This window comes from Lontra canadensis, unplaced genomic scaffold (genome assembly GCF_010015895.1).
Source record: "Lontra canadensis isolate GAN:19392208 unplaced genomic scaffold, GSC_riverotter_1.0 scaffold46, whole genome shotgun sequence".
Taxonomy (NCBI): Eukaryota; Metazoa; Chordata; class Mammalia; order Carnivora; family Mustelidae; genus Lontra; species Lontra canadensis.
The window spans coordinates 14,416,620-14,534,356 of record NW_022631040.1 but is presented as its reverse complement, the minus strand read 5'-3'; the positions used below and the strand labels follow the sequence as shown (position 1 = coordinate 14,534,356).

At 48.8% G+C, this 117,737-nt stretch overlaps 1 protein-coding gene across 3 annotated transcripts; it reads left to right on the top strand.

Annotated features, from left to right (window-relative positions):
* The first annotated feature begins 16,115 nt into the window (after positions 1 to 16,115).
* On the top strand, positions 16,116 to 83,434 carry UCK2 (uridine-cytidine kinase 2). Of its 3 annotated transcripts, none has more exons than XM_032872981.1 (7): positions 16,116 to 16,380; positions 67,306 to 67,465; positions 68,518 to 68,614; positions 73,272 to 73,414; positions 79,402 to 79,499; positions 81,638 to 81,686; positions 82,976 to 83,434. In XM_032872981.1, the coding sequence occupies exons 1-7, from the start codon at positions 16,282 to 16,284 to the stop codon at positions 83,113 to 83,115; spliced, it is 786 nt and encodes a 261-aa protein (XP_032728872.1). In that variant the 5' UTR covers positions 16,116 to 16,281; the 3' UTR covers positions 83,116 to 83,434. The 3 variants fall into 3 exon arrangements, with proteins under 3 accessions (XP_032728872.1, XP_032728874.1, XP_032728873.1); XM_032872983.1 differs by lacking the exon at positions 16,116 to 16,380 and adding an exon at positions 60,315 to 60,335; XM_032872982.1 differs by lacking the exon at positions 16,116 to 16,380 and adding an exon at positions 66,999 to 67,048.
* Positions 83,435 to 117,737: the final 34,303 nt, after the last annotated feature.

Genomic DNA, 117,737 nt, shown 5'->3' with positions numbered 1-117,737 from the left:
TTAACCCACTGAGCCACCCAAGCGCCCCTGAAGGTTTTATTTTTAAGTAATCTCCATATCCAGCATGGGGCTCAAACTCACAGTCCCAGGGTCAAGGGATACACAGTCCACTGACTAAGCCAGCCAGGCGCCCCTCATTTATCACGGGTTTTATGGTTACTCTTTCACATACACCTAAAATATGCCAAAATACCCCAAATTAAATGATCTGTATACAGTTTCTTCCTAAAGCGTAATATATTCTGCCAGGGTTCTGCCCGCCCTTGGATCTAACCTGTTGTATTCACTCTCCCAGCATCCGGCTGCCTGATGTTTTCTGGCACCAAGAGCCTCTGTCATTGGAGCCTAAATGGGTTTAAACTTTAAAGGCAATTTGTCAATGTATCAAAACCCTTAAAGGTATGCATACTCTTTGATCCAGCAATAGGAAAAAATCGGGATGGGCCAAGAAGCATTTTTAAGGATGTTTTCATAACGTTAAATTTAAACATTTTTAAAAAGCAAAATATCTAAATGCTAAAAAAAGAGGACTGTTTAATACATTATAAAAAATGTATGCAACGGAATACCGTTCAGTATTTAAAATTATATAAATGTATATTGAGGGGCACCTGGCTGACTCAGTGGATTAGAGCCTCTGCCTTCAGCTCAGGTCGTGATCTCGGGGTCCTGGGATGGAGCCCTGTATTGGGCTCTCTGCTCAGCAGGGAGCCTGCTTCCCTTCTTCTCTCTGCCTGCCTCTCTGCCTGCTTGTGATCTCTGTCAAATAAATAAATAAAATCTTTTAAAAAAAGCATATTGATTTCACTGCAAGTTTACAATATATTATGTGACTATTGGTTCATTGGTAAATATGTATTAGGGCAAACTTAGAATTTTATTTTAAGATTTTATTTATATATTTGACAGAGCACAAGCAGGCAGAGTGGCAGGCAGGGGGAGAGGAAGAAGCAGGCTGTCTGCTGAGCAGGTAGCCCAATGTGGGGCTCGATCCCAGGACCCTGGGATCATAACCTGAGCCAAAGGCAGATGCTTAACCAACTGAGCCACCCAGGCGCCCAAACTTAGCATTTTAGTGCAATCTCTTAGCTATGAGGACTTGGCTAATAGGATTTTAGCTAAGGGGCACCTGGGTGGTTCAGTCGGTTAAGGGTCTGCCTTCCGCTCAGGTCATGATGACAGCACCCCCTGTGGTTGGTCTCCCTGCTCAGTAGGGCGTCTGCTTCTCCCTCTCTCTCTGCCTGCCACTCCTCCCGCCCATCTTTTTTTTTTTTTAAGATTTTATTTATTTATTTGACAGATCACAAGTAGGCAGAGAGAGGGGGAAGCAGGCTCCCTGCTGAGCAGAGAGCCCGATGCGGGTCTCAATCCCAGGACCCTGAGATCATGACCTGACCCAAAGGCAGAGACTTAACCCACTGAGCCACCCAGGCACCCCCCTTCCTCCCATCTTGTGTGCTTGCACGCACGCACGCACCCTCTCACACTCTCTCTATGTATATATGAGAAAAATATATACATATATAATGCATATATATATATGTATATCTATATAAAATGCACAGGAAGACATTTCAAATATTGGCAGTAACTTGTGATTTATAGTCAATATTCTAGATCTTGCATAGGGTAGTGGATGTTTATTAGCCTATTAAATAAATAATAAATAAAGAGGGTCAATGATGAGAATGTTATAAGGGTCATGATCATTTCAAATCTGCACAGTTGAAGGCTGTTACAGAAATAAAAGGAAAAGGGGGAACAGCCCAGAGGTTTTACACTGGATTGTTAATAGTTATCTCTGACTTAAACTTTAAGACTGATTGTTTTCTTTTTTACTCATTTAAGAGTTTCTCATTTGTTTCTAACTCTATATTATGTAATGAAGATACTAAAAAGTCAAAACCATTGTGTTTAAGATTTAAAGGTATTCAGCAGGGGCACCTGGGTTGCTAAGTCGATTAAGCCTCTGCCTTTGGTTCAGGTCATAGTCCCAGGGTCCTGGGATCGAGCCCTGCATCGGGCTCTCTCCTCCGAGCCTGCTTCCTCCTCTCTCTCTGTCTGCCTCTCTGCCTACTTGTGATCTCTGTCTGTCAGATAAAGAAATAAAATATTAATAAATAAATAAATAAATAAATAAATAAAAGTATTCAGCAATAACAGCAACAGTGAAGCCTTACTCTGTTAAATACACAAAACACTGTTGTCGGTATTGGCCAATTCTGTTCCTTTGTAGGGAATGCAGTACACTGGTTTGTGGGGGAGTTCACGTAGAATACAGCTAAAACATTTCTGTGAACAGTGGATAAGTTGTATTGGATTTGATTCATTTTACCTGTGTCAGGGCACTTTTGCACAACAGTTGGAGAAAATGTTTTGTTGTTTACTACCTACCATAGGAAAGAAAGGAAGCAGTTCCCAGCTGTTTAGAAATACAAAGCCATTTGGGAAATCTCCTGGGTTGTAAGGTATTACTGATACAGTGATGCTGGAGTGTAGCTACTTTTCTAAAGAAAGGCAAAATTATAAATGTTATTGCTTAGTTAAATTGCTTTATATTAAAGTAGAACTGCAGATGTAACTTATTTAAATTTTCCCAGTTTCTGGGCGCCTGGATAGCTCAGTTGTTAAGCGTCTGCCTTTGGCTTAGGTCATGATCCCGGGGTCCTGGGATGGAGTCAACATCAGGCTCCCTGCTCTGTGGGAAGCCTGCTTCTCCCTCTGCCTTTCTCTCCCCCTGCTTGCGTTCCCTCCCTTGCTGTGTCTCTCTCTGTCAAATAAATAAATAAAATCTTTTAAAAATAAATAAATTTTCCCAGTTTCTAATAGTGAAGCCAAAGTTTATTTTTTTAAAAGATTTATTTGACAGAGATCATAAGTAGGCAGAGAGGCAGGCAGAGAGAGAGGGGGGAAGCAGGCTCCCCGCTGAGCAGAGCCTGATGCAGGAATTTGATCCCAGGACCCTGAGATCATGACCTGAGCCAAAGGCAGAGGGTTAACCCACTGAGCCACCCAGGTGCCCCAGCCAAAGGTTATTTTGGCTTCAACTGGCGTGGTTAGATGTCTCTTCTATATATTCCTTAGTACTTTCCTTAGCATCACATTTTTTGTCATGGCTTATTCAAGGACTTGTTTTTCTTTTCTTTCTGGATTGTAAGCTCAGTTAGAGTAGGAATGATATCTGTCTTACTGGCACATAATAGAAACTCAATATTTTTTTTAAGATTTTATTTATTTATTTGACAGAGAGAGATCACAATTAGGTAGAGAGGCAGGCAGAGAGAGAGGGGGAAGTAGGCTCCCCACTGGGCAGAGAGCCTGATGCGGGACTTGATCCCAGGATTCTGGGATCATGACCTGAGCCGAAGGTAGAGGCTTTAACCCACTGAGCCACCCAGGCGCCCCTAGAAACTCAATATTTAATGAAAGAATGTATAAATGAAGGGATGGATACAGTTCCAACTTAGAGCCAGGACATAAAGAGCAAGGGCTTTAAAAGCATAATAGAGACATTCCTTACACATTGATAGAGAAGCATATGTTACATTTAAGGTTTAAATGCTTGTTACATTTAAGGTACATTTGGATTTAAGGTGAAATATTTATGTTTGTAGTTGATACCAATTTCAGTAAGTGAAATGCCAAGATAAGAATATTATAGTAAAAGTCCCTGTGAGGAATAAGAATGTAAAGAAAGTGACAGGCTACGATGTCACAGTTCTATAAATTCATCAATTAAAAGTTGAATAGGGGCACCTGGGTGGCTCAGTGGGTTAAAGCCTCTGCATTGGGCTCGGGTCATGATCTCAGGAGCATGGGATGGAGCCCTGCATCCGGGCTCTCTGCTCAGCGGGGAGTCAGCTTCCTCCTCTCTCTCTGTCTGCCTCTCTGCCTACTTGTGATCTCTCTCTGTCAAATAAATAAATAAAATCTTTTTTTAAAAAAGATGAATAAATTGAAATCATACAATTTAAATAACCGATAAGGTTACATAGTTCATTATTGGTCATTCCAGACTGTGAGCCAGGTCTCCTGATTTGCTCGTGTAGTTGTCTCTCCACCAGACTACAAGAAAGATTGACTATCACCTAAGTTTAGGGAAAGAAGGACAGAGATAATCTTGTTCTTCAAACATGCTGGTCCAGAGTCGTCCTTCAGCCACAAAGACCAACAGAAATGGGGGATCATTAGGAATGGCCTTGTAGATGAAACAAAACAAGACTTCACATTTGGAGTACTATCTGCAGTTCTGTGTCTGTACGACGGGAAAAATACACCGAAGCCAAAGAAGAGCCTTAGGAGGAAGTGAAATTGACCTGACGGAAGGATGGGGAAAAGGATAAAGACGTGATGTTTTAGACTGAGCTGTCACAAGAAAGTCTAGCTGTTGGCGCTGCACCTGAGACTTTGAAGTTGTCAGCATAGAGGAAAATGAGATCCTTCCACAAAATAGCCAGGGCTGCTGCTGTCGGACGTTCTGCCATGAATTAAATGATCCATGAAACTGATCCGGTATGTTCATTCATATAGTTTGGTTTTTTTTTAAAGATTTTATTTATCTATTTGACAGAGAGATCACAAGGAGGCAGAGAGGCAGGAAGAGAGAGGAAGGGAAGCAGGCTCCCCACTGAGCAGAGAGCCCGGATGCAGGGCTCCACCCCATGCTCCTGGGATCATGACCTGAGCCGAAGGCAGAGGCTTTAACCCGCTGAGCCACCCAGACGTCCCCATGCATACAGTTTTGTTTACAAAACTCATTTTCTTCTCATTTAAAGCCCCCTTTATCCCTAAAATCACCACCATGGAGAGGAGAACATGAATGCCTAATTGTTTCCTTCTCTGGTGACAAACGGTGGGGCTTTGGGTAATAGAATGACACACTTGGAGGCCAGTCCTCTATTGATCTTCATTTCATTCCAAGTCCTGTGTTAACAGAAGAGAGATCCCTCCCCCATAGTTACAACTATCAACTGCCCGTGTCTTTTATTCATTTTCTCTTTTGGGCCTGTGAATATTTTTCTGTGTAAGCGCGTTTTGATTTATAATACCCATTGTGGAAACTGTTTTGGGATACTGTCAGAGCATTCAAAAGATACATATTTTAAGTATCCTAAAATAAACAAATAAATTATCCCTTTGTTTCACATCTGTGTTGTGTCCTATTTCTTGTTGAAACTTATCAGATGTCAGCCTTCAGCCTTTTTTTGAGGGTTTGTTTCTTCTTTAATCTTTTGTATTTAACTTTTAATATTCTTCTTTCCCACATATTTTTTCAAAGCTCTAATATTTATTTCATATTTATTTGAAAGCTTAAGCGATTTTGCAATATTAATATGTGCATTTTTCAGGAGATAGCAAAAACTGACCCAACTCTTCCATAGGTGAATAGTTATTCTAAAAAAAACTTTGCAAAGAATATTCAAAACTGAATAATAACACTAAACTGCTGTTAATGATTAGCTCATAGGGAGGGAATTAAAGAGGATATTCACATTCTATAAAAAATCTCTGCATTGTTTCATATTTTTGTACTAAATACAACTTTTTAAGCCAGGAAACAATTAAAATAAGTTATTAATGACTGTATATTAAACATGAGACATCTATCTAATATAAAGCTGAAGTCAATAAATATCCTGCTCCATATAAATAGGTCTCTTAGGACCTTCTCCAAGGTAGTGAAATACTGTTTATTTCCTTGTAAGAGACAGTTTCTTGTTTTGACACTTGGTTACTATAGAGAAACATTTCTTAGGGTGTGTTCCACAATACACTGGTTCTGCCCGTTAGTGACAGGCAAACTGGAAAAAAAAAAAAAAAAGGATTCTCTGGTTTGGTAAGTTTCTTAAGTGCAGTAATTCCAGGGCGCTAAGCATGCTGATGGACATTGGGACTCTCCAAGAAGTTAAGTGGGAACATAGCAGTGCACAGGTTTTTCCAAACTTATGTGTTCCCAGTATCATTTTTCCTCCTAGAACCACTGTTTCAAGTCATATATTTTGGGAAACACTGCTTTATGGTGTTCAAGAAAGAGTTCTTTTTTTTTTTTAATGACTTTTTAAGATTTTTTTTGGGGGGGGGAGAGTGACAGCATGAGCAGGAGTGGTGTGTGGAGGGGAGAGGCAAAGAGAGAAGCAGACTCCCTGCTGAGCAGGGAGCCCGATGTGGGGCGATCCCAGGACCCCGAGATCATGACCTGAGCCGAAGGCAGACACTTAATGACTAAGCCACCAAGGTGCCCCCCCCCCCCTTTTTTGACAGATAGCACAAGCAGGCAGAGGAACAGTCAGAGAGAGGGAGAAGCAGGCTCTCTGCCAAGCAGGGAGCTGGATTCAGGCCGATCCCAGGACCCCAGGACCATGACCCGAGCTGAAGGCAGATGTCCAGGAAAGAGTTCTTTTCATAGTGAGGGGTAATGAGGAGCTCTACCCCTTCTTACTTAGCATATGATTTATCCATATCTAAAGATACAACGATTGGGGCGCCTGGCTGATTCAGTCCCTTAAGCATCTGCCTTCAGCTCAGCTCATGATCTCAGGGTCCTGGGATCCAGACCTGAGTGGGCCTCCCTGTTCAGTGGGGAGTCTGCTTCTCCTCTCCCTTCGCTCCTTCCCCTCCCCACCCCCCCAACTCGTGCTCTCTCCCTCCCTCCCTCTCTCAGTCTCTCTCGAAATCTTAAAAAAAAAAATAATCATTGCACATTGTTTTTGAGCGAGACCTAGATTATTTAAACTATAGATTTTTCAAATATTAAACTGACCTTACTTTTTGTTTTGTTTTGTTTTGACAGACAGAGATCACAAGTAGGCAGAGAAGCAGGCAAAGAGAGAGGGGGAAACAGGCTCCCTGCCAAGCAGAGAGCCCTATGTGTGTGTGTGGGGCGGGGGGCTCGATCCCAGGGATCATGCATGACCTGAGCTGAAGGCAGAGGCTTTAACCCACTGAGCCACCCAGGTGCCCTGTGACCTTACTTTTTTTAAATGAACAAAACTGGGGCTGTGGTGTAGTATTAGATTTGGTTTGTCAAAATCGTGTTCGGGATTTTTACATGTTCTCATAAGAGACTCTGGCCTTTAATTTTCCGTTTTTGTAGCATGTTGTCAGACGTTCGTGTTATAGAGATGCTGGTCTCGTAAAATGAGTTGTGAAGTGTTCCATGGTTTTCTTCTCTCTGGTGGGTCTGTGTAATCTTGGTATTAACCTTCCTTTGAATGTTGGGGAGAATTCACTGCGGAAAGTATCAGAGCCTGGAATCTCATTTTGTTGGGTTTTATTTCACTGGGAAGTTTTCAATTTTGCAAGACGAGTCATAGTCCGTTGGGTGTGGGGGCCCAAGCCCCCCCCCCCCCACAGGCTTGCCAGCAATAAGCAGGGGACTGAGGCACAGATGAGGGGAAATCCTTCACGCAGCTCTGGCAGCCCGAAGATGAGGGTCTCCTTCAGAACAAGAGGTGAAGCAGCCCGAAATTTAGTAGGGGTTCCTGGAAGTGAGAGAGACACAGAGTGGCTCAGGTAAACTTCCACGTTCTTGGCTGACTCGGATATTACACATGGGTCGAGGGGACCTCAGAGACCCACAAGAGCCCAGGGAAAAGCAAAAGACAGCCTTTTGGCCAGAACTGCCATCTTCTAGCAGTTCGCCAAAAAGATCAATACAAAGGGAAAGAGGAGAGGTACTTGCTGCGTGTTCTCGAGACCTTTTAGAAAACACGGAGCTGTTCCTTTGGCCACATACGTGTGAATCAACAAGGGGATACTGTGGATGGCGAGGGAATGGGCACTGTTCAAAAAGGAATGCCCCACAAGTGGCGCCGTGACAAAACTGGAAGGGTCCACAGTGTTGCCCAGCGTGCTGTTGGCATTGCTGTAAACAAGCAAGGGAAAGGCAAGATTCTTGCCATGAGGATGAAGGTACGTCTGGAGCGTATTAATCACTCAAAGAGCCAAGCTAGCTTCCTGAAGCGGTGAAGGAAAATGATCAGAAAAAGAAGGAAGGCCAGGAGAAAGGTACTTGGGTACAAGTACCCAACGTGTTGGGTACAACAACAACATAGGGGCGCCCGGGTGGGCTCAGTGGGTCAAGCAACCAACTCTTGATCTTAGCTCGGGTCTTGGTCTCAGGGTTGTGAGTTAAAGTCCCGAGTTGAGTTCCACACTGGGCATGGAGCCTACTTTAAAAAAAAATAATAAGACCTCAAGATCGTTCAAAAAAAAAAAAAAAAAACAAACACAACAACAAAACAAAAGACAAGGGAGACTTGAGAGCTGGCTGGATCTTTGAATGCATCCCGCAATAGATAATTCAACAATTTCAGTTGGATATTTTCACTATCAGTATTCGATGGCCTGAAGATATACCTCCAAGAACTCTGCCTACAAAGAATATCGACCAAGAACCCCAGCTCTTGTGCCTGAAATACATGGCTGCCTTTGTTCCCTGGCCATGCTTCCTCTGGGCTACTCAGAGCCACCGACTCTGTGTCGTTGGACTACTAAGGTGGGGCCATTTCTAGGAGATAGGAAGTTCTTGTGTTTGCTAACAAGTTTGACTCAAGGACTCACAACAGGTTGGCTGAAACTTCCTAGTCTCTGTGGTAGTCTAGAATGCTTCGGCCCACCCTTCCCTGTCTCTGTGTCTCTCCCATACTCAGGGTCAAGCCCATATTGTGGTCTAAAGGATCTCTCTCCCAGGCTCTTCTGGCTCCTTCCTATTTCCTCTCACAGCCATTTCCTCTCACGGGCTTCTTAGAGTGCCCAGATTACCACAAATGGTATGAAGAGTGGTCCAAGAAAATGGGTGGTCAGATGAGGATTTAGGACTGGCTCATCTCTGACCAGCTGAAGAGTAGAATGCTGTCCCGGTTGGGACACGGCACATGGTGGTGACCCAGCTTGTAGATTTCCCAAGGGGTGACCTGGGAAGATGTCCTGGTAGAAGAGAGAGCTTGTAGCAGGTGCAAAGGCTAAGGCCTTTCAAAATATGAGGACCTGGGACACCTGGGCAGCTTAGTCAGCGAAGCATCTGCCTTCTGCTCAGGTCATAATCCAAGGTGATCCATAATCCAATGTGAGTCCCGTATTGGGCCCCCTGCTTAGTGGGGAGTCTGCTTCTCCCTCTGCCTGCTGCTCTCCCTGCTTGTGCTCTCTCTTTGTCAAATAAATAAATAAAATCTTTAAAAAAATATATGGAGGACCAAAGCCTCCAAAGACAGTGGAGTTGGCTTGTTTTAAAGTTGTAGTGATACTCTTCTGTTAGCAAGGAGTCAATGGTTAAGTGAGAGTCAGAACACTTCTGGTAGCTTCCAAAGAGGCCCTGATCTCTTCCAGTAGAAGGGCAGGCACGTTTGAGTGGCAGGCTAAGAAACTAACCGTGAGAGCCTTAGGGCTCCATAGCCATTTGCATTGGTCAGCTAAGGCAGGAGGGTTAGGAGAATGTCAGGGCCTTCATGACAAAAATCGAGGGTCCTGAAATATGGGATATCCGGATGGATGCCCTTGAACATACCGCCTGTGTAACAACCATGCCCCCAGCCCCTCTGTGCTTGCAGAGGCCGCCCATATTCCCCAAGAAGAGCTAACACTTCTGAGATGCTCTCCTCGGAAGCTGCTCTCACCCCTACTTCCTCTCCTGGCTACCAGACTGACAACTGGGGTGACATAGGGTCTGAGTAAGTTATACTCAAAATTCTACTCGTGGCACATGTTTTCCTGGGGAACCTGTTGCTTTTGTTAGTTTTTTTTAGTCTGTGACTAAAAATATTTCCGAAACACTAGCTTTCCTCCCATTAAGCCTTAGACCTCCTTCCCCCCCGGGAACAGCTGTAATTTCATTACAAAGCAGAATTGAACTAATTTTCCCTCCTAATGACCTGGGGAGAGTTCACTTTGGCACACCAAAATAACTGTACAAAGAAATACCACTTAAGAAGAAAGAAAGAAAGAGAAAGAAAGAAAGAAAGAAAGAAAGAAAGAAAGAAAGAAAGAAAGAGAAAGACAGACCAGTTGAACCCTGAGCAAAGACTAATTTGCCGGATCTGTTCATCTCCTTTGGCCTCCAACACCAGTTGGAGCTTCAGGCCATCATCTCAAGGACAGTCAGACCGGCCATCCTGGGCCACCCGTCTCATACAAGCCACCAGACCAGAGTTAACTACTCCTTTGAGATGGTTGCCATCAGCCACACCACTCTCTGCTTCACCTTTGGCTACTCACCGGGGCTGGGACTGGGGTGAAGCAAGGAGGGTGCTCAGAGCCAACCCATAAGGAAGGGCTCGTTCTCAAGGCTGCCCCTACACTGGGTCTTGGTCCCTCTGGAAGTCAGAGCTTCCTTACGTTTTGCACCGTTGGGGTCTCCCTTGTCAAACCCTCGTCCCACCCTTGTTCATCCCCAACTCCAGTGCATCACTTATGGTGTGACGGAAAGAGTGTCAGTGCCAGGGTGAGGCGGGGGCCCGGGGGTGGGCCCTCTTTACAGAGAAGATGACCTGGGAGCTCACTGGGGGAGGTGAAGGAAGTCACTGCAGAAGAGCAGGAGAGCAAAGGTTTAGTCTGGGGACAGGAAAAGAAAGGAAGGGTCAGACGCAGGTCTGGGAGAAGCCCTGGGGACAGGATGAAGGTAAAAGGCTTAGAACACAGAGAGTGAACGAAATGGAGTTGCCAGGAGCTTGCTCTTACTGGGCACCTGGTAGCGTCTGGGTGAGACCCCTAAACCCCTGATGATATCCCAGTCCTACTTTCATAGCATCTTGTTAGAAAATATATCCTAGTATGGGGACAGGAGGCAAAAATTGGAAAATCTCTATGGAACGAAAATCTGTATGTTAACAGTTCTAAGTCTGGGACTCTTGATTTCGGCTCAGGTTGTGATCTTGGGATCATGACATTGATTGAGCCCCTTGTTGGCTCTGTACTGGGAGTAGAGCCTGCTTCAGATGCTCTCTCCCTCTGCCCTTCCCCCTCCCCCCCAAAATAAAGGCCCTCATATGACTATTATCTTTGCAGGGGAAAGCTGTATGCACAAAAATCAATATGTTGAATATAATGAAATTAACAAAATTTGCATTTATGTAACATTTCAGAGGTTATAAAGTCTTCTGATACTCTTTTTAATTCTTAGTCTCTCTGTGCCTTTGCTCATTTCTGCTCCCAGTTCCTAAAAATCTCTTTCCTCTTCTAGCCTACTGGTTGAAACCTATTTTTTAAACAGCTTTATTGAGATACAATTCACATACCATATAATTCATCAATATAAATTCTACAATTCAGTGGTTCTTATGAAAATCAAAGTTGTGCAACCACTAAGATAGTCAATTTTAGAACATTTACCTAAAAAGAGGGGGACACATGGGTGGCTCAATCAGTTAAGCATCTGACTCTTGATTTTGGCTCAGGTCATGATTTCCGGGTCATGGGACAAAGCCCCATATTGGGACCCATGCTGAGCATGAAGCCTGCTTAAGCTTCTCTCCCTCTCTCCCACCCCCTCCTTGTGCTCTCCCTGTCTCTCTAAAAGAAATTTTAAAAAGAAGAATAAAGAGAGGGATGCCTGGGTAGCTCAGTGAGTTATATGCAGACTCCTGATTTTGGCTCAGGTCGTGATCTCAGGGTTGTGAGAAGGAACCCCACATCGGGCTCTGCACCCCGGAGGGAGTCTGCTCAAGATTCTCCTGCCCTTCCTCTGCTCTTCCCTGCATTCTTTCTCTAAAAGAATAAGTAAATAAATCTTTAAAAAATTTAAAAAATTAAAAAGAAATCCTGGGGGCACCTGGCTGACTCCATCAGTAGAACACTGACTGTTGATGTCAGCATCTTGAGTTCAAGCCCCACTTTGGGCGTGGAGGCTATTTGAATAAATAAATAAATAAAAAGAAATCCTGGACTCTTTCAGCAGCCACGCCCCATTTCCTTCCTAACCTCCCTAGCTGTAGGCAACTACCAATCTACTTTCTATCTGTAGATTTGCGTGTTCTGGATATTACCTTTTTTTTTTTTTTTTTTTTTACCTTAAAGTGACCTTGGGGATTAGGAATTCTTATCTTTGGAGCTCCTAATCCCTAAATGGTGGGACTTCTACGGGAAGAGCTGTGATCTGTGATTGAATAGAAGGGGAGAGAAATGGCATTTGACAACTGCTGTAGACCCAGATAGACTATTGTTGCAAGCATCCTACAAGCCCTGTTCATTTAAAGGTTGAAGAAACTGAAGTCCATAGAAATGAAGTAACTTGCCAAAGGTTACAAAGTAGCAACAAAGCAGGGGTGTAAACCTTGCCTTCCCAACTAGAGGTCATTGTCTTCTTTCCACTACATCAGTGATTCTCAACCTTAGGTGGGTGCTAAGAGGTACCAGGAGGGCTTATCCAACCCAGATTGCTGGGCTCCGCCCATGAAGTTTTGGATTCTTTAGCTGTGGGATGGGGTCCAAACTTCTGAATTCCCAGCTGCTGCTGCTGCTGCTGCTGTTGCTGGGGTTTGAGCCGGCTCCATCTTGGCAGCCAACAGCATCTAAGAATGTGATTAAGATCACAGAGCTAGATGTAAGCAGCTTCCCTGTATCACCTGGTCATCTTTTCAGAATAGTATTTACGATCTGTCCAAGCAATTACTGATTGATAAAAGGCAATACAGGCAACTACAATGTTTCAGAGACAAGCTAAAGTTTTGATAAACTTTTTTTTTTTTTTTTTCTGGCTTGGAAATGGGATAAGCAATTAGAGAATTAGCCATGGTTTGTGAGGCACCTAGAGGTAGAACTTTTCCAACGGAGATAAAATGTAGGGTTCCCTGTCTGGTGAAGACCTACAACCACTGAGAGGGAAGGCAGGCAGATGAGGCCTGTGAGCGGCCCTGTCTCTCGTTCTTCGGCTACAGCTGCACACTCATGCTGATTTCATTGCCTCATGTGGACTAGGCCAGAACTTGATCAGACGGAAATCTAGATATAAATGAAAATGATCACAGATACCTAGAAAATAGTATTTCCTTGAATCTATTCTAACTCTGGATTTTATTGAACACATTTGATTTTTTTCCTGGTGGGAGGGGAGGGAGGACAGTTGGAAGTCACTTAATTCAGAATCTGCAGTGGAATTTCTCTAGGAGACTCAAATGTGCTTTGAACGTCCCCAGCTATGGGATTTGGTGACCAGGCTCCTGAGAGAGGATGACACAGCACAGGGAATAGCACAGACAGCCTGGCTGGCTTTATAGAGAGCAGAGATGCAAAAGTCCTTGTCGAGGTCACCAGTGCTCGGGATACTCTTAATTTAAATGGACTAGGGTAACTTCCTTACCTGTAGGTAAGGCAGCCCTAGGGACAGAATAGAGTGAAAACAGGAGTGCAGAGTGCAGCTGGGTGTCCTTGCTAATCAGGCCTTACCTTTATATAGACAGCTTGTGAGGGTTTTTTTGTTTTTTTGTGTTTTTTTTTTTTCAGGGCACTTTCATGTATATTAACTTACGCACAGAGGCCAGAATTATTAAACAAGGTACAGAAGGGGTGCGTGGCTGGCTCGGTACCACATGTGACTCTTGATCTTGGTTGAGGCTGTGAGTTCAAGCCCCACATTGGGAGTAGAGATTACATTAAAGAAATAAATAAAATCTTGAAATGAATAAATAAAATCTTTAAACAAGGTACAGATAAGTGTAACGAGTTAGCTCAGTTAATGGGTTGGTTCAAGGAGTTCACAGACGCATAATCAAGACCGGTGGTAGACAGTCACTTGGAATGCCAGGAAAAGAGAATATTTGGAATTAAGAGTAGTAACCATGTAAATACCATCTAGGGAATACCACCTTTCATTCCAAAATGGTGGCAGTGAACTTTACTTGTTGGTACTTTTGACCTCTTCTGTAGTCTTCATTGATTCATTCTCAGTGAACACGTCATAAGTGCTTCCTGCCGGCCTGCCTTTCTGCTCAGTGGGCCTCGGGAATGTGGAAACGAAACATGGCGTTTCTTCATTTGTTCGACAAATATTTGTGAAGGCCTTACATGTGCCAGAAACTGTTCTAGGTGCTGGGAATATAGTAATTAAAAAAAAATAATAAATAAAAACAAGGAAAGTATAAACCAGTTTGGAGTAAGCCACTTCCAATGAACAAGGGAAAGGCAAAAAAGTACTCCAGGCAAAATGTGCCAGATAGAGGGATGGGTAGATTACTAGTGTGATAAGTATGGTCCAGTGTTCACGGCAGAATCCAGTTGGTGGTTATATCAGTGTTTACTGTAAAATATTTCAATGTTTGAAAAAAATTTTTTTTCAATGTTTGAAAAATTTTGTGATGAAATATCATGTAAAAAAAGCTAGAGAAAGAAGGAAGGTGGAGATTGGGGCAAAGTTCATAAAGGATGCGGCATTATCTTACCCTCCTCTTCTTTTTCTATCTCCTTAGCTCTGGGTCCATCCCGTTGTCCAAGTTCCAACAGGCTTTATCTTGGGCTATAAAGAGCTCTGCAAAATTCTCTGAAGACTGTTAGATCTCTTTAGTGGAGAAAAGACATTGGGGAGAAGAGGCAGCCTTATGAGTCCACTAAAACCCACCCAACCCACAGCCATGTGGTAAGGCTCCCTCCTTCTAGCTGACCTCTCCCAACCAGGTAGCCAACTCTCTCCATCTTAGCCTCCTGTCTGAGCTTCTGTGCAGTTTGGTTTTGGGTGGGGACACGAAATATTTCAGAAGTGAAAAGAACATTGGTGCTTTCTAATGTTCTTAATTTTCTTTAGCAATTAAAAAATTCTGAATTTAAGGTACCTAAGTTTGAAAATAATGCTGTTGACTTAAGCTCTCTTTTAGCATGCAGGAACACATCAGCTCATCAGTTCCAGATTCACAGGGCCAGAGGCCAGAAGCTACTGATCTAGTCCTACCTCTCCCCCTCTGTACCCCAACAAAAGTTCCCTCTGGGGTCCCAGCCTTGTAGGAGCCTGTTTTCTTCCATCTCTTGCATAGGGCCTAGACTGTGACAGCAGCTATCTTAAGAACTTTTTTTTTTTTTTTTAAGATTTTATTTATTTGGCAGAGAGAGACTGCGAGAGAGGGAACACAAGCAGGGGGGAGTGGGAGAGGGCTAAGCAAGAGCCTGATGCGGGGGCTCCATTCCAGGACACTGGGATCATGACCCCAGTGGAAGGCAGATGCTCAAGAACTGAGCCACCTAGGCGCCCCTATTCTAAGAACTTTATCTGTAAGAATTCATTTAATGCAACAATCCTAGGACGGAGGTGCCATTATTATTCCCATGTAACAGATGAGAACACTGATGCATGTGAATGGAGAAATCCGCCCAGAGGTGGCGGCTGCTCTGAGTTCCCGTTGAATCCGGCCTTTCTCATCAAATCACTAATGGCCCATCTCTGAAAAACCAGTTCACTTAAGGGTATTAATGGGTCAAAATGGCATTAATTACTATTTCAATGTTTCCATAAATCCTAATTCCACAGGAACCTCAGTCTTTGTGATTTCAAACTATGGTTTGAAAGGGCCTTGCTTTTTGGAGTGAGCGCGCCCTTCAGATACTACCCACCCCCAATACCCTTCTCTAGGGACAAGGACTCTAGGGAGTCGCCTACTAAGAAGGATGGTGTTTCCAAGAGAGGAAATATTTAAAGCCAGAGTCTGACATATTTTGGCAAACGGGCGGGGGAAATTTTTTCATTTGGGGAAAACACAAGTTTTTAGCCTGAATAATGGGCAAATGACCTTAACTCTTTGCTTCGTCTTAACCTTCCATGCTTGTTCGAATTTTGCTTCCCAAACCTGGGGCGTTGGCTTTCCGCCCTGCTAGCTCTGTGGCCCCTTTGAAAGAGGGGGGCAGCGCACCCAATTAAAGCGCCGAGCGCGTGTTTCTCTGCCCTGGGTCGGCCGGAGGTACCCGGGGAAAGGGTTAACCCGGCGGAGGGCGGAGGGGGAGGGGACGGAGGGCTGGGCTCACACCTCTCCGGGAGACCTCGGGCGGCGGCGGGGCCGGGGCGGGGCGGAGGCTGGGGCCGGACGCCTCGCCGCCTCCGCCTCGGCGAATAGCAGCGCGCTGCCCGCCCGGATTGGAGCAGCGGCATCACGCTGACCCCCGCCCGGGCTGTAAACCGAGCCGGCCGCTGCGGGCAGAGGCAGGCTGTCGGCGCCTCCGGGAAAGGCAGCCCCACGGCCGAGCTCCGGGCAGCTCACAGGCAGCCGGGCAGCGCCCAGCGGCGGCCGCGGGGAGCGGGGGAGCCCGACGCGGGCGCGGGCGGGGAGCGTGCGTCGGTCGGCAGCAGCGGGAGGAGGGGCGGCGCCAGCCATGGCGGGGGACAGCGAGCAGACCCTGCAGAACCACCAGCAGCCCAACGGCGGCGAGCCCTTCCTGATCGGCGTCAGCGGGGGCACGGCCAGCGGCAAGGTACGGCGGGGTCGCGGCGCCGCGCTGCGGGGCCCGGGCGGCGGAGCATGTGGCTCGGCCGCGGGCCGTGTCAGTTGCTGCAGCCACCGCGTGGCCCGCGCGCCTCCGCTCCTGGCCGCGCTCCAGCGCCCGGTCTTCCCCGCTCCGACTGCGGACCGGGCGGGCGGCCGGGCGGGCGGCCGGGGGGCGGGGGTTCCGGTCCTCGCGGGCCCGGGGAGGGGGCTGCCGCCGACCACCGGTCGCGGGGCTGGCGCGCTCCCGCTCGCTCTTCTTCTCCGCTGCGGTAACTCGTGGCCCGGCTCCTATGGGGGCACCGGCCGGGAAGGCGGATGCTTACTCCGCGGGTCGGACGGTGGGGGAGAGGGCTTTAGGCACGGTCGCCGGCGAGCCCCCGGTGCGCCCCCCACCCCCCAGCCCCGCCCGGAGGTCCCGGGGACCCGGGACGGGGCGAGCCGGGGAGCCGGACCCGGCGGGCTGCGAGGACGCGCGAGGCGGCGTCCCGGGGCCGGGAGCCGGTCGTGGGCTGGGGATTGCAGGGCTTTCTGGGGAAAATCCCGAGCGCCGGCTAGGTGCGGTGACATCAACGGAATGCTAATCGCCGGGGCTTCTGGTGTCCCGCGGTTCCGAGAGGAAACGTGGCCGGCTTCAATGAGAAAGTTGCACCGGCTCCAGGCCCCTCGGTGTCCCGGGCTTGCGCGTCTTGGGTCCACGGAAAGGGGTCATCCTCTGGGTGTCCGACTCCCCTACGTGCTTTTCTTTGTTTTATCGGCCAGGCAAGGAGAAACTAGGGAAATGGCTTTTTAGCTTTCCTGGGGCTTTTTCTGCAGGTGAAGGGTGGAGTCCTCCCAGATGTTTCTTTCTCTGCTCCCCTGATGCCCCTGAGATGTGGGTGCTTGTTTCCCGGGGCGGTTGGCGACCTCGGGGTGCGGCGGGAGCACGGGCTCCCTCCACCAGCCGAGCCTGCGGGCCGGGGCTGTGCGCGCCGCGTCTGGCGACGTGGGATGCTGCCTCCCAGGGCCCCGGAGAGCAGAGCAGGAAGGCTGCTTGGCGCCATGAGGAGCGAGCCACGAGGTTCTCGCGCCCGAGCGGACTCCTCCAGCCCCTCCTCCATTTTGGCTTCGCATTTTTCCCTCCAGGTCTGGACTCCCTTGGCGCGTGGGGCCCGGACCCCGCCGCTGGCGATCGGAAACTTCTTTATTGATCAACTTAATCTCCTGTCTCTAGCTCCCGGGGCTGGGAATCTGGCAGCGTTAGGCCCCAAAAGCTGATGTGGCATTTGCCCCAGGCTGAATGCATTTTTTTTTTCCCAAATAGTACTTAAAAGCAAAAGCCCAGCCCTTTGAGGAAGCTTTCCGTGTTCTTTTAGGATTACCTTTCCTCCCCTCTTTCCATAGCACATGCCTGTTGTATGGGACCTTTTTGTTTTTCATGGCTGTCGCAGCTCACTTAGCATGAAGTCTGACACATAGTTGGTCCCAAATACTTATCTGAGGTCCGTCCTCCTGGGGGGAGGGAGACTTGAATTGGTAGATGACCGTGGCTTATAGAAACAGTGTCCTTGGCAATCATCTAAATGGTAAAGTCATTATAGAGGGGGAAGCTGAGACCCTAAAGGGGGAAATCAGTCCATTCTCCTTGCTTTTGTGGCCCTCAGTCATTTTCTGGTCTCAGTTGATACTCAGTGTTAAGTCCTAAGTGTTACTTCTGTAATGTGTCAAGTGGGAGCTGGTAGTGAGCCATGATGGGAGTAGTAACCTCTGTCCCTGGGATTCTCATCAAGGGGGAAGATTATAGGAACTCTCAAGAAAGGGTCTGTCTTCAAAACCAGATTCTTGTATTTCCTCCAGAAGGACAGGTCTAGAAAGAGCAAGAAGTCAGCTGGAAGAGAAAAAAAGCAAACAGCATAAAGCATGTTGTACACTTTGGGCACTGATAAATACTATGTCATTGTCTAAGACTAACCACATTTTTTAGTTATTATAAAAGAAGTCCAAAGGAGCATTGGACTTCTGGAATTCCATATTGTAGTCCATTTGCTGCAATTTTATCTTGGTTCTCTTATTCCAGTCCTTAGTGCCTTTCCTGCAAGGAATTAAAAAATAAGTTTTTCTTTTTCCCTTTTAGAGGATAATCAGCATCAACAGGCTGGACCTCCTTTGGAAGTCTGAGCATAGTAGGGCAAGAGGATCTGGAAGCCAGATTGATCCTCTGTTCCCTGGGTTTTTATTATGCGCCTGTTGAAAGAATTTGGAGGAAGCCAGAGGATCCAAGAACATTATCAAAACTGACAATTTTAGAGCTAGAAGGAACATCAGAGTCCCAGCACTTAGTCCAACACTTAGTCTCATCACTTACAGATGAGGCAAATAATGTATTCAGGTCATATTTTAGGGTTCTAGGCTGGTGCTCTCTGTTGCCTGCTATTGCTTTGTTAGGGAAGACTTAACTAAGGAAAAGTAAGGAAAAGTAAGGCTAGGGGGGCGGGGAGGGACACGTGTTTACAACCTTCAACTTGGAAAAGGGCTGCTTGGAAATGACTGGGGAATGGTTTCAGAAGTGTTTGATCCAAAGGGAAATGGAAATGCAGATTGCTTTGTACCCTGGGCCCAGCCCTGTAGATCTGGAGCCCCCTCCCCCATCCTTCCTTTATAAGAAAAAAAACAGCCCCCAGTTCAGTTTCTCTTGAGGGCTCTAATTTGTGTTAATGTTGTGGCTGCCCTAAGTACAAGGATTGTCTCTCAGACTAAATTATTTGGTTGTACGAGGCGAAAATAGTGACTGCGGCTCCGTAGATCACATTTTCCAGTTTGTTTTATAAGTGAGCGTGCGTTAGAACTTGAGATAAGCTTCACCAGGCTGACATGGCAAGTCATTGTTAAAAACTCGTCTAAAAATTGTAGTGGGTTGAGAATGTTGTTCTGATCGGTGTTAAAAACCGGGTTCTCACCTTTCCCCTAAAAGATAGGTGTGGAGAGAGCAGAAAGTCACATTGGAAGAGGGGAAAAAGTAGTGTAAACTTCTCTGCCTGCCTGTGTGGCTGTGACAGTGGGGCCATTCCCTCTTCTTGCTGTGACTTCTTCCTTCGCGGATTAAAATAGCTTCTCCATCTGCTTCTTCACACTGCCACGAGAGTGGGCTTCCTTGGCTCTAGTTCTGACTGTGTCACTGTCTTGTCTGGAAACCTTGGGCCGCTCTCCATCGCCCAAACAGCTGGTCAAACATTTCAGCACAGCGCACATGCCCTTGACCCCCCAATGTGGTCGCAGACTGTTTAGTGAATGTTTCCCCCTCCCCTTGTCACCCCCTTCCCCCCATGCACACAAACACATCTGTAGAGCTGCTTTCACTTACACTTTTGCTGTGGGTCTTGTCCAGAATGACCTATCATCCTTTTAAGCCTTCACTTCTGCAAATATGTCCTCCAGGGAACTCTGTACTCATTTCCTTAGTCAGAATTAACTTTGTGTCTCTAATGCTTCCTATAGTTTCACCACATTTTGCCTTGTAATGTGGTTGTGTAGTAGTGTAGGTTACCTGCTGACTCCTTCCCCCCACCCAAAAAGAAGTTCTCTAAGAGCATCTCCCATATTCGTTATCTGTGCCTTCTGCCCATTTCGGTGTTTGATAACAACATTGGTGTTTGGTGTTTGTTGGGCTGAGTTAGGCAGACCAAAATTTGTAAGGACTCTTTTATTATTTAATTCACAAAACTATTTGAACTAGGATTTGAAGCCACAGTGGAAACCCTGTTTAACTCTGTTATTCATGTTGCAATGACCCAAATATTAAGAGCTCCCAAACCCTAATGCATTGGTATTGCTTATTCAGAGCCTAGTAGTTATCTAATATGTACTAAGTAGGTACTTGATAAATGAATGTCATTGTGCAGAATACTGTATTAAGTGGGTTTTTTTTTTAAGATTTTACTTATTTGAGAGAGAGAGAAAGAGGGAGCATGGAGTGGGGGGAGCCCGATGTCACATGGGGCTCAATCCCAGGACCCCGGGATCATTTGAGCTGAAGGCAGACGCTTAGCTGACTGAGCCACCCAGGCATCCTATATTAAGTGCTTTTGAGGAGAAGTTGGGATATGAAGATACCTGAGAGAAAGTCTCTTGGTATTTACAGTTAAAACTTGCTTAAACCACTTTCACCACCAAGCCAGTTTATTTATTTATTTTTAAAAGATTTCTCTCTCTCTCTCTCTCTTTTTTTATTTTTTTGGAAGTAATTTCTATACCCAAGTTTGCCCTCAAACCTGTAACCCTGAGATCACGACTTGCTCCGCTGACTGAGCCAGCCAGGTGTCCCCAGGCCAGTTTATCTTAAAAGCGTTGGATTATCTCTCCTTTGAGGCCAGGCAGGTGTGTTCCCCATTCATGGAAAATGGTGGAAGATGAGGTTAGGAGAATTTTTTTTTTTTTAAGATTTTATTTATTTTATTTATTTGACAGACAGAGACCACAAGTAGGCAGAGAGAGAGAGAGAGAGAGAAGCAGGCTCCCTGCTGAGCAGATAGCCTAATGCGGGACTCGAACCCAGGACCCTGAGATCATGACCCGAGCCGAAGGCAGCGGCTTAACCCACTGAGCCCCCCAGGCGCCCGAGGTTAGGACAGTTTTTGACATGCCTCACCTCACGGGCTGGTAAGTGATACGACTTGGATTGGAAGCCAGAGTTTTCCGAAATCTGTGCTGTTCTGAGCTGTCTCCACAAGTAGCAACCAGTCCTCTGAGGTATTTTGGGGGAGGTTGGTCTGAGTGTGTATGAGTAATACAGACCAAGAGGGGAAAACTGCAGTCCCCTGGAGGTGTGGGCTGTCACCTTGGCTTGGCTTGGCTGTGACTCAGCATCTGCTTTTGGAGCACTCTGGAATGTGCTGTGGGCCGGCCTCTCCTTGGCTCCATCACCCTGTTCCTGAGACCTCAGCAGCCATCCCCATCTGGCCAGCCTGTTTGTTCCACACCCTCCTTCTGTGAGCTACTCCCAAAACCAAGGGACTGGTTTGGTCCTGCTGTTTTACTCGGAGCTGGTGCTGTGTGCTTTCTGTCACCCCAGACTGCTGCCATGATGTGACTGGCCCTGCAGACCTCTTGCCCCTCTTCCCCTTGCTCCCTCTGTTGCAGCCATATTGGCTGCCTGGTGCGCCTGGCTTTCCCCCTGCCCCAGGAATTTCGGCTCTGCAGGAAATTGCCCTGTTTGGTGTGCCAGCACCTAGTACCGTGCCTGGCAGAGGGAATAAGAAACACCAGGTCCCGAGGAGTCAAGTGTGTTCCTCTTCTGCTGCTTGTCTTCCCCCAGCTGTGCCTGTGTCAGCTGCCTTCTCTTTTATTCCTTGCCTAGCATGTCTTTGAAGTGTGGCTTCTGATGCTTGCTCTCTGTGGTCACTCGACTCCAGCTCTGTGGCATTTGCCAAGATCTTCTGCCTGGATGTCCTCATTTCCTTTGTTGAGTCTTGCTTTTATGAAGTTCTGGGCTGGGGACAGATTGTTGGGGGAGTTTCACTGTTGAGGGCCTGACTCCTCTTGCCAGTGGGCTCTGAGATGGTGCTGTTGGACTGTTCTAGATCTGGGAGGTCTTTTAGATGTGTGTCTCAATGTTTGAAACCAGTGAGAAAGCTTGGAGGGTATACTCTAGGTCTGTGCACACGTGCTTGCTTTCTTGTCTGTCAAACCATTTTTATCATTAAGCCAACTTACTGAAGCATGCAATCATCTCTTTATCATCATAAGTCATGTATACATATATATGAATTATATAAGTATAATCTCTCTAAAACAAAAATTGGAATTATAAAACTGAGAAAAATGAAATAAACACTGAAAATGGTGGTTTCTGGGGTGCTGCTGGGTGGCTCAGTCATTGACCGTCTTGCCTTTGGCTCAGATCATGATCCTGAGGTCTGGGGATCAAGTCCTGCATCGGGCTCCCTGCTCTGCTCGGGAGACCTCCTTCTCCCTCTCCCATTCCCCCTGCTTGTGTTCCCTCTCCCACTGTGTCTCTCTCAAATGAATAAATAAAATCTTAAAAGGAAATAAAATGGTGGTTTCTTTAATGGTATAAAACCTTTTGATTTTTTTTTAAAGATTTTTTAAAAAGTTTACTTGACAGAGAGATACAGAGCACAAGTAGACAGAGTAACAGGCAGCAGAGGGGGAAGCAGGCTCCCCGCTGAGTAGGGAGCCGGATGTGGGGCTCGATCCCAGAACCCTGGGATCATGAACTAAGCCAAAGGCAGCAGCTCAACCGACTGAGCCACCCAGGTGTCCCAACCTTTTGATAGTTATTAAAATGTTTTTTATTTGTGACTGAAGAGTGTTTTATTTTTACAAATTTTGTTTCATACATGGTGATTCATGGAAACTTGGAAGATCTTCGTGGTATTAGTCTTGGTGACTACAAGGCTGAAGGTTTAGTTCTATGTTTAGTCCTTTTGATCCGGATTTAAAGATCATCACCTTTGAAAAAGTTATCTCCTTAAAAGATCCAGGAACAAGAAACTCCCCAGTTTGCAGTGTTTACCAAATCACAACAGTCCCATCCCCCAAAACCATCTAGAAAATTTTTGTCCTCTATCAGCTGTTTCTGCAAATCAAGGTACTCCCTTTAAAGGTTTTTAACTAGTGGATTCAAACTCTACGGAAAGTCCTTATTTGGAATATTTTACAAGTTTTTACAAGTTTCTGTTTACAAGTTTTGTAGGTGCACACATAAGTTTTGGCAACAGAGTTGCTTAACAGTGGAAACATTTTCAAATCTCTAACATAATTTGGTCATCTAACTTTAATAAATGTATTTGTTTTCTTTCACTCCAGTGTAAAGCCAGAACGTAAAAACTTTATTTACTTGTTTTCTTTAAAGATTTTATTTATTTATTAGAGAGAGAGTGAGAGCAGGAGCAGGCAGAAAGGCAGAGGGAGAGGGAGAAGCCCTGTTGCAGGGTTCATTCCCAGCACCCTGGGATAATGACCTGAGCCAAAGGAAGATGCCTCATGGACTGAGCCACCCAGGCACCAGTCAGAACCTTATTTTTGAAAGAGAAGTATTTCTAAATGAACAAATAACTGCAAAGTTTACATGAAAATAAAAAGGGAAAGATAGGAGTTTTTAGCTTGCCTTTTTTTTTTTTTTTTTTTTTTGGACACAGGGAGAGAGCACAAGCAGGGGGAGTAGGAGAGGGGGAAGCAGGCTCTCTGCTGGGCAGGAAGCTTGATGCAGGGCTCAATCCTAGGATCCTGGGATCATGATCTGAGCCAAAGGCAGACACTTAACAGACAAAGCCACCCAGGCGCCCCAAAGAGAGGAGTATCTAAAAGACAAAAGGTCTAACAGTTGTCAGGTGTTGACCAAAAAATACTAATCCGTGTTTAGGTCACATGCATGCAGAAGTGAAGTGAACAGGAAAGTGCACACAGAGAAAGCCAAAGCATTTCCGTCCTAAAATTACCATCAGTAGACTACTTAACATAATAATCGGAAAAGTCTGAAGAATCCTAGAAAGCCTTGCGGTGTCTGGGTGGCTCAGTTGTTAAGCGTCTGCCTTCGGCTCAGGTCATGATCCTAGGGTCCTGGGATCGGGCCCCTCATCGGGCTCCCTGCTCAGTGGGAAGCCTGCTTCTCCCTCTCCCATTCCCCATGAAGCCTGCTTCTCCCTCTCCCGTTCCCCCTGCTAGTGTTCCCTCTGTCAATTAAATAAATAAAATCTTAAAAAAAAAAAATCCTAGAAAGCATTGAACCTTCCAACCTCTCCTAAGCAGTAATTTGATTAGATATGGGGGCATTGGTTCTAAAGTGGATCACAGGTGCTTTGAGAAATTTTGAATGATGATGGGAGAAAGTGATAATTCCAAAAAAATCGGTTTGCTCTGTTATCTGGCTATTAAAAATGGCCTTTCCATAGTACAAGGAAAAAGCAGTTATTTCTATAGGGTTACAAGCTGTGAAACTGCAGGAAAAGTATCAGGAGTGTCTCTGAACCTCCTATACTTCCTACAGTGACCTTGACTCCCCTGCATAGTAACCTTTAGTATCCCGTGGAGCAGGTGGCCCGCAAGTTTATTCCTGCCCGGTGTGGTCCCCATCTCATTTTTGTGGTATTCCTTTTCACAGAAGTAGTAATACAAGGTTCGGCCACATGCCCTTTGTGTGACTTGTGGAAACATTGGAGGACTTTGGAAGAGTTTTATGTGTGCAGGTGAAGTAGGGTAGTGCTTCTTTATTGTTTTGATCAGTCCCTAAGTGTGCTCTCTTGTCTGAAATTTTGGCCTTTTCCCCTTAGCTGAAGGGCCATTCTGTCATATCCCAACACACATCCGCTGTCAGCCTGTCCTCTGGGAAGCCCCGAGTCTTGCAGATGTCTCTAGCATGGCCTCCATCCGTGTGGTGTAGGGGGAGCTCTGTCTCTGCAGAGCTCTGTCCCGTGCAGGTTGGTATCTCAGGCTGTAGAGACCGAGCTTGTGGTAGAACAGGATACTAAGAGTCCTCACTTGGAATTGCTCTCTGCTCTTCAAACCTGTTTGCATCTCAACAGCTAAAAGAAGTTCTGGAGAATCCTTTATCCCATCGGGTACTTTTGCCATAAGTTTTTCACCCCGATTAAAGAGTTGCAAAGGATATATTTCTGATATATTGTAAATATGGACACTCTGAAATAATGGTTGTTTCAATCTTCTCGTGTATCTAGTGGGCTCTGCATACTGTAATAATTTGGCCTATTGTTACCCATTAAAAAATACATGAAAAGGATCTTATTTGAGCCAGAAAGCTTCGTTGTTGTTTTTTTTTCTCTACGAAATCAGATTTTCAATTCCACTTTACCCACAAAATATTAGCTTAATCTCATCTGTTTTTATGCTTGAAAATCTTCTGTTGATCATTCTATCATCCTTACGCAACAAAAATGCATGTGTACATTGGAATGGTTTATTTCCTGTTCTAAGTCTCTTCAGTGTTAATTTCTTTCAGATTATATTACTGTTGTTACTGCCATAAGCTAATCAGAACAGGTAGACAAACATTTTGATGAATTCTTAGACATAAAAGGTAGACATTGGTTGGAAAACTACTTGATGAGATGAAACTCTCCCACCCAGTACAACTCATGTGTACTTGTGGGTTATTATGACTTAATGCTAGAGTAAGGTTTTTCTCTTGTAGAGATAGAAGCTTCGAGAAGCCATGCTGACATAAGTGGATGGGAATGGAAGGGCTTTTGTTATGTCAAGGTCACTCAGTTTGTACCTTTCAAAATACATGTCAGAACCCAGTATTTTTTGATGAATAAGCCTTGCCACCCACCTCCTGTAATTTTGTCAAAAGCAGGAAGCTGGAGACCTCCAGATTTGTAAAAGGATTTTGTTACATCATTAGCCATTCACTTTTTAGTACCAGCACTTGTATTTCACATTGCCCCTTTGTATGGCCACCGATATAGGGAACATGGGTTCTGGCCTAGCTTTGTCATTACCTACTAGCTGTCTGTTAATATACATCTCCAGGAGAGGCTCCTGTCATCCCTTAACATTTCTCAGTTCTGTAGCTAGCCTCACGTGTTCTCTGATTGTTTTCTCACCATTGGTCACACACCAAGTACTTCTTCCGTCCGTACCTGCATAACGCACTTGGGATTTGTGATCTTGTGGTGGGGTCCGGAAAGGCTGTTTCCCTGCCCGGTGCCAGCATCTACTTCAACTGGATATTAACTGGGTTTCTCGTAGATCCTGGGACCCTAGATCTCCCTCTCATAGACGTTGCCGCTCTTCCTAGGGTCCCTCCCTTTACCTACCCGCCTTTTCCTTACCTGGGTAACCCCTGCTCATCTTTCTGTATGTGTTCTCGCGTGGTCTCTCTTGGGAAGTCCTCCCGGGCACGCTTGGATGTCCCTCTTCTGTGGGGCTGAAGCATCCTAGTAGACCTCAGTTGCAGGATTTCAGTCCTCCTGGCTTGCCGAGTCTGTCTTCCTCTCTCCACTGAGTCTCAGCGTCAGAGACTTTGTTTTCCCTCACTGTTCCCTGAGGCTGGCACAGGGGCCCAAAAGCCTAGGTAGGTCCTCAGTAAATATTTGTTGAATAGCCAAATATTAAGGACCCCTTTCTTAGACTCCTTGCCATTTTCTCTTGGGATCTCAACTGGAATCTCAGTATGGCCAGTATTTAACTCTGATCTTACCCTCCCGTGTGTTCAACCTGCAGCCTTCCCAGCTCAGCTGCTGACAGCTTCATCCCTCCGGTTGCACAGACCTAAATCTTGGGAGTCATTCTTGACTCTCTCTTCCATTGGTTTCCAGTCCATGAAGAGGGCTTGCTGATTCTCCCATCACAGCACATCGCCAGTCTGCCCCTGTTCGCTGTCACTGCTTCCCCCTGGTCCAAGCCACCAACAGCTCAGAGTTGGGTCATTTGCCGGCTCCCTCTCCTGCCTCTGTCCTGTACATTCTGCTGGCCTCACAGCAGCTGGAATGATCCTGTTCAAGTCAAGGTTGGAGAATAATGGCTCTGCTCTGCTTAAAACCCTGCAGTAGTTTTCCTGTTTTACTCCCAACAGAGAAGCTAGAGTCCTTGCAGAGTTCCACAGGGTCCTCAGGACGGCTTTGCATGGGCTGTTCCTTCTGCCAGGATAGCCCTTCCCTCAGATACCAGTATGGTTGGGTCTCTCACCTCCTCATGGTCACATTATGTAAAATTGCAGGGGGTCCTGTGTAGCTCAGGCAGTGGAGCGTCTGCCTCTTGGTTTGGGCTCAGGTCCTGATCTCAAGGTCGTGGGATTGAGCCTCATGTGGGGCTCTGCGTTCAGTGTGGAATCTCTCAGAGTCTCCCTCTCCCTCCTGTTTGTGCGCTCTCTCAAATAAGTAAATAAATAAAATCTAAAAAAAAAAATAAAATAAAATCACACACAGTAGGCACTCAGTTACTTGTTGAATAAATGGTTGAAGAATGCATTCCTCCTTTGCTCAGTTATCTCTCCTAATACTGGTTTTCATTGTTCAAACCTGCTTGCTTTGGCAGTTGCCGGGAGATGTGGATAGTTGTCCCTTGGCTGTTCCTGTTTGTACTTCTTGAAGTCCCTTTACGTGGGTAGGATCCCTGGCACATTGCCAGTCTCAGAGCTCAGTGTAGGCTTAGGTTCCTGTTTAATGGTGCATTTGTAAAAATATGAAATCAGCTGGAGGGTAACTTTTACATCTTATCAGATTCTTATTATGGATGTCACATTAGATGCTTGTTAATATGAACCGGATCTTTACTTTAACTCAGGAAATGCTGTAAAAATACTTACTTATTTGAGAGAGAAACAGCATGAGTGGAGAGGAGAGGAGGGCGCAGACTCCCTACTAAGCAGGAAGCCTGACGTGGGGCTTGATCCCAGGACCCCGGGATCATGCCCTGAGCCGAAGGCAGATGCTTAAGTGACTGAGCCACCCAGGCACCCCTAGAGGACTTGATCTTTTAAGCCAAAATGATCATCTTCCCTATGTTAGGGGAAGACAGATCTATCATCTCTGGAGAAAAGCTATCTCTACTGGGGGCAGCTCGCCTTAGTGTGACGACCAGGCCTTCTGTAGCTTGGGTTGGAGCTGGGAAGTGCTGAGGAAAGCTACAGGTGGGGGCATGGGCGCTTTTCAGCTTCTGAGTTTAGTGTGACTTGTAGGCAGTAGGATATATCCTAGTTGAGTTGTAGAGATCCGACTGGACAAAGACACTTTCCAGGGCGCCTGGGTGGCTCAGTGGGTTTGAGGCCCGTGTGGGGCTCTCTGCTCAGCAGGGAGCTTGCTTCCCCAGGCTCTCTCTGCCTGTCTCTCTGCCTACTTGTGACCTCTCTCTCCGTCAAATAAATTAAAAAAAAAAAAAAAAAAGACGCTTTCCGAAGCTGTTGTCCTGTTGGGATTATTAATGTTCTTCTTCCTCCACACAGATGATACATAATTACATGTATTATAAAACTTCAGTTTCTGTTATAAAACAGCAGTATTAAGAGCTGCGATGCTGCCATTTAAAACATTTTTCTTTTTTTTTTTGGACCAAAGGAACGCAAACACAGTGAACTGGACTTATTAACGGTCTTAACTGTTCAAGTTGGTTTATGACGGGATCGGCAATGAGAAGCAGTTCTGAGCGGGACTAGAACTCAGAACCTGGGGCGTATACCCAGGGGGGCCGCCGGGGGTGTCCGACACCATCTGGGTACTCCGGGGTTGGCATCTCCACCAACATCGGCCTTGGAATCAGTGGCCGCTCACCAGAGCAGCTGTGGCATGACTGCTTTTGTCTCTGGGGGGCTTCCCAGGGTGTGTTTCTCTCGGGTGGCCCTGCTGGTTGTCTGAGAGAACTTTCCCCATGCGTTGAGTCTGGTGAGGAGATTGGCCAAGAGCCTTGCTGTTCAGGGTGAGACCTGTCTCCCGATGGCCTATTGATTTTTCTACAGTTTTTGGCTTTATTTTTCTCCACTTCCTTGGTAGAGAGAGTAAATATTTGAAGACAGGCAGGACAGAATAGTATTTGACACATAGTATCAACACAAGAGTATTCAAACGAGAGAGGCAGTGAGAACTCTTCTGGAAGGAAATGCGGGCCTTAGCGCTCTGCTTGGTTCCTGATGAAGGACACAGCCCTGAGGGCCTGCATGCTAGATGGGCCATTTGGTTTCTAGAGGCTTCTAGAGGCCGGGATCAGGAGACGTCTAGCTTGAGGTGCAAAAGCTTGTGTTGTGCAGGTGTCCTCTGAGAAGAGCTACATCAGGCCTGCTAGGAGACTCCTTGTGTGGTCTTGGTGGGGTTTAAGGTCTGAATGGTGTGACAGCATCAAGGCGTTATGAGGCCTGGTCTGGAAAATGCTTTTTTGCCGTAAGTCCAGATAGCTTGATGGGGTGGGATGGAGATGGGTTTCAGAGTCCGCCACGCTTGTATCAACATCCCAGTTCGACCACTTTTTTATTTTATTTTATTTTATTTTATTTATCGATTTTATTTATTTAATTGAGACAGAACGTAAGAGAGCAAGAGCGGGGAGGAGGGGCAGAAGGAGAGGCAGAGGCAGACTCCCCGCTGAGCAGGGAGCCCCATGTGGGGCTCAATCTCAGGACCCTGGGATCATGACCTGAGCCGAAGGCAGACGCTTAACTGACTGAGTCACCCAGTTGCCCCCACTTTAATCTGTTTTCTCCTGAGCCTGTTTCTACATCTGTGAAAAGCAGATACTGTCTGGTTTGGAGAGTGGCTGGGAGGACGCAGTGAGAAAATTCACACAAGCTTCCCCATTGTGACGTTTCTGCAGCTGGTGGGACCGCAGTCTGTGCTCTGGGCTGGTGTGTGGCCGTCCTGCTGTCTGTCCTTCTAACCAGCCCAGTTTCCTGGACATGTGAGCCTGGTGTGTCCCAGGGTGGTGTCACTGATAGTAATGAGAACCTGTTAGGACGGTTTGATTTCCACTCACGCTTGTGATGTTACTTGCTGGAGGCAGTGGCCCTTCTTTGCTGATAGCGCCCAGCTGGTCAGATACTGGCCACTCCCTGCCAGGGGCCGAGGTCCCTCTTCTCTCCTTACCAGCTTGCTGGAGACCTTACCAGTCCTTTTCTGCATTTGTCAAGTTGGAGCTTTTCTTGAAGAGTTAAGTGAACTTGTTAGGGGTAGAACGGGTTGCTTCCTAACACTCCTTTTTTAAAACCCTCCTAATGAAAAATGGAACCCGTGGGAAAGTTGCACATTTTAAGTGTATTATATGGTTCGGTGGATTGTTCCAACGTGAACACACCTGTGGAAGTCCTCGCCGAGTCAGGACTCGAGTGTGCCCAGCACCGTGGGCAGCCCCCATGCTCATCACTGCCCTCACTGATGACCTGGAAGAGAGACAAAGCCTGTCTTAAGGCTCTGGGGTCACAAAGACTTGTGTGATTCTAGGAACTTGGTCTTGTATAGAAGATACATTATAAAAAATTCAGTCATCATGTGCCCAGCAGAATCCTGCTGCTTGTCAAATCCAGATCACAGATGTCTCCTAAAGGGTTTACCCTTGGGGATGCCTGGGTGGCTCAGTGGGTTGAGCTTCTGGCTCTTGGTTTTGGCTCAGGTCATGATCTCAGGGTTCCTTGGGGGGGAGCCCCGTGTGGGGCTGTGCGCTCAGCAGGGAGTCTGCTTGAGATTCTCTCCCTCTGCCCCTGCCCCTGCTTGTTTTCTCTTTCTCTCTTTTAAATAAATCTCTCTTAAAAAAAAAAAAAAAAGGCTTTACCCTTATCTGCCCCCGGAAACAATAGGTCATGTCCTCCCCCATTCATTTGTTCATCCAGTAAATGCTCGGTTGCTTACGAAGTGTCAGGCGCTCTGCTAGGTGCTGGGAATAGGGCAGTGCAGTAGATAAAGCCCGTGACCTCATGGGGCTCCGTGGCTGGGTCTGACTCCTGTCTGCTAACCCAGGGTCCAGCATAGCTCCTGACCACGTGGTGGGTGTTTAATGCAACGTCTGCCAAGCCCAACTAAACAGTCCCTCCTCACTCTCCGGTAGCATTCGTCCATGGGCGGCTGGCGGATCGGTGACTGGATCCCCAGGTCCTGCACAACAGGCCACTCCATCTGTGTATCCTTAGCCTTGTGCACAGAAAGGACATCGTTCTGGTTATCGAAGGCATGACAAGGGCCCTGTAAGTGTGTAGTCAGTAAGCAGTCAGAGGCCAAGAGGAGGAAACGTGTTAACAGCTGCTGTAAAGCTTTTCTTGCCAAAGTCACCAGTAAGTCCCCAGTTCCCAAGTCCTGTTAAAGTCCTTGATAGGGAGGTCACTTTTCTGTAACATTTGACAATGACCATTTTCTCCAGGAAACTTTATTTTCTTCCCCACTCTTGACTGGCTTTCTGTCTCGTTCCCTATTTTTTCTCTCTGGGTTCTTGTCTACCTGTGGATGTGTCCTGCCTCAGGACCTCCTGCTCGGGTCAGTGGTTTTCTCCAGCTCCATCTCTGGGTCCTCCCTCTCTCGATGACTCCCACATTATTTCCTGGCCCGAGTTCTTTCCTGGGCTCCTCTCCCGGTCATCCAGCGGTCCTGTCACCTCACCTGGTAGCATGCACAGACCTGCACTGTCTATGTTGTGTCTCGGACAAAGGCACGGCTCGGAAACCCGGGGTCCTGCCAGCGCTTCTGCATCTTCTCTCATCCATCCTGGCCCCCCCGCTGGGTCCGGTCAGTTCCACTTTCTCACTTTCTCCTGAAATTCACTTCTCTTCCCTACATCCATCATTTCTTGGCCCGGTAACTCTCCAGTGGCCAATTTCCCAGCTGCCGGTCTGGACCTTTTTCAAAAACATTCTTCACCTTGCTGTTGGAGCAGAGCAGTCTTTTGAGACAATGCAGCTGTGATCAAGCCTGTCACTCCCCTAAACTTCTCTGGGTGGTTCTCCTTCACCTTCGGTCTTGTCATCAGCACTGCCTGGCCCCCCCGCCCCCCCACACCCGTGCCAGCCTTCTAGCTTAGTCTCTCCAGCCTTCCTTCCTGCCGCCCTCCCTGTGCCATCCTGTCCTTTCCCAAAACTCATTGTCAGCTCCTTCCTGTTCCCAGATGTCAGAGCGCTCACCTCCATACCTCTGGACATGTTGCTGCTTCTGCTTCATTGACATGCTGTCCCCTCCTCTTTTGTCTGGTCACTTCAAAGCCCGAGGAAGTGTGTCGGTCAGTCCTCTGCTATCTGAACCCAGGTTCCTATTCTGTGTTTTCCACCCCTGCAGCCCTAAGTGTTGCCGACCACTGTTTGTCTTTCCAGGAGACTGAAGAGTTTTAAGAGCAGCTTCCTTCTTTTTTTTTTATTTTTAAAATTTTAAAAAAAATTTTTATTTGGGGCGCCTGGGTGGCTCAGTGGGTTATGCCTCTGCCTTCGGCTCAGGTCATGATCTCAAGTTCCTGGGATCGAGCCCCATATCAGGCTCTCTGCTCAGCGGGGAACCTGCTTCTCCATCTTTCTCTGCCTGCATCTCTGCCTGCTTGTGATCTCTGTCAAATAAATAAATAAAAATCTTAAAAGAAAAAAAAAGATTTTTTTTTTCATCTCTACCCTTTCATCTCTACCCTCTGTGCTTAGAATATAATAGGTGCCAGAAATACTTGAGGGAGGCTAAAGAAGTGTTTTTGTTTTCTTTTTTTGCCATGAGCTGCAGGATGGGGGTCACATATGGAATTCATCTGGCTTTCTTTTTTTTTTTTTTGGTGGTTTTGTTTTTTTGTTTTTTTTTTTTTGCTTTTATTTTGTTTGTGTCAGGCTTTTCATCTGAATTTGAGATCTGAAAAGTTAATCTCACATCTGCGGTTCTTGGTGGGTAATGCTTCTGATCGTCACGGTGGTGGTTCTCACCGGAGCTGAACATGAGGCTAGCGTGGGTGAGAAGGGTTCTGGAGGGAGGCACACCTGTTTATGTTGGGAACGGTCTGCCCTCTGCCTTGACTGTCTCCTGAGTTGGGCCCCACGAGTGTGTAGGTGTGTGGAGGGTTGCGGGGGGGGGGGTAGGCGTGGGCGGAGGGACGGCAGACGGACTTGTCTGTGTTGCTTTGGAACACAGGACTAGTGCAGAAAGACTTTGACCTTGTGAGGTTAAAAACTATTCGTTTACGTGAAGAGTTATAGTATTTCAGTGTGGAATACTCAGCTTTAAGTGAACCCTGCATTTATAGCAAAAACCAGAGCTGTCGGACTTTTAGGCAGATGTTTGAGTTTCAGGTTTGAATGGAGGTGTTTTGAGGGGTGGCGCAGATTTTTAATTTAGTGGAAATAACTTGCATCGTGTTTTGCCTGTTTTCTTTCTCAATCAAAAGTGATATATGCTCTTGCAAAACGTTGACGTCCTACTAGTGGATCCCCTCGGCATCCCACTGCCTTATTTTATTTCTTTATTTAATGCCTCCCGAGATTATTTACATAATGTTCATTACCTCTTTCAAGATCCGTCTACTACTAACAGCTCACTCCCTGCGCACCTACCCTGTCCTTGGTGCCATTCTCCCGCATTCTAGCTCCTTTAATTCCTCAAAAGCTCCAATGGCTAAATTACTAGGATCGTCTCCAGTTCCCAGATGAGGCGATTGCAGCACAGGGAAGCGAAGCAGCTGTCTGGCTCGGGCAGCCCTAAGTGGTGGGACTGGGATTTAGACCGGAGCCGCCTGGCTCGCTGAGTCCACTCCCCTCTACTGAGTCTGCATGTAACCTCACGTCTCAGATCCTCAGACAGTCTGGTTGTCTTCCCCAGCCCAAAGCTCTTTCTTTTCAATTACAAACATATGCCTACTCACAGATAGAGTCTTGCCCCTCTTGGGAAACAGTTTTTTCCCTCCATGACCCCCTGGGGGTCCCTTCCCTAGAGGTGTGACATTATCTGAACTCCGCAAAATGAACAGGATCCAAGGTCAATTTATGTTACCGAAATGTCAGTCTCCTTGACATTTGGGAAACATTTAGCCTCATCAGCACTGTCTTGGGAAGAGGGCTGGGCTTCAGAGGGCGGCTGCCAGGTCTTGCTGTTGATTTTTACTGGTAGGTAAGATGTCATCCCTGTAAAGAAAGTCTGTGTCACTGAATTCTAAGCATGTGGCTCACTTGGAATTCTGAGCACCCTGGTTACTGACTGTGATCTTTTTTCTAGGTTCCTAGAATTGGGCTGATGAGGAAAAAGACCACTTAAAATTTTTTCTGTAATATTTTATGGTAATATTTGGAAGGTGGTTAAGTCTCGGCTTTCCTTTTCTTCCCCTCCAGTGGGAGCACGGGGTTGTCCTATGGGGCAGGGGTTCTTAGATCAGCCTGGGGTCCGTGGATGGGCTTCAGAAGGGTGTCAGGCTCTCGAGACATGCGTGCAGATTTTTGTCAAGGGTGCACGTTTTGCTGGGGCAGCATTCCAGCCCAGAACCGTGAGGACAGCAAAGAGCCGTCTTTGATAGGAGCATTAACACACAGTCCGTCCCAGGCTGCAAGAATCCTGGAAATGGGCTCGATTTAAAGATTAGAAATCTTTTTTTTTTTTTCCTCCAGTCTCAGAAAATGAGGTGGTGTGACTAAAACTCTGGAGAGGGCAGTTGGACTTTTCTTCATTAGGACACAGGAGTTCTCACTAATGGGTGGATATATGGGCTCAGCCTGTTCTGGGGGCAGGGCACCTATTCAAATTAAATAATCACGTTTTGGTGTGGCCCTCCTGTTAGGCTTCCTTTGTCCGCATCTGAGTTTTCTGTCCTGGGGACTGGAAATAGCTCCCACCCTCATGTGTAACTCCTCTTATTTCCACTTGCCGCTGCTTGTGCGAAAGTACATGATTAAAAATTTAACCTGGGGGCACCTGGGTGGCTCAGTTGGTTAGGTGTCTGACTCTTGAATTTGACTCAGGTCATGACGTCAGGATTGTGACATCGAGCCCCATGTCGGGCTCTGTGCTGAGCATGGAGCCTGCTTGATATTCTCTCTCCCCCTCTGCCCCCCCCCTTAAAAAAAAAGATTTAACTTTTATACTATTACTTTGGTAGACATTTTAAAAAGTATATGGTGGGGCGCCTGGGTGGCTCAGTCACTTAAGTGTCTGCCTTCGGCTCGATTGCAGGGTCCTGGGATCGAGCCCTGCCTGCATCGGGTTCCCTGCTTGGTGGAGAGCCTGCTTCTCCCTCTCCCTCTGCCTGCCGCTCTGCCTGCTTGTGCTCTCTGTCAAATAAATAAAATGTTAAAAAAAAAAAAGATCATATTTTCTCAGCTCTGCCACTTCTAGTGCAAGTAACTTGGCTGTGTGCCCCATTTCCCTCATCTGTAAGATGGGTACAGAATAGTAGCCTGCCTCAAAGGGTTGGAAGGATTATATGAAGTAATACAGAGAAAGCAATTGACATGCTGTTTGGTCAATGGGAAATAGCCAGTGTTAGTTGTTATGAAGATCATGATAGTCAGGACCTCTACCCCCCCCTTCACTGTGAGGCAAGAAACCAGTCGGTCCTCCTTCATCCCATCCCATTTTCCAGATATTGCCACTTTCCGCTGTTTTGTTCTTTCCTCCTTTTGTTTCCATATCACATGCCATTGTGACCCCCCCCTTATTTATTTATTTATTTGACAGAAAGATACAGTGAGAGGGAACATAAGCAGGGGGAGTGGGAGAGGGAGAAGCAGACTCCCCGCTGAGCAGGAAGCCGGACACAGGGCTCAGTCCCAGGACCCTGGGATCGTGGTGACCTGACCCAAGGCAGACGCTTAACCAACTGAGCCACCTGGGCGCCCCTGATTTCCCTCTCTCAATACCAGGCATTCACTGTTGACTTCCTATGGGAGGTGATTAGGTTTAAGGGCCAACTTTTCCCTTCCCCACATGTCATCCTCTTGGTCCGCTATGATTCTGTCACGGCGGGTTAGAGCGACATGCAGTGTTCTACATTACGGTCACATAAACGCTGTTCACGGCTGAGTCACGGGATCACACGTGCAAGAGTGTTGGATGTTATCGAACATTCGAACTGCAGCTCTGAGTTGAAGAAAGCCAGAGTGGGGAATCGTTGATTTGCCTTTAATTACAAGTGAAGTTAAAGCCGGCCATGTGGTTGCTGTCTCTTCAGGTTTATTCTGTGACACGCGCGTTGTTCTCTAGTGGTCAGTCTGCTCGTTCTAGGATCAGAAGAACTGGTAGAAGTTAAGCTCCTAGAAGAAATGCAACAGTTAAGACAGACCTGGAATTTGGGGTAGCGCTGCACGATCCTTACGTCTGTGTCAGCTTTCAGGACTGGCGGCCCTTCATGTTCTTAACCCTTAGGCTGCTGTCGTCTGCGGCTAGAAAGCTGCACGGCGGGTCACAGCAAGGCACAGAGAGGGGACTGCTGTCTCCGTGGAGGTGGAACAAAATAAGCCCAGTGTGAGAAAAGGCAGAAAGAACGTGGTTATGGAAAGTAAGAACGATAATGGGGAAGAGCAATTTTCTTAAAAGTGCCCTCATCGGGAGGACTAGGCAGATTCCCGTTGGTGGAAGTCAGGATTGATTTACTTGGTACAGGTTACCAGGGTGGGGGGAGGGGCGGGGAATAAGGAAAAAGGTGGAGTTTGTGGTTTTGTGGTTCCCTTGTGTTTACCAGTGAACCCGATAGAGGAGGTCAGGTGTCCTGCTCCAGGAGGTGTCCTGCTCCAGTAGGTGTCCTGCTCTGAGTCACAACGGGAGGCAAAGCCTTGTGTTCCGGATCCGGGAAGGAGGGGGGAAACCCAGAACAAAGTGCAGTTTCTCTCTGGAGCCACAGTAATGGCCCTAATGTCAGTGGTGGTCCTCGAGGCAACTTGGTTCTGGGACTTTCTGGCCTCGCAGATTTCCAGGGAAGGGGGCAGGGTATGGTGGTTGGGAGGTGGTACAGAAGTGAGAGGAGAAACCCAGTGCTTGCATAGTGGCTATAGTTAAATTAAATTAAATTAAATTAATTAACTAATTAATTTATTTTTTACTAGGCATAGTTTTAAACAAAATTAGGAGATCCAACATGGACAGGAAAATGAGATGAACTTCTGCATCAGAGAGTTCTTTTCCCCATCTCGGGCTTTAAAAATTTGTGTCTGGAGTTAATGGCCAGTTTTATAGGGTGATGGTAGTGAGGGAATCTGGAAGATCTGTAAAAACTGGAAAAGCTAGTTTTCGACAGGAAAACCTGTCCCTTGGAGCGAGTGGCAGAGTTTTCTTGTTTGAGGTCGTTTTTCTGTGCTTCCTGCTGTCGGTGTGGTGCCTCCACTCCGTATTTCCCCCCAGCCTGTGGCCGGGTCTTGCTGAAAGCTGCCCGCGAGTCATAAGCTTCTGCACCTCCGTCATCTGCGTAGACTAAGTGTGAGGAGCAGCACCGCGACTCAGAGATGGACTGGCTCACAGGGGAGAGAGTCGATGTGGGGGGACCCGGAAATGGTAGGAAGGGCAGAGAACCTGCGATCTCTCCGTGTCCCAGAGCAGTCGCCTGGTGCTTACCAGGTGGCGGAACCAGCAGTGGCACAGACTGTCGTCATGTTCCTCCCCACACCCTATGTCTCCCTTGGGTATTTGACAGCCCGGGACGCATGAGTCACCTTCCTGGGAGCTCTTCACTGGCATTCAAGGCTCTTTGGAGCCACGCGGGGCTTCTGGAATGTCTGTTTGTTTTTTTTTTTTTAAAGATTTTATTTATTTATTTGACAGATCACAAGTGGGCAGAGAGGCAGGCAGAGAGAGAGGAAGGGAAGCAGGCTCCCCGCTGAGCAGAGAGTCCGATGCGGGGCTTGATCCCAGGACCTTGGGACCAGGACCTGAGCTGAAGGCAGAGGCTTTAACCCACTGAGCCACCCAGGTGCCCCTGGAATGTTTGTTAATGAGAGGGTCGGACCGAGTTCACTTGAATGTAAAGGTTTCCTCTTGTAAAGTGTCTTCCTTAACAGTTGGAGCGTCTGGGGTCCTGAGCTTCCTCCAGCCTGGCCAGCCTCGAGTGCAGTCTGAATTCCGTGCTCTCTGGCAGCTGTGAACCTTAAGGCCCCTTTCACGGCTGCCTTTCCTTTGGCCCTGAGGGAGAGGCAGGAAGCAGTGAAGCCGGGGATTCTGGAATGGTTTTATCCCGGCACCTTGGAGCGCCGTGGAGGCCTGAGAATCCCTGTGCCGTCCCCTCAGAAAGCCTGGGCCTGGCCTCCGAACCAGCCCTGCAGGAGAGGATGGGAACTTGGGCCTGGGGGCCTGGGATGGCCATTCACTGCATTTGGGTAATTCCATGCGGGCGTGGGAAGGGGAACTGTGCTTTCTAGGACCTGATCACTCCAATAAAGCAGAGAACTGACGGGTAGTATTAAGTGTCCATTACTGACCTGACCAGTGCAGCCTTGTACCAGTGTGCAGGTGGCGTTAACTGTGTGCAGGTGGTGCTAACTGTGTGCAGGTGGTGTTACCTGTGAGCCTCTTAGCGTCAGACCTGTACAGCACCGTGCCCAGCACCGTGCAGGCAGCCTTTTCTGTGAACCGTATCTCCAGCCCGGGGCCCCAACTTCTGCTCTTAGAGTTCCTGGCTCACTCAGTATTTTATTTTGTTTTGTTTTGTCTTGTCTTTTCTTATCACGACCCTGACCTTATGACCTGAGCCGAAATCACAAGACGATGCTCAACTGACTGAGCCACCTAGGCACCCCTGGGTTTTTTTGCCTTCTAAGAGATTTTATTTTTAGGCTGCTTGGGCGTGGAGCCTGCTGAAGATCCTCTCTCCCTCTCTCGGACACGCCTTCTCTTGCTCGCGCACGCGCACTCCCTCTCTAAAAAGAACAATTTTAAGTCATCTCTGCACCCAGTGTGGGGCTTGCTGTCTTCAGTCACTGAACCAGCCAGGCACCCCGGGCTGTCTTCTTCCATGTAATTTTTGAATCTCTTTAGATTAAAAAAAATCTGCCTTTTCCTGTATTTATGTTCATTTTTGTTCTGCCTTTCACACCGAAGCTGCTCCCCACTAGCCTTCACTACCCCACACCTTTGCTAGTCCGTAGGTAATACCTTTCTTTACTCCAGTTCTCACACACTTTCCTTTGGGCTTCTGTGTTTCCCATAGCTCCCTAACACTTCTATACCCTGCTTTCAGAGCACCTGATGGACATTTTAACTGGGTTTGAAAAGTTAAAGTCTCATTCTGAATAAGAATTCAGCCACGTGGATTTGAAGATCTCATCGGCTTTATTACGTGATTCATGAATGGGCGGCATCCCATCTCAACGGGGGGGTACTTTGGGGGGAGTTGTACAAAATGGAAGGTTTTTTCTTTGAATAGGAACGGGGAGTGAGGGCAAGGAAATTATTAGCGAGAGAAGAGACTGTTCCAGGCAAGGTCACCTTCCCTTAGGGGAAGGACTGGGGGGTCTTAATTAGGTGGGTCACACCACAGCTTCCTTGGGGGGCTGGAGGGGGGCCCTGAGACACATTCCCTCATTGGTGCTCATCAGAAAATTAATGACTGATGGGCTAAGGCCACATTTCTGGGGAAGGTGGAAACCACTATTAGGTCTTAAGCCCTGGTTTGGTGTCCGGGCCTGGCCCAAGTGAACCCATATTGGGGCTGTGGTTTTCTTTTTTAAACAGGTGTTACTAATAATTTGCTAAATGCCTTGAACACATGCACACTGAAGAGAGAAGGGAGCGAACTCTGAGAAGTGTCTCATGGAGGGGGAGATGAGGATTGCCTCTGTTTCTTATCCTTGAACAGTAAGTAGCACAGAGTGTTTAGCAGCCTGTTTTTTTCTTGTTTCATGCTGTTCTACCCGGTTGGATGGACACTTGTAAAATAAATATGTGAAAAGGACACTTTCTCTCTGGAATGACCCAGATCGGAATTGGCAGGGTCCATCCAGCTAGCTCTCTTGAGGACTTCTTTCCAGAAGTCGCCGACCTGAGGATATGAAGGTTACCTGTAACGGGTCAGGCTTCCTGAATTCATCCTCACTGAATGCCTATTTCCAGTCCCGGTCTAAATCTCCATTTATTTCGCAGCAAAGCTGTCCTGAAATAAGGCGCTTACATCTAGCAGCAGAACCGACATCCTTGCCATGTTATTTCAGAACAGCTCACCGTTCACACATTTTAACAGGCGCAGAATCCACCGGGGTGGGAAGTGAAGCCGTCTTCTCCTATGCGTTGACCCTTCCCAGTTCTTGCATTTTCCGTCGCCAGCGTCTTCTGTCCTGTCTAACAGGGACTCAGGTAGCCTCTGTCGGCTGAGCTTTCTGTTGCTGTCGTGCACACGCAGGGCTGTAGAATATGTACTTTTTTTTTTATTTTTAGATTTTATTTATTTGACAGAGATGGAGAGAGCCAGAGAGCACAAGTGGGGATGGGGTGGGAGAAGGAGAAGCAGGCAACCCCCCCGCCCCAGTGGGGAGCCTGAGATCATGACCTGAGCCAAGGGCACACACTTCCTTGACTGAGCCACCCAAGTGCCCTAGAACGTGTACTTTCTGAACCTTGATCTGGGTGGCCGGCCGGGAGTCACCTTGTGTGACCCTGTGGTGTGCAGAAAGCAGGGGCCACGTGTGAGGTAGAGCATGGAGGCTTCGGGACAGCTGGTGGGTGCAGGAGTGAGCAGGGGAAGTCTGCGGTGTCCCCGAGCTGCCCCCGGGCAGGGAAGACCTGCAAGTCTGTTACCTTGCAGGTGAGCGTGGCAGAGTGGAGCAGTCAGCATTCTGTGACTCCGCTCCTGCCCAGCCCTGTGCGTGCCCCAGTGCAAGCCCGCCAGCCTACAGGATTTTCAATCCTTGCTGTAAACGGAGGGTGTCCCTGGCAGTGAGGTGTTGAGAGAATAAAATGTGGAAAGAGGTGCAGAAGTGTTTTTGACTCATAAAGCCTCTCCTTTGGCAAAGCACCAGTCTCCCGGTGCAGAAGGTAGAGCATATTAAATGTTCTGAACAATATGTTACCTGTTGCAGAAATTGTTTAGCCGTCCCTGCTTCTCATAGGTGATAGAAGTAAGGCCCCAGAAATGTCTTACTGAGCGTGGCACAGCCAGTCCTGCGTCTTTGAAACCTCCTTTCTGCAAAGCTGATTGGGGTTCCCTGAAGTAGTAGGCAGCTAAGAGTTAACGCACTGATTCTTTCAGCAAACATTAAGTGCCTCTTGTATCCGTCATACCTGACATATGAGGTATTAAGTGAGTTTTATTTGTTTCTTTGTATTTTTTCCCCTTAGGTAACTTGTAATGAGCTTTAAAGGCTTGAAGACAAAAAAACCTTCCTCTTTGTAACCACTCCACCCCGTTCCTTCGTCTTACTCTCTCGGTTGACATTCTTGTGTGTATTTATTTACCCCGCAGCTGGCCAGAGGGGTGTCTCCTAGGAAAAGAGACTTGCAGTGACTTCAGTGAGCAGATGAGGAGTTGTGACACGTGTCGCTTGCTTGTGTTCGCTCGTCCAGGTGGTGACTGCACTGTTGGCCTTCCCGGCTCCAGCCTTGGGCTCTCACTCTTTATTTTGGCTCAGGTCGTGATCTCAGGGTGGTGGGTTCGAGCCCTGCGTGGGACTCCAAGCTCAGCGGGAGTCTGCTTCCTCCGCCTCTGCGCCTCCCATGGCTTGTGCTGTTTCTCTCTCTCTCTAAAAGGAATAAGTCTTAAAACCATAAAGGGGGGCACCTGGGTGGCTCAGTGGGTTAAAGCCTCTGCCTTCAGCTCAGGTCCTGGTCCCCAGGTTCTGGGATCAAGCCCTGCATCGGGCTCTCTGCTCAGCGGGGAGCCTGCTTCTCTCTCTCTCTCTCTACCTGCCCCTCTGCCTACTGTGATCTCTGTCTGTCAAGTAAATAAATAAAATCTTTAAAAAAACAACAACCCATAAAGGGTTACTATTGAAGGGTGAGATGCCATGACCAGGCCAGCCCTGTCATCTGGAGTAGCTTCCCTATGTGTGTGTTTGCTGGAGGGACTGAGAGCGGTCAGAGAGTTGTGAGGATCATGACCTCTAGAATTAGCGATTGGAGGGAGTAAGGGAGGGGGGAGTGTGGTCGGAGGACTGGAGAAAAGGGGTTGTTCCAGACCATTACAAAAAAATCTAGAGGTAGGCGATGTCCAGGTTTGTGTGTGAGGTGGGCATAAATGGCACCACCAGCATGTACTGAGCCTTGAGCCACTCTTGCCAGATGCACATACAGATTAAAAGGTGCCCGTTTGGGACGCCGGGGTGACTCAGTCGGTTGAGTGTCTGCCTTGAGCTCAGGTTATATCTCACCGTCGTGAGATCAAGCCCCACACTGGGCTCTCTGCTCTGCACGGAGCCTGCTTCTCCCTCTCTCTCTGCCTGCTGTGCTGCCAGCTTGTACTCTTTCTCTGTGTGTGTGTCAAATAAATAAATCTTAAAAAAAAAAAGAAAGGTGCCCATTTACTTCTGTCCTGAGGTATGAGGCATCAGTCTTCTGTTCAGGGGAGGGAGTGGAGGCTCAGAGAGGTTAAGTAATCCGCTCGAGGGGGCTCGGTCAAGGAGGGGTGGAACCAAGCTTCGACATGTGGGTCTGTCTAGTTCTTCCTGTGTGTCTCCTGCACCTCGTGCATGTTGTCATTGGTCTGCCATTGGCACTGCCCTGGGTGTCATGCAGTGAGTGACTGTGGTTCCCTGTCTGCCCCCTTGGCAGCCTTGCCCACGAGGCTCAGTTTTGCAGACACATGAACAGGTGAGCAGTCGGCTGCTCTGATAGGCCTGGGAACTGGTCCCTGGGGAGACTGGCCAAGCCTGAGAAGGTTCCATCAGGCTTTGCAGCAGAGGTGTCTGGGCATGTCAGGGAGCTGCTGAGTCAGCAGTACCTGCTCCGTCGCCCATTCTGCAAGGAAGGGTGCAGGTGGTTCCTTTGCTGGCTCCCTGCCTGGTGCTCCTCCCTCAGCCCAGGAAGGAGCCACCGGCGGTAGGGAGAGTTTCAGAGACTTTGCGGGAGGAACGTTCCCTTCCTTCCTTTCCTTACCTTGGAGAAGGTGTTCACGGAGGCCAAGCCAGGCAAGAACAGATGAGTGGCCGATGGGGCAGGGGTGACCTAGGCATTCCAGCTGTGTTCAGAGCAACAGAAGATGACCGTGGGAGCCAGTGCTGGATACTGGACTCACCTGTCTGAGGCCTTCAGGGATTGGCGGTTAGCAAAGTGAGGGTGGAAAGGGGCTGAGTAAACCGGGAATCCGTCCTCTGAGTTGGCCTCTGCTGGGTGACTTCTGCCGAGGTTGCTTTTTGTTCCTATGACATGTTTACTAATCATCCGTTTTGAGGGATGAACGAGGTAAGATAGTTCACTGAGTTCGGATACGGGACTGTATGTGGTCTGCGAAGAGGCCTTGTTTGTGGGGCTTGAATGCACGACCCTGAGACCAAGACCTGAGCTGAGGTCGAGTCTGAGGCTAAACCGACTGAGCCACCCGGGCGCCCCAAGGCCTTGTTCTTCACGTGCACGTGGAGCATCCTGGGACAGGTGTTCAGGTGGATGTCACCCTCCTGAGGAGGAGGTGGCTGCGGATTGGGGAGTGGAGCTTGACACCAGTGGCTACCCTGGCATTTGTGCAGTGTCTAGGGAGAGGCTGGTCGCTGTCGCTGTCCTCCTCTGTTGGGGACTCTTGGCCTCCGTCCTTAGCTGCTGTCTGAATTGGTCAACCTCAGCCTCTCTCTGCTGCGGCCTTTTTTTTTTTTTTTTTTTTTAAAGATGTTATTTATTTATTCGACAGAGAGAGAGACACAGCGAGAGCGGGAACACCAGCAGGGGAGTGGGAGAGGGAGAAGCAGGCTTCCAGTCGAGCAGGGAGCCCAATGCAGGGCTCGATCCCAGGACGCTAGGATCAGGACCTGAGCTAAAGGCACACGCTTAACCACTGAGCCACCCGGGTCCCCCCCACCCCCACCCCGCTGCCACCTCTTACTTGGTCTCCTTGAACGTTCAGGAGGCTGTCATCTGTCCTCTGGGTCTCATCTCCGAACCTTCCCCTGCATTTCTGACCTCGGTAGCACCCTGTTAACAGGGTCGCCTGGATGGAAAGCAAGAGACCCATCCCCAAAACAGTATGTCAGCAGCAGGCAGTGATGGGATTAGCTGTTGTTTATTGACCACTGAAGATGTCACTTACACAGGCCTGTAAGCTAGCTGTCCCCTACTTGGCCATCTTAGGAGAAACTTGGGCCAAAGGAGGTTAACCACTGGGCTCAAGGTTACCCGCTACATCTGGATGGAACACAGACCCCTGGACCTCTGGCCCAGTTTCTCTTCATCGTGCTCTCCTTCCTCCAGGGAAATAATACCAATTTCATGATACCACTTGTATCATTTCAGTAAACTGTGCCACATTTTCAGTAAACTGATAAGTTTTCAGGTGGCCCGTGGGGAATAGAAGGGGTTGGGCCAAAGGTCCCCATCGTTTTTTTCCTGTAGTGACTCCCACTTGAAGGTCGTTGCTCATAGGAAGGAAAGTCCTAAGTCCTCCCGTCAGCCTTGGCAGAGATCCTCATTAGACTCGTGAAATACTTGAATGAAACAGGAGAGTCCCCTGCTCTGTGCCCCCAGCAGTCTCTCTGGTCACGTTCAATCTCTTACTCTCCATCTTTGCTTCCTTCCGAGTGGTCTCAGAGAGCAGAGTCCAGGAAGCTAAGCCTTGCACTGTGCTCTGGAGTGTGTCTTCCTCTGGTTTCCCGAACACTCTTGGCTTTGCTAAGGCAGCCCCCAGCCACGACTGAAAATGTCCCCGGGCTGTCTTCCGGCCACACTGCCACTACTCTGAGATCTTTCAGAGGAAAACCCCCATCACCCTGGAACCTCAAGGCCAGCGGGTTTCAGATAAGCCTCTTTCAAATCCTGACACCTTCAGAGACTTAGCTGTAAAGAGAAATGATTGAAAAGGATTCCAAGCACCTTTTAGTGAATGGGATAGCTACAGTCTGAGACTTAGGTCAGCTTCTCTCTATCTCTTTCTCTCTTTCTCTCTTTTTTTCTTTCTTTCAGAGACAGAGCACGAATGGGGGATAGGTGCAGAGGAAGAGGGAGAAGCAGACTCCCTGCTGAGCAGGGAGCCTGATGCGGGGCTCAATCCCAGGACCCTGAGATCCTGACCTGAGCCGAAGGCAGAGGCTTAACCAACTGAGCCACCCAGGCACCTCAACAGCTTCTTTTTATTTACTGCCTTAATTGTACAGGTGGCTGCTGGCTGCTGGCCATGACTGCCTCCTCTGACTTGAGCACCAGCCAGGTGGGGTCTAGTTTCAGCTCACAGGTCTTAATGTCATTGCTGAGTGGCATTGACAGGAAGCTTAAATCTTCATTGAGAATAAAATAGTGTCCTACGGAGATACTCAACATTGTTCCCTTCCCTTTCACCTGGATCTGGAAGAGCAGCTTGTTTGCATATAAAAATGATGCATAAATAACCTCTAATTGAGGATCTCCCTGGGTAGGAAAAAAACCAAAAGCTTTATTTAAATTAGGGACCTTGATAGGCATTTGGCTATTTAGAGGATTTTTTTTTTTTTAGATTTTTTTTTTTTTTAAACAGTCTGGTTCTTAGCTGCTCCAGTCAGATCTGGAAAGTCAGACCTAGGAAACATGTAATTACATGCAAGCCTTGGGGCTCCAAGAAGAGAGATGCACAGGAAAGAGAGTGCACAGATACCCATTTGGAGGGTACTGCGTTTTCTTGTGCCTGGCGCCAGCGGTGGCAGAGGTCTGCTTTGCACGTTGATCCTAAGGGGTGTTGATGCACTTAAGGGTGTCCCCGTGGGAGACGCACAGAAAAGTGGCACGGGAGAGAGGCACGGAGTAGAGCAGTCTAGAGGGAGGTGGCCGGTTGTGTGTTGAACAAGCCGCATTGAAGAAAAAAGCTTCTGAAATAGAAATAGCTTTTCTCTACCCTCAAGCACCAGCATTTCCTCACTTGCACAGGTACTCTTTTTTCCTCACATTTGACGACTGTGGCGACATGGTTTTCTCTGTTTTGTAGATAGATGGTCAGTAGTTTGTCAGCAGTACAGGTCAAGCTGACATCAGAAGCTACGCTGGGAACCTCATCCTTACTCATGTGCACAGAAAGATGTGTTCCTGCCTTTGCACAGCCGGGGAACTTCCCGGTGGCAGTGTATTTGTGAGTTGCGCTATTTGTAGGCTGTTGTGTAAAGAAGGAAACCTTCTTTTTTTTTTTTTTTAGATTTTATTTATTTATTTGACAGACAGAGATCACAAGTAGGCAGAGAGGCAGGCAGAGAGAGAGGAGAAAGCAGGCTTCCTGCTGAGCAGAGAGCCCGATGTGGGGCTCGATCCCAGGACCCTGGGATCATGACCTGAGCCGAAGGCAGAGGCTTCAACCCACTGAGCCACCCAGGCGCCCCGGAAACCTTCTTTTCAAGCCAGGGCCTTCTGCAGGCTATATGGGAGTTGTCACTGGAACCAGAGGCTAAAAAAGCATACTTGAAATTGGATTTTTGGGGTTTTGTTTTTTGTTTTTAAGTAGGCATCACACCCATCGTGGAACCCAACACGGGGCTTGAACTCATGACCCTGGGATCGAGACTTGAGCGAGATCAAGAGTTGAGCACTTAACTAACTGAGCCACCCAAGTGCCCCTAAATTAGTTTTGGAATTGACCTTGATTGGGCTGAGCCTAGATAGCCTCAGACCAGATGTTCTAGAAATGAGGAGTGTTGGAGGCATGGTGATCATCTGGTCTTCCTGACTGCTGGATTGAAGACTTATTCCGTCGTTGATAAAGATTAGATTCTCCAGGGACGACTGGGTGGCTCAGTGGGCTAAAGCCTCTGCCTTCGGCTCAGGTCATGATCCCAGGTCCTGGGATCGAGCCCTGCATGGGGCTCTCTGCTCAGCGGAGAGCCTGCTTCCCCCCCACCCCCTCTGCCTACTTGTGATCTCTCTCTCTCTGTCAAATGAATAAATAAATCTTAAAAAAAAAAAAAAAAAGATTCTCCAAAATGTCTATAGAAAGCACATTAAGGAGGGGGTGCCTGGGTGACTCAGTCAGTTAAGCATCTGACTTTGGCTCAGGTCTTGATCTCAGGGTCCTGGGATGGAGTCCCACATTGGGCTCCCTGCTCCACAGGGAGTCTGCTTGTCCTTCTGCCTCTCCCCCGCCAGTGCTCTTGTACTTGCTCTCCCTCTCTCAAATAAATAAATCTTAAAAAAAAAAAGAGCATTTATGATATATGTCAGTTACATTATGTGTTTGTTAAACATGGCAGTCACCTTGTATGTATTATAAAGAGTCATGTCATTTATTTTTTAATAGTTCTTGATTTTTCTAATTACCAGGTAAGTAGCCCCACATAATCACGGTTCTGGATCTGCCACCTGTTTTTGTACATTATTTGGCTTTTGTAGCGGTCAAACTGAGGGTGCCAAATGAGAGTAGGAAACCACAGACATTTTCCCATCTCCGCCCAAGCACCATGCATCCTAATGATAATGGATGGTAAACCTCCCCAGAGAGCTCGGCTTTTCCTCTTAGCAGTCATTTTTAAGGGTTGTAAACAGCCTGATTTTTTAAAATAACATTTTAGACACAAATGACATTTAGTGATTTGCATGTGTATCAGGATCTTGTGTGTGGGGTTTTGGGTTGGACTTCTTGCTGCCTGAGCCATCGCATTTGGTATATAAAAAAATAGAAGAGTATAAAGAAATAAGCAACTTCTTCCTTCACCCAGACCTAATCTTTGTTGAAACAGTTATATTTCTTTATTTTTTTTTAAGATTTTATTTATTTGACAGAGAGAGAGATCACAGTAGGCAGAGAGGCAGGCAGACAGAGAGAGGGGGGAAGCAGACTCCCTGCCAAGCAGAGAGCCCGATGCGGGGCTTGATCCTAGGACCCTTAGATCATGACCTGAGCTGAAGGCAGAGGCTTAACCCAGTGAGCCACCCAGGTGCCCCAAACTGTTATATTTCTTTCTGAGCTTTAATATATATACATCCATGAAGCTTTGGATGAGACTGAGAAAAAAAATAATTTTCTATCATGTCTCCTGAGTGTTTTCCCATATTACCAAATATTCTTCTTCTTCTTTTTTTTGAGATTGATTTATTTGAGAGAGGGCACGCGCACCAGCTGCGGGGGAAGGGGCAGAGGGAGAGAGAGAATCCCATGCAGACTCCTCGAGAGCACAGAGCCTGATGTGGGGCTCGATCTCAGGACCCTGAGGTCATGACCTAAGCCAAAGTCAGACGCTTAACTGACTGAGCCACCCAGGCACCCCCCATATTGCCAAATATTCTATGCAAACATGACTCAGTAGTGTTTTGTGTGTGCCAGAACGTATTTAACAAATCACCCCCCACCCCCGCCCGTTGTTTGACTGTGTAGGTTGTCATCCAGTGTTTTTGTAGGCATGGACACTTGGTTCGTATAATTGTTCCCTTAAGATTGATTCCTAAAAGTTGAATTATTGGTAAGAAGGATGAACGTTTTTCATACTCTTGCCTGGTGGGCAGAATTCTCGATGCTTGCTGTTGGCAGCGCTCCAAGTGGTTTCCCAGGACAGCTGGGTCCCAGACACCGAGCGGGGGGGATGTTGCTAGGGTGGCAAGGCGGGGAGGGCCACTGGAGAAAACGCTCAGAGAACTGTGGTTCCTCACGTTTTCTGCTGTTGCCTTCTTTTTGTTTTTTAGATTTTATTTTTTTGCCAGAGAGAGAGAGAGAGAGATTGGCCACAAGCGGGGAGAGCCACAGGCAGAGGGAGAAGCAGGCTCCCCGCTGAGTGAGGAGCCTGATACGGGACTCGATCCCAGGACCCTGGGACCATGACCTGAATCGAAGGTAGACGTTTAACTGGCTGAGCCTCCCAGGGGTCCCTGTTCTTGCCTTTTATTTATTTATTTTTTTTTTGGAGAAGGGGGCTTGGCGTTCTTTTATTTGTATATTCCTTACATTTTTTTTTCTTTTTTAGTGTAAAAAGATAGGCTTTTATTATATTGTCTCTTTAAACCTCTCCCACATAAAAAAGGCAGGCACTGGCCATGCATTCCGTTTCAGTAGTCAGCTCTTCAAAGTGTGTACTGTGAGAGCATCATAAAGGTGATTTGAAACGGTCACACTAGTGATGGTCCCCAGGGACTCCATGAGCACACTCGGAGAAGGAAGGGGCGTGGTTAACTAGGATATCCCTGGTTGTAATAACTAATCACAGAATATCCATAATCAGACTCGGCTCCCATCAGTGGTGACAGAAGTCATGCGGGGATTCTTGGTACTGTAAGGATGAGACCAGGGACACCTGGGTGGCTCAGTGGGTTAAAGCTTCTGCCTTCAGCTCGCGTCATCATCCCAGGGTCCTGGGATCGAGCCCCGAATCGGGCTCTCTGCTCAGCAGGGAGACTGCTTCCCTTCCTCTCTGCCTGCCTCTCTGCCTATTTGTGATCTCTGTCTGTCAAATAAATAAATAAATAATTTAAAAAAAAAAAGATGATACCAACCTTAATGCTTCCGCCTGCTTAGCAAAAAGCTCTGGTTCTCCTTCACTGTCTCTCACACATACTCGGTGTGTGGCTAGAAAGGGAGTGGTTGGCACTTATGGGGAGCAGGGAGAGGGAAAAAAGGAGGGCTAGGAGCAAAGGTACTTGCAAGAGGCAGTCTTCTAAATCTTCCTGGAAGAGTGGGGCGCCTGCGTGGCTCAGTTGTTAAGCTTCTGCCTTCGGCTCAGGTCATGATCCCAGGGTCCTGGGTTCGAGCCCTGCGTCGGGCTCCCTGCTCGGCAGGAAGCCTGCTTCTCCCTCTCCCACTCCCCCTGCTTGTGTTCCCTCTTTCGCTGTGTCTCTGTCAAATAAATAAAGTCTAAAATAAATAAATATATCGGTCAATCAGTCTTCCTGGAAGAGGAAGTTACCTCTGGGAGATTAAAGTATATGATTGTGTTTTTCCCACACCAGGATGTACGTACCCCCTAACAATGTGGCTTGAAGTTGGTAACTAATAATACAGGCTATTGATTTCTTTTAATTAGGTGTTTGTTAATGAAGGAATTGGTTTCTGTAACTGAGGAAAAGGTGGTATGATAAGATCTTTTCCTCCTCTCCCTCCTGCCTCTGTCATTTATTTTTTTTTAAAGATTTTATTTATTTATTTGACACAGAGAGAGATCCCAAGCAGGCAGAGAGTCAGGCAGAGAGCGGTGGGGCGGGCAGGCTCCCTGCTGAGCAGAGAGCCAGATGTGGGGCTCAATCTCAGGACCCTGAGATAATGACCTGAGCTGAAGGCTGAGGCTTTTACCCACTTAGCCACCCAGGCGCCCCCTCTGTCATGGTTTTAGGTGCTGTGTTTCAGTCCTCGGACCCGGACCCTGGAGGGCATCTTGGTTTTAGAGACTCTGTGTGAGAAATGTGACTTAGGTTCAGAATACTTTTATTGAACAGTTGGCACTCGGGTAGGTGTACAGAGATTAATGAGAGGAGATCCTTGCCCTGATTTAGTGGTAGAGAAGAGAGTAGGAATATAAATAATTGTTTCATTGTGGTAAACATACATGACATAAATTTACCATTGGAGCCACTTTTAAGTGTAAAGTTCTGTGGCATTACGTGTGCTCACATTCTTGTACAACCATTGCTACCATCCATCTCCAGAACTTTCTCGTCTTCTCCATTTTAAACTCTATACTTGTTAAACAGTAACACCTCATTTTCCCCTCCCTCCAGCCCCTGGAAACCACCATTCTACCTTCTATCTGTATGGATTTGACTACTTTCCGTACCTCATGTAAGTGGAATTGAATAGTATTTGTCCTTCTGTGATTGGCTTGTTTCATTTGGCTTAATTCTTTGGGGAATTCTCTCAAGGTTCATCCATGGCATTGCATGAGTCAGAATTTCCTTCTTTTTTAAGGGTGAATAGATATTTTTTTGTTTGTATATACCACATTTTGTTTAGTCATCTGTCAGTAGACTTGGTTTGCTCCCATCTTTTCGCTCTTGGGAATAATGCTGCTGTGAACACAAGTATGCAAATAATCTATTCCTGCTTTCGATTCTTTTGGGTATCTACCTACAAGTGGAATTGCTGGCTCTGTGGTAATTCTGTGTTTAATGTTCTGAGGCGTCACCATATTGTTTTCCACCAGTCGTATACAGGGTTCCAGTTCCCCATATCCTCACTAACCTTTATTATTTTCTGTGGTTTTTTTTTTTAACCTCCTGATAGTAGCCATCCTAAATTGGTATGAAGAGGTATCTTACCATGGGTTTGATTTGCCATTTCCCTAGTGATTAATGATGTTGAGTATCTTTCAGCTGCTGTCTGCATATGTTCTTGGGTGAAGTGTCTGTTCAAGTCTTCAGTTTTTTAATTGGTTTGCTGCTGTTGTTGACTCGTAGGAGTTCTTTATATATTGTGGGTATGGTTGGATATTAGGTTTGCAGATATTTTCTCCCATACCTTAGTTTGCTTTTTTACTCTGTTGATAGTATCCTTTGATCCCTAAAAGCTTTTCATTTTTGATAAGGTCCATCTCATTTATTTTTTCTTTCGTTGTCTGTTTTTGGCATCTTACCCAAAAAGATCATTGCCAAATCCAATGCCATTGTGCTTTCCTCCTGTGTTTTCCTCTGGGAGTTTTACAGTTTCAGCTCTTACATTTATGCCTTTGATCCATTTTGAGTTAATTTTTGTATATTGTGACATGTGGGGTTCCAGCCTCATTTTTTTTTTAATGTGGATATCCAGTTTTCCTAATATGATTTTAGAGATAATTTTAGTATATGAAAGAAGATGCTTAGCTGCTACTCACAGGGGTTACTGAGCCAGTCTCTGGCAGGAGGGTTCTGTTTGAATGATGTAGGAAGAGATGGCAAGCCTCTCTCTGCGTTCTGGAGAGGGGGCACACTTACGGGACGCTTCCCCAAGGGAACTGAGGACTGTTTCCTGGATATGTGTGGGAGCCATTTCAAGTGAGATGGGGAGGGCGGGGAGAGAGGGAGATCATCAAGGTAAGATTACAAACCGTTGGTGTGTAATGTGCTTCTTACTTTCCTGTCTTCAGTTGTGGATGCATCCTTAATAGACTTGTTGGGACCGAAACTCCCCATGAATCTTTAGTTTGTGTGTTTTTTGTTTTCTTCTGGTTTTGGTGGGAGTGTGTTTGCTTATTTTAGGTGTTTGCCATGGTGGGGAGAAACAGGATTTCATAGTCTTACGAGCATATCCTGCATGGGGTGGGAAAAATACACCTCATAAAGAAAGGTAACTTGACGCATGGCCTTTGTCTGTGACATACTCCACACTTGCTGTGGGATTCCTGCTCTCCTGGGGCCACAGCCTGGTCCCTTAGCCTGTGTGCAGCTGTGGGCCTGAGGGCTGGACGCAGAGCCCATGTCTCTTTCCGGAGGAATTCCAGAGGGACGCAGCTGCAGGTTTTTCTCTAACTGTTTGTATGCGCACAGGAAGTTCCTTACAGCCCTCAGCTCTATATCTCATTTCCGTTCCGTTGCTTGCCATCCGCGTCCTGGCCGTTTGGCTGGAAGCTCCTGGCGCAGAGGGCCCCTGGCCGGGAGCCCTCGTGCACTCTCGTGGTCCTCCCTCAATCCAGGCGGGATCTTGGGAGTTGAAGGCAAAAGCAAGGATGTGAAGGTCACGGAGGAGAAGACACCGTAGAGGAATTCAGTATAAATTTCTGTGTAAGGAAGTCTTTTCTAACTATAACATGATAAAGAAACTTTAGAAAAAAGTATCCATTTACATAAATATTATTTTTTATCAGGAAACACCACTTCAAAGTATAAGGACAGTAAACTGGAAAAAACATGGGTGATAGCAATGAGAAATGGCCCATTTTCTTAGTATGTATAAGAGCTTTTGAGGATCAGGAGGAAGAGAAGTGTGGGTAGGGTATCAGCAGCGTGGTTTCAGAAAAACAAAAACAGAAGGCTTTTAGGCATATAAAAGGTATTTACTCTCACTTAAAACAGTGGTAAATTAGATAGCTCCTATGAAGTTAGATACTCTTAAAGAGTTTGAGGAAGTAGGTATGTGTGGATCATTGATGGGGCCTCTCCGGCCTTATGCATGGAAATTTAAAAAAAATGCATATTCTTTGCCTTAGCAAATCTAATACTAGAAACTTGTCCTACTTTTATAAAGCTTGTTTTAGCTTTTATTTCTTGAAGGTTTTATTTATTTATTTGTCAGAGAGAGAGAGAGTACAAGCTGGAGGAATGGCAGGCAGAGGCTCGATCCCAGGACCTCGGGATCATGACCTGAGGGGAAGGCAGACGCGGAACCCAGTGAGCCACCCAGGCATCCCTGATTCTCATTATAAAGGCCCTGAAGCACATAGCCAGACCTAGAAGTAACTTCTTGGTCACCAGGCAAACCGTAAGTGAAGTTCAGTGCCGACACCTGTAAGTATAGCCCAAGACTTCAGAAATGGGTTGAATCTCTTGCGGGTGCATGATAATGATTAACCAGGATGTTTGAGGAAGCCAACACTTGATAATGCCAGCCAGCTACAGTCTACTCTGGGAGCAAACAGAAACACCAGGAAAAATTCTGCGGGAAAAGATTATAAAGTGAAATGGTACATCCTTATGGTATATCCTCTGGAAAAAGAAGAAAAAAATGTGTCCAGGAGTTTATAAATACAGAAGCTGAAGAAAGTGCTCATATCCTCTGTGATGAAAAAGAGAGAAATCACGCCCACTAAATCAGGACAGGTGCATTTGCTTGCCGGGGCTGCAGTAAGAAGTTGCCACATATGTGTGTGAAAAAGGAAATGCTTACTTACTGTCCTGGAGGCCAGAAGCCCCAAATCTAGGGGTTTGGCAGTGTTGGTATCCTGTGGAGGCTCTGAAGGCAGATCCACGCTTCTCTCCCAGCGCTGGTGGAGCTCCTTGGCTTAGATCTGGTCCCCACCCCCGTCCTGACATGGCATTGCCTGTGTGTCTGTGTTTTCTCCTTTTCTGTTTTTTCTAAAGACACTTGCCATTGGGTTTAGTACCCGTCCTAATCTGGCATGACCTCAAGGTCCTTAACCTTAGTTACATCTGCAAAGACCTTCATTCCAAATAAGGTCACATTCTGAGGTTCTGAAGGTTGGGACATAGGGGGCCACCATTCAACCCAAAACAGTCTGTTCTTTTGTGCCCCTGCCCCCCAGTCACGTCTGTCCCACATGCAGAATACATTCACTCCATAGCAATTAGTTATTTGGGGTTTGTGAGGGAAAAAGAATTTTGAGAGGGGAGAGCCTGAATTTCTGGTATTGGAGAAGATGGATGGTCATTAATCTTTTTTTTTTTTTTTTTTCCTTAAGATTGTTGTCAATTCACATACAGTTGCAGGAAGTAATACAGAGGGATCCCGTGGGCCTTTTCCTTAGTTTCTGTGATGGCAGTGGCTTAAAAAACACAACCAGGGGATTGATACATTTAAAAAAAAAAAAAAAAAGATATTTATTTATTTATTTGAGAGAGAGAGGCAGTGAGAGAGAGAGCATGAGAGGGAAGGTCAGAGGGAGAAGCAAACTCCCCACGGAGCTGGGAGCCCGATGCGGGACTTGATCCTGGGACTCGGCATCATGACCTGAGCCGAAAGCAGTTGCTCAACCACCCGAGCCACCCAGGTGTCCCAGGGGATTGATATTGATACAGTGAAGATAAAGAACATTTTCATCACTGAGGGGTCCCCCCCTCAGGCTGCCCTTTGTTTGCCTCCCCTACGTTTGCCTCCCCTGCGTTTGCCTCCCCTGCCTTCTTTGCACTCCCATTCCCCCCTGTCCCTAATCCCTGCCAACCACTAACCCGTTCTCCATTTCCATAGCTGTCGTTTCTAAAATGTGATATGAATGGAATCCTACAGTATATATACCCTTCCAGGGTTGCCTTCGTCTCCCTTAGCAGGATTATCTGGGAGTCTATACAGGAGGTGGTCTGTTCCTTTTCATTGCTAAGTAGTGTTCCGTGGTATGGACACATCACAATTTGTTTAACCGTTTACCCCTTGAAGAACATCTGAGTGGTCTCCAGTTTTGGCTGTTCTGTGAGCATTTGCGTACATGTTCTAGGGTGAGCATGTGTTCGTTTCTTTGGGATAAATGCCCAGCAGTACAATTTGCAGGGTCATATGGTAGTTGCGTGTTTAGTTTTTTAAGAAAGTGCCAAATTGTTGGGGCCACCTGCCTGTGTCTGTAGAGTATATGACGCTGGATCTCGAGTTGTGAGTTCGAGCCCCACATTGGGTGTAGAGAATGGGATGAATGAATGAGTGGAATGAATGAATGAATGCCAAATTGTTCTCTTGAGTAGACGAACTGTTTGCGTGTCTACCAGCAATGTATGACTGATCTTTTCTCCCTGTTGTCGCCAGCATTTGATGTTGTCACTATCTTTTCTTTTGGCTATTCTGATGGGTGTGTAGTGACGTGTCATCTTGATTTGAATTTACATTTCCCTAATGGCTAAAGATGTTGTGTCTATCTTCATGTGCTTATTTGCCAGCTGTGTATCCTCCTGGGTGAAATGTCTCTTCATGTCCCATACTCTAATTGAGATTGATTGTTTTTTTACTATTAAGTTTTGAGAATTCTTATGTATTCTAGATACTAATTCTTTGTTGGACATGAATTTTACAAGTATTTTTTCTCATCTGTAGCTTGTGTGTTCATTCTTTTTTTTTTTTTTTTTTTTGATTTTATTTATTTATTTGACAGACAGAGATCACAAGTAGGCAGAGAGGCAGGCAGAGAGAGAGAGGAAGGGAAGCAGGCTCCATCCCAGGCCTGGGATCATGACCTGAGCCGAAGGCAGAGGCTTTAACCAACTAAGCCACCCAGGTGCCCCTTGTGTGTTCATTCTAAGAGAGAATGTTTCACAGAGCACCTTTTATTTTTGATGAAATTAATTTTATCAGTTTCCCCTTTTATAGGTAATGCTTTTGGTATCAAGCTTAAGAAAATGTTGCCAAGCACTAGATCCTGAAGAGTTTCTCCTGTGTTTTTTCCCTAATAAATGTGATAGATTTTCTTTAAAGAGTTTATTTATTTATTTAAGGGTGGGGGAGCACATGAGTGGGAGGAGGAGCGGGGGGATAAGTAGACCCTCCACTGAGGGTCTACTTCCCTCTGAGTGGGAAGCCCGTTAGGGAGCTCGATCCCAGGACCCTGTGATCATGTCTTGAGCCGAAGTCAGACACTTAACCAACTGAGCCACTGAGGTGCCCCAAATTTGGTAGATTTTTGCCTGTGCTTTATTTTATTTTATTTTATTTTATTTTATTTTATTTTTTTTATTTTATTTTATTTTATTTTTTGAAGATTATTTGTCAGAGAGAGCACAAGCAGGGGGAGCAGCAGGCAGAGGGAGAAGCAGGCTCCCCTCTGAGCAAGGAGCCCAATGCGGAACTTGATCCCAGGACCCTGGGATCATGACCTGAGCTGAAGGTAAATGCTTAATCTTTTGAGCCACCCAGGCACCCCTGGCCCTTTCTTTCTTTCTTTCTTTTCCTTTCTTTTTTTTTTTTTTAAAAGATTTATTTATTTATTAGGGAGAGAGTGTGAGTGGGGAGAGGGAAGGGGGAGGAGAAAACCCTTAAGTGGACTCCACTCTGAATGCAGGGACTGACGTAGGGCTTGATCCCAGGACCCCAAGACCACGACTTGAGCCGGAATCAAGAGTTGGTGGCCTAATTGACTGAGCCACCCAGGTGCTCCAACCTGTGGTCCATTTTGAGTTACTTCTTACATAAAGTGTGAAGTTCAGGTCCAGTTCATAGTTTTACCTCTGGACGTCCTCTTGCTCCAGCACCCTTTCTTGAAAAGGCTCCCGTCCTCTGTGGAATTGCCTTTGTGCCTTCGTCAGATCAGTTGGACATACTTGTGTGGTTGCAGAACGAGTTCGGCCTGTGTTTACTGATAGTAGCTTTGGTTCCACAATTTAAGGAAAGAAAATCATTCTCCTGAAAGGATATTTACTTTAACTCCTCTTAGTCACCAGCATGGATGAGCCCTGCGAACTGATGACGACTTTGAGTGGGGTCAGCTTGCTGTCCTTTCCAGAGTCACGTGGTCTGTGTCACTCTGGGGGTTCTTTCATCTCTTTTTGGATTCTAGAGGAGTTCTGGGGGCCTAGGAGGTGGTTGATAAATGATGACTCCATCGACACCTAGAAGGGACACCGCAAAAGGATGAAGTCTGCTCATAGAGCCCTTGAACCCCTTTCTTCAAGGCCAGGAAGAATAAATACAAAGTTGAGTTTTCAAAGACACTACAGGACTTTCAGAAAGGAAGGGAAGTGGGTGCTGGGCACAGTGTTTTCCGTTTCCTTTCCCTGCTGCTCTGTGTTTAGGCCTGGGTGCTGGAGGAGACCTAAAGAGGAAATTAAAAAAAAAAAAAAACAAAAAAAACAAGCCCAACCTCTTTTGATAACCAGATAGTTTGGCCTCCGGGTTTCAGCAGCGTGGATGAGGATTGCCGGGGAAGGACGAGGGACCGCAAAGCTCCCCGTGCTGTTAAGGCTTCAGTAAACAGTTGCCCCGCGTGTGGCCTTCAATTTGGAAAGATTCAGCAGAGGATCCAGCTGGCACCCTGGGCTCTCCTTTATCCCATTTATTTTATTTTTTTATTTTTTTTAAACTGGGGGAGAAAGTCAGCTTTCTTTTTGTGTCTCTCCCTCAGAGGGACTTAGAGTCCTTGGCGGTCATTCCTGTGCTGGGCATATTATTGTCGCCCTGTAAGCCAGGTGGCAGCAGGTGCGCGGCTTTGGGTATGGTATGCCTTGCCCAAAGACACGCTTGTCTGTTCCTAAGACAAGGGGCTCGGTTTGCTGGGTCTTACCCTCTCAACCAGCCTCCTAAGCCCTCAAGTGAAAAAAAAAAAAGGTGTGTGTGGGGGAAGTTCCAACCTTACTTGCAACCACGAGGCTAAGAATTGACCCTCCCGCTGACTTCCTCTTTGCGCCCAGCTTCCCAAGAGGGCTTCTGGAGCCGCAGAGTCCTCGAAGCTGGCGGTGATCCCAGATGCTTTCCAGAGTGTGTGTGTATGGGGTCGGGGGTGCCTTTGGTGCTTATCCTGTGGGGAGTCCAGAGACATACTCACAGATTCCATATTCGGGCTCAGAATCAGCGTGAGGAGCCCGGGATCCATCCCTGTTTGTACTGAATCATTTTAATCCAGTTGTGAGGTCTTGTGGCTGCTTGGGGACAAGCACAGTCCTGTCTTGCCCACTGTTTGCCCTTTGTTTGGCGACAGCTGTTTACCAGGCCATGGATGAAATGCGCGCTTGGCTTTGCGGGAGGAGCGTGGGCATCCCCCCCTTTTTTTCTTTAAGAGAATGTTGAAGAACTACATCAGTTTTCACTTTGGACGGGTTTGCCTTCCAGATTTCCCCCGTCCTGTTCCCCCTTTGGTTACATGGTTATGGTCCTGGCGTGCACACCGGTCTGTGTTCTCTTTCCTGCTTACACGTTTATACGTCATCGTCCTGTCTCCTTCCCCGATCCCACTGTGAGTGTGGCACCTGGTCGGAGAGTAGGAATGTTAACGGTCCTTTCTCCGCACTTTCTGGAAGGGTTTCTCCATGTGTGCGCATCTGTAACCGGCGAGGCCTCTGCTTGCTTCTGCTCAGACACACCTGCAGCGTCTCCCCGGTTTCCCAGATCATCCGTCCCGCCTCCTTTAACTTGCATTTAAATACCGTTTTCTCCCCCAAAGAACGAATTATAGGGGATCACAAATGATTTTTCTTGGCCTCTTCCTAGTTAATCATTTGACAGAAAAATTACCCAGGAAGGAAGCCCGCGTGTTGAGAAGCCACAGAGAACGTGTCGCAGAGCCTTGGGGAGAATGTTCTGCTCCTGGCAGCTCCTGTGTCCTCGGTGCTGGCGCTCCTGCGTGTGCAGGGTCCTTGTGACTCGAGGGAAGGGAGGGGGTCTCCACCTCTCGTGTGGCAAGGCAAGGCGGTGCGTGTAGGGCCCAGAGCGTGTGTCCTGAGGCCGGCCCGCCCAGGTTCGAAGAGCGGCTCAGCGGCGTCCTGGCTGTTAGGTCTTGCGCTGGTTGTGTCATTGCCTCCCTGTGCCCATTTCTTGCTGTGTCAGTGGGGATGATGAGAACCTCCTAAGGGCCGGGTTGAGGACTAAGTAAGGGAGGATCTGCAGAGTCTTGCAAATAGTTGCTGGCGTTTGGTGCGTTCCGTGTAGCTTTTTAAAATAAATTCAATTTTAATTTTAAATTTTTATTATTTTTTTAAGATTTTATATTTTTATTTGACAGAGATCACAAGTAGGCAGAGAGGCAGGCAGAGAGAGGAAGGGAAGCAGGCTCCCTGCTATGCAGAGAGCCTGATGCGGGGCTTGATCCCAGGACCCTGAGATCATGACCCGAGTCTACAGATTGAGCCCCCCCAGGTGCCCCTTCTGTGTAGCTCTTAAGTGTTCCTGTTGCTCATTATCCCCCAGTTGATTCTCGAGCAGTTGAAGCTGATGAGTAAGTGCTCCGTGACCGGGTTTTTCAGTAAGCGCTCCCGACTGAAAAAGAGCAGGGCCAAACAAACAATTTTACGAACCCAGAAGTGCGCTCTAGAAATGTCTTTCCTAGGAACGGAGCTTAATGTGATGGGCAGTTCGCGGAAAAGTCCGGGCAGCATGTTTGTGTTGATGACCGTTGATCAGTGAGAATTTTTCTCATGCAAGTACCTGGGTTTTTCTAGGCTAAACTGCCTTTGCAGCCCCAGCATATGTATCAGGAATTAAAACTGAGAACTTGTGTGTTGGGGAGTTTCTTCTCTGGCACTGTTTATGTGCTGGGTTTCCCCCACTAGATACTGCTTCCTCTGTGGAGCTCCAGCCTTAGCCTGGAGCTCAAGCCAAGTACTGATGGGGGTGGGGAGGTTGTTGAATTCTGCTGTGGCAGCTAAGGGTAGATACACAGATGGTGGCAGGGGGGTGCCCAGTGGTCTGGGGACCTTGGTTGGGCAAGTGGTCCTCACCCCACCTTTTAAAACTTACATGGACATGATTTGGCTGATGAGATATTCTTGGCTTCTGTGAAGAGTAAGGCAGCCTCATGGCCCAGTACATGAGAATCACTCCTGCTTTCAAGAGAACATTTGCACTGAGGTATACTGGGTACATGAGGGTTGACCTCAGTATTAGGGTCGTTTCGGTTAGAGAGGACAGAAAACCACAAGTGACTGGGTTTAAACAAGTTGAGTCATATCTCACTGTCCTTCCTTTCTCAGCTCTGTAATCCTTGGAGTCTGGGACTCCCTTGATTTAGTTGCTCCACTACCTTTAGTCTCATGATGCCAGGGCTGCGAAGTGGCTGCTTGTGCTCCAGCTATCCAGTCTGCATTCCAGCCAGCAGGAAGGAGAGTCGGCAGGGATCTCGATGTTTTAAGGAGATTCCAGGAAGCTGCCACTCTACACTCCTGCCTATCGGTTTGGTTAGAACTTAGCACAGTTACCGGGAGCAGCAAGGGAGGCGGGGAAGCAGGGTCAGGTGTCCAGCTAAAACTCTGGGGACTGAGATTGAGGTGCACAGCTAGCTGTCCTGCCTGAGTCCTTTACGATGGAATGGAGGCTCGTGCTAATGAGCAGAACAAGCTTTGCTTTTCCAGATACCAGGTCTGGGAGTGTCTGGGGGGCTCAGTCAGTTCAGTGTCTGCTTTTGGCTCAGGTCGTGTTCTCAGGGTCCTGGGATTGAGTCCCGTGTCTGGCTTCCCCCTCAGTAGGGAGTCCGCTTCTCCCTCTCCCTCTGCTCTCTCTCTCTCAAATGAATAAGTAAAATCGTTAAAAATGAAATAAGCAGGTCTGAAGAAAGGGAGGTCTGCTGAGGTCTGCTGGGGTCTGCTGGATGAATTCAGACATTCTTTTGGTAATCTTGACATACATTTGAGCGAGCCCTGCAGGTGCCCGGTCCTGCCAGGCTCGGGGAGCAGATGCTGAGTCACAGCTGGTCTCTCTGCTCCAGGGGTTGTAGGTTATTGGATTGTCCTTTGGTACCTAAGATGCGTTTATTACATAACAATTTAGTGAGTTTCCAACTTAGGTATTTCTGTATGTGGGGCGGGGGGAGGGTGGTGGTAATTGTATTTTGGCTGGGAGAACCCACTTGCAGTGCATGGGTTCTGGGGCATCCAGGCCCCTAAGACTGATGGCCTTACAGATATTACCAGAGCCCTCCCTGTTGCTGCCATGCCATCTGTTTGATTGGGAATCCCGTCAGCATGTTTGAGCTCTGTTTTATCTCCTCTAGGACAAAGGACTGGTGCTTTAGTTTTCCTGTGCCTGTAAATTAGAGCTTCAGAGCGGGGGGGTGGGGTAGGGGGAGGCAACCCCTGCCCCAAGAGGAGTGATGTAATGTCTGGGGGCCAGGGCTGGACGCCGTATCAGTTAGCGGTGTGTTCCTTACTTAATGCTAGAGACAGTGAAAGTCACTGTCCAGCGTAATTGGGGTAACTTGCAGATACCCCCAGAGTGACGGAGCTAGAGGGGGTCCCCCTGCTTGAAGAGACTGAGCATCTGGCCTTCTTGCGCTGTTAGCTAGTGGCGGTGGCGAGTTCAGGGCAGGTGTCATGGGACGTCCACAAACCATTCCCGAGGCCTGGGAGGACATGATGAGTCTCCGCACTTGACCTGGGGCTGGCTGGCTCTTTCCAGCCCTGCACTGGGGGGTTGCTAGGCTTTTCTCCATCTCCACAGCCCTCCGCCAGATCCTGAAGCAGCTTACTGAGAGTGGGACAGGCACCTGGATGGGACCCCTAAATGTGGGGCAGCAGTTCCCTTCCTCTGTGTTCTTCTAGAAGGCTGTGCTTACCAAATACTAGCCCATTGCTCTAGGGGCACAGCCAGCCTGGAGGCCTCTTGGGCTCTCCGCTGGCCTCCAACCAGCTTCTCAGCAGCTAAGTGTTGAGGGTGGAGGGTCTTCAAAGAAGCCACCCAGAGCTCCATCGCCCTGTTTGTTAACAAGTGTTACTGTCAGCAATACTGGAACTGGGCAGAGGACGCGATGGACACGACCTGAAGGACGTGTGTGGGCAGCACACACACCAGCAGCGGCGCGGCCAGATGGGGTCCGGGCTGTCCAAGCCACCTCCTACGTGAGAACCACTGTAGAGAAATCACACTTCTGTGGCAGGACAGGAACCTGTGACCCACTCAGTGCCCCTGTCGGAAGGGCCAGCTGGAGGGGCTGCTGCCCGCTTGCTTCTGGGGCTTCCCAGAAAGGAAGTGTGTCTCTCTGAGGGACGAGGCTAGCACATCGTTCAGCACATCTGGGGGACTGGCCGACGGTGGGGTCGAACGCTGGCATGTTCTCGGAACGACAGAGCCTTTGGACTCCCCGTTGCTGGCTTCTCACAGCTAGGTTCTTTCGAACAGACTCCAGACTTAGGTTCCAGGTATCTTGAACAGGGGTGTGTGTGTGTGTGTGTGTGTGTGTGTGTGTGTGTACACTTTCAGCTTCTTTTCCATACACAGATGACTTGGTCTGCCTGTGGTTCTCTGAAATTCTATGACCATTCGTGTACCATTCTGTTGACTCTCACGATGCAGCAGGGCCAAACCTTGTTCTATGTCTAACCAGTTCCCTCCGCGTCTCCTTTTCCCCATCACTGATCTCTGGAAGTAGAGTCTATTTATGGAGAACATCAGGGCTCCAGTTCTGGAATACTGGAGAGAACTGGGGCATTTTGGGGCATTTGAAGCTAGAAGAGGTATTACGTTTGAGATTCAGCTGTGGGACCTTGAACAAGGCATTTAACTGATGGGCTCCAAGCTTCAGGTTCCTCATTCTGTAAAAAAGAGAGAAAATAGTAACATCTTGTTGTAATGGAGTTAAAGGAATTGGTGTCTTCCAGTGCCATGCAGGTGAAGAAATTGTATATCTCCTTTACTGGTTATTCCGTGTGTGTGTGTGTGTGTGTGTGTGTGTGTCCCCTTTCTAAAGATAACCTCATGTTGACCTGGCCTTCACTTTGTATTTAGACAGCAACCCACAGTCCTAGATGGCTTATTTTCCACCCCTCTCCCCCTCTAGAAAAATGTGCCGGAAGTGGCAGGAGCAGAATGTATTTGGATGCGTTGCACTGAATACGGAGATGCCATGTGAAACTAAGCCCCACTCCAGCTCCAGTGGGCGAAAGCTAGTTTGCCTGTGAGGTGCAGCCAGTAAGGGGGTGAGCTCTGGGGTGTGGACCCCTTGGGTTGAGTCCTGGCTCTGCCGCCCGTGCCCTGCGCAAGTCATTTAACCTGTCTTCACCTCAGTCTTCATGTCAGTGGAATGGGTATGATAATCATTTCTATCACATAGGGTTCTCGTAAATACGTGAGATCATTTTAAAATACCGAGCCTAGTACCAACTAGGAAGAAACTGCCCATTTTGCTTTTGTTACAATAATAATGCTTGCTTTTAATTGTGGTAATAAACACTTTTGATAACATTCATGACCTTAGCCATGTTTAGGTGTACATTTCTGTAGTATCAAGTACAGTCACATCGTTGGGCGACCATTCTCCAGAACTTCCTCATGTAAAAGTGAAACTGTATCCACTGAACCACTCCTCACTTTCCCCCCTCCCCCAGCCCTGGTACTTCTACTCTGATTTGTTTCTGTGAATCTGACTAGTCTGGAGACCTCCTTTAAGTGGAGTCCTACAGTGTTTGTCTTCCTGTGACATAATTATTTTAAATCTTAGCCCCCGACTCCCGATCGCACCCTTGCCCACTCTTAGCGTCTTCTGTAAGCTTGAGACTGCCTGCCTTCTCTAGCCGTGGTCATTGTCGAATTATTTCCTTTCTTGAGAAAACAAGATACCTTGGGAGTCCCATATCATCCTTCTGAAGAGGGCGGGATTCGGAGAAAGGGAAATTAAAATGAAGGAGCCCTAAGAAGAGGACATGAAATAGGGCAAAGACCATTCATTCGTGGGACAGCGGAGTCTCTGTAGGGCTCCTTTCTCCAATTGTGTGAAAATTCAAACCTCTCTTCAAGGAGAGGAATGGCATAATGGACACTTGTGTACCTCTTGCCCCCAGTTCAACAGCTATCTAGATTTTTTTAGAGGCCACTTTGACAAGTTCCTGGAGGAAGAAAAGACTAGAAAAACCTAGACTGACCTGGAGACAGGTGTTTTCTTTGCTTGTTCACGTGGTGGTGTTTATCTCCATGATAAAGGGCTTCTGCCTTGGGAGTTCTAACTACTGCTTAGGTTGAGGATGAAAGGAAACAGGATTGCAGGCGAGTCATTCCACCTGGTTTCCACCTGGTTTCCACATCTGGGAAGGACCGCACTTGCAACTTAGGAGGGTGGTTATCATGGAGCACGTGGCCTACGCCCTGACTTACTAAATCGGTAATAGGTGAGGGTGGTGTGGTTGTAGAAAGTAAGATCGGGGCGCCTGTGTGGCTCAGTGGGTTAAAGCCTCTGCCTTCAGCTCAGGTCATGATCCTGGCATCCTGGGATGGAGCCCCAGAGCCCTACATCGGGCTCTCTGCTCAGCGGGGAGCCTGCTTCCTTTCCTTTCTCTTTGCCTGCCTCTGCCTTCTTGTGATCTCTGTCTTTCAAATAAATAAAATCTTTAAAACAAAACAAAAAAAAAAAAAAAAAGAAAGAAATTAGTATCACCAAACAGGCCCCGAAAACGTGGAGCCAAGACACACAGCTGTGGACCAGAAAAACAGCCAGATTTACCTTTGGTAAGAAATTGTGATGAACACTGGCTTTCAAGATGTGCTCAGTAACCCGATTTTATTGGCCATTGTGTCCATTTGTCCTGAGTTGTACCTGGGTTAAGGGAAATGATTGTTTACCTGCAAAATTAGGTAATATAACTACTTTATTTGGTAGAGATGGGTCTTCATATTAAAAAAAAAATTAATGGGTTTTAACTAGAAATAAAAAATATCATGATTTCAGTAATCAAGTAAATTAAATACCTTTGGCTCCATGAAGCCCTCTTCATTTTTGTTCTTTCTTTGGACTTCTAGATGTATTTCTATCTGCTCATAAAAGGTACTGGTGTAGACTTTGCCCTGCATAGCCTTAGGATGTGGAACCAGATAGAAGTTAGGAAAATGAAATAATGGGCTTGCACCTGTTTAAAAATGTATAGTTTATAATCATATAGAGGCTTTGATTCTTTTGGGTATTTTCATTTTTGAATCTAGCATAAGTCATGTACAAGTTTTATCTTCTGTGACTTTTTTTCCTGGCCTAACTGCTGTTCCAAAAATCCTGTTTTAAATGCTTTTCTGTTAATACGTGAAAATGTCAGAAAAGTAAAACAGTTTTCTGTTTTCCTTGAAGATTTTATTTATTTATTTGGCACAGAGATCGAGAGAGAGCACAAGCAGGGGGAGCAGCAGGCAGAGGGAGAAGCAGGTTCTCTGCTGAGCAGGGAACCCGATGCAGGGCTCTGTTCCAGGACCCTGGGATCATGACCTGAGCTAGAGGCAGAGGCTTGACCAACTGAGCCACCCAGGTGCCCCTAGAGTTTTCAGACAATTTAACAATTGAGTCAAAATATTGTTCCTCCAAAGATCCTTACTTGGTTTTGTGTCTCAGTTTGTGCAACAGGAACTATTGTGCAGGTAGTCTCATGGGGATTGACTGGGGCAACAGGAAGCCAGTTTTCCTTAGGCTTGGACAGATCAAATCCAGAGCTTATGAGAAATGTAACTTTGCCAAGTGTCCTGGTTTTTCCTTGTTAAAACCAGTTGGTAAAGTAAGTTCGATAGTGAAGCAAGCTCCCAAGACTGAGTCCAAGAAACCTCTAACTGCACCACTTTTATCATCCCTTGTAATTAGGTCAGCCAGCTCCGCAAGGCTGGCTATGGCTTGTAGGGGTCTTGTAATGTAGACATTCTTATTTTTAAACTAATCTGTATACGATGGAAAAAAATGAGTTATTTGGTAAATACGGTCCTTCACTATCATTCTTTTAAGAGCATATCTTTTTTTACGCTTTTTATGAGGAGTATGTGCTATGGGAGAGGAGAAAGAGGTAGATTTTAGGTTCTGTACCCAGTTCCAATTCTAGTGTGTGGGGCGGTGGCGGGGAGGCTTCCCCACATCAATAAGTAATTCTCCCGCGTGAGCAGGGTATCCGAGAATTCACCCTAATAATTCTGACACTACCTAGAGATCGCATTAATTCCCACGGGTAGGGCTCAGTCCTGAGAGACTGCCCCGCATCCCTTCTGCCCTGACACCCGGTGTCCCCCGAAAGCACCTGTTGTCACCTGTCCGGCTGGCTGATTGGACATAGGTTGAAGGTTCCAGCTGTCCCTTCCTTGGGTTTGATTAATTTGCTCGAGCAGCACACACAACGTGGACATTTTATTTAAAAGGTTACGGGTTGATCGTAAAAGAGTATAAGGCAGGACCAGCCCGGTGGGAGAGATGCCATGTAGCGCAGGTTCTGAGGAGTGGGGTGTCGCCACTCTCAGAGCCGGCCGCTCTCCCCACACTCCATGTGGTCGCCAGCCAGGAAGCTCACCAGACTTCATCGTCTTGGGTCTGTGTGGAGGCTTCATGACATCCCGCTTTTGATTATATCGTTGGTGTTGCCCTGGGATTCAGCCTCCAGCTCCTCCCCTTCCTGGAGGTCAGGGTGGGAGGGTTGAAAGTTCTAACCCGCTCAGCAGTGGTTGGTTCCCCTGGCAACCAGCTCCCATCCTTAGGTGCTTTCCAGAAGCCTCCTCTTTAACATAACAAAGACCGGTGCACCGCTCTCCCTACTTAGGAAATTCAGGGGTTTTAAGAACTCTGCCAGAAAAGCCGGGAGGACTAAATATGCATTTCCCATTTTCACAACATCACCGGTGCATGTGTGTTGCTGGCAGCCGGACCCAGAGCGTGTAGGTTTGAGTTCATCCGGAACAGACTGACCTCTTCTCGGCAGGGAAACCCCATGTTGGTTTAGGTGTTGGTTGTGTTTTATCCCATTTCACCCCAGCCCGTAAGTGGTGGTATATATTTGGTTTACTGTGAGTGTGAGTACGGACAAGACCACGGCCAGGCACTAGAGCAGAAGCCGCGCAAGCAGGATGCAAGCCGTGACCTTGACCTTAACTGCTCACTGGCCGAGTCCTCTGGCCCTGGCTTTGGATTTCACATGGGCTCAGTTCCTTCGTGGCTCAGGGGCCCTCTGGGCCATCAGCACATCACCAAGGTGCATTCTTTCCACTTTCTGCTGTTCCCCGAGTTCTTGACCAGGGCACAAGCCGGGATGAATACATTCCTGTTGCTTTGCAGTAGCAGCTTTAGAAGGGACTGCATGGAAGAGGAGGTAGGCATTACTGCCCTGCTCCCTGCCGCGGCCCCCGCAGATACCTGCGAGTAGGAAGCTGTGTTAAGGAAGGGGGGAAAAGAGACTCTGGGATCCCCCCTCTCAGCAGACCGACTTTCTCCTTTAACACTTTCTGATCCATCCGACAAGATGGTAGCCTACGGATTCTTTCCTCCAGAAGCCTCTGGCGGAGGGCGTGCGCATCCGGGAGCAACCGTGAGCCCCTTTAATCCTCACCCTCCTCTTCTCTCCTGCAGTCTTCCGTCTGCGCTAAGATCGTGCAGCTCCTGGGACAGAATGAGGTGGACTGTCGCCAGAAGCAGGTGGTCATCCTTAGCCAGGATAGCTTCTACCGCGTCCTCACGTCGGAGCAGAAGGCCAAAGCCCTGAAGGGCCAGTTCAATTTTGATCACCCGGGTGAGTCAGCGGTTGACGGAGAGTGTATATGTGTGTGTGTGTGTGTCTGTGTGTCTGTCTGTGTCTTTTCGTGCACTTGCTGGTTCACTGAGGACGTTGTTTGACCCCTTGGAATCTGTTTCTTTGGATAACACGGGGATGAAGAAATGACCTTATGGGGTTATGGTGGGGCCTGAAGAAGGAGTTTTGAAATGCATTACACAGTTGCATGGTGTCGTGACTAGGGCTTGCATCTGAACGAGGGTGACTCTGTGTGAGCCTGTTACTTGAGACTGGCACAAGCAAGCTGGTTCTTCTGCCTCCTCTGATCTGAAGCAGCTTGTGCCCCCCCCCACTCCCCCACCCCATCCCACACATGCATGCCGTTGGCAGACTGTGAAACTCACCAACTGGCAGAGCCCGGGATGTCTGCTTGTGTGACTTTCTCCTTGACAGTCCCAGACCAGTACATTGCCCTTCAGCTGGTTTTGGTTCTTTTTTTTTTTTTTTTTTTTTTTTTTAAGATTTTATTTGTCAGAGAAAAAGAGAACACAAGCAGCGGGAGGCAGCAGGCAGAGGGAGAAGCAGACTCCCTGTGGAGCAGGGAGCCCAATGCCCTGAGATCATGATCTTGGACCCTGAGATCATGACCTGAGTCGAAGGCAGATGCTTAACCAACTGAGCCACTCAGGTGCCCCTGGTTTTGGTTCTTGTAACTGTTGGAATCAAAACCTGATGCCCCTTACACTCCCCTAGTTGTGTGTATACTTTTCTAGGTTAACATATGCCAGCTGCCAAGACAGCAGCTGAACTTGGAGGAGAGAGGTGGCTGGGGTCGGGGGGCAGGGAACAGAAAGGTAGAAAAAAGAAGTGAGTCCCTCAGAACGCATTCATACATTCTGTTTTGAGATCCAGGGAGTTTGCCTTCTGTTTCAGGTAGAGATCTGGCTTTTTTCAGTGGGAGTGTATGTGCTCCTCTAGGGTATGGTATACGTCCACGAAATAGAAGTGGATGATTATAGGAGAAGTCATTTTAAAATTCAGCAACATTTAAACAGTCTGATTTCCTTCAGATGCCTTTGACAATGAACTCATCTTCAAAACACTCAAAGAAATCACCGAAGGGAAGACAGTGCAGATTCCCGTGTATGACTTTGTCTCCCATTCCCGGTAAGTGAGCTCGTCGGGACTAGGCGTTGCTCCTCGCAGCTCCCAGAGCCGTCCCGGCTCCCAGGCTGCAGGCTGGGGCCTCCCCTGCCCCGTGCCCACGGCCACCTGTGTATGAGCGGCAGCGGTGTGTGCCATGGGTGTGCAAGGGTTGTGGAGTTTACCTGGTGCTTCCTGGAACAGTCTCTCGTCACCTTTTCCTGACTCTGAAAGGACAAGTTCATGAATTTGGGCTCAGGTGAGGGACGATACACTTGTCCTGATTCCCAGCCCCGAGCTGTTATTCCTGGAATCAGATGTGAATGGGCTGGGCAGAGGACACGGGAGGAAGAACAAAGAAAACTGTTCTTTCTTCTCTGCTGGTTGGACAGCGCAGAGAGGTGTGAGGGCACGGAGGTCACCAGAGACCAGATGCTCAACTCTCAGGAGAGTTCCTCAGTCATGTCCTTTCTGCTGATCTGTGTTTATGCTCCTGATGAGGTGTACAGGAGGGGCTCATCTTCTTTCCCTCCGAGTGGTTGCCCGAGGCTTCTAGAGGACTTCACGATGCCTGCTGGCCAGGCTCCCAAGCTCCCTCGAGCCTGCCAGGACTCTGCTCACTCTGTGTCCTTGGGACTGACTTCCCAGGCAGACTCTAAACTTCTGAATGACATTTCAAGCACGCATCGTTGCTCCTTATTCTTGGCTAGTAATTACTCAGTAAGTGTTTTCAGCGCGGTGCTGTTTTGAAAGTTTCTCCCACCTGCTTTTCATCCTTCCCTCTTGGTTCCTTTCTTTTCATTCTCTCAAGTGGAATTTTTTTTTTTTTTAAATGGGAAATTAGATTTCATGCATCTTTTGCTACCCAGTGTCTCTATAATTAAAAGCCCATCTCTGTCTCCCTGTGTGTTCCTTTAGTACCGTCTCAGCCAGTTTTAGATGCGGGATTCCTCACAGGTTCTGTGCCTTTCCCAGAACTGGAGGGTGTGGCAGAGATTGGAGGAAGAGCGTGAACACAGTATGCTGGAGAAGCCAGGCTGCTGGCGCCTTGCCCTCATCCCTCCCCAGTATCTTCTCAAGGGTGTCCTACTAAGGTCCGGATGCTACCGTGCTGAAAACTCAACAAGGTGCACCTCAGCATCAAACCACCATAGACCGTGTAGGAAGAAAGGGGTTTGGTGTAGGAATTGGAGCTAGTAAGAGTGTTGAGGGAGGTGCTGGGAGAGCTAAGATCTGGGAGGCTGCGGTCTGAGGCACTGGAGGAGAAGCCAGTGTCCATGGCAAGTCCAAGAAGCTGCCACATCTGAGCCCCAGCCTCCAAGGGGGGCCACTTAGAGAGTGTCTGCAAAGTAGCCCTGTGTTTCTTAAAAATTACATGGGTTTTGTTTCATCTTCTACATTTCCCATTGGCAAAGCATCCTGGGACCCCAGAGGGAAAAGGATTCTGGGAATTGTAGTTTCTAGCCTTAGCAGCAAGTGGTGGTGATGTCCTGTCTATGGGAGACAAGGGAGCCCACCAGCTCTTAGGTCCAGGGCAGGGCAGTGCTACAGAATTAAAATGCAGCCCAAGAACTAAAGGGCTCAAGGAGGAGTATGAAGGAGGGAGGAAGGGATGGGGTATTTAGAGCAGGTTGAATAAAGGAGGTGATATTTAAACTGTATATTGGAAAGCATAATAACTCATTGGGGAAGGGGATTTTCAAGGTAATGGGTAGAGAAGCAGTTCAAGGACGAGCTTGGTGGGGAATCACAGCTGGTTAGGAGGGGTAGGTTGGGGGTGAGTGTGCAGGAAGAGTGGCTGGAGGCCGGCCAGCCCCAGAGACCCAGAGAGGAGAGGCTGGGGATGCCAGGGCCAGATCGTGAGTGTGCTGGGAATAGGGAGTCACAGACGGCTGTTGGGTGGGAGCAGATGGTTCTGGTGTCAGCAAGAGAGGATCACGATGCTATTTATGAAGTCCTTGGAGTAGTAGCCGAGGTTAGAGCCTCCCATCAGGCGGTGGAAGTCCACGTGGCCGGCAGGCAGGATCTCACCAGACGGAGGGGGTGGGGTTACGTGTGCCGCATGAGCTCCATCAGGTTCATGCATTAAGCAGCGAAACCCCAGCAGAATTCCCGTCTGGACGTGATGTCCTCCCCCACCCCCGATTCCTTTCACACCATACATTTGATAGCCCCTCCTTCAGTGGCCCACAGCCCATCTCTTTGTGAAACTTCTCTGGATCACTTTTGGCCACAGCAGTCCCTCCGCTTTCAAGGGCCACTCGTCAGGGACCCAGCTGTTCTGAGCTTATGGCTCCTGATGCGTCCGCGGGCCTTTTATGGTGACGTACAAACAGATGTTGGACTAAGACCGAGAAGAGTCTTGTTTGCTGTAAATACCCTTCTCTGGCTTTGCCTCTCCTCATAAGCCATACGAGAAGCTTGGATTTAGGTTCTCTCAGATGCTCTGATCGTCTTGGTATCGTGTGTGGACTTCGCAGCCAGACTCCGAACTTCTCCCCAGAATATTGCACCAGGCAAGTCTCCTCACTTGTTCTGGGCTGGTAGTTGCCCAGTAGATGTTGTTCTTAGCTGTGGGCTGTTGGAAGGGTTCTCCTCCCTGGATGTACGTGCACACGTGGGACAGGATCGATTCCAGCTTCTTTGGGCACCAGCAACAGCATGGACAGCGATGTTTTCCTTGCTTTCCCAGGATCAGAGAGGCGTGTTTGTTGAGTTGGAAAACCACCTGTTCCTTGTTCATGCTTATCAGCGAGGCGTCCTGATCGCGCTGGATCTGGTATCAGCGCATGTACACCTAGCACGGTCACGGTGCTCTCGGGGTGTGTGTTTTCCAGACAGAGCCCTGGGAGTCCTCCTTCCCCACGCAAACGGGAACATTTCCGTTTCCCAGCAGAGACGTCCCACCCTCCTTCGTGCAAGGCACTTGCCCAGAGCAGCTCCCGTTTTCCTTCTGAGCTCTGTCCAGTTAGTTCGTTATCCTAAACCACCGGGGGCTCCCTGTTTTCTGGTAGCTGACACTCCTCCAGACTGGTGGTCCTCACCCCTGGCCGCACGTTAGAAACACCTGGAGTGGTTTTATAAAATACCAGCACTCTGGCTCTACCCCAGATGAATGGAATCAGAGCCCTGAGGGATGGGGCCCAGGCATACATTTTTTTCCTTCTAAAGATTTTAACTTATTTATGTATTTGTCAGAGAGCGAGCACAGGCAGAGGGAGTAGTAGGCAGAGGGAGAGGGAGAAGCAGGCTTCCCGCTGAGCAGGGAGCCTGTTGCTGGGTCCGATCCCAGCACCCTGGGATCATGACCTGGGCCGAGGATAGATGGTCAACCCACTGAGCCACCCAGGCATCCCAGGCATTTTTTTTTTTTTTAAGATTTTATTTATTTTAGAGAGAGCACACATGGGTGTGTGCACAAGTGCGGTGGGGGAGTGGTGTCGAGGGACAGGGAGAGAGAATCTGGCAGACTCCATGCTCAGCACAGAGGCTCAGTCTCAAGACCCTGAGATCATGACCTGAGCTGAAACCAGGAGAAATCAAGAGTCGGTCTCTTAACGGACTAAGCCTCCCAGATGCCGCCAGGCATGCATATTTTTTTTAAAGCTCCCCAGATGGTTCTGTGTGCATCCAGAATTACATCACTGCTCTAGAGAGTCTCCTAATCTTACCCGGTCCTCTTTGGTTGCCTTTTCTACCTCCTGTTCTGGCCCTTGGGTAGTGGCTCCCAACAGTTGCCTGCCTTAAAATTTGCCCAGGAACCCCTGGGTCTGAGCAAATAAGGAATCAGAGAGTGTTTATGGGAAGGAAGCTCCGTGCATCCTCTCGCCTGGGCAGCTGCCGACTTTCCTGTGTTTGCACAGATAAACCCATTGTCTTAAGGGTTTAAAAAATGGTTAAAAAATTAAAAAATTGTTTTATTTTACATGGTTTTATTCCTCAATGTGCGCGTGAGTAGTAAACCTTGTAGTGGGAACCGTTACCTTGCTTTTCGTGACTTTGGGGCAAGAGATTAGGTTAAGATGATGGTTAGGATGGAAGCGGGTGGTGACCCTGTGGGGTAGGTGGAGAGGTCATGCGTACCCCTGCCTCCCTTGCTTTCAGGGAGGACCACAGACACACCGCTGCTTTCTTGCGGAGCTGGACCAGATGGAGCTTGGGAATCTTTGCCTCCCTGTAGGCACTTCCTCTGCTCTGCAACTTCCTTTTTCTGCCTCGTCCTCTCCCGACCCTTCCTGCCTCCTTCAGTTGCCTCCGAATGGGGGAGGGGTTGGGGCCGTTGGGAGAAGACTGAGTTTCTGTTTGTGAAAGTTCAGCGTTAGCTTCCATAAATGCCAGGCCCGAGAGCATTCCTGGAGACGCCTCCAGAAGAAAGAAGGAATCACATCTGCTTCTGTCTTTCTCTGTTGTGCGTTTGGCAGCATGGGTTTTGTTTTGTTTTAAATCCCAAGGAGAGGGATGACTGCCTTCTATTTCTGCTTTATGGTGAGAGCTCAGAGGAGACATTTGCCCCAGTTGTGATGGCCCTTTGGTTGGCCATCAGTGGCGGTGGTAGCTTCCCCCTTTCGTTCCTGCTGTAGGTCAGCAGGAGGGGGCCCCAGACCCCCAGACAAATGCTGCTGTCCTCCACCCTTTGCTCACCCCGCCTGGTTCGGCCCATCATCTGCTCTGTGCTTTGCAGGAAGGAGGAGACGGTCACCGTCTACCCCGCGGATGTGGTGCTCTTTGAAGGGATCCTGGCCTTCTACTCCCAGGAGGTGCGAGACCTGTTCCAGATGAAGCTTTTCGTGGACACAGATGCGGACACCCGGCTCTCCCGCAGAGGTGGGTTCTGAAGGCCTCCAGCGGCCCAGTCCAGCTAAGCCAGTTCAGCCCCAGGATGTCCTGCTACTCAAACACCTGGTGGCATCTGAGAAGGGGTTAGTCACTGTATTGCATAACGAAAGGCTTGTGAGGTCACGGAGATGAAGTCAGAAGTTTATGTTGTGGTTTTGCGGGAGAAAAAGTTGGATTAAATGCCCAGTTCTGTGTGGTTTTCCCACAGGCATCGTCATCAAGATAGGAACTAAAACTAGGATGTCTGGGGGCAAGAATCCCTAGTGCCCACAGAGCTGGGCAGCTGGTCCCACCAGCCCGCTTCTGTAGTCTTTATTTTCCAGAAAGCTCTATGGAGGTTTGGTCCCTCTGTCCCGCCAGCTGCGGTGCAGTTGCTGGGTCATTCCCTCCGCAGGCCTTACTGAGGGTGTGCCTGTGGCGGTCTCCGTGCCTGGCGTCCTGAGGGACAGCTGTCCTTTGGTGGGTAGCAGAGCCTGTAATTCAGCCCAGCAGGACATGGAGGGGAGCCCTTGCTTCCACCTGCGGGATCAGGAGGCTTCACGGGGGGTGTGGCAGGGTGATGACGTAGACAACGCAAGAAATTACACGGTGCAAACACAGGCACACAGGGCTTGTTTCAGGAAGCAAGTGGCTGGAGTTCCTAGATGGCTGTCTAGAGAGATGCTGGAAATCGCTCGAGGCAGATTATGGGGTCTGTGGCTTCCCGTTTGGTCCCTGGTCCATGAGGGAGAGCTACCAAGGGGTTTTGAGTAGGGCAAATGAAAGGGCCTTGGCTCTCTGTTGGGAGATGAGTCTGCTGGAGGGCATGGGAGTGAAGACGGTAGGTAGGGCTGCTGTAGGAAGTGGCAGGGGTGAGAGGGTACCAGCAGAGTCAGAAAATGACAGCCCGCTGTAGGGGCCGTGGGGATGAGGAAAGTGAGCAAGGCTTCCAGTCTTCCTCACATGGAACAGGAATGACACCCTGTGAATGACAAGGGTGACTCCTAGTCACAGAGCAAATCTTGGGCAGATTGGAATTAAAAAAAAAAAGGGATTTATTTATTTATTTATTTGTGAGGGAAAGAGAGAGAGTGAGTGTGTACAAGCAGGGGGAGCGGCAGGCAGAGGGAGACTCAGCTTCCCGGCTGAGCAGGGAGCCCAATGGTGGGGCTCGATCCTAAGACCCTGAGATGACCTGAGCCGAAGGCAGCTGCTTCACCGACTGAGCTGCCCAGGCGCCCCGGCTGATTGGAATTTTATAAGTTCCAGCCCAGAGCCTTCTGACCTCAAAGCCTGTAACATGTTCTCTTTTCAGTTCATGAAACAAATTTGTGCTTTATCCACTTAAGTCCTCTTTGCAAGAACTATAAATGGAACCAGGAGAATATAGAGAAATGAGACCTTGGATTTTGTCCTCCCAAGGAATAATGTCTACGCTCTGTTAAGTGAGTTGTTCTTCCACTTCCACTCCGAGGTGGCGTGGGGGTTGGGGAGAATTCCTCAATGGAAGAAAGGAGAGTGGGAGGCCCGTATTCTAGTCCCACAGTCTCCAGCTAGCTTTGTGACTTCGGTGGCGCTTGGGACTCGTGTGACCTCCCAGGCTTGGGTTTCTTTATGGATAAGGGGAAGGAGACAGGCCTGTTTAGAGGGTCATGACTTGGGCCAGGAAAGAGTTGCGTGGTGTATTTTAATAGATCATCAAGGCCCAAGCCTGGTATTCCCTCCTGCACCCGCCCCAGGACCTGGTGTATCTGTCACCTTAGTCTCCAAACCCGGGTCCTGCCATGGTTGATCTACTCCATGTCCCCGTCAGTCTGTCAAATCTGGGAGGCAACTTAATGCACCCAGGGCAGGGGTGGACAGGTGGGTGGAATTGGAGTCAGATGAATTCTACTTAAATCCTGATTTCACCATTTAGTCGATGTCTGACCTCGGGCAGGTTATGTTGTAACCTCTTAGTCCCTCATAAATAGGGATACGCGCGTTGGTTGATGAGGTATCGATCAGTACTCCTGGGTTGTGAGGAGGAGCCATAGGCAGGTTAAATGCCTGGTGGTGCGTTAGCTAGCTGATAACCGTCCGTGTGTTAGGTCGGGTCTGCTTTGTCTGAGATGGTAGATGTTCTGTTTTCCCGAGTTTTCCATCAGGACTGGTCAGAACCTCTGAGTGGTCATCTCATCCTCAGGAACGGGGAAGCCGGCCTGATCCCATCATCAGGTCAGCACCTGGTACTGAAGTCCTGGGCGGGGGTGGGTGGGTGGGAGGGCATGTAGTTAAATGCTTGAGGGAGAAGGGCATGCGAGCCGTGGCCAAATAGAACCAAATTTGAGAAATCCAGAATTCAGAATCCTTGAAAATCAGACGATTTTGGCCTCTAATTCAAACGGATCATCATGGCACTGATGGCACAGAGAATTCTCCCTTGCTCTCTTATACTGAGATCCTTGTGCAAGACGAGGGCAAGACAGGAGGTGATGGTGGCTTTCTGTGGGGTTTCTCCGGTCACATCCCTGATGCTCCCAGGGAGGCTGTCGCTTTCCCTCTCAGACCTCTGCCTTCTTGTGTCACCTGCTGGTGAGTCACTTTCCTGGTGGACTTGCGGGGCCTTTCCACATGCTGCTTCAACAAGTTCATTCTCTATCCTTGTAGGACAGAAAACATGCCTGGCATGTGCTTTGTGGGATGGGAGGGTGGGTTAGTCAGGAGCAGCTGCTGGGCCTCAGAACATTCCTGGAGACTTGAGTTAGTGCCATGGTTTTGCCCTTCTGCGTGTCACCGGGCCCGTGACCCTTGTGGTCAGAGTGTGGAATGGGGGCTTTGCCTTTGAGCCGTGCAGCTTTGGAAACACTCCCATCACGGGAACCCCTCATACTTTGGGGTATTGGCTTCTCCACCTTTCACCTTCCTGCCATGTGTGTTATTTACTCTAACCCACCCTTGAATTCGGGGACAGGTAAGAACTGAGACTGGGGACCAAAGAGGGCTGACACCTACTCTCTTTTCTGCTATAATTCTCTGTGTCCAGTCCCCACAGCTTCAGGGCTGCAGTGGACCTTGAGATGGTTAGTCTGTTGCTAGAGTAACACATTTCCTTGACTAATTTTTAAATTGAATTGGCTGAACCATTGAGGAATTGTATTTATTCTGGGTCCTTCTAAATTTCGTTCTTGGCTTTGGTTGACCAGAGGAGCCCTGGTGGCTTTGGAAGAGCGGCTGTGAGAGCCAAGCCGGGAAGGTGGGCAGACGGGTAGTTTCCTGCCCTTTCCCCCTCTTCTGAAAGGGCCTTTTCCTTTCCAAGCAAGTGTGCCAGAACAGAGTGATGATCAGGGAGCCGGTATTGAGTCCCTGGAGTTTCCGGTTTGTGCCAAGACCTTGTTCTGACTCAGTCCTTGGCTTGGCCCTGTTTCCTGATTTTGCTTGAGGAGCCGGGCACTTTGGTGCTGTGAACTGGCTGGCCTTGTGTTGTCCTTGGCTTGACGTGGGGTCTCGGGCTGTTGGAGGTGGTAACTTAGTGGAAGGCTCTCAGGGAGCAGAGGTGGGTGATGCCACTTGGTTTTGCACGTTCCCAGTGTCTGGGCAACATTCTCCCCCGTTTCCTGTTTCCCTTCCCAGGGTAGAAACTGTAGGGTGGCTCCTCCCTGTCTTCCCTGTTTCTCCCTCTCCACCGTGTCTTCCCGTGCGTCCGTGCCCTGCCGTCCCTCCCGCACGGCAACCCCCCACTCCCACCTTTCCAGCTGCTCCGCGGGACCGCGGCTCTTGGCTGGGTCTGGCCTGCTCACCTGAGCTCACCTGAGTTCCTCTGAATTCACAGATGCTGCCCTCCCCGGGGTCCCCGCTCTGTCAGGGAGCTGTCCCGAAGCTTCCCAGATTCGGTTACCGTCCTCATGGGTGGTAGAAATCCAGGTTTATCGAATACGTCCCATGCACCAGCCACAGCGCTGAAGACTTTAAGCCCATCCCCCTGTATTCTGGAGTAATGACCTTATGAGAAAGTCTCTGTGTATCATGTCTCTGTTTTACAGTTAAGGAAAATGAGATTCACAGAGGTTGGGTAACCTTTCTAAGGTCACAGAAGTAAGAGTGGGATCAGGATTCCAACCCAGGTCGGTTCTGCCTGCCCCGCTCCGGGTGGCGGGCTCAGGGCCTAGGGCAGCCTCTGGGTGACTCTCCTGTTCCCCGTGCTTGTCCCCAGCCCTGCGCCTTCCCCACGCAGTGGCGTGGGCGCAGGTAACAAGGGAGCCGCTGGCTGGGGCCGGGGGCAGCAGGAGAGCCCCCGGGGAGTCCGCGGGCCCGTGTGTGCGTGCTGGGGGAGGTACAAAGGGCCCACGCCATGCACGCCAGCCACGCTCATGGGCAGAGCGTGTCTTGTGAAACACACACATCAGGCTTCTGCACGGCTTTTAAGCAAAAGCTCTCCGAGTGTGGCCGTGTGTTTGTTTTTTCCCCAGCTCTGATACCCTTTGCCCTGGCTTCCTTTTCCCCTTGTACATTATCTGGGAACGTGGAGAAATTGGAGGCCACCCTGGCTGTGTGTTTTGGCCGAGGGGAGCCCGGTCGCCGGCGGGCCAGGCTCCGGAGGCTGGTGGGGGCGAGCCACGTGGCGGCCCTGCTCCCTGGCCCCACGTCAGAATGCCTGGGAACACCCATTTCCTGGCGGGGGGAGGCGTCTCTGCTGGTCCCGGGGCCGCGAGGCGCCGTGGGACAAGCCCTGACCCATCAGCAGGTGCCGATTACCCCGAGACCAGGGTTTCTGCGGAGATGTCTTGTAAATGCAGGCGCTGCTGGGAGAGTCAGGAGGTCTGGCCGTGTCACCTGACCCTCTGGAATGTGGTCTTCTCACCATCTAATCTCACACATTCCACACCAGCCCGAATCCTAACCACGACAGCCTCCCTCTTTCCTGCCCCTGCCTGTGTGCGTGTGTGCGTGCGTGTGCGGACACACGGAATTATCTAGAGACGTGGCTGTCGGGAAATTCACTGGCAAGTGTGCCCTGGTGCATTTGCAGTGAGGTTCATCCCCTGCTGAGTCTGTAACCTGAGAAATGGTCGAGAGGAGCCAAGGGGCCTTCACGAATGGTTGCTGATGGACAGGGCACCCTCTCGGGGTTGGGGTAGAAGATCGGGCAGCCGTGGGGCTAAGATTTACAACAACACCTGTAGGGAGGCGCTGTTTTGACGGAGAGAATCTCCTCCCAAGTTCTCACTGCCGAGTTTGGAGGGAGGCTGAGGCTCAGGGAGGTTGGTGTAGAGTGGCTGAGCCAGGATCCTAGTCCCTAGTCCCTAGAGTTTTTTGACGAAAGACTGTTAAAATAATAAAGGTGTTGGGTTGAAAGCCCTTGAATGACACCACCCCAGGGGGAGAACGTCGAAGATGGGGAGTGCAGCCCACTGTTTCCAAAACCAGGATGTTGTCCCCTCAAACAAGGTGTTTTTTATTTGCAAGCCCCCGTGCTTGAGGTCGGCAGGAGTGGCTGGCCACAGTGGGACCCTCTGCCCGGCTTCTGCCCCTGTAGGGGCTGGAATATTGGGGGGTGCAGGTGTGATAAGGCGGCACATCAGCAGTAGGTCCGCGGGCCGCACGCAGGTAAGTCACTGCAAGGGGACGCCGTCCAGGAGCCCCACCTCCTCTCTGGGCCCCGTCTGCTCCCTGTTACGAGCCCTGCAGGACCGTCCTGCTTTTTTATGTTGTTCACACTGAAATTTTATTTGGGTCAAATGCTGCTTGAAACCAGAAGACTGTTGGCTGAGGCTGGACAGCCTTTTGCTTCAGAAGATCCTTATGTCATTGCCCAATTTGACTATAGCAATAAAAATGTAACTTGTTTTTCTTGAAGCTGCTGCTGACCCGCTCTTGGTCAAGTCTCTCAGGAATCCGGCTTGTGAATCATCCAGAGTAATCGCAGAGCCTGAGTGAGCCTGGTCTGCCTCAGGAAGGGCGGACATGTGTTGGCTCATGCACCATTTTCTTGATTCTTGTTTTTCCTTTTCTTATAGTATTAAGGGACATCAGCGAAAGAGGGAGGGACCTTGAGCAGATTTTATCTCAGTACATTACGTTCGTCAAGCCTGCCTTTGAGGAATTCTGCTTGCCAGTGAGTTGTGTTCTTGGTTTGTTTTTTGTTGAATTTAGCATTTAAAACTAAATCTCACACATACAGGTATGTAAGCCGATGGAGCCCCCGGGCCTGAATTTCATTTCTCTCTGAATGATCCTCTGTCCTCCAGTCCCAAGAAAGGGCAGCCTTTGAGGCGTTGTGCTCTCTGGGAGCTGTCGGCCGCCATCTTTGTCAGAATGGTCCTTCAGGGTCCCGCTGTCTGACTCCGGCAAACTCTGCACTCCTTGCTTGGTGGGCTCATGGTGTGAGGGTGCGCCATACCTAAGCATAGACTAGGCCACTGGGATCTTCAAAGGTCTGTGATGGTTGTAGCATTGGTGTAGGGAGGGCTCAGCAGTAGGGTATTTCCTTCCGAATCTCTTCTGCCCTCCCCCCACCCTGCCCCTTTGAGCTTGTCTTTGGCCCCTGGATACGTTCCCCAATGGGAAGTGTCCTGCCATGTTGGAATAAGCTTCCTTACTTCTGCCATGGCCCAGGTTCATCATTCCTCCTGTGGCAGCTGGGAACTCTCTGGGAGGTGCTTTCAGAGAAGGGAGGTTGGGGATATGGGGAATTTTCAGTGTTTAGTGAGTTGGCCCTCAGCACAGGAAACACTCTTGGCTTCAGGGGACAGAGAGGTGAGTGCTGCGGGAGGCCCACCAGGGACAAGAGGTGCAGTGGTTGTAGTGGTTGGGTGGGGGGCAAGGGTAGTGGTAGAGGAAGAGGTAGGAGATGATGTCATTTGAGAAGAAGTGTTTAACTCAGGAGATGCCTGCATCGGTGTCGTGTGTCCTCACCAGGTTGACCTCACCATGGTCTAACTGCCTAACGATTTATAATGAACTCTGAGTGAGAGTGGGGAGACATTGGGACTTAGCCTGATCTTAGTTGATCTCTTCTGGGAGACTGGAAGCTGCGGGCATGGAGAAGAGGTGTAGAGTGAGGCCGAGTGTGGGAATTTGTTTCTCTGAGTAATGAACTTCTTTCTTTCTCCTGGAAAAGTATGATCTCCGACTGTCTGTTCCTTCAAGTCTGTTAGTAGGTTTTGTGCCAAACCAGGCTAGACTTCTGTTGTTTCAGATTGGGGACAGGTGGACTTTTCTGAGTCAGTCTGAGTAACGCTGGTGGCCCGTTCATTCCCCTGGAGAGGATTGGGTCACAGGATTAGGTTTCCAGACAGAGGGCAGAGGGAGTGGAGAAGCCAGGAAATTCGATCCATCGGTCTATCTATCTGAGGACGGCTCCTCCTCTTTTTACCTTAATAATAGCGCAAGGTAAACTTACCGGACATGAACTAGAGCTAACTGCCACTATCTGCTGTTTCACTTAGTTATAACGGAGCTTAAAGTTCTGCACATTTTTCTGGGTGGTTTCTGCTTGTTCCCACTGTCCAGCCGCTCTGTGATCAGGGAAGATCAGGTCATTCCTGTGTAAGCCAGGAGCTCAGATCTGATAAATTGTCTGCCTAGTTCAGATTGGGTTTGGGCCTGACACAGTTGCATTTGAATGGTTTTAGTACACAAGATGCCCATGTGCTGAAGGCATCGTTAGGTGGAGGTGGTCTTGCGCTAGACGTAAGCTGGGTCACACACCAGAACACAGTTACTTGTAAAGTGTTCCACAAAATCCCAGTGAAATAAGAAAACAGAAAAGGGAATGTATCTAACTGTGGCTTTACTTTTTTTTTTTTTTTAAGTGTGGTAGCAAAATGACCATGCAAATGGTCATCAGGGGGATTATTTTTCTTGGATTTACCCTTGTGTTAGGATCAGTGGTGTCCCCTTTCAGACTGTGTGTAGAAATCCAAGGCGAACCACTTCCCTTTTCAATTTGGGTTTTTCTAATTCATACTTTTCTTAGTAGGGAGGAGGCAGTTACGAGTTTGGTTTCAAAGACCACATTCTCAGTGCAGGTCCTAAGCTTAAATAGTATTAAACCATTAATAATGAAAGATCAAGAGAGATGATTTATTGTAATTTAGATAAAGGAGCTAAAAAAATACTGTGTTGGCAGCTTCAAACTGCCACCCTCCAGGATCAGTGGTAGGAAGACTGACCCTTTTCTCATGGCCCCTCAACAGGGGCGTGGACCAGTTTGTTTCTTCTTTAATGCGTTGTGAATTTCTTTCTCCACAGACAAAGAAATACGCTGATGTGATCATTCCTAGAGGTGCAGATAATCTAGGTGAGTCCTGGTGGGGAGTCATCCGGTGGAGGCATGACTTCTACCCTATTATGTCCGTCATACTTTGAGGCAGGATGTGGTGACCAAGCAAGGTTCCATGGACGTGGCTGAACCACTGTTCTGTTCCTGGGAGCCAGAAAGGAATTTCTGCTTACGTAGTTGGCCTTGGGAACAGGCCCTTGTGTACATGTGTGTATGGCCATGGTCACAAACAGGAACTCATGCTTCTCTAACAGAAACCAGAGGACTGGAGACTGGCCTTTGCTGTCACTCCCAGCGATGACACTTAGAGAGGCCTTGCATCCAAGGCCATCTTTTAGCAAAAGCACGCTTTCTTCTTAATTTAATTTAGAATGACCTGCCATCAAGGTAGCCCTTCTGAAAGGGAGCTGGTTGCATTTATTTATTTGTTGGTTTCGGCTTGTCTGAGAAGTAGGGGTACCTCTGAGCTGAGGCAGACTGGGGCATGATCTGTGAGAAGTCCCTACCTTCTCATTCTCTTTTATTAATTAATTTCAACTTTCTTCCATTTAAACAGTTAATTTTTTTTTGCTGAGTCATTTGGGAGTCTGTCTTAGCAATGAATATTTCACTGTGTATTTCTTAGTTTTTTTTTTTTTTTTTTTTTTTTAAGATTTAGTTTATTTTAGAGAGAAAAGGGGGAGAGGCAGAGGGAGATGGAGAGAATTGCAGGCAGGCTCCCCACTGAGTGTGGAGCCCGATGAGGGGCTCAGTCTCAGGACCCTGGGATCATGACCTGAGCTGAAACCAGGAGTCGGATGCCCAACCGACTGAGCCACCCAGGCGCCCCTCACTGTGTATTTCTTAAAGAGAAGGGCATTTTCATTCCTGGCCACAGAACAGCCATTCCATCCAGAGAAGTAAAGACTGATACAATTTCCTTTGACAGACTTGAGGCATGCAGGCCCGTCGTTTTGTAGAATGGCCCTCAGTTTGGGTTCATCTTTGTTTCCTCATGATTGGATTCAGTTTACACAACCCAGGGAGAACACCGTAGGAGAGACGTTGTGTTGCACGGGTTCTTTGTGCAGCATCTCAGAAAGCACTCGGTCTTCATTCCACGTCTGGTGATGGTGATGTCAACATCAGTCACTTGCTTGAGATGAACTGTTTATTTCTAATGCTAAGAACAGAGAGTCCCCATGTTAACCTTTCTGAGCCTTCTGCAGGGATTATTCTACTTGGAATGGGGGTGCTGGTGGGTTCCCTGGTGGAAGGCTTGTCTCCTCCCTGCACTGTCCCTAACACAGCCGCTCTCTGCCCCACAGTGGCCATCAACCTCATTGTGCAACACATTCAGGACATCCTGAACGGAGGGCTCTCCAAACGGCAGACCAATGGCTATCTGAATGGCTACATCCCTTCACGGAAGAGGCAGCCGTCGGAGTCCAGCAGCCGGCCCCACTGACCCCTGTCTCCTTCCAGCCCGGCCCCTCTCTTCAAGAGACAGGAGGAGGGATCAGAAGGCACTGTTCATTCGTACATGTGCTTTCCTAGGACATTGCTGTATTTAAGAACACACCATGGAGATGACATGCCTTTTTTTTTTTTTTTTTTTTTTTTTTTGTGCTTTGGAGCGGCGAAACGAAACCGAATTTGACCCTGAGCTTAAATGACAAACTGTGCCAACTACTACTGGTGATGCCTAATTATGAATCCAACGTGTAACCAGTTATAAATACATATATATATATATAAAAGGATCTATTTTTGTGTAAATGTACAAATACTGTAAAGCTGTTTGCTGTAAGTATTGTGCAGGAGGGCCTGTACTTGAGTGTCCGGGGCTAGAGCTGGAGTCTCACCGAGGGGCCGTGGCCGCTGTGTTCCGCGGGGGGCAGGCTCAGGCATGGGTGCGGGAGGCGGACGGTGGAGAAGGGGGTGCCCCGGCTCATGGCTCTCGTGCCTGTGCAGCTCGAGGACAGTGGAGCTGGGAGCCTTGGCTCGCCCCTCCCCTGCCAGGGGCCGCCGCCTTTGAGCCGGAGCTTAATCACGTGTTCACAAGAGATACTCCTTTCTTTTCTTCTTCTTTTTCTTTCTTTCTTTCTTTCTTTTTTTTTGAATTGTAATTAGGCAAGACCTCAGCTCAAAAATCAAACTCAGGGAAGAGGCCCACTAAGGAGAACAAATCTGTGTTTTCTTCTTGCCCAGTGCCCCCCTCTCCCCCTCGCAGCTGCTTGGGTAGCTCAGCCACTCCTTCGTGACCCACCTGCTTCTCAGTCTCTCCACAAGCCAGAGCTGCCCCTCTCTCCTTCCCCGACAGGCCTGTGACGGGCTCTCTTCTGCAAAGGAGGGGAAGGAGAGAGTCGAACGGGATCTGGTGTTGTGTCCGAGGAAACACTGGGGGAAGTCTGCGATCAGATTCCTTGGGCCTTGTGCCAGAGGGTAGCTCGCACGGTGGCCCCTTGAGTCTGGGCTTTGGTTGAGGACTTCTGCTGGCGGAAGGACAGCCGACAGCCCTTCGCAGGGTGGCAGGGGGAGTGAATGGTCGTTCCTGCTCACCGAGAAGCAGGGCCTGGCAGTGGGGTGAGGACAGCACGCACCTCTCAGTGGCAATGCTTGCCAGCAGTGTGCCAGCCAGGCAGATGGCCAGGTTCCAGGGAGAGCCCCACCTCTCCTGAGGGCTCCCTCTTTGGGAGGAGCACAGATCCCTGAAGATTCTTGGTGGAGGAAGTGGGGGACCAAGTGAGACCCAGGAGGGGTGACGCGAGGGTCCTGAAGCCTCTGCAGTTAACCGCAGACGAGCAGGAGCCCTTCGCTTCCCCGTTGACCATCTCCGTGCTCTGCAGGCCATGCCCGCAGCCTTTCCACACCACCTGAAGTGTTTGGGGGGAACTTATCCCCCCATTGCTTTCCCAGCCCGCTGGAGCCATTCAGGTACATCTGACACCGTGTCTCTCTAGTCACACCGAATTGTCCCTCAGACTCATTGCCGTCCAGCTTTGATTCCCCCTTTCTGGACTCGATGTGACTCTCACCCTGTGCGGCTGTTTGAAAAAGTCCGACCTCCTCCCCAGCAGAGCTTTGCCGCCCCTGAGACACTCAGGAGATAGCTGCGGGCTTGGGGGGGAGCTCCCGAGGGTGGGAGCGAGGTAAGGCTCCCGAGGGGCCTGCGTCTGAGGCTGGTGCTCCTCGGGATGAGTGCGTTCTGGAATGCCGCAGCATCCATATTCTCTCTCTCGTCATGCCTTGCACGGTTCTCAGATGAAGGGTGGGTGGCAGGCCTGGGTTAGGATCCTGAGGACCCAAGGCCTCTTGGCCTGGATGGGGCCTCTCTGTGCTCAGGGGCAGCCCACCCCTGTCTGGGGGAGCCTTGGCCTTTCAGTGGGTAGCACATTCAACTTTACTTGAAGCTCCCAGGTGCCAAACCATTTAGTGCCTTGGCTGTCTGTCCTACTGCCCCGGAAGATGGAGTCTTCTCATCTCTGAGCCTTGATGTCCTCACCTGCTTCCTCATCTACCTGTGGTGTTGGGACCAAGCCTCCAGTGTCTCTCAGTAGCCCAGTTGCTGGGAAACTGCTCTAGGGCTGCCTTGCCTCCTGGTAAAAACCATCCCCAGTTCTTGGTGGCTTGGCTTGGGGCACTGGGCTGTGCCCACTGGGCAACGCTGACAACTCCCTTGGTTCTGTGACACACTGTCTGGGGCAAGGAAGGGATGAGAAGCTCCGTCCCTGTGCGGCCCCCTCAGTATTTAGCCAACTCTCTGAACTTGAGCTTTCTGTGACAAATCCTGGACTCGGTATTTTGAGTCATTAGGTCTCTGATTCCACTGGAGAGTCAGCGGTAGGATCGTTGGGCCAGAAACCATGACCCGAGGCTGCTGGGTCCTCTCTGTGGTCCAGCGGGGAGGTACCGGCAAGCAGGGTGGGGTGATGTCGGTCATGTGTGCATGGGAGTCCCCTGGCTTCCGAGCTGCCCAGTGGTGCTTGCTGCTGCCCCACCCCTGCCCAGGTGTTACCCATAGACCAAGTGTCTAGGGAACAAGTATCCACACTTTGTGTCATGGGAAGGCCTGACCTCACACTCCTTCATGCTAATGGAACTTGTGCTGACCCAGGTTTCTTTTTCTTGGGCAGCCTGAGGCCAGTAGGGGCAGAGAGATTGGGTGCTGTAGGAGGAGCTCACGAGTGTCTGGAACTTTGGTTTGGGGTGGATAGGGTAGGCGCTTGAAGAGGCAGTGGTTAGACAAGGGGGTGCCCGAAGGACAGGCCAGGGGAGGGTGGCAGGGGAAGGTCTCCAGTTCCTCCTTCAGAGCCCATCATTCCAACAACCCGCTCTGGTCTTGGCTGCCGTGGTCATGTGGATGCCGCCGTCCTGCCTCGCCTGGGCTCAGCACTGGACACTTGTCTCTGTGCCTGGGGCAGAGGGCCAGTCTCTCATGAGGCCACTAGGTCAGGCTGTGAAGGCTCTCGTGCTCCTCGGCGCAGTTGGAAAGCAGGAGGGACTGGAGCCCAGTCGGTTTCTGTATCCCCTCCTTTGCTGTCCTTGTTCTGCTCCCTTGATTAGCAGCCTTGACCTGTGCTAGCACCTGAGGCCAGCGGAGGGAGGCAGTGGCCTCTGGCAGGGCTCCTGGAGTCTCGTACCTGCCTGTCAAGGATTCCAGCACCAAGGACCCGCGTTGGTTAGGCTGGCTAGGGAAGGTTCTGCATTGCAGGGCTCTGTTGCCAGAGAGGACCGGCTGGGTTTCCCTCACTCCCTTTCACCCTGTCTCAGGGTGAAGTGGGGGAAATGGGCTTGGTGTCTGGTACAACAAGGCAGAGAACATGTTGAGAAAAGCACTGGGGTTTGTCTGGAGCTCAGTCCCCTTCCATCTTTTGTCTCTGGGCCCCGTGCTGCCCTCCTTAGGCCAGGTGGCTGGTGTTAGATCAGCTTCCTTGCTGCTCTTAGAGGCGGTGAGTGCCTAGCTGGTCCTGCCTCAGGAACAGGGTGAGAAGCTAAGTAAAGACGTAGGCTTTTTTTTTCTTTCTTTCAGATGCTTGCTCTTCCTCCTTCCTTTCTACCACCCTGCCTTTATTGTTAGTAGTTACAAAAATGACCACATACTATGTACTTTGCTGTAAATAAAGACTGGACAAAAAAAGAGCCAATTCTTGTCTCCCTTGTGGTGTTTGGGCAGGAGGAGCAGTGACTGAGGCCAGCAGCCCTGAGGGCTCAGCCACTCAGGATGTGACTAGGAGGCTGAATGCACGCAGCCTCCTGTCACTAAGCCTCACGGTGCGGGCTGGACCCCGGACCTCAGCTGTCCTGGAATGTTGGTGAGACGCGCATTTGTGCATTTCTCGTCTGTCCCTGTCTCTGTCCCCAAAAGCCAGGGCCAAGGTTTCTGGGAGGCTTCCGATCTCTGGGAGGTTCTGGCTTCCAGTCACCCAATCACTTCCTACCCTGGAGCATTCACCACCCCTTCCTGAACTCCTCCATTGAAACCCCAAGCAGCCTTCTAGAGGAAGAAAACTTCACGGAGGTGGGTGGAGGAGGTGTACATTGACAGTGTGAACAAGAGAGCTTGTGTGTGTGTGTGTGTGTGTGTGATTACTCAACATATCGATACATAACACAGATATTCATACATCTCCCTGTTTTATTCTTTTTAAAAGATTTTCCTTGAGAGAAAGTGTGTGAGCCAGGGGAGGGGCAGAGGGAGAGAATCTCCAGCGGGCTTCCTGCAAAGCACAAAGCCTGACTCTGGGCTCCATCCTAGAACCCGGGATCATGACCGGAGCCAAAACCGAGAGTCAGATGCCCCACTGACTGAGCCACCCAGGCGCCCCATCCCTGTCCCTGTTTCTAAAAGGCCTAGGTCACCCACCGCCAAAGACTGTAAAATAATTGGCCTTTGTGCTGTTCTCAGCCGCCAGTCGCCCACCAACCCTGCGGCTCCTCGGCCTCCATCCCTTCACCACTGCCTGCCAGACAGCCAAGCACCCTCACCGACGTGCGGCGAAAATTCATAAAGGGAAACTCGCTAAAATAGGGGGTCAGGAGGTCTGGACAGGTGTTGCGCTCCCCACCCACGAGCCACTCCTCGTCAGCTGCAAACTCTAGAGGATGAGAAGACCCTGCACAGGGATGCTACTTGGCATCGGGATACCCTCATGGGGGAATAAAGGCTTACTTACCCTCCTCTCCCACCCGCGACAGTCCAGCCAATGGGAGACCCGCACAGATCAGCCAATGAGAGGCCTCGATACTTGCCACCGCCAGTTTACTCCAATGGACTTGTTTGTAACGGCCTTCCCACTTCCGCTTTCCGCTATAAAAGCCGGCCCCTGTGCTTTGTCCGGGTAGTTGGCGTCTTCTGGTTCGCGAGTCTTTGCTCTTCCCTGGTAAATCCATCTTTTGCTGGTATACTACCTGGCTGTTTTAATTTTAAGGCTAACAGTGTAGAGCCACCCCGCTGTTTCCAGATGCTTGTTTCACACGTACATGCAAACCCATCAAGGACCGTAGCGATCCGAGGGAACCTTCATTTGAGAGGATCCGCCCTCAGAAGGCCGCTGTGTTGTAAAATAAGACCCAGGTGCCTCTACCACAGTTGGTATTATCGTCCGGCGTGACCGTCCTCTTCAGGCCAGGGAAGACATGATCAGTCGCGGAGAAGCGCCTTGCGTGGTGTCGCACAGGTAGTGGTTGTGCGAGCCGGTTTAGCTGTGTTCCCCTTTGCCTCGCTCCCCCCTCCCTCCCAGTCCTTGGTGGACACCCCTGGAGCTCGGTGCTTTGCTTGGGACTCAGCTCAGGTTTCAGTTCCGCTCCCTTGTAAGTGGGAGGACAATGGGGCAGGCCAGTGAGGCCCTCAGCACCCTGTGTCACAACATCCTCCCATCCACCCTTCTGCTCTTCGGCCTGGAGACGCCCACTGGACTGGTGCTGCTTTGGCCAAACCCTCCTTCCGTTCAGATGAAAAGAAACCTGTTGGAACCTGCTTAAAGGTTCTACAGAAGGGGGACGGGTGGAGAAGGGGCCCTGGGAGATGGGGAAGTTCACAATTCTATCATCTGGTGGTGGAAAAGGTTTAGAATTTTTTGCTTAAAAAAAAAACCCCAAAACTGGAGAGAGTGTGCTGTGGTGGGAGGGGTAGAGTGGGAGGGAGAGAATCTCAAGCAGAGTCCGTGCTGATCTCACAACCTTGAGATCATGACCTGTGCCAAAATCAGGAGTCAGATACGAAACTGACCGAGCCACCGGATGCCCAGTTTTGCTGTTGTGGCTGTTTTGTTTTTTAAGATTTATATTTTTGAAGCTGAGTTTCAACAGATCACCTGGTAGAATAAAGTTAACCTAGAATGCAGTTAACTCACTTGCTAAATCTTGGGCTATGCCTCTCTATATACTTAACATTTTTTCAGTCAACTGTGAGCCCAAGATAACAGCCAAATGAATCCGCTTGAGTTAGGACTAAACCCAGACAGACAGTGATTCTCAGTTAAATGAGTGGAGAGGGAGGGTCAGGAGGACATGAAACTGACACAAACTCACCTTCCTACAGTCCAGGTCCTGCTCAGCACTCGTTCCCCTGATACTGAGGGTTTGCTTGTCTAGATCAGGGCTTCCTCTGATGTCTGCAGAATGACCATGGCCTAGGGTTCAGTGCAGTGTTACTGCTGACCGTGGCCTGGGGTTCGGTGCAGTGTTAAGTGCTGACCGCTGGTGGCCAGGGAAAGCCAGATGGCCTCTGCCTTTCAATCTCATGCATCTCTGTGGTTTTATGCTGAAAAGTCCAGGATTCTCTAATGTAAGGTAGTAACAGCTGTGGATGATGTTTCAAGATTCCTCTTTATCAGCGCCATGCACTTTCTTTTCAGGCCGTGAAATTCCCGATTTTCATGGCTGTGCTCCCTTTGGACTTCTCCAGCCTTCACTGTACACCTTCACTTCGCCTCGGACCTCCTGCAAGGTAGGTAAGAAATGCGGTCCCGCTCGGGTTCTACCGAGGAGCCGAGCGAACGATTTAACCCAGAGCTGCTGGGAAGGAGGCCCCCTGCCAGGTAAGGCTGTCTGGTGCGTGTCTGCCCTCTAGTGGTGGGATTTGGACCTGGCGCTGGGCCGATATCCTTTGCTTGACTTCTGTGGTTTTAAGAGAGTGTCAGAGGGTCCCCAGACTTCTGACTGCAGATGTGATTCTTCTTTTGTTTCTTCCTGGAGGGTCTTTAATGAGAACCTTCATTAGGGCCGATCAGAAATGACCTTCTTGGTTTCCCTGTTGCGGTAACCTATTGGAAGTGGTTCTCTGAGCTGGTCATCACGGTCAGTGGAAGTTCGTTGAAAAGATCACTGTGATTCATTCCTGGGAATTCTGATTCTGTAGGTTTGGGGAGAAGATCTTTCATAACAAGCCGTGCAGGTGAATCAGATGCATAGGCAGGGCTGGAAACCAGGGGTCTTGTAGATTTCATTGTACAGACCATTTGGATCCGTGGTGTTCATTGCACTGGGGGGCCCATTTCTCCCAGAAATGTTGTCTGTGCTGTAAGCCTCCTCTCTGCCTGTGTGAGGACTGGAAAGAAGGTTTGAGTCTGCTCTTAAGCCCATTCAAGGCCAGCACTACCCTCTCAGGTTGCGAAACCCCCCACCCTGACCCCTAGCCCAGGTGATGCTAAGCTACAGCTGCCCTGGGAGAGTCCCTCAGGATGTCCTCAGGAATTCTGAGTTTTCCTGGAATCCAGGAATCCGAGCCCTTCATTTTACAGATGAGGAAACCAGGGTCTAGAGGCAAAGCGACTGGTCAGGACCGTCCCACCTGGGCACTGGGTCTGCAGTGGACTGATTAGGGCTTTAAAAAAGCGAGTTCCCGGGGCACCTGGGTGGCTCAGTGGGTTAAAGCCTCTGCCTTCGGCTCAGGTCATGATCCCGGAGTCCTGGGATCGAGCCCCACATCGGGCTCTCTGCTTGGCAAGGAGTCTGCTTCCCCCTCTCTCTCTGCCTGCCTCTCTGCCTGCTTGTGATCTCTGTCTCACTTGTGATCTCTGTCTGTGGAATAAATAAAAAAAAATCTTTATAAAAAAAAAAAAAAAAGCGAGTTCCCTTCTGGGTTTCATCTTGGAGCTTCTCCAGGGGCAGCATTGTTGGCAAAAGTTGGGGTGGATCTCTGCTCTTGGACTGATCCTTTTTGGCGGGAAGAAGGACCTAAGTCAGACTCACTTGGTCTGCAGAAGGCAGTAGAATGAGGAGGGAAAGTTGAATGCCTTTTTGAAAGATTAAGTTTAGGGGCGCCTGGATGGCTCAGTGGGTTAAAGCCTCTGCCTTCAGTTCAGGTCATGATCTCGGGTCCTGGGATCAAGCCCCACATCAGGCTCTCTCCTTGGCAGGGAGGCTGCTTCCCCCTCTCTCTCTGCCTACCTCTCTGCCTACTTGTGATCTCTCTCTGTCAAAGAAATAAAATATTTAAAAAAATTAAAAAGATTAAGTTTAGTGAGTTAGTGTCAGTTGGGTTTTGTGAAAGGGGCTTCATCTGTATTCAATGACTGCTGTGTCATCTAGTTCCCTACCAGGAGAGACTGCCTGTTGGGGTAAAGAACTCAGGAGTCAGCAGACCTGGCTTGAAGTGTTGGCTCCTTCTCAGAACAGCTGGGTGGTCTCGGGCAGGCTGTAACCCAGGGCCAGAGCCCCCTGCTTGGCCCAGAGTACTGAAGGAGCGTGTGCAGGCAGAGAGGGACGACTGTGCCTGGGGTAAGGTGCCTGGCAAGTGGTGGCTGTTTGTGTGCTCTTGGGATCGGGCTGCGTGGACGAGCCCGATTTCTGGGAAGGCCATTTCTTCTCTGGAGCTCAGGCAACCTGGGAGAGGCTGGCTGGGTGCGGGAAAACCCCTGAACTAGAATTCTCTGCACATGTTGCTCAATTCCTGCCCCGAGGGTAGCCTCCTCTACTGACCGAGGAGGCTTTAGCCAAACCTGAGTAGGCTGTCCTGCTGTGGAGACATGCCCCAGGGCTGTGAGCCTCCCAGGCTCAGACTCACCCCTTTCTGGGTGTCTCCTCAACTCTGATGCTGCTGTGATGAGAGAGGGACGGAGTCAGGAAAGACATCTGTGTCGTGTTAGCTAGTAATTTAAAATGGATCCGGAAACATAATGGTGTGCTCTTTAAGACCTCAAAATAGTGAGTATTGGACAGTCCTGGCATCAAAACGAAGGGGTCGGATATCGTGTCCTCCGATTCAGTAGCTGGAGTCTGTCCGTCAGGTGGACAAGCTGAGGGGGCACTGGGCATCCTTAGTGGGACAGCCTGGGTTGGGCCTGGCAAGCCCTTCAGGACGGTGTCCCCCTCCCGCAGGATGTACCCGGGCTGATGAAAGTACCTCTCTTTTCTCGATTAGGGTTTTTAATTTCTTTTTGTCCCTAGGCCCCTCTAGCACTGTGCCTTCTGAGCACCCCCTCTCAGGATAATGTCTTTACCTACATGAAATTACACCTCAGAACATCGAAGGAGGGGTGCCTGGGTGGCCCAGTCTGTCAAGCGGCTGCCTTCAGCTCAGGTCATGATCCCGGGGTCCTGGGATCATGCTCTGATTTGGGGGGGGGATGTCCTTGCTCAGCGGGGAGCCTGCTTCTCCCTCCCCCTCTGCCTGCCACTCTGCCTGTTTGTGCTCTCTTTCTCTGTCAAATAAATAATAAATAAAATCTTTTAAAAAATCGAAGGAAAAAAATTAAATATATATATACATATATATGTATATGTGTATTTTTTAATTTTTAAATTCATTTAATTTTTAAGATTTTATTTATTTGAGAGAGTGTGTGAGCAGAAATGGGGGGGGCGAAGGGAGAGGGAGAGTCAGGCTCCCCACGAGCAGGAGCCTGGAGCTGGATGTGGGGCTCCATTCCAGGACCCTGGGATCATGACCTGAGCCAAAGGCAGACGCTCAACCGACTGGGCCACCCAGATGGCCATATATATATATATGTATATGTATATATATATATATATTTAAAGGTATTCATTTTATTTATTTATTTGCGAGAGAGAGAGCATGTGTACGAGCAAGGGAAGGGCAGAGGGAGAGAGAGACTCTCACTCAGACCCTGTGCTGAGCATGGAGCCTGACACGGGGCCCATCCCAGGACTCCAGGATCATGACACAAGTCAAAGTCAACACTCAGGTGCCCCAGGAAATGAATTCTATTGAAACACAGTTACCGAAATGTGGAAACAAATGGCTGATAGGGTAATACATGTGCTTCTTTATTAACCCATCAAATAACAAGATCCTGTGTCAGGTCTAAGAACTACCACGATTATGAAGAATTAATGAACCTAAATGATATTTTGAAATTCTGTTAACAACTATAATATATTATGAAAATGACTGATTTCTACTGCCCATAAATAAGAACAAGTATGGCTAATATTCCCGTGCTTTGTTGCCTACATTCATAACGCAAGGAAATGCACACATTTCACAGGTTGGTGAAAATGAAGTTTTAAATTCACAGACTGCCTGAATTTTGACCTTCTGTCATTCTGTCCTTACTCCTCAGACCAAGAACCCCTGGGTGAGATCCAGATCTTCCAAGTCACTGGTGACTGGTGTAGACAAAAGTGTTCCCTTTCACTACGTGTCTTAAGTGAGCCAGGCCTCTGCCCTGGCATGGAACAGGCAGTGCAGGGTGGACACGGAGTCGGGCGGCCTCGCTCTGGTCTGAACTTGCCCATGATTTTGGCAGGTCCTATCACTCATCCTGCCAGCCTCTCCATCTGGGATATGAGACTGTAATCTCTGCCCTTCTCCACTTAATGGTTTTATGATGGGAGAGAGTAGATAGAACCTGAATTAGAAACAGCAAAAACTATCATATAAACATAAAGCATGTTATTTATTTTCAGCGCAAAGTGTAACGAGGCCAAAGCGCTACTTAGAAATGATCAACTTTGACTCAGGCCAAGTGTTGGCGAGGAAAATAAGATGTCTGTGCAGAGCCAGAAAGGAGGGTAGAGCAGATGAAGACAGTGAAGGGGGGTTTCCTGGGGTCAAAGCCTGTAGCAGCCACTCGGAGACTGTGGCTCCGGGACAGCGTCCGTGACCCGGCCGCGAGCAGGAAGACAAGTGTTCATTTCTTTCCCTCTGGCCAAAGTGGTCTATCATCCATTTCCCATTAATTTTTCTTTATGGTGTGGGCTGTAATAGAAGTTCACTATTTTGCATGCGATATCCTTCCGTTCCAGCGGCATTGTTGAAGAGACTCTCATCTTTGAATTGGTTTTGCACCTTTCTGAAAGGTCAGCTGTTCGCATTGTGGGCCTGTTTCTGGACTCTGCTCCGCTGGTCTTTTTGTCTATTTTGGCGTCCACACTGTCTTGATTACTGCAGCTTTCTTGTGAGTCTTGAAATCAGGGAGCATTTGCCCTCTAACTTTGTTCTTCTTTTTCAACATAGTTTTGGCTGTTATAGGTCCTTTGCATTTCTATATGCATTTTAGAATCAGCTTGTCAGTTTTCAGAAACTGTCCTGCTGAGGCTATACTTGGTACGGTGTTGAATCCACAGGTTAGTTTGGGGACAGTTGTCATCTTAACAATGTTGTGTCTTTTTTTTTTTTTAATATTTTATTTATTTATTTGACAGAGATCACATTTATTTGGCAGAGAGGTGGGCAGAGAGAGAGGAGGAAGCAGGCTCCCTGCCGAGCAGAGAGCCCGATGCGGGGCTCGATCCCAGGACCCTGGGATCATGACCTGAGCAGAAGGCAGAGGCCTTAACCCACTGAGCCACCCAGGTGCCCCAAATGTTGTGTCTTTGACCCCAGAACAAAGTCTGTCGCTCCATTTTCCTTGGTCTTCTTTGATTTGTCTCTGTAATGTTTTCTAGTTTTCAGTTTATGGATCTTGTGCATCTTTTGTCAGATTCGTTTTTATGTATCTTGTATTTTTTGATGCATGGTAAATAGTGTTTTTTTAAGAATTCCAAGTTCCGATGTTGTTGCTAGCATATGGAAATGCACATGATTTTTGTATACTGGTCTTTTGTCTTGTGGAACTCCCTGTGGCAATATTATCTTCAGAGTGTTTTCAGGAGGAAGCAGAGATAGAACAGTGGTTTTATCTACTGTGTTTAACCAGAAGTTCTCAAAATTTCTATATTCACTTGTATCCTCTCTACAGGTTTGGAAATTACACGTATTTTTCTTTTGTGGTTATCTTTTAAAATTAATGTACAAGCATTAGCATACTTGACTTGACAAAATCCCTCACCTCCTCCCAAACAACGTAAGAGCTTTAGAAAGCCTCAACTCTCATCACTCTGTCCATCCTACACGTTCATGTTGCTAAAGCATTTTAGTTCCACCTTGCTCTTTTATATCCCTTAAGTTCATTGTCATTACTGGTTTTTAAAAATTGTTACTGCTATATGCTGTCAGTTCTTGTTTGATTTACCCAGAATTTTGCTACTGCCTTTACTTCCTATGTCATTTTGCATTAGTCTTTGTACCGGATTCAGTTTTCTTCCTACAGTACATTCTTTTTTTTTTTTTTAAGATTTTATTTTTATTTATTTGACAGAGAGAGATCACAAGTAGGCTGAGAGGCAGGCAGAGAGGAGCGGGTGGGGAAGTAGGCTCCCCGCTGAGCAGAGAGCCCAATGTGGGACTTGATCCCTGGACCCTGAGATCTTGACCTGAGCCAAAGGCAGAGGCTTAACCCACTGAGCCACCCAGGTGCCCCCCTACAGGACATTCTTGATGCAGTCCCCTCACAGAGGGTGTCAGTGGTCTATGCTTTGTCACAGATGTCTTTATTTCACCTTCATCTAAAAAAAATTTTTTTTAAAGATTTTATTCTTAGATAATCTCTGCACCCAATGTGGGGCTTGAACTTACAACCCCAAGATGAAGAACCACACGCTCTACCGACTGAGCCGACCAGGTGCCCTTACCTTCACCTTTGTGTGGTAATTTAGCTATGTATTTTCTCCCAATGTTTCGAACGTATTTTCTACTTTCTCCCGTCTTTTTGTTTGAAAGACTTCTCTTTGTCTCTGATCTTCCGCGTGTGTCATGAAGTGCTGAGGTGCAGATGTATTTTTAATTTTCCTACTTGTGCTTTCTAGTTAGCAAGATCTGTGTGTTTCCTCTAGTCTAGAAAATCACAGCTGTCGTCTGCTCACCTTTCTCTGTTCTCTCCCTCTAGAGCTGTAGTTACGTGGATGTAGGACCCTTTATTCTCTCCCCTGAGTCTCTTACTTTTTTATTTTTCACGTTTTTAGCTTCTCAAGGCTGCATTTTTGCAAAGTTTCTCAGATCTATTTCCAGTTTCCTTATTATCTCTTTAGCCATGTTTAGTCTGCCATCTAAAACGTAGCCATCGAGTTTTTAATTTCATTGACTTTATTTTTAGCTTTCAGGAAAACTACTTCATCATTTAACAAGCCTGCTCGTTGATTTTTCTAGTGCCTTATCCTTATGTTTCCATTCCTATTCTTGGCTGCTGTAAAATATCTTCATTTTCTTGTTCACTCCCCTCTGTATTAAGCAGAGCTTTTTAATATTTTATCTAGAATTTCTAAGTATTTTGTAGCAAGAGGGCTTTCTGGTTATCTGAATCATCCTAGTGGAAAAAAAAATTAAAAGTATGCCATTCGTTCTCTCAAATATTTTGCTCCAGAAAGTTTTTGCTTTGACTTCTGGGTCAAATGTCACCTGGGATTCCCAAACTTCCAGTGCTCTCAGTATGTGCGGTGTTCTGGGATGTCAGTGCTGTGGAGTGTTATGACTCCAGATTAAACTGTAAGCTCCTTAAGGTCAAGAATTGCGAAGTGCGCTTCTCCTGTATTTTAATGTGCTCTAGGGCATACTTGTCCACATAATCTATGCATAGCAGTTGGATGATTTCCTTATTTGACTTTTCTTTTGGAGCCAGACACTGCTAGCATGAGATGCACATATATTTTTATTTTTTTTTAAAGATTTTACTTATTTATTTTTGAGAGAGAGCGAGCGAGATGAGCAGGGGGAAGGGGCCAGAGGGAAAAGCAGACTCCCTGCTGAGCAGGGAGCTGGACATGGGACTCAATCTCAGGACCCCAGGATCACGACCTGAGCAGAAGGCAGATGCCTAACTGACTGAGCCACCCAGGCGCCCGAGATGCCCATAAATTGTTTATGAATGTCGTGGAAATTTGTGTATGAGTTGGTCCTAACCAGAAGGGTGGACTATTGCCTCGGGGTGGCCCGCTGGCAGATTGGGGTGCGGGGTGGGGCAGACGCCATCTGTGCGCTGTTTCTCAGAACTGGCCACGAGATGGCAGCAGTGAGCCACAGCCCAGTCAAGTCCAGCTTTCACCTTCAGAACAGCTGGAGGACAGTTGGTTCAAAAATGCCGACCGTTTACTGTGTGCCAGGCCCTGTGCCAAAGCCTCCCAGCCCTTGGGGACCTCACACATGGCCAGGGGCCACTGCCGTATAGACACAGCACTCCCATGGAGCAGAATGGAGCATCCACAAAGAGGGATGATTCTGGCTCCTGGATGTAGGGGTCGCAGGGAGAAACCCTTGACACTTTCCCAGGGAACCCAGATTGGTCAGTAAGAAGGACACCTCCAGCACCTGTGTCACCACCTCTGTCTCACCCAACCCCTTACGTGGTTGTTCCATGTGAACGTGTCTTAGCATTCCCATTAGCGTTTCCTGCTAGAGCTTCTGAGGCCTGGCTTTGCAAGTGACCAGTGGCTTGACCCTGGATCAACAATCGACCCAGTTTCTTTATTTGTGGATGACAGGATTGGTCCTTGCTGCTTCACAGGGTTGTGTCATATTTAAGTAATAAAGGTTCATGCTTTGAACAGTCATTAGTGCCTTCCATTTATGAGGCATTAAGATAATTGTTCATCTCCATTTCCCTAAAATTTCTTCCAGGCTGGTTGGGTCCTTTATGGGCATTTGTTGAGTTGATTAGAACGTAAACTCTCCTGAAAGAGGACGTCCATAACCCACCGATGCATACCAGGCTGGTTCCGGCCAGCTTCAGAGCGGAGAGAAGAGCCATGGCATTGACACGCTGGGATTAGCATCAGGAACTGATATTGCCCGAGAGGATCTAGCCCGGCGTTCAGGAGGCAGCGTGTCTCCCACGGCGGAGCTCCTGTGTCAGGCCCACACAGGGCCCTGGAGGAAGGGGAGATGGGGTGCAGTCAGGCTGTAAGGGCACGGGTGAGGGGGCCCAAGTCCCTGAAACGAGCTCCCAGCAAGAAAAGCTACAGTCACCTTTCAGGACCAGTGTGACAAGGGGCAGCTGGCTGGCGGGGACCTTCCCATCCCTGCTCGCTCTTGAGGGAGGGAGACTCCTTCTCCAGCTGCTGGGACTTTCAGGTCCCCGTGCAAGGTGCCTGGGAGGAAGAGGGGAGAGGAGGACAGCCTGGAGAGAGGTCCGCATGCTTACCTTCCTGCCCCAGCAGAGAACATTCCAGTGAGACTGCTAGTCCTTCTGCCGCCAGAGTCTCTTCCCAAAGCAGTCGATTGATACGATCACCACCAGGGTTTTAAAACCTCACTGAAAGGGAGGTTTCCAGGCAGACACTTTGGTGTGAGTGCGAGCGTGTAGCAGGCTGCTGGGATGGGAGCGGGCGCCGAAGGAAAGGCTGCGTCCGAAGACCGTTTCCTCTGAGACGGTTCTGGGCAGCTTCATGTTAGAGATTTTTTGCTCTTGCAGAGACCAGCCCGTCAGCAACAGCGACCTCCAGTTCTAACACACATTCCGTAATGTGGCTTCCGGACACACTCAGATCCAGACCCTTTCCTCTTGGCTGCATTTTGTGTGTGTGAGCCCTGGGAGAAGTGGTTAGCACGCGGTCGCCTCTGTTTGCTGCTGTGGCCTCGGGGGGACCTGCAGAGCGGTACCTCCTGTGTGTTCGTGTGTGAGAGAGAGTGAGAGCGTGTGTGAGAGGGTGAGTATGTATGTGTGTATGAGTGTATGTGTGAGAGTGTGTATGTGGGTGTGCATGTATGAACATGCACGTGTGCGTGCGTGTGCGTGAGTGCATGTGAGCATGTGTGTGCGTGCGAGTGTGCATGTGCGAACATGTGCGAGCGTGAGCGTGCATGTATGAACACACATGCACGAGAGTGTGTGCATGTGAGCATGCGTGTGAGTGTGTATATGTGAGTGTGCATGCGTGAGCGTGCGTGTGTAAGTGTGTGTTGGCCACAACACCCTGTAAGTCACACCATCTCCTGAACGCTCCTTTCATTCTCCAGTGTGTTAGGCTTCAAGACCCCACCAGGGGGCATAACTGGAAATTCTCCCAATCCCATTCACCAACGGTGTTGCTCCCGCTCCTACTGTATGTGTGTCACTGTATGTGTGTCGTTAGTTTCAAATGGCACTTGACTTCCGTGAAGTGGATTATATTCCCTCATTTCCTGTGAAAGGGATGGAGGTTTAGGAAAAGTCAAGTAACTGATACGAAGTCGACAATGCATGGAGAAGCTGGAATTTGACCTGCGCTTTGCTGACTGCAAAGCCTAAACTCTCCCCCTCACTCCCGGCCACCCCCTCTGAGTCCTGCTGTCCCAGAGACCGAGCGCTGGTTCTCATGCTCCCCCACCTGGATGTCCTTCCAAGGGCCCTGCCCCCCACGAAGCTAGTCTCCCTCCGAGGCCCCTGCTCCCCTCCCCAGCTGGTGATCATCCCCTCGGCCGCCTCGGGTCCCCATGTAGCATCCCCATCTGGGACGGGAGCGTTCCTGTCTATGTCATACAGGCCTCATCGCTGACTTCTCCAGCTCCAGCGCTTGTCTTGTAACTGGGTCTGAGCTGAGCGCTGGGCCCCTTTGGGGGCTGCTCCTGGGACCCCAGCAGTCTGCAGGGGCGGGGGTTACTCCTCTGACCGTTTTCCACACACAGTACCCAGTCGGGAGCAGGGCCTGGATGGTGCTGCCTGAGAAAGTCGGGGGTCGATCTTGTCCTGCGTGGAAGGACTCAGGAAGGATAAGGTTTGCTGAGAGCAGCGTGGCCGGCAGAGACCAGGCCCAGCGGACTGTGTGCTGCGGGTTTGGCTGAGCTGTGTCTGGGGGTGAAGGGAGCAGAGGGGTTAGGGCTCGTGTTGCCCGGGACTTCGGAAGAACCCGGGCAAATCGTGTTCTCAGCAAAGTTCATGCCTTTCTGTTTTGTGTTTTTAGCTTTGTATGAGAACACAGACGGGGGGGAGGGGAGGGAGGAGTAGGGGATGCATCTTATTACCCAGCTGAGGAACTGGAGTCTTTGTGTTTTATTTTGCCATGTGGCGCTTTCTTTACATCTCACAAACTAAAACACTTAGCTCTGAGAAGATGGTTAAATCTGTTCAAGGACATTGCTCGGGGCTGTTGATTTCCTCTCTCCAGAAGGACATCCTTGTCATCAGATCACATTTTCCTGAAGGCGCGAAGTCGGGGAACCCCACTGACCTGCGGTCTAGCACACAGCCGTGTCCCTGAGCACAGGAAGGCGCTTCTCTAGGCAGGCCACAGGAGGCTCGCGCTTGGGTTTCCAGAGCTCTCTTCACGGGTCTGCCGCCAGCCAGCGAGGAGGGCGTGAGGAGCTCGGCCCAGACGGAGATGTGGTTGGGAACCCGATGCCGGCAACGGCGTACAGACGCGACCAGACTGGTGTTTCCGTGCCCACAACAAATCCCGTTCTCACCCGCACACCTGGGTGTAGATCTCGACTCTGAAAACACACCTGTGGAGTTAACAGTCAGGAAAGATGGAGGGGCTTAGCCTCGGGAAGGGGAGGGGAGGGCTGGGGGGAGCAGGAGCAGGCTCAGACTGGTGAGGTCTGTTTCTTGACCTGCATTGTGCTTTCTCCGTGTGCCCGCTTTGTGGGAACGACCCAGCTACACACTTGGGGGGTGGGACCTTTTCTGTGTGTGCTGTACGTCAGTAAAAACATTTATTAAAAAAAAAAAATCTCCATTCCTCCCCGTGCTGGCCACGTGGTCTGGTCAGTCCCTTACACCCTCCGAGCCTGGGTTTGCTCACGCTGCCTCTGGCGCCCCGAGGACTCTGAGCAAACGGGTTCTTCTCAGCGTCGCTCAGCGAACATGAGCTGTTCCTGTCTCGGCTGCCGGTGCTCAGGGCACCAGCCCCCTGGGCCCCGGGCAGCCCTGCGCTCTGCGTTTACATCTCGTGCCTCCCTTCACATGTGGTCCTGCCCGGTCGCCCCCTCCCTACCCACTGTCACCAAATCCTGTTCAGGGCACACACCAAAGACCTTTACCTGGTCCCTTTCCCTCTGCCCTGGATCCATCCTTGCTCTTTCTCCTGGGGCCCTGCCAGGCCTCCCCCGCCTCGGACTTCAGAGCCCAGTGCCCCGGTGATGCCCTGCTTGGCACCGCAGCCGGCCCTGGCGAGCAGGTGCCCTTGGGGCATGTAGTGAAACGCAGCGTCACCAGCTTCCCAGTGGGACATAAGGCCCGGCTCCCCGAATGGGAGGGATTTGAGAAGCCTCCCCTGGAGTCGTGCCTTTGTTCCACCGTCTTGCATTCAAGTGGCATGCTGTGTTTTCACTGCTGGGGAAATGTCATCTGAAAAATACACAGCAAGCGCTAGATGGTGCATCTGGCCTGCCATCTTGACGGGGAGGGCTGGGGAGCCCAGGGCAGATGCAGCACTCCCGCGGCTTCGTCACTGGACTGGGCTCCCTGCTCCCAGTCTTGCCCTTTACAGCCTGTCCCTCCGAAACAGCCAGCTCCATATTTTAAGAATACAAGTCAAGGGGTGCCTGGGTGGCTCAGTTGGTTTAGAGTCTGCCTTCAGCTCAGGTCATGATCTCCAGGTCCTGCGACCAAGCCCCACATCAGGCTCTCTGCTCAGTGGGGAGCCTGCTTCTCCCTCTTTCTCTGCTCTGCCCCTGCTCCTGCTCTCGCTCTCTCAAATAAAGAAAATATTTTTTTAAAAGAGTAGATGTCAAATCAAGCCACTCATTTGTCCCATAATCCTCCAGTTCTCGGCACACTTAAAACTAAAACCTCAAATGTGTTCTGTGACTATCCCACAGCTCACCCTGACCGCCCTCCCACAGCGCCCAGCTCTAAGATCTCATCTTCCACCACCCACCTCCTTGCCAGTTTTCAGCCATGTCTTACTTGCTCCTTGTACACCCCTGCACTGCTCCCTTCTCAGGAACTTTGCACTGGCTGTTGCCTCTGCCTGGAATGTTCTTCCCTGAGAGTCCCATGTTCTGGCCTCATTTGGCTCTCTGCTGGAGGTGATACTCCGAGCAGCCATCCTTGACTGCTCAGCCTGTCTCCAGCCCTGGTCTCATTTTTAAACTGAGATTGTCTCGACGCGCAGGTCTCGCTCCATCTGCCTACCTTTCCTTCTGCGCGGCTAATTCTGTGGGGTCCGTCTCCTGACTCGCACTGAAGTTTTGCATTCAGGGACTTTGTAGGGTTTCCTGCTGTATCCTCTGAGTCGGGGACACTGGCTCATGGCCATGCTCGGTACATATTTCCTGAGTGGGCGAAGGCGTGCAAGGAGACTGCGTGTGAATCGCCCCGAAAGGTGAAGTGTCACCCCCTTAGTGGGGGTTGTGGTCTGTGCCTCTACCTCCGGGGCCAGTGAAGTGCCCTGCGGGTTGGGCCCTGGTTTCTCGCCGGCTAGTGGTGAAAGTGTGGGCCGTGGCCCCCAGCTCTGCGACTTGCTCCCGGGGTGAGCTTAGAGAAGCTACCGGATCTCGGGGCCTTTGTCCCCTCATCAGTAACTCAGTGCCAGTCCTGCCTGCCTCGGGGCTGGTCAGGGAGGCTGGGAGACAGGAGCAGCACATCCCCTCCTTCCCCCTCCGTGTCTCGTTCAGGAAGGACACAGTTGGGATGTAGTCAGGCCCCCACTGTTGGCCATAAATTCAGTCTTATTCTCCAACTCAGCTCTGCCAGTAAATCTGACTTAAAAACAAAACTGGTTCATCTTTGCCTTTTTTTTTTCTCATTAGTTCTGAACTTAGGAGGGGTGTTATTTACGTGCCCCCCAGTGCATGATCCTGTTTGACCTTCACAGCAACTCCGTGAGAGAGGGAGCTGTTCGTTTCCTCCCCCTTTCTCAGGTGAGGCTTGGGGATGGCATGTCCTGGGTCAGGACATACAGTTAACAAACGGCAGAGCTGGGAGCCACACTGAACCAGCTAGCTCTGAGACCAAGGCCCTTTCCATTTTGTCATGGGCACGTGTGGGTGATATGTCATCCCATGTGTCTGGGGAGGGCACAAAGGAGGACAGGTTCAGCAGGTCTGCTCTGGTGCTGGCTGGGACACAGTCGTCCAAAGTATCGGGTCCGAGAGGCAGAGATCCAGTTTGGGGAGGAATGACACGGCACTGGGGTGGAGGAGGGTGGCCAGAGTTGGGGGGAGGGAGGCAGCAGAAAGGACACTAGGGGCACCTCCCAGCCTTTCAGCCCGGGCTGGGGAAAGAGCCAGGGGAGCCCATTAGCCGGAGCCCCAGCTGAGGCTAAGCTGCCTGACTGAAAAGAGACAGGCAGGGGGCCCTGAAGCCAGCCAGCCCTTCCCACCGCCAACAGGCAAGAAATGAGAGGCAGTCTTAGTGGAAGTCTTGTGGAAGAAACAGAAAAAGAGCACTTGGGGCATCAAAAACTTTGCTGGGTGTAGGAGAGGCCCTGCTTCTCTCTCAGATACGTCCCCATTTCCCCAGTGTGGCAACGAGAGGATGGCTGCCAAGATGCCACTGTGACCCAGGAGGGCTGACGTTTCCAGCCGTGGCCTGCTGTGCCGCCGAAACAGGCTTCACTCGGCCAGGAGAGCTTCAGCAGGCCCCCGCACCCCTGCCCAGGGCAGGGCAGGGCGGGGGGGCACTCCAGAGGGCCAGCTGTCCTAGGTGGGGCTAGTTTGGACCCTGTGAGCTCTCAGATGGGGTCGTTCCCTGGATGCGGGCTGTGGTTCCTGGCAGAGAACACCTATCTCCCTGCTTCTCCTCCTCTGATCGCTCCAGCTCCACCCCACAGAATACGGCCTCGGGGTTTAGGGGCGAAAGTGAATTCAGGAGTGGAGTTGGGGCAGCCTTGCATCTCTAGGCCTCCTCCCACATCCTACATCTCCAAACCTTCCCCATGTCCTGTATCTCCCACCCCCCACCCTCATATCCTGCATCTCCAGGCCTCCCTCCCCCATATCCTGCATCTCCAGCCCCCCCCACCCCCATATGATCTGCCTTCATTTCCCCTACATTTCTTACACGATGCTGCAGATTTTCACATTTGTTGTTTCCTTGGGTTCAGAAATGGTCTCCAGAGGATCTCTTGATGAGTTCTAGCCATGTTTTCTGAGTCAGTGTCGCAAGGAGGGGTTGCACTGGTCACCTGCATCACTGACCCCACACCAGGGTAGCTGAGCCCACCCAGTTAGCTACAGACAGCAGGGAGTGGACAGAGAGCAAGACACAGACTGAGTAAGCGTCAAAAGATCTGGCTAGAAAGGCCTGGAACACAGGAGAAGTCTCAGAAGAAAGAGGTAAGGGAGAAGCCATGTGGTGGGGCCCGGTGAAGCTCTGGAAGGGGCGTGGTGGTAGAGAACCAGAGGTGGACAAGGCCGGGGTTTGCTTAGGGCTACTGGCCCCATGAACTGAACCTGCAGAGGCCAGGGAGCGATCGGCTACGCTGACCGGCCAGAAGCTCACAGCCATCTTCTAGAAGACTTTATCCGGAAAGGACTGTGGCTCTCGGTGGTCCTGGGGCAGCTCCGTTCCCAGAGTGCCCTGTGACCCCAGAACCAGCAGTGCCTGGCACAAAGCGGGACCCACTCCACCGGAGACTCGACCCTGCCCTCCAGGCGCTCTTGACAGGTCCCGGCAGGACCAGCCCTCCCACCCCAGCCAGCCTCACCTCCTGCCTCGGTCACAACGAGCCACTTGTCTCTTACAGTGGACTGCTTGCGGTAATGAAATAGTCATAACGGAACCCTGAATCTTTAAGCTCCGAGAGCCACAGCCCTGTACCATATGGAGCTAAAGATAAACCATCCCGGAGAAGGCCTCTCTGGGCTCCGTGGTCTCTGTCTTAGCTGCCTCGCCTGTTGGAGCTTTACTTTGTGCGTGGGTCGGAGGCCGTGTTTGATGGCTCTCTTAGTGTCCCCATTCATTTTCCTGGTGCCATGTGAACCGCCCTGGGGAATTCTCTGCAGTAGAACAGACTGTTGGCATTTCAACGCATATCCAAGCACTCCGCCAGCCCCTCCTTACAACACTCTCCTCCTCACACCCACAAGACAGGCCCCAGTCACCCTCATCTCCCCTACTGGCCTGACAGATTTGACAAAAATGTCCTCTGTTGGAAGAAATGACGCTGAGTTAAGATAGTAAAGATTTCTGTTCAAGTGCCAGTGTAGTGTGAACTCAGAGTATCAGTTTTCTGTGGCTGCCATAGTGAGGTCGCACACACCTCATGCTTACGGTTATGCAGATTTATTATCCTTACAGTCTGGGGGTCAGAAGTCTGAAATGGGTCTGATGGGGCCAAATCAGGGTGTCAGTGGGGCTTCGATCCTGTTGGTGGTTCAAAGAGAATCAATTCCCTTGCCTTTTCAGCATCCAGGGCAGCCTGCCTTCGTTGGATCATGGCCCCTTTCCTCCCCCCGCTTTTTTTTTTTTAAGATTTTATTTATTTATTTATTTGACAGACAGAGATCACAAGTAGGCAGAGAGGCAGGCAGAGAGAGAGAGAGGGGAGGAAGCAGGCTCCCTGCTGAGCAGAGAGCCTGATGCGGGGCTCGATCCCAGGACCCTGAGATCATGACCTGAGCCGAAGGCAGAGGCTTTAACCCACTGAGCTACCCAGGCACCCCCCTTTCCTCCCTTTCAAGGGACACTCTTCCAGCCCCTGTTTCTGCCGTCACATCTCCTCCCTCGGATGTTTCTACCTCATTCTTTCAAGGACACTTGTGATTTCCCTGGGCCCACTCAACGAATCCAGGAGAATCTCCCCCACCCCAAGGTGCCTAATCACATCTGCAGAGTCCTTTCTGCCAGACGAGGCGGCAGATTGATATGTGCTGGGAATTGGGATGTGGGCATCTTTGGGACGTTCTTTGGGCCACCACAACCAATTTCATCTTCTGTTTAACAGCAGTGATAATGATAATAATATCTACTATAGGTACTAAATTGTGAGTTCGTTTGTTCTTTCTTTCTTTAGAGAGGGAGGTGGGAGGGCCAGAGCGGGGTAGAGAGAGAATCTCAGGCAGTTTCCATGCCCAGTGTGGAGCCTGACACAGGGCTGGATCTCATGACCCTGAGGTCATGACCTGAGCTGAAATCAAGAGTTGGACACTTAACTGACTGGGCCATTCAAGTGCCCCCTAAATCGTGAGCTCTAAACTAGATCATGTGTGTCTTTTGTTTGGCCCCGGCCGGGCCTGTGCATAGGGAGCCCTCAGTAACAGCTAACTAGTTACTATTGGAATGCTCAGGTACTCTCTTCACCAACACATTGGTATTAGTATTTTTTTTTTTAAAGATTTTATTTATTTATTTGACAGACAGAGATCACAAGTAGGCAGAGAGAGATGGGGAAGCAGGCTCCCTGCTGAGCAGAGAGCCCGATGCAGGGCTCGATCCCAGAACCCTGGGATCATGACCCAAGCTGAAGGCAGAGGCTTAACCCACTGAGCCACCCAGGAGCCCCACATTGGTATTAGTTTTATCAGGCCGCCGTTTGGAAAGGCCAGGCGGTAATCAGAAGTGGAGTGGGTCTGGTTTATGCAGGAGAGGGACTAAGAAGGTCGGGAATACAGGTGTTGTCTGGGGCAGGACAGGTGCAAATGGGGCGGTGTTGAGAGCAGGCACTGGGTGATGTGGGTGGGGAAAGCTGGTGTGCAGAACGGTGTAAGCAGTACCATGAGGAGGGGAGGGATGAGCCAACTGGAAGAGAAATATCCTAACATTTTTCTCAAGTCTCCCTGACTGCTGGTGGGTAATGGCTTCTCTCAGATGCCCACTGCTCCAGCACCTGCCACACCCCAGAAACTTGCTCTTCCTTCAAGGTTTCACTCAAGCATTGCCTCCTCCTCCAAGAAGCCTTTGCTAATCATTCAGTAAGCGTGCTCATTTCTTCTCCTCCAAATGTCAGGAGTGCTCTGCTCCGAGCCACTGGCATGGCGTGCCGTCATGTAATTTTTGACAATTAGATCATAAAACATTTTGCAGCCGTTCTGGGTTGCCTGCAGTGTCCAGCTTGGGGCTTGGTTGGCAACCGCCAACGTGTCCAACACTGAGCTCCTCTCTTCTCCCCTCTGTAATTCAGCATCAGCCTGTGGTTTCCTTTTCTGTTTAAAGCCCTCTTCTTTTCCAGTCCCCTAAGTGTGAAACCTCAGTCACTTTTTGGCCTGCATTCTTCATCATCCATAGCTCAGTGGTAACCAAGTTTTGGTGATTCTTTCTTCTTAACAAAAATGCTGGGTGATTTGTGTGCCATACAGATTTGGGAGAACACTGGCATAGTGATTGGCAAGAGGAGACCCAGGAATCGGGACTCCAGGGCTCTGTTGGTCCCATTTCCACCTTCACAGAGTCATATGACCTTGGTAAAGGGCCCCTCCACCCCTAACCTCCACCTTCAATTTCCTGGTGCCTAAAAGGAGAGCACTGGGCCGGAGAGTCTCAGATCTCCTTGTGGGCTCCTACAGCCTTCCTTTCTGTGTGCCCAGCCCACAGAGAGCCAGGGCCCTGTTCTCGGGGCTGTTGATTGCCCACCCCCCGGTCCCTGGTGGAGGTGGGAGAGGACAGAGCTTGTTTTCAGACATCTTAAGTTAGACCCAGGCTCCCTCCCTGCAGACGATGAAGTTACTGATTAGGAAGCCAATTTGCTTAGGAGACACTGAAGATAATTAGCAAGAGAGGAGGCCGTGCATCTGGGAAGGAGTTTTTCTAGTCCCTCAGGCATTGATCAGTCCATCCCATGAGTGCTCTGCTGGCTGGTCAGGACTTCGACAGGGAACTAAAATCAGCAACTTCGCAGGCACTAAGTAGATTACTGCAAGGAGGCAGATGCTGGTGTAGTTTTACTTGGGGGCTGCTTGATGCCCAAGAGAGACAACGGACATGCTCTTTCGTTCTCCCTTCAGTGAACATTTCTTCATTCGCGAGAACAGTTTTGAGTGCCTAGTTCATACAAGGTGATGTCACTAACGAAAGGGGCTCTAGTGCCTTCCCTAACTGGTGGAAATGTTGAACCCAGGGGAGGATCCAGATGGATTACGGTGTAGGAACCGCACTTGAGACGGGATGTGGAAGTCAGTGAGCACCCCCACCCCTCACCTCGAGTGCTGTGCAAGTCAGGCAGAGGGTAGCTCTGGCTTGGCTGGGGGTTAGCTCCGCCTCCAGAATGATGGCTGGATGCTCAGTAGGCAAAGGGTGCTTGAAGGTACTGGAGGCGCGGGGGCTGGCCCGAGTAAAATTGCTCAGGAGGAATAATGAAGGACAAGTTCAGAAAATGAGTGATCTGGGTGTCTGGATCGCAGCGCCCTCCGCAAAATGAAATGGAATTAGAAAAATAGGTCAAGTTCAGCTTGTTCGAGACCTGAAAAGATATTGGATTGAGTTTGCTGGCAATGGGGCAGCATCGGAAGTTTCTTCTAGGCACAGAGTCGCATGATATATAGGGTTATATGTCAATTGACAAGTGAGAAGGAATGTACTCCCATCTCATTCTGAGACGAAACCAAGAAGCTGTACACAAGGAAAAGGATGGCAGTGTCTCACATTCCTCATATTTCTGTGAAAAGGAGGAAGTGGCCAAGTCAAGCTCCGTGCCACCATTTCTGAAATCCCTCGTGATTCCCTGGGCTGTGAAGTGCAGAGAGGTGTGACGAGAAGCTGTTTTCCCCGATTCACTCCACTGCCAGGTGCTGCGTGCTTCTGGCTTAAGAAAACCAAGCACATGGTGAGCTGTTTGTTCCTGAGTTCCCTCTCGGTGGCCAGAAACAGCCCCTGTTATGGTTAAATGAAAAAGAAAAAAAAAGAAAGAAAGAAAGAGGGGCACCTGGGTGGCTCAGTGGGTTAAAACCTCTGCTTTCGGCTCAGGTCATGATCTCAGGGTCCTGGGATCGAGCCCCGTATCGGGCTCTCTGTTTGGCGGGGTGCCTGCTTTCTCCTCTCTCTCTCTGCTTGCCTCTCTGCCTACTTGTGATTTCTGTCTGTCAAACAAATAAATAAAATCTTTAAAAGAAAGAAAGAAAGAAGAAAGAAAGAAAGAAAGAAAAAGAAAGAAAGCAAGCAAGCAAACGCACGCCAGAGAAAGCATTCAAAAGTACTTAGCTGCTTGGGAGTGTTTGTGGCTGTTAGAAAAGATTTCTGCTGAGTGCGTTCAAGAGGAGAAATGCCCAATCCCTTCGGTGCCTATCTGCCAAAGGTCTGGTGGGGATTCTGGGAAGTGGGAGTGAGTAACATCCACACTGATGCAAACCAAAACAAACTAACAACACAACTAAACCCTGTTTAGCAATGAATAGTCTTTGGGATTGTAGATGTGCTACCGTGGGACAGTTTCCTCATTTCTCTCCTGTGTGCTGCTTCTCCCAAGAGAAGAAAGACAGAGGGCACAGGAAGGCTGCATCTGGGGTGCTCAGCACCGGGAGGGAAGAAAACTGGCCCATCAGTCCCGGTGCATGTGCTCTGTGTAATGCCTCATCACTTCTGATCCTCTGTACTGCAGATGAGCCAGCAGAGCTGGCTGACCTAGGGTGTCCTGGTCCACCCAGAGAGTAACATGAGGTACCTGGAGACTTGGGAGGGGGCACTGATGACTGGCGGTTCTAGGGTTCAGTAGCCCCAAACAACCAAGTGGGGCAGTGGGTTATAAAGAGAAAGGCAGAATTCATTTAAACTAGTGAGTTTTGAGACTGTGGACTCTGAGAAACAAATTGAGGGTTTTGGAGGGGAGGGGGTGGGAGGTTGGGTGAGCCTGGTGGTGGGTATTATGGAGGGCACGTATTGCATGGAGCACTGGGTGTGGGGCATAAACAATGAATTCTGGAACACTGAAAAGAAATAATAAAGAAAAAGAAAGAAAAAAAATAAACTAGTGAGTTTTGGAAGCTTGGATGAGGGGAAGTGGTTATAATTCATCAGTTACCTGAAGGTTTTACAAAAAACCTTTTTATTATAGATAAATGGAAACACCTACTGGATGAACAGGAGTGACGTCATCCAAAATTACAGAATAGGGAACTCAAACACTGTTTCTTTATGAAAGCAATGACCAAGCAGGCAAAAACTGTCAGGATCAACTTTTTCAGAATTCTGGAAACTTAATAAAAAACTGACAATGACTAGGGGAGGCCTTAATGAGGAAAGAAACTGCTGAATTTCGGGAAGAGTTAACCACTTCCCAACCCCCACTCTTCAACTGGTCTGCTGGTACTAGAGGGAGCAGTGCAGATCTTCTTTCTTCCTTCCTTTCTCCCCTTCCTTCCTTCCTTCCTTCCTTCCTTCCTTCCTTCCTTCCTTCCCTCTTTTCTTTCTTTCTTAAGATTTATTTGTTTATTTTAGAGAGAGTGAGAGAGAGAGCATAGATGAACAGGAGAGATGGTGGGCAAGGGAGAGAGAATCTCAAGCAGGATCCTTGCTGAGTGCAGAGTCTGACTCGGGGCTCAGTCTCATGACTCTGAGATCTTGAGCTGAGATGAAGCTAAGAGTTGGACACTCAACTGACCATGCCACCCTGGCGCCCCTGTGGACCTTATTTTCAAAGTGCTGTGGTGTGTGTTTTGACCTGTCTGGTGGTGGCCTCCTGAAGATAGGCTGAACGGCTTGCTTTGTTTCTCCTGCTTTCAAGCTTTCTCAGGGCTGAAGCAGTTTCCCTGGGTGGTGTTTGTTGAAAGCACTGAAAGGCAAATACACTAGCTGCAGCCACCTCCTGCAAGAGGCGACAGTGGGGGCAGGCAGGGACAGACAGGAAATCCCAGAAAGGAAAAGGCTGGGGAAGGAGATACAGAATAAAGGCTTTGAAAAGCTCCTGTCGACCAGGGCACCTAGAAGGCCACATACATGCCCAGAGCTGGACACATGCTCAGAGAAGATCTGAGAAGACCATAAGCTTTCACCTCTGCATAACCTTTAGGTTCCCTCCTACAGGAAGAGAATGCTAAGGCAGAGTTGTAAATGCCTGGCTAAGAATGGAAGGAATAACACATAGCCAATATGCAAAAATCAGGATAATTTTAAAAATATTTTATTTATTTATTTTGTAGAGAGAGAGAGCGAGAGAGCATGTGAATGTGCACGTGCACACACACACACACACACACACGAGTGGGGAGAGGGGCAGAGGGAACAGGAGAGAATCTCAAGCAGTCTCCTCACTGAACCCCAACATGGTGCTCAGTCTCATAACTCTGAGATCACAACCTGAGCTGAAGTCAAGAGTTGGACGTTTAACCGACTGAGCCATTTGACTGACTGATGCCCTTCAGACAGGTTTTTTTTTTTTTACTTTACTTTTTTGCCTCCAGGAGTTTAAGGACATCTCTGTCAGATCACTAGCTAAACACTAAGCCAACAGAACAGACATCAGTGGTCACATGACAGAGAATACAGTCTTGACATATACACAGTGAACAAAATAGTCTATGAGCCCATCATCCAGTGTCAAAAATTATCGACATTTTGTCACCCTTGTTTCATCCATTCCTCTACCTGCTTCTCAACTTACACTTTTCACCCATTCCTCTACCTGCTTCTCAACTTACACTTCATTTTTTATCCTTTTACAGTCATAACACTTACATACATAGAAATGCATCAATTTTACCTGTTCAATTTTGACAGATAGATAAGCCCCTAACCTGTAGCCCATATCCTTATCATTATCATATAGAATTTTATCATTAGATATAGAACATATCATTATCATATAGAACCTTATCATATAGAACTTTTCTATCTTCTCAGCAAGTCCCACATGGCCTTCCAGTAAACCCCCTCAGATTTTCTTTTAATACTTCACATGGTCCAATATCTTGCCTTGTCCCCTGTGCCACCCCTCTCCCCACAAGGCTGGCAGTCACTGCCTGAGGAGCCAGTGCTGCAGATGGGAATGTGGGAGGCTGCTTATGTATCTGCCTTATCCATCCACTAGTCCATGTACAGGTAGAGTAAATCCTCATGAAGGCTTTGGGAGAAATGGCCAGAGATAAGTGGTGTCCCTAATAGATTTGGTAGATGATGTCATGGTGTAGTGTGACTGGTGGTAGGGTAGTAACAGCACTGCCAGCTGCAGCAAGGGGCTCCTAAATGGGGAACACTGGGAGCAATGTTTGGTAGGAGATTCTGGAATGGTTTAATTCTTCCAAGCCTTTTTATATACCATTCCCTTGTCCTGTGTCACCTCTTATCAGACTGCCTCTTACATATCCCTCAAGACTTAGTTCAGCATTTCTGATTATACCAGAGAGCCTCCTTTTTTACTCCCAATATGAATTTCCATTATGATAGCCTATCATACTAAAACTGAATGTGTTGGTACCCTGGAATAGATTTAAACTTAAAAAAAAAAAAAAAGAGCAGGGAGCCCATTGTAGGGCTTGATCCCAGGACCCTGGAATCATGACCTGAGCCAAAGGCTGATGCTTAGCCAAACGAGCCACCCAGGTGTCCCCAGACTTAAACTTTTTGAAGTCAGGATCCTGGTCTTATTTATCATGGTATTTTTTAGCCTCTAAAGTGCTGGTATATAGTAAGTACAGAATACATGTTTTAAAAATAGATTCATGTTGCAAATGTGGTCTTTACCTTACCTCGGTCAGTGGGCCATTTCGTGGATGAACTCCTCACCTTCTATCTTGGGCAGTTGTACTGCAAGAGCATGCCATTTATCACAAGAGGAGCTTGATGAGACAATGGTCTGAATCAGTTTGATAAGGTTTGGGGAGGTATGCAAAGGATGGCTGATTTTGAAGTTCGATGCACTCGACTAAAATGTAAGCTCCTAAAAGTCAGGAACAATATTATTGTTTTATCTTCAGTAGAGGGCCCAGTGTGTCATAAGGACCCCCTGATGCAAGCACTGTTCCAGCAGAGGCCAGCTGGGAAGTGGCTTCTCCTGGTGGTCTAAATTGAAGGGAACCTCATAGCTTCCCTGTCTTCTCCCCACACAGACACCATCATCTTCCCCGAGAACGTAATGTAGCAGTTTGTGTGTAAGTCATAAGCTAGCTTTCTTAGCTTGGGACCTGAGGAGCCTACCTGGCTGAGAAAGCCTTTTACTCTATTTATCAAACAGTAAACTTTCTTCACCTTCCATTGTGACTCCATTGGGAAAGTTCCTGGTTTCCTCTCTACCCTATAGCAGGGAACTGGCTCTGAGGCAAAGTCTGAAGCAGGCTTTGTGGAGACAGGTTGAACAGGGCAGCCAGGAGGTTGTCAGGAAATTATTTTTGGTCATTTATGATTGAGAAGGATTTTGGCCTGAGTTCCCTAGGAAATGGAGCCTGAGGTGAAGTTAGAGTGAGGGGAAAGCAAAATGATGCAAGGAGGAAGGGAAAACAAATATGAGGAGGAGTGTTACCAAACTGGCTAGAGTTTAACCAAGAAGCATTACTATTGATCCATCAAATGGGAGGCCCCTGGAAGGGTTGTACAGAAATTCTGAGTCTGGGGCACCGGTATGACTCAGTCAGTTGAGCATCTGACTCTTGATTTTGGCTCAGGTCATGATCTCACGGGATTGAGCCCTGTGTAAGGTCTGTGTTTAGCAAGGAGTCTGCTTATCCTCCTCTCTCCCACCTGCCCATCCCCTCACCTCTATTAAATAAATAAATATTTTAAATAATAATAATAATGATGATGATAATGATAAAAAAGAAATACTGAATCTAGTAGTAGTTGGGAGGAAGAAAGGAGAAGAATTGATCCACTGTCTCCTTCCTGTCTTCCTGCTCTGACCAGCCAAAGTTCTCCCATGAGGCCTTAATTCCTTTGTACTCTCAGGTTGTGTTACCTGCCCCTGTGGGCAGCTGCTGGGGAAGCCAGAGCCCATGACATAAGTGGTTGTGGTGTGAGTCAGCGGCATACCTTCCCTTCCTGCCTGCCTATAGCAAAAGCCTGTGAGCCAGCCAGTGTGTATGCACAGTGGCTCAGGGAGACTAAGTGAGTGCTGCAGTGTGGGGGTTGGGATGCATGAGGCATGGGACATGACATGTAGGACATGAGTGACACTGCCCTATCAAGCCTGGAGCAACATGGGAGACCAGAAGCAGCTGCAGCAGTGGGTCCAGTTGCCTGTGCTGATGAAGAGGGCCTGGTGGTTAATGGGAGACAGAAAGAAGCAGAGATAGGGTCCCTCTGAGAGCAAAGCATACAGCTGTGATATTGGCTCTCTCCCTCTTGCTTATGGTTTATTAGCTCCTGGAAAGCTGAGGCCATTTCCAGGTCCTGACCCTGAGTGCAGCATCTGACACAGAGTAGGGGCTCTGCAGACAAAAGTGAGGAGACAAAGTGAATCCACCTAGGAAAAAGCCATCCACGTCATACCACACAGCATCTGAGCAGGGTAAATGACTCCAGTACAGATGGAGGTCTGCCATGGTTTCCAGAGTCAGGGAGGGATTGTCCCAGTGCTGCTGGCTGCCTGCACACACTTGTGATTTACAGGATTTTATAGCCCTGTTTTCAGATGTTCACTCACCGTTTACTGCTCTGCTGCTAATAAATATCTTGTCATAAATGATAAAAGGGGCAACTCGAGGGGGATGTGGGAGCCATGTTTAAAGAGACTTCTTCTGCAGAATAACCAACCCTGCCTATGGATTAGGTGGCCCCAAATTTATTTTCTAATGTTTGTCTGTCTTTATTGTTTATGTGACTGGACTCTAAGAGAAGCAAACTGCCTAGCTTTGTTGAAAAGCTGAAAGAATGGGAGGCATGGTGGTAGGGAGCTGTCCATGGTACCGGATGTAGCAGCCAGGGGCTGCTCAGGTGCTGTGGGCCTTCCTTCCAGGGTGCTCGGCAAGATTTGTTCAGGAGGAAATGGGAGCCCTCCTGGAGGGCAGATTTCCTTAAGTTCCAGGAGGGTAAAGTACTGCATTCCTCAGTGCTCAGCTGCTTGGTTGGAATTTGAGTTGAGGCAACTGGCAACAGTTTGGCCCTCATGGTGCAGCAACAGGTGCTTTAGGCTCTGATAGAGAAATTTACACAACCTGTGCTTCTAAGACACAGCTGGTGCTGCATGTCACCCTGTGGATTCAGAGTCTTCTGTTGGTGCCCTCTTGGCCCTTCTCCAGATGCTCCTCCTTTCCCTCTCTCCTCTTTTTTCCTTTCCCTCCCCATGCTCTATCTGTCCCTCCCATCTTTTTACCAAATCCAAGCTTCACACCTGCTACATGCTGGAGGGCTGAAATGGGAGAAGGTCCAGGCAGCTTCCTGCAGGTGGGGGTTGTGTTGTTCAGGGTGGGAGGGAAGAAAAGATCCAAGAGAAATAGAAAATCTTCAAAGTGACTGGCAACTGGGAAGAGGCCAGTTTGGGCTTGCCAACTTTGGATTCAGGCAGATATGAGGCAGTGGGTGGAATGCCTGTTGCCCCTGACACTGGCATTTTATGAGAAATAAGGAAAATGTAGAGCTGTCGGTCCATTCAGTAGGCCTCACTTCCTTAAACTGCGGTGTTAATTTGAAAATGGGAAGAGATATACTTTACTCTGATGTCATCAGAAATGGAAGAGAAAGTTAATTCTGTGGTCATGGCTGGAACTTGGAGTTTTGGGCAGCAGAGTTCCTTGGTTTAGGACAACTCTTAGCATCCCTGGGTTGCTAAGAGTTGGGCTGAGCCTCCGTGGGGTCTGAAGAGACCAATCAGGTTGTGCAGTCATAGCTTAAGGGTCTGGGCTCTTTCTTCAAGTCACCTTATACAGCAACGTGTGACTTCTGGGCAGGGTTGGCACACATCCAAAGATGGGGGGCAAGGTTATACCCTCTTCCAGTGTAGAAAGGAAGTGACTTTGGCAGCAACTTGGAAGAGGCAGTAGAAACTGCAAAGACCCCTGAGACCTGTCCCCACCCTAAGCCCACTCCCATGAACAATATGAAAATATTGTTCCCACAACTCCACCGATTATAGATTCATCTGGGTAAAAAATGTTCTTCCTTTAAAATTTAAATATTTCCTGGAAGGGCCAAGACTCACACTTGAATGAAGTTCCTTAGCATTATTTATCCTGAGCAGCTGAAGTTCTGGGGCCTCTTCCCAGTTGGAATGTCCCATGGGTTGCAGGGAAGGAAGCAACTGCCAGCTATATTATCTTCCTCTGGCGCTAAGACTTATGTGATGCTGGTGGGCTGTAGCTCCTACCTTGATCCTGCAGGTGAACTGAAATTTCCACAGCTCTGGGACCACAGGAAAGAGAAAGTGCTGGCAGCTTCTCCTTTTATCTTTTTATGTTTTGGCAACATGGTGTAAGAACAACATGGCGTAAGAACCTTGTAATCACAAACTTATTTTCAAATCTCAGTTTGCCTGCTTTATAGTGAGGAAGATTACTTATCTTTACCTATGTGAAGAAAGATGTCACCCCTAACATGTTGTGGGAGTCAGCGAGTTTGCATATCAAAAGCACCTGGAACACAGGCTTCTGTCAAGGGCTAGATTCTCAGCAGGAGAATAAATATACTCTCTATCAATAATGATGAATTTCTTCTCAAATGGATGCTTTTTTATTTCTGTTTCATGCTTATTGAATTTTCTAGAACTTTATGAACAAAATAATAAATTATAATGAAAATGGTGGTCATCTTTGTTTAGGGCTTCTAGTATTTATAGAGAACAATTATGTCAGTTGGAAATAGGATCTTATTATTCTATTGTGAAACAAGACATCTAGTCTCACACTTTAAAATGTTTATTTAGAACATATCCAAATTTTATCAAATGCCTTTTTCACACCTTTTGTCATATATAACTGGCGATATGATATACTCATAGATTTGTTAATGTTGGACTATCCTTATGTTTATGGGATAAGCTTTGCTTTATTACTGAGGATTATTTTTTAATGTACTAAATTCCCTTTGTAATATTTTAATTTGTCTTCCTGCCTCTACTCTTGGGGTCCAAACTGCACAAAACAGCCAGAATTATCTTTGTATAGCGTAAGTCACATCATGTTGCTCTCCTTCTTAAACACTTCTAGCATTCCATTGTAATGGGAATAAAATAAAACTCTTTATCTTAACCTGTAAGACCACTTATTGTTTAAATCCCACCTAATTCTCTCTCCACATTCCCCCTTGTTTCCTAGTTAGCAGCGTTGTTTTGTTTTTGTATTTGTATTTGTATTTGTTTTTGTTTTTTAAAGGGGGAGAGACAGAGAGAGAGAGAGCATAAGCAGGGGGAGAGGCAGAGTGAGAGGGAGAAGCGCACTCCCCACTGAGCTGGGAGCTGGATATGAGGCTTAATACAGGAACCCTTAGATCATGACCTGAGCTGAAGGCAGATGCTTAACCAACTGAGCCACCCAGGTGCCCCAGCAGCACTGGTTTTAAACATGCTAATATTCCTCTGTCCTGGGCCGTATTCTTCCCCCAAATTTCTTCTGAGCTACCTCTTTCTCATCAGTCATAATCCAACTGAAATGTCACCTTCTTAGAGAATGGATTCCTGAGTTTTCTGGCTAGGCAGCTTCTCAGTTCCTCTATATCCTTCTACTTAATTTTCTTCTTGGAATTTAGTAGTGTCTGAAATTACTTTATTGCATTTTTGTTTGTTTATGTGCTGATTGTCTATCTCCTCCCACTAAAATGTGTGTGCCTTGACAGTGAATATTTCTGATCTGTACTGGTCACTGCTCCTAGGAACTGCTGACTGGTAAATGATGGGCGCTCAGTCAATAGATTCACAGGTGCAGGTGGCCTATTATATTCTTGACCCTTTCCTCTTTTAGTCCATTGTCATCTTTCAATAACTGCAAAGCCTTGACTGGTTTTCTTGTCATCTTTTCCTTTGATTGGGAGCACTTTACATAGCACAAGACCCTCAGAGTGTAACGGGACCTTATAGATTATTTAATCCTTGGACTTGTTCAGTGCAGGAACTTGCTGTCCCATCCTGGAAGATGCCCATCCCACCTTTGCAGATCTTTCT

Excerpts from the sequence above, each read along its gene's own strand:
- UCK2 (XM_032872981.1), top strand. The coding sequence starts at position 16,282 with ATGGCGGGGGACAGCGAGCAGACCCTGCAGAACCACCAGCAGCCCAAC. Across the intron at positions 67,466-68,517 it reads GTTCAATTTTGATCACCCGG|ATGCCTTTGACAATGAACTC; the intron begins GTGAGTCAGCGG and ends GATTTCCTTCAG. Across the intron at positions 73,415-79,401 it reads CACCCGGCTCTCCCGCAGAG|TATTAAGGGACATCAGCGAA; the intron begins GTGGGTTCTGAA and ends CTTTTCTTATAG.